Raw genomic sequence first — 144179 nt, forward strand, 5'->3', positions numbered from 1 at the left:
GATTGCGCATATATGAGACTAGGGAAGCAATAACTATGATTTTGCATAATGTAACTATTCTATTGCCTTGTTTTAGGGCTCTAAGCTATATATTCTTTAGTTACACTAATCACTAAAATTCACATTCTCTATTTATTGTAAAATTGTTTTATATTAAATTTTTTAGAAAGTTATTTAACTATTAATACATTATTGTTAAACAAATATCAAAATCATAAAAAATCAACAGCTTTTGTAAAATGTATTTGATATAAACTTTACAAATTTAGTTTAAAAAATTAAATATTATAAAATCATTTTTTAATTTGAATTATCATGTTTTAATTACAGTGAAAGTTAAAAGATTAAGATAAGTTTAAGGTTAGGGTTGGGGGTATGATTAGTTTACACCTGTATATCATAATAATTTATATTCTGCCCTACTGCCCTACTTAAGCACTTACTCAGCATACATCATCAAAAAATATCCCCTATCAACAAATATATAGAATATTATTGAAAGTGGGTTTTTATTTTTTTATTTTTTTATTTTTTTATTTTAATTATTAAACGAAGATTATCTTTTCTTATTTTGATATTTATTTCTGTTCAAAAGAAAAACAACTTAAAAAACTTTCCTTCCTTTTCATATATAACGAACAAAAGAAAATTCTTTGTTGAGACATAGTAATTCTATTCTACTTTATTCAATTTCACAAAATTTCAATTGCAGATTTAGATACATTTCAGCAAGGAAAAACATCTATACAATCATCAGTGTACATTGGAAACATTTCTTTTTTTGCATAGAGTTGATTTCCTGTTTTGAAACATTGGTAGTTTTTTTTACTAAGGTTTTGTTTCACATAAATAAATGGTTAGCCTAAGGTATATGGAACATCTGGCCACATATATAAACTTGCCAAAAAAATGGGATGTAACAACTAGACCATTATGTATGATTTATGGTCTAAATGAAAGAAAAAACTAATTATAATTTCTGCATGTGAAAAGTGGTTCCTTAGTGAATGAAGACATTTGGTAACAGACAAACGGTAAAAATATTTACTTCGGAAATATTTTAGCTCAACCAAGTAAATTAAATGTGGGATTTTGCAGCCAACAATATTTCTTTGTCTTATAAATCTCGCAAAATAAAAATTTGAAGCGACATGGTAATATTTATATGGTTTTTCCATTGTCAGCCAGATAATTTGCAGTTATAACTAAACACAGTTCATACACGTGCCAAAGAAGAATCTTTTTACAGTAACGTGTGGCTAAGAGCCAATGCCACATTTTCTATATCATCTACGTAATGGTAAATCTTTCCATTATTGCAAGTGATGGTAAATTGAAGTAATTATTATCTATATTTCTTGATTTTGTGTTCTACCTCATATTTAATGCCAAGAAGCTAGGTTTTTTTGTATCATCTACTATTTAACATCATGATAAAGTTTAATTCAACACGTAAATAGGTGCTGGCGGTATTTGAGATCAATGTTTGGGTAAATATGATGTACAAACACGTCAATGTAAAATAATATTTTACCACTCATCCGAATTTGCTCTCGTCAAAACCTTGGCGTGAAATTTCATCCATCGTAATGAACGCCAATTTGGAAAATTTGACAAAAAGATGAAACCAAACTACCAAAATTATGAAGTTGTAGGTTGCAATACACATTATGTTTTGTAACCTACAAAACCTTAGTTTATGGTTGACAAACCTGTGTTGTGTTGTAAATTGTTTCACTCAAATCCATCAAGTATCATGGAAGTTATTGCTATATTTTTTGTGGACTGACCTAATAATAAATGATCCTCATAAATACACAATAAGAATATTCTTCAAAAATTTTGACACTGTAGCAACATACAAAAATATGTTGCCAAAATAAGACTTTCCAAGAATCCACATCATCACCCGTTGTTGTTATATGGAGCCTAATAAGACTCGGAGGTTAAATTTTCCCTACTTTTATCAGTGAGGTTTCCCCCCATAATTATGTGATGGGGTTTTGGGGGCTGAGGGTTAGGGTTTTTTGTAAGAGAATTTTGTTGCATTTTGTAGCAGTATTGAGTTGCAAGGGATTGTTGTTTGTAATCGGTTTGATTTACTAGATAATAATATTAGACTCTCTATTTGGTGGATGTAGCCCAATTTTGGGTGAACCATGTTAAAACGGGAAAAAGAAGCTTAATCGGTTGTAATTGGAACACCAACAGTCATGGTATGACTATTGGTGTCTAGAATCTGAAGTTTTTAATATTCCTCAAAAGCTATGAGGAAGGGGTTTTTGTTGAATGTTACTCTGAAGGAAGACTCGAAGAAGAAAGATTAAAGTCTTCATTTTCTGCTGCTCAACTCAGGTGTTTTCTGAATTTTCTCGACCTGTAGGGTCTTTTTCAGTCGTAGTATTTCATGTTCAATTAGTGGTGTTATGAATTGATTTATTCTTGCATTTTTCTAGAGTTCGAGTGGTAAGGAAGATAGGAGTTCCCATCATTTTTGCGACAAGAAGTGTTTGAACCCGAGTGGTCTGTGAGGTTGAGATTCTAAGATGTGAATGTCTACCATTCCACCTTGTTGTAAGATATAATTTGGTGGAATGGGTCGAGTTAGAGTTAGTTTCATGGTATAATTAGGTTCTACAATAGAGGATGGAGAGGGGTTTTCTTCTCTTCAAAACTGAATCTAGCATCTTTATTTGCTAGGTAAGGAAGTCAGAAGACCCTATGAGAAAGATGGGTGAATGGTGAGAGATATAATTCCACCCTCTACTACATCACCCTACAAATGTAACATACGATAATTCACTATACGCCACTTGTAGGCTTGGAAATTTGAGTCACCCTAATGAATGCAATGTCCAAAACTAAAAATTGTCATTGTGGAAAAAATCAAATTACTACAACTTTAGTTATTTTAGGGGAAGAGCATCAATAGTTCTTATATCTATAATAATGGAACTCTCCTTCACACCCAATCTTCCAATTACTAACTTAAAAAAAACTAAAATCCCATTAATAAATTTCACACATGTACAAATAGTTGATATTTTTTTAGCATTTGTGGACCATAATTAGCCCATTTGTGCACCTTTATTGGCACCCATACCACATGACTAATAGGGCATTTGTACATAAGTGTCAACAATTTTAAATGCATGGTTATTAGGGCATCTTTAAATAGGTATCAAATGACACTAAGTTGAAACATGTACTTTTTTACCCTTGCGTGCATAATGAATCCCACAATGTGCATCATTACTATGTAGAAGCCAAAACAATAGCTATAAGTATTTAACCCACATGCAGAGACAACAATTTTTTTTGTCAGAATCTGATGCACCATTTAGAACATGTAGGTGTGTGAAGTTAGTTATAATGACTATTGGTATGCTTCCCCTAATGAATATCAATATTTAAAGAGGAGAAAATAAAATTGCTAAATTTTTAGTCATTTTAATGAACATTAATGTCAAAAAATTGATAGAAGAAAAATAATAAAACATTAAAATTTTAGTTACTTAATGAACATTAATGTGAAAAAAAAGACAACCAAAATTTTGGCCACTTTTTTTTTTGTATCCATTGGTGGATAGGTTTATATTATAATGCTCAGATAGGTAACAATCTGACCAACAGTTGTGATTGGTATGATGTCCTTCTATACACACTCTCTACTTATTTTACAAGGCACAACTACCTTTTAATGATCAACATAGAATCTTAAGATTATTGATACTTTTGACCCAAAAGAAAATAAAGTAGAGCTTTTAACCAAAAAACTTAAATAGGTAAATCAAAGTAATTGAGATAAAGGAAAATAATACAAAGATTTTCTTCTCTACATAACAATTTCTTTAAAATATTATCATATCACTATATCATCTGTTCAAAGCCAACCTTTCAACAATACTATACAAAATTCATTATAAAGACTTCAATAGATATCAAAAAAATCATCCAAGAAGCAATGTACTCAACATAAGAGAAATAAACACCCATTAATCATAACACAAAGTTATGATTCACAAAATTGCATTCAAATAATCTTTATTCACATCTACCAAAAACTTGTAATAATTTCCTTCACAGAGTTTTCAAGATAGAAAAAGAAGGATCTCTTCTCCTACTAATCCCTAGCATATATAGATAATTCATTATAACCATCCAAAAAGTAACAGTTTCTTGAAAATAACCATTTCATAAAGAGAACTAGAGTCAATTAAACCACACATGCCCCACTAGAAACTACAAGTCAAGACCAAAAATTCCCTAATCCTAAGCCGTTAATTTGAAATTAGTACAAGTCGGAGTTATGCATCATGTAGCTCAGCCTTTTCCTCTTCTTCTTCTTCCAGCACGAACATTACTCTCATGTACTTGACAAAACTCATTTTGTGAAGCCATGCTAATGTAGTTAGTCCAGAAAGGATGTCTTCTTGTGGGTGCTTAATTTTTCAACACCCTTTTCCTCAAAATATATTTGCAAAAATAGGACCACAAATGTTCATGATATCTATTCTCTATTCTACAATATCCTGAGATTCCCATCTTCCTCGAAAAGTGATGGCATCTGAAATATGAAATTTACCTCAAATGCAGTCAAATATTTTATAATTATTGTTGTATATAGCTCATGTGACTAGCAAATAAAAATTATGATGATATATGGCATTCATGTCATAAATTACTTGATGTACATTTTGATCCACTTACACATGATTCAACAAGATATTTAGAGCATTAATTCTTATTCCCAAAAAAATTTCTACAAATTTCAAATGTCTCTCACAGTTAGCATGACCTTTGAACATTCCTCTAATTGAGCTATAATTACTCCATGCTTTATCAAGATGCTTAAGTAGTGATTCCAATCTATTTCATAGAAATGAACTATATTCTCTCACTTTTATTTCTTCAGTCTTCCTTGTTAGTCACAATTCTCTTTTTCTTTTCTCTTTCAATTCCCTTTCTAACTGAGTGACCCTTACTTTTGTAAGCTTCAATTTTAATAACTCTTCTAATGAGATTACAACATGTGGGGTAGGAAGAAATGCATTTCTGGTGGTCAATTGCTCTTTGAGAATTTGATTTTCTTTTATTAGTTTCTGTATGTCTACTTTTTTCCTTTGAGATAGTCTTTTTTATGAATTTAGCAATGCGAGATGTCAATTTTGAAGCTTCAACAACAATTGTATCCGATGGCCTTCTTATGATTAAAACTTTAAAACTTTCACAAAAATTATTTTTTTCTTTAATCATTAAAGGGTTATTGGTGGTTGGAAATATTAGTTAAATGGCCAATACATCATGTTTATCATCAAAACCGAAGCTAAAGTACAAATACTTTGCACTTCATTCATCAGAAATGACTTCAATATAATATTATCTTCTCAAAAAAGTGAAGGTCATGGTTGAAGAAATATTTGAGCCATCTAACAACAAAATACAACTATCTTTGACAAATTGTCTCCCCTTCTCGAGGGTCATTTCCACAAATTTTTCCTTGACTCTCCTTTTTGTCTCCTCCTAGAGTCGCTTATTATTCTCCACTATAATGTTATGAATGCCCATTTCTTGTTGGCATTATTCACCAATTTCTTCAAACAAGAACTATTTAAATTCTTTTGATGTATAATCATCATCCATTAATTGGCTATAAGAAAATTCTCTTATGTACTCAACTTTATCCCATCCTTGTGTGAATGTGACTAGTGTTCTTTCTGGGGATGGGGCTTCTTTGCAGCCTTCTCTTGAGTATCAAATTCATTATTTTCTTCTTCTTGTCCTCCTAAGCTAGAGTCAAAAGCAACATTGAGAAACTCCATTGCTAGGTCTCTTCCAAGATATAAGATATGCAATTTGGTGCTACAACTCTTGGGCTCTTTTGAATGGCAGGAGTTGAAGATGCTAATGGTTGAGAGGATGATGAAGGCATTAAGGAAGAATACAAGGTAGAAGTAGAAGGGAATTGTATAATCGGGGGCAAAGTGGGAGCACATAGGGCCAACCTCGATAGTTTGATTTTATCCACATCATACTTATAATAATTATTCATCATTTTCAATCTAAGAACAACGTCAGTGACATGCTCCCATTTTCCTTTATATTCAGGTTCCTTCCCCTTCTCAGATTTTACATACCTGATTTTATGCCAATTTTCTTGAACTTTTTGTATTTTCATCCTCACCACACTCATGTTAATAAGTAGTTGCTTTATATTTATCCTTTATTCCTTAGATAAATCCTTCAGGATCAAAGTATCTTAATACTCCTAACTCCATTTGATATGGGATTATTAAATTGATTGTGGGATCTGGGGATTCTTTAGAATACACATGAAAATTAGATGAATGCAATTTAGCCAACATAAATGAACCTTTCTATTGAAATATTAAATGCACCTTTTTAGTTTCATTCATTTGTCATACAATTTCTTCAAAGTTATTATTTTCTACCTAACATACATTGGTAACACATGAAGGAAGACAAAGGCCCTTATATCTTGATTATTGTACTATCTTTAAATAAGAGAACCGATCTCTCCAATTGTGAGCGACATTAAGCTCTCGAGGCAAGTCTTTAGGCCTTGAAAAATTCTTAATTGGCTTAGAAAGACTCCAATCAAGCTTCTCTCCTAGCTGATATAATACTAACAAAATTATTTTTAAAGTGGACATAAGTTGCAACAATGCAATGTCTATCCTAGATATAAGTTTATTCTTGGACTAGTAAATCTTTTCCATCTTCCATGGGCCTAACATTGAGGCCCGATCTTCCCACATCTTTAAACTAGTAAAAATAATCATATGCATCAAGAAATAGTAATATCTAAAATAGACTCTATGAGGCTCAAAATTTACATCCATTGTAGCCTTTTGAAGCCTCTCTACAATAAGATTAGCTAGTCAAACAACATATTTTGATCTCTTGATTGAGTATCCACACCAACATATAGTTGGGGATCCTTATTTCATGTAGTTAATCCCAAATGTCTAATATGGGGAATAATATATGTCCTTAAAATAACTCTCAAATAGATCAACAAGATATGGGGGTTGAATATCAACAACGAGCTATTTCTCTTCCTTGGCTAAGTGTTGTGGCCTAAAGGAGAGGAATTTTCTTCTATATATCCTTGGTAATATATGAAGTTCAACCTTTAATTAGTCAACAATAATTTCTAACATCACATTCTTGTTTATTTTGAACACAACAAATCATATCTTTGTTGGTTGTCATCGAGTTCCTCCCATCCTTTCTATATGAGGCTCTATCCATAGGGTTATAAGCCCTGGCTATGACTCTTATTAGGTCCACATTGATAAATACATTTGGTACCACTAATCTCCCAAGTTTATACCTCGAGATATTGCAATATTACAAACAAGGACCTTTGATTTATCTTTATTATAGCACCTCCTATACAATTGAAAGCTAGTTGGAGATATAATGGTGTCTTGACAACCAAAATAATCATCAATAAATAAATCAGATTTCATTCTCAACAGCTTGGTTTTCTTACTTGATTTTGGAAGTCTGGGAAATTGAACAATTGAATCATCATGAAGCTTTGTTTTGGTATCCTTAGATGATTTGACCATTTTGGGAGGTGGGATTTCAAAAGTTAAGGTTCTAAGGTATTTTGAAGATTTAATAAAAAGAAACTCAAACAGCAACATTTATACTGAATTCAAACCCTAGAATAATTAAACTCTATGCAATTCTTTTATAGATACCCAAAATAACAATTTAAAATCAAATTAGTGTAGAATGGTATGACCATAAACTCATTGGTTTTATCGGTTTTTGGAATCCTAAATTGCAAATAAAGTTCAACACTATAACATGAATTCTTGCACATGATCACTTGAACTAGTTTCTTGAGTTCAAGAGATAAATTATTTGTAATTCAATGAAGAAATCAATCTAAATCCACCATTAATACCATCTTAAAGTCACAATTAATGCAGATAGGAGTTTGGTAGCTAGCATAGTTAGTCATTAGCACTTTTTGAATTTTAACATTTCATGTTTTTTTCCTTTTGATAAAATGGTCCCACTACGAAATTTCCAAAATAGTGAAACCAGTCACCACTTGCTGACACCACCATGGACAAACACTAGAGGTGGGGTCACCCTTCTCACCCATTCATAAGATGCAGCTTTGTGACCTATTGATCTTGCAAAAATATGCAATGAACCGCCAACCTTAAACCACACATACTAAGCAACATATTAAGTCTAGAGAATGTTAGTTAATTCTGAATATTTAACACTTTTAAACCTCGAAATCAAAACTTAAAATATATGAACTGATTTTCTCCATCTAAGATATATAAAAAATAAGAATCCTACCCATTTAACTCTAAGATGTCATAAGGGCCTAACAAGAGAGCTTCAAACTTGCAATATTTACCTTTTCCCTATGATCTAGCATTCCATAGCAGAACCATGTCATCAAATTTATAGTTTCTATCAATAGCTCTCTTGTTAAATAAATATTTGACTTGCTAAATTTCAACTTAATATTATTTTTCTATGGATTCCTTCTAGTCTCATTCAATTCAACTGATTGATTACAATCAACTAACCACTATATGATTAAGAGGTCTATCACTATTAGAGCCCCAATTTGGTGTTTCCACCTCCATGAATAGCTAAGATAGATAAAAAATAAATAACAAAAGAGATGCAATGAAAGAAGCAAGAAAATTGATATGCTAACAAAAATATGATAATGAAAGATATAACAAACAAGAGGGAATAAACTCTCTTTCAACACTAGGAAAGGGAAAAGCCTGTTGGAGTAAAGATGATCACAAGACCCTCAAACACATGAAGTTGCAACAATGGTGGATGAAAGTGACAAATGAGTGCAGTAATGGTACAAAAACATTACCAAAATTAGTGAGAACGATCTTGTAGATTACAACAGAGAATACAAATGATCAAATGAGCCAAGATGAAGTAAAAATGGCAAGATAAACAACCCAAAAAGAAATCCCAATGTTGGTGGATACAGAGTGAGGCATTACACTACTAAAAGCAGTAGTATAACTCTCTAACAACAACCTTCAGTCTACTTTTTTGTAACACACTAGCATGGCATGCAGACATCCTCACGACACATAGGTGTCCCCAAGTCAAACTATTGACATAGCTGAGAAAGAGGACAAAAAGGATGACAAGGAAGGCCAATCGAGCAATAAAATGAGGTGGAAGCCAATGGAATATCTCCAATTCTACTTAAAGTGAAGGCACTATGTGATGTGTAATTGCACGAGGTGTAATTTATGACATTATAGTCATCAATCATATTAATACATTAAGTGCAAATCGAATGGATAAATGATAGCTTGATGTTACTTAGACCTCTTATAGAAAAGATTCCACAAGCATTTCAAATGATGGAGATTGCAAGCAATCTTGAGTGAGGCATGCTATGAAATGTGTCGGAGATAATGCCCTACTTGAATTTCAAAGGAAATAAACTAGGTTATATCAGGAATATGACCCATGCTAATGCATATCCCTAACTTGTTTCTTTAAACCATAGAATACCACCACAAATTTTTAATATTTAAAATAAATTTCTTGGGGTACTGAATGATTAATTAATTTTATAAAGTAACATATATGTTTAATTACATATATTAATTAGGGCACTTATAAATATTTTTGGTGGCAGTATCACACAATTATTGTGGTGCCTATGCATGGGTATTGAGTGACACCTCTAAATTATAATAGTTTGACCTATGTGTACATACCAAGTTCTCTCATATTTTTCATAAGAACCTAGATGTTGAAACAAAAGCGTTAATCTCTTAAGTCATGTGTGAAGAAACCCAATAAATATCATTGACATCTCATATACCATTTAAGAACTTAATACACACCCAATTAGGATGGGCAAGTACTAGAACCTCTTCCCTATCACATATAATTTTCAATTAAAAAAAATGAACTTACTATGAGATTTGAACATAAACCTCCCATATAGCTTGACATTATCTAAAACACCAATGGAAAGGATTTCACAAGTGTCTTAAATAATGAAGACTACAACTGACCTCAAGTGATGTGTGGGAAATAATCCTCTGCTTAGATTTCAAAGGAAATAAACTTAGTTATAGGGTCAGTGCAAGAAGATGAGTCCACTTTTTGGCCAAAAAGTGGATGTGTTTTCCCTGATTTTCAGTTTTGTCTCATTTGAGCTTAAATTTTGAAACACTTGGAGATTGAATCTTGGAAAAAGTCAGTAATATAAAAGATATCCCTCTGAGTGTTCTTTCCAAATATGTAATTTATTTTAATACCCACATAATAAAAAATAACTTTTGGAATGGAGTTCTAAAAACTATGTTTTAAAAATGCCTGTTTTAGGACCATACCATGCATGTGTACGACCCACGCTTTTTGACACAATTCAAATTATTTTCTCAAACCATTTTGGGAAATGGTTTGTAACTCACTGAAGATTGATGAGCATATTTTTCTGTATTTTTTTAAAAAATATTTTATTTTTTATTAATTTTTTAATGACCGTAGTTATATTTTTAAAAATTTGACGTGTACGACCCACATAATTTGATGTAAACTTAACATTTTTAATTTTTTTTTTTTTTTAAATAGAAAAGAATTTTGTGTAGATTGATGACATATAATTCTCTTTTCAAAATTCATTAAAATAAAAAGTTATTAAATTAACAAAATTAGTTAATATTTCAATTTTATGGACCTGATTTAGTATAAATTAAATGAAAAATAGTTAAAATAATCATTTTTTAAATAAATTTACATATTTAGAATCTAGACAGCATAATCTGAAATGGGTTTTTATTTCGTATATAAAAATTCTCTAATTACAGGCACATAAATGATTTCAGAAGATCATATTTGTGTTTTCATTCATGGAGATTTGAATTTTCAGGTCCATGTCTCAAGTGTGGCCATCCCAGGCCTATCCCGAGCCTAATCCTGAGCCAAGTGGCAGTTTGTGGAATCAACTTCCACTGAACAGGCCCCCGTTTTCAAACAAGGGCGACTTGTGGAAAAAAAAGAAAAAATACAATTTAGAAATGGGCCCCCATTTTTAAAAGCGGGGGCCCGTTTCTAAAAACTGGGCCCTCATTTTGTTTAAAAGCAGGCCCCCATTTTTTAACAAAACGGGGGCCCATTTATTTTTGCTTCGGGCCCTCGTTACCTTTCAGCTTGGGAGCCCGAAGCATAAACGGGCCCTCGTTTATAAGAACATGTTTTGCAACGTGCAGACTTCCACAAATTTGTGACTCATTACCTTGCACTTGCCCTATAGTAGGAGTGTGGTCCATGTTAACATATCCTAATACAGTGTTTTCAAATTGCAAAAAATGACACCATAAATTTTTAATGTGTAAAAAAGAATTTAATAGGGTACTAAATGATTAATTCATTTTATAAAGTGTATACATTAGTTTCAATTAAATAATGGAATCACTTATGTTCATTTGTGTGTGGCTGTGTGTGGCAATATCAAAGGTTAAATCGGGGTGTTTGTGTGGGTATTAGGTTACACCTCCAAATTACCATTTTTAGACCTATGTGCATATACCAAATCATCCCACATTCATTGTAAGTGATGAAGACCTAAAACCAAAAACTTTAAGCTGTTGAGTCATGTGTGAAGAAACTTGATCAAAATCATTGAAATCCCCTATACCATTTGAGAACTCGAGATGTGAAAATTTAGGGTGGACAACTGTTGTACCCTCTCCCCTATCTCATATAATTTTTAACAAAAAATATACACTTACTAATAAAATATTTCATGTCCAAATACATTGGATCGGGTCACCTCATGAGCACACAACCCGAGGACATTGGATTAGGTCACCTCATGAGCATATGATGATATTTTGGATGAGATAAGGTGAAAAAAGGTTGAAAATGACCTATAAGGAGGCATATTAAAGAAAGGACCCAAAAAGGAGTGTGTAATGGTAGAGGGGTTACAATTTATGACACTACAAAACTATATACTATAGATGTAATATATTTTAAATAACCCCTTATTACATTAATTTAAACAAAATATGGGACACTACATGGACTAAACACACTCATATTGAAATATAATGAAACACCTCCACCAATTCCCACTTACCCAATACACACCAAAACATCATTAGATGTCTCGACTATCTATTGGTAAACAGATTTGTCTCTTTCTTGAAATGCTTACAATTATCTTCTCTAAGCAAAATATGACTCTGTTTTACCCTTAGAAAGAAACAATTATACCAACAATTGGAAGAATTAATGAAAATTCAACCTCTGCATTAGAGGGCAGCTCCTCGTATGATTTACAATGAATTTATTATGCAATTGATATGCTAACACTTTTAACCAGAAAGCATTGAAAGGCTTCAGCATTTATCCATCAACACAAATAAATGCCTTCAAAATTGTAAACATAGGAAATTTCTGAAGGAATAGTTAAAGGAGAGTTCACAGACTCTGATTTGTAACATACATTGACTGCATACATTCAAAAAGAAAAATGGGAACCCAGCAAGAGAAAACTAGCAGCTCAATCAAGACTCTCTCATGCCTCACAGGGCAAGGGGGATCAAGTTGATTAACATCATGTGAGTCATCTGACACTCCATAATAAATATAAACCAAAAGGAAATGTAGAGATAACTGATTATCCGATTAAATTATGCTCACATAACAACCTAAAAAGAATTCTCAATCTCAGAATGCACAGACTCAAAGATGTATCAACATTCCATTAATAATCAGTCATTACTTCATTTCACACAATTTGTATCAAAAACTTTTCTATCGTTTCTAAAATCATAGTTTTAGAACCCTTCCAAAAGCAAGCTTTTTAGCTTAAATAGCCACCAAGCCATAGTTTTTACATAATTAATAAATAACATTTACTTTCACTTTAGTGAAAGAAACTGTTCAGATAACACAAAAGAAAGATAAACTAATAGCTGCTGAAAGGCCGACATTTCATTGTTGCATAACAAAGCATCCAGCGCAACTAAGGAAGTTACGGGCTTCTCCTATTTTGTCACAGATCCTCACCATTCTAGGTGTACGGTCAAAAATTTCAGGATAACTTGGAAATAGGGTAGGCCAATGTGTATGATCCTTAGCTTCCACACTTCCTTATTCATATTCACCTGCGTGACCTTCGCTTTATGAACCTCCAAGTGATCCGAATAGACAATGAGCATCGATTCAATCTGTAGCATCCTAAAATTGTGACACTTACAATTTCGACCGCATTTGGGTCTTCACGATGGCGATGCAACACGGAACCTGAATGGAGACCCGGAAACTTGTTCATGACATCAAAAACTGCTTTTTTCAGCACCCTGGCCTAATCCTCCTTGCATCCTGCTGTCCCTGGAGGTGGGACCATGGCGCCCAGCGCCCTGGTCCTTGGCCCTATTTTTGGGCCCGGTCTCTTTTGGGTCTCGGGTCTTTATGTTTGCAAATTGGAAAATAATGTTTCCTAGTCGGCCTAAGGTCGGAAAAATCAGTCTTTTAACCCTAATTGACAAGTATATAAACTACATTTCCTCTCCCATTTTGGAAGATGGAAAAAAGGTGAAAGCGATATTCAAACATTCAAACATTCAAGCATTCAAGCATTCAAGCATTCCTTCAAGAAATTGATCCTTCTAAGTCTCCATTCAAGGCTAAGTGTTGCATTCAAGACAAGGATTCAACCATTGAAGAGGAGATCACATACAACATACAACAACATTTACACCTTCGCATGTAAGAATACAAACATTCTTACAACAAGGTATTGGTACTTTATTACATTACAATCATTTACATTTACAGCATTTCTCATTTCTTGGTTAATTCCAAAACTGGGGTTTGACCTAAGGGCAAACCCCTAATCCCTAACCCCCCCAATCGTCTTCGCTTTTCTGTGTGTAGGTTGCAGGTACGCGGCTGTAATTGAAGATCTGGAATCCTTGTGCAGAGAGGAACAGATCCCCCTTTATTTCATGGATTTTTCGGAGGACCGTGTGCACGCCGGGCGCCATCGTCCTGTCAACTTTCGCTCAAATTTGCAGGACAGCGTCCTCTTGACATTTTACTGCTAATTCCAGGTCCGCAGCTTCATCCTATATTCCTATCTCTGTTTATAAGTGAATCTTTCTCACTTTTCATGCATTCCTAGCTTAATCTTTCTATCTACATTCGTTACAAAAGAGGGTAGCCTTGCTGTCTTAACCCTTGAAACTCATTTAGAATCCAATCTTGCATTGTGTGGGATTGGATCTTGTGGGTTTCAACCCCTCTTTTGAATGTAAAGTCTCCCCTAAGTGAAAACCGCCAACCCTAGTGATCCCCTTTCTCTCTCCTTGGAGTGGTGGGGGGAACACTTAGGGTTCGCTCGCGATTTTCCGCTTTACATTTTGGTGAACCCGACGTGAACATCCTTTCTGATTATTCATGGTTAGATCTGAAAATTGGCTTCATTGATTACATTTTAATGTTTGATCTTTTGCAAATTTTAGAGGTTAATTGCATAAAAACCCTAAATTTTCTTTTTAGTAATTAAGCTTGTGAAATGTCTAATTGTTAATGCTTGTTTCATATCTACCCTTCTATTGCAAATTATCAATTCATATTTGTGCTTTAATTCTGAAAATTAAGTGGTTAAGTGTCAAAACCCTAATTTTTAAAACCCTCTTGATTCAACCTTTGACCGACAATTTCACTGATCAAAACATCTCCAAATCAGCTGTGACTTTGGATTCCGCAACAAAATCATAATATCTTTCATCCTTGAAAATTTGGAAAAAAGTTGCTAGGACCGTGTGCACCCCGAGCGCCATTGTCCTCGACATTTTTTTCGAAATTTTGGGAGCTAGATCTTACTGTATTTTTCTGCTAAAATCCAGAATTTTGGCTGATTTTATCAATTCTAACACTTTCAAAATTAAAGTCAAAGTTGGTCTAGTGATTGCTTGGATTAAGGCTTCTAATCGTTCAAAAATTGTTGAAATTGAAATTTTGTGTCAAAATTGTGTTCTTACTGTCCTAAATCTGAAAAGTGTGTCGGCATTCATTCAAAATTTCAGTGCTTTATTCAAATTCTTGCAATTTGTGACTTTTGAAATTAAGTGTTTAATTACAACAAATTTGATTTCCGCTTTCAAAATTGAATTTTGCGTGAAATTGAGTCAACTTTTAAATTTCAAAACCTGCATTGCTTTTGGTATTCCCTCTAAAATCATAAAATTCAAAATTTCAGTTTCCCTCTCTTTTTCAAAATTCAAATTTTGCATTTTTCAATAATCTTGGTAGGGTTCAATTTTGAGATTGCAACTTTAATTTGGCCTATCTAAAGATCGTAAAATCACTCAATTTTTTTAGATTAGCTTTAAAATCATCATAACTTTCATCTCTGAAAATTTCGAAAAAAGTTGCGAGGACCATGTGCACCCCGAGCGCCACGGTCCCTGACATTTTTTTTGAAATTTCGGGAGATTGTTGTGATTGCATTTAACAGCTTAAATCTAGGAGATTGGCTGATTTTATTGAAATTTGCTACCTCTAAATTCAAAATCTTCTCTTTAGTGCATGAGTTTTACAACAATAAGCCCTACTTACACTATTCCCGTTAGACGAAGCCATAGAATTAAGTCTTTCCGAGGTTTAATTACCGAGGAGATGGAACCTAATTTGAATAGCCTTTTTAACGAGGACACGGGTAATTCCTCTAATCCTCCTAATGATGAAGAAGCTCTCCATGAGGTTTCTGTAGAACAACTTTCGAAATTGGATAACCAATTTGATGATTTTCAGTAATGGATGTCTCAAGAGTATCCCGATAGTCAAGCTCTTTCATTAATTGAGGGTCTAAAACATATGGTTCAAAGTGATAAGAATGGAATTGATATTTTGCGTGGTATTGCACACATTGTGGATTCGAATGTGATGCCTATGAAGAGTTGTACCGAAACTTTAGGTTATACAGAACCTCCTACTCAAGTCAATCATTCTATTCCTTTGACAACTTGTATTGCTAGCATACCTACCTTTACATCAAACATAATGACTACTTCTATACAAGACATTCCGCCTATGGTCACTAGTCATGGGGGCAATCCTTCCTCTTCAATCAACCCTCTGCCTTCATTCAATCGGACTTCTTCATTCATTCCTTCAATGAGTGTTCCTGTTACATCTCCACAAATGAACATGATGCAAGGGGGCAATTCATTCAATCATTCCATTCCTCCTTGTAGTGTTCCTCCTTTCCAATCATCCCCTATGACTAACTATCATAGTGTCCCGCCACCTTACTCTCAATCAATACCTTCTTTCAATAACATAATACCTCCATCACAATCTAACATGTCTAATATGAACTCTTCAACTGAAGCGACCATTAACAATCTTGCACAAACTATCTCTTCTTTACAGCAACAAATTGCCTCTATGAATCAATCTAAGTTTAGTGTGCCCACATTTGATGTTGTGAGCCCACTTTCTCTTGACATTGTTCGAGCTATCCCTCCTAAGCATGTTGAAATCCCGCATTTGGAGCTTTATAATGGTAAGGGTGATCCTCTAACACATGTTAAGACTTTTCAAACAATATGTACCGATTTTGCTTATGACCAAAGGTTGCTTGCAAAACTGTTTACTAGGACATTAAGAGATAAAACCCTACAATGGTATTGCTTGTTGCCTTCTTATTCTATTACTTCTTTCAAACAACTTGCAAATGCTTTTATTCAACAATTTCAAAACAATATAAGTCCTAAAGTTACTTTGATTGATTTAATGCATTGTAAACAAGGTGTTAAAGAAAAAGTGACTGATTTCATTGGTAGATATAAGCATTTGTATGCTCAAATCTCTTTTCCAGTGTCTGACAATGATATTCAAAGAATCTTTATTTCTAATTTACAAAAAGATATTTGAGACAAACTTCTGTTTTCTGAGTTTACTTCTTTCCAATAGTTGTGTGCAACTCTTCACAATTATCAACTGACTGTGAGTCAAATGGAACAAGCAAATCCTATGGCTCCGAGTGATAAGGGTGATAGTAGTCAACAACCATTTGGGAAGTTTAAACCGAATAGAGAGTCCATTAAATTCAATGAAAACATCATCAACAACAATGTGAATGCAGCATCAGGTGTGCCTCCTATTTCTAAGTTTTTCAAGAAAGAGAGAAAGTTTACTCCTTTGAATGAATCATTGCATAGTATTATGAAAAAGTTATTGGAACAAAATGTGCTTACTCTCCCTCCTATAAGGCAAATAGATCCTTGAAAGATTAATTCACCCTATTTTGATAACAAATCTTTTTGTCAATTTCATCATCAACCTGAGCATGATACTGAAAAATGTTTTGCTTTAAAGGGTAAAATTCAAGATTTGATTGATAATAATACTATCTCTGTTTCTGGAGTGAATGATAAAGGCAACACATCTGTAGCTCCTCCTAACCAAAATCTTAAGATTTTTACTGATCCATTACCTTCTCATACCTCTAATGTGATTGAGACTAATGATTCCTCTTTCTCATCTGATGGTCTTGTGTCTATGACTCCGAATGTGATTAACTTTGTAGAGCAGCATAAAATCCCTAAAGAACCTTCCATCACATTTGATTCTAGTGAAACTATTAGGGCACCTGATGGTCCTTTATACATAGTTGCAAAAGTCAAGAATACACCTTGCCGTGGAGTGCTTATTGATCCTTCGTGCATGGTTAATGTTATTACTGAAGAATTTCTCTTTACTTTGCAATTGAATCAAGTGATCTATGACAAAACAAATGTAGTTGTGAAATTATTTGATGCATTTTCTTCTCCTACAATTGGTTCTATTACATTACCTATTGAGGTCCATAACAAATCCCTTGATGTGAACTTTGCTATTATTCCTTCATCTGAACAATTTCGTGTGAAGCTAGGCTATCCTTGGCTATCTTCCATGAAAGCTATTGCTTCTCCTATTCAGAAGTGTTTGAAATTTCCTCATAATGGTGAAGTTGTTACTGTCAATCATAGTCTCTTTAAACCAGCTGAAAGAACTTCTAGCATTCCTATTGATTATTTTTGGCCTAAACAATTCCAATCTCTTCCTCTGCGAAGTGATCATCTTTTCAAATCTTATCAAAAATGGAAAACAGATATGATCCTATCTTTAAGTGAACCTAGAACACCCAAACTTGATATTCCTATCGTTCTTGAGAAGGAAGTTCTTCCTTTGAAAGATAAAACTAATGTCTTTCCTCAAGAAGATTCCCAACCCATTCCTATGGATGTGACTATGTCTATGTCTAATAAACTTTCTAAAAGTAGGCCTATACCTCCTCGTCATGATGGACTTGGTCTCCTTCCTAAACCAAATATTCCTCCTTTATATGTAGCAGTTCCTCCTCCTTCCTCTTATGGAGAGAAGAGACCTTCCTCTTCTCCTATTATCCAGCCTAAGAGACCACAACCTAAACACCCAAGTGATAAGGATGAGAACATTCCTCCTCCTCAATCTTCTCCACTTCCTACTAAGACTAGACGAAATCATTCTGCACGTGAACGCCAACGAAAGCATCGTCTTAGAGCTCAGGCAGCTACTTCTCAAACTTTGCAAATTCCAAAAACACCTTTAGCTAGCATTATTCCATTTTCTCCTCAGCCGAAAATTGAGCCAAAATCTCCTAAACATAAGATGCATAATGGTTTTGATCCTATGCAAGTTAAAAATCCTATTGATGATATGGATGAAAATGTTACTTCTCTTGCTTCTGATAGTGAATATGAATATGTTGATGTTGATAACCATTTATCTAACGAATTTTCTAAAGCACTTATCCTATCTCCTAGACAAGAACAACGTGGCTTGGAACATGAACATAGCCCTTGTTTGGATCTTGTGATAGCTCCATCTGTTGTGTTGGATGTTCCTCCTCTAGCGTGTTCCCTACCTTCCTGAAACATTGATCAGCAAGATCGGGGGGTAGATGATGTGCTAGACTAGTTTCATTAGCATAGCAGATTCTCTCCTCCTCTCTTTTGTTACTTCTTCTATGTGTTATTCTCATTCTTCTATTTGTTGTCCTTAGTGTTGTCTACTTGAGGACGATGCAAAGCATTGAGATCTCTTTTGGTCTCTCTCATGTTGACTCAAAAGACACATGTGTTCCCTTCTTCCAGGTGACCTTCCTTGATTGGGGAATGAAGAACAATTATGCATACATACATATGATATACATGAATTATCATACAACATACTGACCCCGAGGAAAGCGAAGTCACCTCGTGCTTTGTGTTTTGTGTCTATTATCCTTGGGTTTATCTCACACTTGGGGGCTAAATCTTTGTGATAACGTGCTCCTTTCCCTTCTCATTTCTTATGTGTATCACTACCTTAAAGCAATCACCCCCGTTGAGGCGTGTGCGATCGCTTTAACATAGGGGGGCATACACCCCGTCTATCCCTTCAGGATACTTGAAAATTTCTTGGCGAACTTAGCTTTGCCTTGAAAATTTTTGGTATTCCTCTTGCATGACTCATAGTGAGGGAACCTTACTACTGACAGTCATTGTTCTCCCTCGTGATCTTCCCTTTTACTTTGTCAATCGAAGTCGTAAGATCCGTAGTCCACTGGGGGCTTGGCGTATCTTGCCTCCTTGACGTGGTGAAAGTCTTTCAATGTTGTTTCCTTGTACTTTACCGAAAGTATGAGTGTACGCTTATACTCCCACTAAAGTGGGCGCTAAATGTAGCGTCCTAAAATTGTGACACTTGCAATTTCGACCGCATTTGGGTCTTCACGATGGCGATGCAACACGGAACCTGAATGGAGACCCCGAAACTTGTTCATGACATCAAAAACTACTTTTTTCAGCACCCTGGCCTGATCCTCCTTGCACCCTGCTGTCCCTGGAGGTGGGACCATGGTGCCCAGCGCCCTGGTCCCTGGCCCTATTTTTGGGCTCGGTCTCTTTTGGGTCTCGGGTCTTTATGTTTGCAAATTGGAAAATAATGTTTCCTGGTTGGCCTAAGGTCGGAAAAATCAGTCTTTTAACCCTAATTGACAAGTATATAAACTACATTTCCTCTCCCATTTTGGAAGATGGAAAAATGGCGGAAGTGATATTCAAACATTCAAACATTCAAGCACTCAAGCATTCAAGCATTCCTTCAAGCAATTGATCCTTCTAAGTCTCCATTCAAGGCTAAGTGTTGCATTCAAGACAAGGATTCAACCATTGAAGAGGAGATCACATACAACATACAACAACATTTACACCTTCGTATGTAAGAATACAAACATTCTTACAACAAGGTATTGGTACTTTATTGCATTACAATCATTTACATTTACAGCATTTCTCATTTCTTGGTTAATTCCAAAACCGGGGTTTGACCTAAGGGCAAACCCCTAATCCCTAACCCCCCCAATCGTCTTCGCTTTTCTGTGTGTAGGTTGCAGGTATGCGGCTGTAATTGAAGATCTGGAATCCTTGTGCAGAGACGAATAGATCCCCCTTCGTTTCGCAGATTTTTCGGAGGACCTTGTGCACGCCGGGCACCATCGTCCTGTCAACTTTCGCTCAAATTTGTAGGATAGCGTCGTCTTGACATTTTACTGCTAATTCCAGGTCTGCAGCTTCATCCTATATTCCTATCTCTGTTTATAAGTGAATCTTTCTCACTTTTCATGCATTCCTAGCTTAATCTTTCTATCTACATTCTTTACAAAAGAGGGTAGCCTTGCTGTCTTAACCCTTGAAACTCATTTAGAATCCAATCTTGCATTGTGTGGGATTGGATCTTGTGGGCTTCAACCCCTCTTTTGAATGTAAAGTCTCCCCTAAGTGAAAACCGCCAACCCTAGTGATCCCCTTTCTCTCTCCTTGGAGTGGTGGGGGGAACACTTAGGGTTCGCTCGCGATTTTCCGCTTTACACAATCCTTGCTACCTTCAAAAAGTCATCAGTAATCAAAGATTTGTGGTCTAAATGGAATGAACTCTATCTTGAAAGACTTTAATCATGTCTACAACTTCCTCAATCACCTTAGCTCCCTCCTTCATGAGTTGGATATCAATACATTTAAGATCCTTCTGTATAGTTTCAATCAAATCAGTCACTCCCCTGAGTAGCTTAGTGGATTCTTCATGGCCTTGCCCAATGATTGAGTTGCACCATTCCACGTTTTTCTTTGACACATATAGCACATTATCATCTAGGTTCTCTACTGGTTTCTCAACTAAGAACTTCACTTCATCAATCCATACTTTTGAACATCGTTCATTTGTGCGAGAACCGCTACCCACTTAACCGTTTCCTTTTCCCAGGTGACTATGTCCAACTCAAGCCTTTTACTCAAAGTTTCGACATCCTTGTAAACCTTGCCTAGATTAGTAATATATTCTGATCCTTGTTGAAATATTAGATCCAGCCATTTGTTGAACATCTCCGTCACTACCATGTTCCTTTGAACTTGATGAAGCATCTTCTGGTTTGCTGGAGAATTGGGGTCAAAGGATACTGATATTTGTGACAATGGTTGAGGATTTGAATTATGAATAGCATTGATGTACTCTACCATCTGTGCGACCATTTGTTTCATCTCTCTCTTGTCTTTCTCATGTTTCCAAGTCCTAGAGATTATCCTCTTTGTAGAAGACTCCAAATGTTTTACATCCACGACCCTTGATGCGACGCCCAAATCTATTTTCTCCAAAGTAAAATCTTCTTCTGTGGTTGTATCTACATCTCTCCCAGGAATAGGCTTGGCCACTTCGGCTATTCAGTGTCCTGTTGTGTCATCCATATCAAGCATTGCTTGTGTTTTGAGCTTTTAGGGCTTTAATGCTTTTCCTAGGCATTTACTAACCATGTCCTCCAATGGGATGGTGACCAACACCACACTCCATTTCTTTCCAATGGTAGCTTCCAACCATCTTGGAGCAAGGGTAGATCCTTTAGGTGGCAGGGTGACCTCTGTATCTGGGGAGGTAACGATTACTAGAGCATTCATGGGATCCTGTTGAGTTCCTACCCCTTCATTTGTATTTTATTCTTGTATCTCAAGTTCACTTTGATCCTATGGTCCATTATTTGTTCAGGCTCTTCACTGGGGTCTAAATCAACCACGACCTGTTGCAGAACAGGCTCTCTACTCTTCTTCTTGCTTCTTGGATGGGTTACTCGGGCGACTCTAAGACTGGATGGCAACCTTCCTGACCTTCTTGGCGGTATTTTCTCTACAACGGGCTTTAAGACACCTACAATATCAGTAATTTTATTAGTGGCAAAAATATGAGATTGAACCAGGATGTGTGAATCACTTTGTGATTCGTGTGGGGACAAGAAAGGACACTCCTTGAATTTCAGCTTCCTCAACCATCTCTCTATTCTCCTGACAACATTGAAGGTCCTTGTTTGAATGCTATCATCTTCTTTTTTATTCCAGTCAATTTTTGGAATCGGTTTCCCTTCAATCTCAGTACCAAACTCTGAGTCCAAGACATCTTCCTTAGTATCTTCCAATACACCTAATGTATTAATTGGGAGCCTCAAGACAGATATCTGCCGCAAAGTGAATCTTGACCACAACCTCTTTCTCACCTCATGTTCATCCTTGCCATTTTCCCAATAATCCTCTTTTTGGGGTTCATGGCAGAAATGACTATCTATGTTAAGGTTCTCCCTTGCATAACCTTTGCTGTCAAATCTTTGCCTAGATACATATGGCTGCAAATTCATCCTTTTGAACTCTAGTTCTAGATTCAAAGGATCTGATACCGATTTGCAGCTGTAATACCCAAGCTCAACAAGAAAAACCACCCCAAACTCTCCCTTTGTCCATAGTCTTTTATCTATATGGGCTAGTTGTTTGCTCACCTCTGTAAGTACGAAGCTATCAAAGGCGTACCTAGGCAATTTGAATGGTTGGCCTTCAAAACCACCTACCCGTATGTAAGTAAATCGTGGAAACTGGATAAAGAAGCTTCCATAAATACTCACTAACTCCATAGCCTCTGCGGACATCCTCTTGTTGGCATCGCCCTGGAGTTCAAAGGTCAGTCTTCCTGCAAAGACTCCATTCCATTTGTCAATTTGTTCAACATATCTCCATTGTTGCAACAAAGGGTAAAAAACATAAACCCCCATTCCATCAAGCCAAGGTTCATTGGGTAATTCAAGCCAAGGTTCATTGGGTAATTGAGGCCAACCCTTTGTGCAAGCTAAAATATAGAAAAGGTAAGAAGATATGTAAAACCCACTCATACACACAAAGTTGCTTAGCCCTTCATGAAGCCTCTCCGCAATTACCTAAGACCAATCCAGAAATCTGTCACCAGATAGAACTACTTGGACAAAAAAGTAAATCCAATCTTCCCAATAGAAGGAATGTGAATTCCCTTTTACTCTGTTTAAAAGCACAACAATGTCCTGCACCTCAGTGATGAGGTGCTCTCTGGTTAAGGGTTTGGGTAGTCGTGATCCTCCTTTCTAAGCCCTCATGAGCCAATTTCTCGCAATTACACTTCTGTAATTGCTCTTCTTCTTCGAGAAATAGGTGTATGAATTTCCAATGGTCCAATCCTCATACTCCTCTTTATATGGAATTCCCATTGTAGCCATCACCATTTCCCTATTAATATGGACTAACACTTCACCATCACTAGTCCTGATACATTTGTTCTCAGAATCATATTTGTTCATACAAGCCAACACTAAATCTGGACATGGCTCGACTAATGGAAATGCAGTAGCTTCCAAAAGACCACTCTTAACTATTTTCTCCATTAGTGACCCAACCTAGGGATTCTTAGCCCTTTCAAGGAAATTTCCCAAATCCGTATGAACTAAGGAGGTGTCTTCCATTTCTGGTAGAATACTCACTAAACATGAGGTTTGGTCAAGCTTTGGCAGCATAGGCCTCATTTTAACTATCTATTCCCTTAACCAAGAAATTCTAACAACAATACAATATGCTACCCCAACAATTTCAGATCTTCCCCTTTTCTATACTGGTAAAACTTCAATGCACAAAGAAACACAACATAGGAGAAGACAACTGAACTTACTCGATAACACCATGAAAATTGGGAATTCTTCCGAAGAACAGAGTTAGATTTACCTTCGACGCCTCCAATTAAATCAAGTCAGGCAACTATGACCTTCCTAAATATGGAAATAAACTCATACATCTTCCTTTAACCAGACAGGCAAATATCAATAGGGCTGCACACGCTTCGTCATGATTTATTCAAACGTGCAAAGTAATGGGGAAATGACAAACCTGACACCTTCTTAATTATCCATCACTTCCACACAGGAAATTTGACATTTTCATGATTACTTTCCACATTTAGAATTTCAAAAAGACGAATAAGGGAATATTCCTTCTTGTCGCGCCACTTTTATCTTCACCACAAAGCTTTTCGGATTAGTTTTAAAAGAACTTGTGAATGTTGAACCACTTGAACACGAGGTTCAATGGTTCAAGTTCATTCAAGTAATAAAACAATAACGGTCAGCACATAAACAACACCGGGAACAAGCGACAAAGAAAAAGGAAGAAATAAAATGAACCTTGAACCTCTTGAACCGCTTGAAATTTGGTTCAAGGTTCAAGACCACATACCAACTTAACATAAAAGAAAGACTCGCGCTCTTCATATAACAATGCATTGTTGCGGCCCACTAAAAAGGCATTTTTGAACCTTGAACCCTTGAATCATTTGAACACGAGGTTCAATGGGTTCAAAACTTCAATGACCGAAGACCAAGTGAACGCATTTGAAATTTTGGTGACAAAGACTGAAACAACTGACTTTTTCTCTTTTAAGACTGCACTTTGAACCTTGAACCTCTGAATCTTTTGAAAAGAAGTTCAACGGTTCAAGTACGATGAGAACAAATGACCTAATGGAAACAAAAGACACAACAAGATAACCCGCAAATCGGAATTTTTTTTAAAAAAGAGAAAACTTACGGGTGGACTAACATCGGCTCGGACTAGGGACTAGAACTGTGAAGGAACTAGAAATGAACTTCAGAATCTCTGGTTTTGCATGCGAAACTTTATTCAAAGATACAAACTAACTAAACTAAAAGAAACACACAAACACAAAAATAACTAGACTCTATGTACAAAAACTACGAGGGACTCTCGTTTACAGTTGATATAGTTTTTTATCTTGACCATTGTAGGTCAAAGGAAGAACAGTACCATCCAAATATGCAAGTTTAAAAGAATTCGGTCCTTTTACCTCATGAATCAAGAATGGTTGCTTCCAAAGCGACTCAAATTTAGCATGTGCTCCCTTAGGTTCTCTTCTTCTATCCCAAAGTAGTAGCTTATCACCTTGCATGAACTTTTGAGGCCTCACTCGCTTGTCGAATATTCTTTTTACTCTCATTTGATGTTATGTTATCCGGTCCACCAATCTATTCCTCTCTTCATCAATCTTTGTCAGGTGCATGATTTTCTTTTCCAAAGAGCTCTAGAAGTAAGCATCTTCAATCACTGTTTGTAGCTTGGTGGCTGCCAGCTCTACAGGAAGTGCTACCTAAGTGCCAACACAATAGACCAGTTCAAAGGGAGACATCCCAATTATCCTATTTGGCAATGTACGGTCAACCCAGAGAGCTTCATATAGTTTCTTATGCCAATCCTTAAAATTCTCACTCACTAATTTTTTCATGATATTAATGAGGTTTTTGTTACTAGATTCAGCTTGGCCATTTCCCCGAGGATAATAATCAGATGAGTGAGCAAGGGAGATTCCATGATCATAGAAAAACAAAGAGATTTCAATGGAGGAGAAATTGGTAGCATTATCTGCCACAATTTTTATGGGGACTCCAAAACGAACTAGAGTGTTCTCCTTCAGAAAATTACAAACAATCTTTGAGGTTGTCTTTTGTACCAGAATGGCCTCGACCCATTTAGTAAAATAATTTGTAGTTGTCAAAATATGGGTATGACTAGAACTTGAGGTTGGTGTCAAGGGACCAATAAAATCCAGACCCCACTATTTGAAAGGTTCATCCACAATAACGAGTCTGAGTGGTAATGCTGCAAGTTGAGGTTTACCTGCGAACAACTTACATTTTTCACACCTGGCCACCTATGTATATGCGTCCCTGAACATTCCTGGCCAATAATAATAGTTACTCAGGATCTTATAAGCAGTTACTGTTGAAGAAAAGTGACCCCCACAGGCTTCCTCATGGAACGTTCTCAAAAGAGACTCCTGGAGTGATTTATCAACACATATTAGAAAGGACCCATGTAGTCCCCTTTTATATAGTACATTGTTAAATATGACGTACTTAGCAGCTTTCAGTCTCAAGTTCCTTTTTTCCTTCACAGAAAGGTGTTCTGGACAATCCCCATATGTCAAGAAATACACTACATCCGCAAACCAAGAATCTTGTAGAGCAACAAATAAAACTAAAGGCAATTCCTCTGTCACTTCTATTAGGCCCAATATGGAAAGCTAATGTACTAAGAGGGGAGGGGTGAATCAGTACTCCAAAACTTTTCTCAAATAATAACTTTATTGTTATGCATAAACCGAATAGTGCAGTAACATAAAATAAAGCTAAAACAAATAGATAACAATCATACATGATTCACTCCATAACACATATATTTTGGTTACGCAAAAACTCTTGATTAGAGAGAAAAACTGGGGTGGGGATGGCACCCACAACTTCACTACTGCAATAATAAAGATGCTCGGTTAGAGCTACATTTTAGCTATTTCTAATAGCTTACCCTGTTAGGAGTAACAAGACCTATTAGATCTACCTTGCTAAAGGATTTTCCAACAATTAAACTAAATGTTGTACCTGGTTAGAGGCTTTACAATTTATAGACTTGATTAGAGTCTTTTACCCTGTTAGAGGTATCTCTTACAACGTCAAAATATTACAATAAAATCATTACAAATATCTGCAACTTTACATCTGAAATGTTATAGCAGATTCTATGTGCTCAGAATAAGTTACCTTGCTTATAGCATACCTCGGTAACCCATATAGTAACTCGGTAAACCCTTTTGTTTACTCTATTCTTTAACTTTTTTTCTGAAAACCTTCTCAGTGACCTCTGTGTCTCTGTAATAGTCTTCTTACACTTATCTATACACACTTAACTCATGCTGTATAAATAGATCTCTTATGTCGGTGATCCAATCATTGCTTCGATCTTACAAAAATGATTTATCAAATGAATAAACATGAAAATTATTTCATTGGTTAGATGACCTCAAAATCATACACAATCTTCTAGTGCAATTTCCAATGTGATAACAGTTAGATGTGCCTCGATCTTGTAACACTTTTTCATATGCATATCCAGGTTCAATGAATCTGGTAACACGTTTCACTCGGTGTGTCATCTTTGTTGCTCGGTAGACATAAAAAGATACTCGGTAGATAGCTCGGTGTATACTGCATTCTATAACTGCTTTCCTCTATAACCGACTAGACTGTGCATACCGACTTCTCTGTGTATACCGACTGCATGATTCGGTAGTGCTAACCGACTAGAGTATATAGAATGACTTTGGATATAAAACTAATGGCAATTTGATAAGAAGTAACAATCTCCCCTTTTGACATTAGTTGAGATGTTTGACAAAACTACTTTCAAAGTCATTATTGAAAAATCTATATACCTTACAAAATTTGACTAAACATATAGTATATACATTAGTCAATGAAATAGTATATTAAATATATACTCCCCTTATCAATATACTGTACAAAATTCTGATCAGTGTGCTCGGTGATCAATATACTGTAATCACTATTCTTTTCTCTATTCACTGCTTGGTTCACTGCTCTTGGATACTCTACATACTCTGCTCATTCTATTCAGTGTACTCCCCCTATATACTACACTCATGTTGGTTGTCTCTTTGAATACTATACACTCCCCCTTTTTGACAAACATCAAAATTTAGTTACAATTTGGAGGTGGCAATTAATCAAAAATGGATGTATACTTTGTCTTGGCTTCGATGAGAGCGACAGAGAGGGCATCCTTTACACTGTCCACTAATGAACTATGTGCATTAATATTAGCCAGTAATGAAATTAAGCCATCTAAAGTGCTTCCCTCTTGTTTAGTAGAGAGGTATGTGGCTCGATTCAGCTATTCTTGAACGGATGAAAGATGAGGAAGGAATAATGTCTGAAGTGTCATTATGTCCATCCTGATCTTATGTTCTTCATTTCTTAGTTCCAGTTGTTGAGCCATGAGCTGTTGTAGCTTGGTATAAAAATTATGAATTGAATTTGGCTCTGGGGTCAACTTATTTGAGAGATCGGTGATCTCTTTCTCAATTACATAAGTTTTATTCTTGATATCTTTAATGAATAAAGAAAATGTATAGAGTTTTTGAAATAATGAAAGAATGTGCTCGAGTTGAGGGGACAACTCAGCAATGAATTGGACAAGTTTTACCTTGCCAACAACAATGGATTTATGTACTTCTTCGATCATTTTAGCAGTGAGCACTTTTGTAGCCTTGTCACCTTCGGTGCCTTATGTTGTATCCTGAGGAGCTTTGGTAGAGATAGGTTGATTAACCGGTGGATAAGGCTAAACTTGTACTAAAACGGATTCACTAGATAATAGTTTTGCATAGGTAGTGCCTTCTATCATTTCCTACTCTGGTGCTTCTGTATCCATCACATCTTCATCAATTTGAATAGTGTCAGCAAGATCTTGCTCGGTACCATCAGGACCTTGCTCGATGACATCAGGATCATGCTCGATGACATCAACGATTTCAACTGTAGACTGTTCACCGGCATCCTTGATTTTGAAAATTTCTTGCCACTTTGCTTTTGTCTCTTTTTCTACGTCAATGTATAGCCCATTCATCAGTTTTGAGGTGCTTTGTTTGACAAGAAACCTTGAATTGTAGGTTGTCAGATTTTCCTTTATTTCAGCTACTGACATATCAAGAAAGAGATGGACTAGGATTCTTTCTCTGATTTGTTTCTTTGAGTCCATTGCATACTTCCACCTATTATCAATATGCAAGTAAAGTTCATTTGGAAGTGACTTTTCTAGTTCTAATGGAACTAACCGGAACTTTAGAAGCGTGCAGATGACAGCTTCTTCAATTTGTCTCTTCTCATCATTGTTCTTGGTTTCATACTTAACAAATCTAAATGAACTAAATCCACCATACTCTTTCAGATTTGCATAGAAGTTTTCAACACTATGTATATTTACCTTTTGGCTTTTGACAATCTAGAATTTGTTTGCATCCTCAAACTCTATATCACTAGACTCTTTTTCTAAAAGGAGTCTTCGAGTAGATTTCTTGTATGTTCTTGTTACCTTGGGAGTAGTAACATTCTTTTGTTTCTTACTCGATGATGCGACAGATGCTCTTGTGTTAGGTCTCTTTGGTGGTGGAGTCGGTAGGGCCTTTGAAGTGTCCTGTTTCTTTCATTTTAACACTTTACCCTTTGGCAATTTAGTACTCAGTGTGATTGCTGCCTCTTGAGCTTTTGATTCCTCTATGGTGATGGCAAGAGTGCCTTTGATAGGTGTAGAGGTAGAGTCTTCTCCGAATTTCTCTGTCAGTGCCTTAATCATCTTTGTTGCCTTCCTTGTAGCTTTGGGTACTACAATGCTCATTTTCACTTTTTCCTTCACTTCTTCAAAAGTTCCATACCTCAGCTCGGTAGCATGCCTTGGTAATGTCAAAAATGCATCGATTTGTTGTTGTGTGATATCAAAGTCAATCTTGTAACCCATAGGAGGCAAATATTGATTCCTCGGTTCCACAGCATTCACATAATAGTAATCGGTGTCAACTTCAAAACATATTTCATCTTTGTATTTCTCTACTAGCTGGGGTGGGATCCGGTACCTGTTATGCATTTTCTCTTGAAACTTGCTGAAGTAATCATCCATGATATCATTAAAGTTATCTCCTAACTTCTTGATGAAGTCATTGATCTGATGGGTGATTGGTTGGTGTAGCTCCCAAACTACTTTACTGACTGTTGGAAAGAATTTTTCAAAGTAGAAAAACATGCATACCAGTAGTGATCCAAAGTTTAAAGTGTTTTCCGAGTTGTTTTTCTTTGGCTTCTTGATTGTGTTCAAATTTTCAAACAGGTTCTTCAATAACACTTCACATAAGTCAATCTTCATTCCCTTTTTCACAATTTTATAGGCTAAGTCAACTGCTGCACAGGGTACAATGTTTTCCCTTGCCGATTGGAAGAAACAGTAACCAATTACTCTAATAGAAAACTTTAACTCTGCATCAGTGACATTGTTCAATTTCAATCCTCTGTAATCAAATTCTACTCCGGTTAAACTGATTAACTCCTTATGTGATATCATCTTCTGTGCTCGGGCATGATCATAGATAGGATAACTGGTAATCAGATGAATGATTTCCTTAGTGATTTTAAATGGTTGCTCTTCTAGCCACATGAAATCATCATGCACTCTGCTCAAAACAAACTTAACCCACAGGGGTTTGAACACACAGGGATAGGTTAGGGCTTTAGTTAATCAATTGATCTTGATGTGTTCATACTTGCTATCCATTTTATCATCTATGCACAATTCATCATAGGTGTTTCTAATCTCAACATGACCGAGTTCTTCAACACGACATTTGGTGAAGAATCTCACATCTTCAACTAACAAGACTCGATCTGGGATGAGTGAAAAGGTGGTTTTGTCATCCGGTTCAAAGGCGACTTTAGGAGTCAAAGTGTATTTCAGTGAGGGCTTTTCAATGTTCTTGACAATAATGGGATCTTGGATTTTGGGCACCATCAGATAAAACTTAGCAAACTATCCTTAGGGTTTGATGGCTTACAAACGGCAGATACTTCACACTCAGCAGATAATAACAATTTGATAAGATCGGTAAACTAGCTTGACAGTGTGATGAAATTTGATGTAAATACCTTGGATTCACTTTGAATGAAGTTTGATCACCTTAATTCACTCTTTCTCTGCTTGCTTGAAAACTTGGTGAGTGAAAATGACCGCGAAAATGCTTTTAAGTACACAAAATACCTTATCGGGCTCTATACGAGTTAGGTTAAAACATTAAATGCACTCAGTTCCTCTTTAACTGATTTACTCTCCTTTTTGCTTTAACTGAGTAGCCAAGCTTCCTTCATTTATCGACTTGACAGGCTTCCTGTATTCATCGACTTGACAGGTTTCCTGAAAAGTGCTTCATAAACTTTGATAGAATCTCAAATTTACTACTACATCTTAACTATGTAGATTTTGAATTTAGTACATAATAGAATAGGAATTGTTATGATTTTAACCTTCAGAGAATGCAGTCCCTTCATACCTTTACCGATTAATTTGGAATAGGTGCACCTAACACGGTAGGTAAGGTGCTTTCTTTGTTTGACACAATTTCCTTCTTTCTCCAAATCATATTTAATTTGTCTTTTATTTCCTCAGTGTCTTCTCTAGGTTGATCTCTCCAATATCCAGTCAAGTGTCCAACTTTGTGACAATGAAAACATGCCATACCAGGATTTCTCCATGATCTTCGGCTGTTCATTCCAAACCTTATAAAATAGTTGGCACTTATATGTCCATATCTTCCACAAAATTCACACCATATCCTTGTATTGTAATCCCATGGTACTGCAAAATATTGTTGGTAAGGATCTGTGTGATTTTGGTAACCTTTAGTGTTTGCTTGGTGTGCAGACCACATGTAGTTCTTTTGCTTAAACCAACACTTCTCGGTACTATGTCCATATTTATTGCAGTTTCTACAAAACCCTTTGAATTTTGCCTTCTGATAATTGTTAACAGACTTTGTCCTACATTGATTAGATGTGTGACCATATTTATTGCAATTGTAAAAATAACCATTGGACTTAGTGACATTTGGTTGCTTACCTTTTCTGATTTGGCATATGTTGGTAGTGTGACCTTGATTTCCACAGTAGTTGCAAATAGGCTTCTTTCCTTTGATGTTCTTCTTGATTCCAGCTTGCTTTGATGATTCTCCTCTCTCGGTAGTATAGATTCCCTTCTCGGTAGAGTCTTTTCCTTTGTAACCGAGTCCTGCATCTTTGTAGGGTCGTCTTGTATTCAGTTGCTCATCCAACATTTTTGATGCTTCATAACTTTTCTTCAATGTTTCTTTTGATTTCTTCTCTATTTCAAGTTCATTAGTCAACCTTGATACTTTAAGTTTCAATGCTTGATTCTCATCATCTTTCAAAATTGCTTCATGATGTGCATAACCTAGTTGATCTAACATATTTTGTTGAATCCCAGTCAACCTTATGATCTCATCATTCTTATCAGATACAAAGACTTCAAGTTGTTGTTTCTCTCTTTGTAGATCTCGTGCTTTATCCTCAGTTGTCCTCAATGCATCTAGATTTTCAGTCATCTGTGTACCAAAATGTTCTTGTTCTCTTTTCATTGCTTTTATTTGATCAGCCATTGCTTTGTTCTTATCTTTCAATACTCCAATCATTTCGTCAGTCTCTTCAGATATACTATTCTTATATGATGTCTTAGTTTGTTCCACTAACTCTTGAGAGTCCTGCAAGTCATTAGATAATCTTCTTCTTACTTTTAGAGATTTTTGCATTTGCCTTTGCATGTCTACAATCACTTGATTAGCATGATCCAGCTCCTCTTGCAGATATACAATCCTCCGAGATTGTTTATAGCCTTCCATTGGTAAGATCTTTCTCTTTAGGTAGTTAAACCCTTTTCCAAGATTCAAGCTCCAATACCAATTGTTAGGCCCAATATGGAAAGCTAATGTACTGAGAGGGGAGGGGTGAATCAATACTCCAAAAATTTTCTTAAATAATAACTTTACTGTTATGCACAAACCGAATAGTGCAGTAACATAAAATAAAGCTAAAACAAATAGATAACAATCATACATGATTCACTCCATAACACATATATTTTGGTTACGCAAAAACTCTTGATTAGAGAGAAAAACTGCGATGGGGATGGCACCCACAACTTCACTACTGCAATAATAAAGATGCTCGGTTAGAGCTACATTTTAGCTATTTCTAATAGCTTACCCTGTTAGGAGTAACAAGATCTATTAGATCTACCTTGCTAAAGGATTTTCCAATGCTTAAACTAAATGTTGTACCTGGTTAGAGGCTTTACAATTTATAGACTTGATTACAGTCTTTTACCCTGTTAGAGGTATCTCTTACAACTTCAAAATATTACAATAAAATCATTACAAATATCTGCAACTTTACATCTAAAATGTTATAGCAGATTCTATGTGCTCAGAATAAGTTACCTTGCTTATAGCATACCTCGGTAACCCATATAGTAACTCGGTAAACCCTTATGTTTACTCTGTTCTTTAATTGTTCTCTGAAAACCTTCTCGGTGACCTATGTGTCTTTGTAACAGTCTTCTTACACTTATCTATACACACTTTACTCATGCTATATAAATAGATCTCTTACGTCGGTGATCCATTCATTGCTTCGATCTTACAAACACGATTTATCGAATGAATAAACATGAAAATTATTTCATTGGTTACATGACCTCAAAATCATACACAATCTTCTAGTGCAATTTCCAATGTGATAACAGTTAGATGTGCCTCGATCTTGTAACACGTTTTCATATGCATGTCTAGGTTCAATGAATCTGGTAACATGTTTCACTCGGTGTATATCAACTCGGTGTGTCATCTTTGCTGCTCGGTAGACATAAAATGATAATTGGTAGACAGCTTGGTGTATATTGCGTTATGTGATTGCTTTCCTCTGTAATTGACTAGACTGTGCATACCGACTTCTCTATGTATACTGACTGCATGATTTGGTAGTGCTAACAGACTAGAGTATATAGAATGACATTGGATATAAAACTAATGGCAATTTGACAAGTAGTAACAACTTCCTGCTTACTTTCAGCGATCAACCTGCACAAACCTTGTCCCCTCACCAACTTTGTGGGTCAAATGTCTAAATCGAACTCCTGAATTTTTGATACCCAAGAAGCTCTTTCATTCATTCCTATGTCTTGTTGCGTTAGAATGCTCTTGATAGTTGAATGAGGTACATAAACCATAGAGTTAGAATGAAGAATATAATACTTGAATTGTTTCATTGCCTTTACGACCGCATATGCTTGTTTTTCAATTATTGAGTATTTAAGTTCATGCTTTTTCAAAGGTACGCTCATGAATGCTATAGGGACCTCATCATTATTATCATTCTTTTGTAGCAAAACCCCTAACATAGTGTGCTCTGATGCGTAGCAGTAGATGATAAAATCCTTTCTGAAATCGGGATTAACCAAGATAGGTGCCTGACCAATTGTACCTTTTATTGAGGCAAACACCTTCTTCCCCTCCTCGCTCCACTTGAAAGATTGTTTCTCACTCATCAAGTTCACAATATATCTGGTAGTCTCAGCAAAGTCTGGAATAAACCTTCGAAGAAAATTCATCTGCCCGAAAAAGGATCCGATTGCATTCTTGTTTGACGACAAAGTTAATTGTTGAATTGCTCTTACCCTTTCAGGATCTATTTTCACCCCTTCTTTGGAGACAATATGACTGAGCAACTTACCCTCTATGACTCGAAACACTGATTTCTTGGGGTTCAAGGATACCCCATGCTCGCGACATCTCTGCAACACTCGTGTCAGTTCCCGAATGTGATGTTTCCTTCTTTTCAGGAACACTGTCAAATCATCTAGATATACAAAAATGATCTTATCTTTTAAGTGGCCGAAAGACAAATCCATAGCTCGCTGAACCGTTGCTCCTGTGTTGATTAATCCAAAAGGCATCCAGTTATATGCAAATGTACCCCAAGGAGTAATATAAGGCAGTTTTTTGTTGATCATTTTCCTGAACACTGATCTGATTATATCTGGAAAATCCATCTAACATGGACATCATCTCCGACCCTGAGATGGTTTGCAAAATGTGATCCATGGCCAGCAAGGGATAATTGTCTTTTAGGCTGGCTTGGTTTAGATTTCTAAAGTCGACGCAAATCCTTATTTCTCCATTTTTCTTTCTGACTGGTACAATATTTTCTATCCACATTGAATGATGGATGGGGTATATAATTCTGGCCTTTAGCATCTTATCTACTTCTTGGAATATATCTTGTGCCACTTTTGGATTAAAGCTTCTAAGCTTTTGCCTGAATGGGCTTGCTCCGGGCTTCAAGGGAATCTGATGCTAGAATTTTCCCTCTCTGAAGTTCTTAAGGTCATCATAACACCAAGCAAACACGTCCTTAAACTCTACTAGGAGATTAATGAAGCTCTCCTTTTATGTCGGTGTACAACACTTTCCCAGATTGATACTTTTAGGTTCATTCTCAATACCAATGTTAACCTTCTCATAGCCTCCACTATCCTGAGCCTCTCGAGACTTGTCACCTTTATTATTTTTGTAGGCATCATTACAGTCAAACAAATGTTCCAAAGAAACCAGTCCTCTAGGAATCTTATTTCCTTTCAATTGAATGATTCCATCAGGTAATTCCTTGGCTCGTTCAAGCAAAAATTCTTTGCATTCTACATTAGAACCTTCAAAATACATGGCCGAAAACATATCCAAACCTTGCATAAAATTATTTATTTGTTTATTATTCTCAAATACCTACCACGAGTCAAAATTGTCTAGAACACTGGGCTGATATACCAATTCTATTCTGTAAGTTTCTTCAGGAAATTCAGGATGTGGGACAAGCAATGAAGTTGAGATTGCCAATGAATCATCTTTTGAGTTCAATTCCCTAGGTATTGCCTCAATGGAAAATGCATCAAAACCTTCAATTTCGTCCCAAACTTTGTTTCAATAGTGCTTCAACCTTTCATTCTTAATGCTAAACAATCCCCTAACCTGCTTAACAATGAGTTCAACATCTCCTTTAACCAATAGGATATTAACTCCCAACCTTTTAGCTTCGACTAAGCCTAACAACAAGGCCTCATACTCCATTGTATTGTTGGTGTTTTTGAACTCTAGTTTAAAGGAAAAAGGAATAGGATTGCCGAAAGGCGGTATCAACACAACTCTCGCACCAGATCCTGATGTTGCACAACTGCCATCGAACTCCATTAACCACATGCCTTCTTTTTCTCCATTTTGGAATGAATACCCCTCCATTTCATTATCAAACAGAATCATGTAGTTCCCAAATTGACAATCATAGTACAAAACCTGGGCCCTAGGGTCATCAGATGGGAAAACAATGAATTTAGACTTTGGTTCAGGTTGCAGGATGACTTGTTGTTTTCCAATAGGGATTGTGGCTTGGGACCAATCCATTTTGATTTCTCCACCTAAGTCTCTACAGAAAGTATGACTTAAAATCATGTCATAGCTGGCTGGGATATCAGCTATTAGAATCGTCAACTTGATCCTTTTATCCGGGTGAGAAGCAAGAACTACCTGAGCATCCTTAATTTGGCCTAGCAGAAGAATTTGTTTTGAGTCCATGGAATAGCATCTACCAAAGGTTTTGGTCAAAGATAACCCCAATGCTTTGGCTACAACAGAGGGCATTATGTTATTAGATGCACCTGAGTCTATTATATAATTATTCAACTTATGACCATTAATGAATAATGATATATAAAAGGGCTCTGGTTTCACCTCAAGAAGGGGAACAAAATCATCTATTTGAAGAGCAGTAATTTCAGGCATCTTTTCACAAACCGGGGAATGAACTGACTCATTGCTATGTGAGGGGAAAAAGGCATTTATTGACTATTGCATATCATTAATCTGTTGTGTGTTATTTCCTTTCATGAATTGTACCAGTCTATCTAATTCTTTAGGATTTAGTTTTAGGTACTCAGCAAGTGTGATTGGAATTTGTGAGGACTTGCAAAATTCTACTATATCAAAGGAACTTTCTTTTTTAACAGTATTTAAAAATAAAGGTTCTTGCAATTCTTGATCATTTTGATACAATTTTGAATCCATTCTTTTACCTTTGAAGGCCATCGCAGATGAAGAAGAAGACATCTGAGGTTTCACATTTTGCTGATTTCTTGTGAGCACCACACATGAAGGATCCTCCAAAGTAACCAAAATGTCACCGCCTCTTTCCAAATCAGACTCCTACTCAAGAAAATGGATTTCAGAGTCGCCAGGTTGCTTTGGAGATCCCTCTTCACCCCATTCATTCAAAGTATCTTTAAAATTTATCAATTGTGCATACCATACCATCTCAGGGCAAGAACTGCCATCATGTTCATCAGTTAGGTGAAATACACACATATTTCCTTTAGCAAGAGGTGCTTCAATGGCTAGTCTTTGCTGAGCAAGGGGTAACTGCATGGTCTTATTCCCATAGCCTGGAGACTGGTTCACATTCCTTCTAGGTATATCTTGGTAAGGAGATGGGTACGAGGTACTAGCTTTGGGTATTTATCTTTTAAGGGTGATCATGTCATTCATTAACCTTTGGATAACAAGATCGGAAGAGGAAGAAGAAGAAGTTGAAGGTTGAGCATTAGGTGTCTGTACTTCCCTTTTCCATTTGCTTGTTGTGATCAGATCATCTTCCAATTCAACTGCAAGGGTTTTGGCAACATTGAGGTCTGCAACTCTTTGCCTATGGATCAGGAAACCTATTTCAAAAGGCATAGAATTAATAAAAAAATACTTAAGGTTATTATCTAAGGGTTTTTGATTAACCGAAATCTTGTGCAAGATCTTATAAATTTTGCCACGAAATCCCTCATTGATTCAGGAATTTCCTTCTTTAACTGGGCTAATTGGGCTAAGAGGGAATGTTCATCCTCTGCTACCTTAAACCTTGCTTCAAATCATGTTTTTAGATCCTGCCAGGTTGTTATCACACTATTTGGTAAGTGATAAAACCAGTCTATTGATGCCCCAGTTAGTGTCTGGATGAACAATCTCACTGCAACATCCTCATGGTGAACTATTATTACTCCACAGGCTACATTAAAGGCATTCAGGTGTCCATCAACAGTAATCTTTCCATCACCACTAAATTTTGGCAAATGATCCCTAGCGCCCTTTGGTAAGGGGTTAATATTTAGACCTAGGTTCAACGGGCCTACAGCTGCCCCCCAAGGATTATTCACTGCCATTGGAAATATGATATTGAGGGGAGTAGGATTTATTATATTAGGTAGAATAACACAGTGCAAGGTGAGAGCTTGACAAACTGTGGACACAGGTGGTGATGACGATGAGGAAGGAGGCCTACTTCTTTCTCTTCTTTGAGGTGAAAAGGTAGGTTGAAAATCTAGGTTCTTTAACTCCTGAAAGATAGAATCAAAAACCCCTTCCTTTCTCTGGGACCTAGTATATCTCCTTGACTCCAGACTTGCAACTAGCCAACCAGTTTTCTAATTCGATGTCCCCAGCAGAGTCGCCAAAAATCTGTTGGTAAACAGATTTGTCTCTTTCTTGAAATGCTTACAATTATCTTCTCTAAGAAAAATATGACTATGTTTTACCCTTTAGTAGGAAATAAATATACCGACAGTCGAAAGAATTAATGAAAATTCAACCTCTACATTAGAGGGCAGCTCCTCGTATGTTTTACAATGAATTTATTCTACAATTGATATGCTAACACTTTTAACCAGAAAGCATTGAAAGGCTTCAACATTTATCCATCAACACAAATAAATGCCTTCAAAATTGTAAACATAGGAATTTCTGAAGGAATAGTTAAAGGAGAGTTCACGGACTCTGATTTGTAACATACATTGACTGCATACATTCAAAAAGCAAAATGGGAACCCAGCAAGAGAAAACTAGCAGCTCAATCGAGACTCTCTCATGCCTCACAGGGCAAGGGGAATCAAGCTAATTAACATCATGTGAGTCATCCGACACTCCATAATAAATATAAACCAAAAGGAAATGCAAAGATAATTGATTATCTGATTAAATTATGCTCACATAACAACCTAAGAAGAATTATCAATCTCAGAATGCACAGACTCAAAGATGTGTCATATTCCATTAATAATCAATTATTACTTCATTTCACACAATTCGTATCAAAAAATCTTCTATCATTTCTAAAATCACAGTTTTAGAACCCTTCCAAAAGCAAGCTTTTCAGCTTAAATAACCACCAGGCCATAGTTTTTACATAATTAACAAATAACATTTCAGATAACACAAAAGAAAGCTAAACTAATAGCCATTGAAAGGCCGACACTTCGTTGTTGCATAACTAGGCATCTAGCGCAACTAAGGAAGTTACGGGCTTGTCCTATTTTGTCGTAGATCCTCACCATTCTAGGTGTGCGGTCAAAAAGTTCAGGATAACTTGGAAATAGGGTAGGCCAATGTGTATGATCCTCTGCTTCCACACTTCCTTATCCATATTCACCTGCGTGACCTTCGCTTTATGAACCTCCAAGTGATCCGAACAGACAATGAGCATTGATTCAATCCTTGCTACCTTAAAAAAGTCATCAGTAGTCAAATATTTTGTGGTCTAAATGGAATGAACTCTATCTTGAAAGACTTTAATCATGTCTACAACTTCCTCAATCACCTTAGCTCCCTCCTTCATGAGTTGGATATCAATACATTTAAGATCCTTTTGTATAGTGTCAATCAAATCAGTCAATCCCCTAAGTAGCTTAGTGGATTCTTCATGGCCTTGCCGAATGATTGAGTTGCGCCATTCCACGTTTTTGTTTGACACATATAGCACATTATCATCTAGGTTCTCTATTGGTTTCTCAACTAAGAACTTCATCAATCCATACTTTTGAACATCATTCATTTGTGCGAGAACCGCTACCCACTTAACCCTTTCCTTTTCCCAGGCGACTGTTTCCAACTCAAGCTCTTTACTCAGGTTCTGCATCCTTGTAAACCTTGATCAGATTAGTAATATATTCCGATCCTTGTTGAATTATTAGATCCAGCCATTTGTTGAACATCTCTGTCACTACCCTGTTCCTTTGAATTTTATCAAGCATCTTCTAGCTTGCTGGAGACTTAGGGTCAAATGATACTGGTATCTGTGACAATGGTTGAGGATTTGGATTATGAATAGCATTGATGTACTCTGCCATCTGTGCGACCATTTGTTTCATCTCTCTCTTGTCTTTCTCATCTTTCCAAGTCTTGGAGATTATCCCCTTTGTAGAAGACTCCAAATGTTTTACATCCACGACCCTTGATGCGACACCCAAATCTATTTTCTCCACAGTAAAATCTTCTTCTGTGGCCTTATCTGCATCTCTCCCAGGAATAGGCTTGGCCACTTCGGCTGTCTAGTGTCTTGTTGTGTCATCCACACCAAGCATTGCTTCTATTTTGAGCTTTTTGGGCTTTAATTCTTTTCCTAGGCATTTACTAACCATGTCCTCCAATGGGATGGTGATCGACACCACACTCCTTTTCTTTCCAATGGCGGCATCCAACCATCTTGGAGCATAGGTAGATCCTTTAGGTGGCAGGGTGACCTATGTAGCTGGGGAGGTAACGATTACCAGGGAATTCATGGGATATTGTTGAGTTCCTATCCCTTCATTTGTATTTTCTTCTTGTATCTCAGGTTCACTTTGATCCTGTGGGTCCATTATTTGTTCAGGCTCTTCACTGGGGTCTAAATCCACCACGACCTGTTGCAGAATAGGCTCTCTACTCTTCTTCTTGCTTCTTGACCGGGTTACTCGGGTGGCTGTAAGACTAGATGGCGACCTTCCTGACCTTCTTGGCGGTATTTTCTCTACAACGAGATTTGAGACACTGCAATATTAATAATTTTATTAGTGGCAAAAACAAGAGATTGAACCAGGATGTGTGAATCACTTCTTGATTCATGTGGGGACATGAAAGGACACTCCTTGAATTTCAGCTTCCTCAACCATCTCTCTGTTCTCTTGACAACATTGATGGTCCTTGTTTGAATGGTATCATCTTCTTTTTTGTTCCAGTCAATTTATGGAATCAGTTTCCCTTCAATCTCAGTACCAAACTCTGAGTCTTGGACATCTTCCTTAGTATCTTCCAATACACCTGATGTATTAATTGGGAGCCTCAAGACAGATATCTGTCGCAAAGTGAATCTTGACCACAACCTCTTTCTCACCTCATGTTCATCCTTGCAATTTTCCCAATAATCCTCTATTTGGGGTTCATGGAAGAAATGACTGTCTATGTTAAGGTTCTCCCTTGCATAATCTTTGCTGTCAAATCTTTGCCTAGCTACATATGGCTGCAGATTCATCCTTTTGAACTCCAGTTCCAGATTCAAAGCATCTAATACTGATTTGCAGCTGTAATACCCAAGCTCAACAGGAAAAACCACCTCGGATTCTCCCTTTGCCCCTAGTCTTTTATCTATATGGGCTAGCTGCCTGCTCACCTCTATAAGTACGAAGCTATCAAAGGCATACCTGGGCAATTTGAATGGTTGGCCTTCAAAACCACCTACCAGTATGTAAGTAAACCGTGGAAACTAGATAAACAAGCTTCCATAAATACTCACTAACTCCATAGCCTCTGCGGACATCCTCTTGTTGGCATCGCCCTAGAGTTCAAAGGCTAGTCTTCCCGCAAAGACTCCATTCCATTTGTCAATTTGTTCAACGTATCTCCGTTGTTGCAACAAAGGGTAAAAATCATAAACCCTCATTCCATCAAGCCAAGGTTCATTGGGTAATCCAGGCCAATCCTTTGTGCGGGCTAAAATATAGAACAGGTAAGAAGACATGTAAAACCCACTCATACCCACAAAGTTGCTTAGCCCTTCGTGAAGCCTCTCCGCAATTACCTGAGACCAATCTAGAAATCTATCACCAGATAGAACTACTTGGATGAAAAAGTACATCCAATCTTCCCAATAGAAGGAATGTGAATTCCCTTTTACTCTGTTTAAAAGCACAACAATGTCCCGCACCTCAATGATGAGATGCTCTCTGGTTAAGGGTTTGGGTAGTCGTGATCCTCCTTTCTGAGCCCTCAAGATCCAATTTCTTGTAATTACACTTTTGTACTTGCTCTTCTTCTCCGAGAAATAGGTGTATGAATTTCCAATGGTCCAATCCTCATACTCCTCTTTATGCGGAATTCCCATTGCAGCCATCATCGTTTCCCTATTAATATGGACTAACACTTCACCATCACTAGTCCCGATACATCTATTCTCAGAATCATATCTGTTCATACAAGCCAACACTAAATCTGGACACGGTGCGGCTAATGGAAATGCAGCAACTTCCATAAGACCACTCTTAACTATTTTCTCCATTAGCGACCCAGCTTGAGGATTCTTATCCCTTTCAAGGAAATTTCCCAAATCCATATGAACTAAGGAGGTGTCTTCCATTTCCGGCAGGATACTCACTAAACATGAGGTTCGGTCAAGCTTTGGCAGCACAGGCCTCATTCTAACTATCTATTCCCTTAACCAAGAAATTCTAACAACAATACAATATGCTACTTGTATGCTGGAAAAGCGGGATGATAGAACTCGAAATGTGGAAAATAAAGCTCTATGGAGCCTTGCTCACACACCCACAGGACTTCTTGGTGCAAGCTATGGAGTTATGAAGTATAACTAAGCTTCCCAAGGATGGTTTCATGGTTCTCTATCTTGCACGGTCCCTCAAACCAATGTTTTTGCTCTTAGATCACTGAGCAAAATGGTTTAGGGATGGCAAATGCAAGAACGAGGGATGCTTTTTGTTGATTTAATATGAGATGCATCCTAAGCTATGGATGATGCTACAAATGCAATAAACTAACTATAAGATGACAAGGTTAGTAAACAAAAACTATCCTAGCATACTATATTAGTTCATGATTAATGCTATATGATAGGGAACATACTCTAAATTAGCATATTTAGATTAATTCTCGATTTAAAAGAGAAGCTAAATGAGGAGCATATAAAATATGAAAGCTTGAATGGATTTGAGTATAAGTGAGATGCTAAAGTCTTGGATTCTTTTAAATGGAGGAATGAGAGCTCTATTTATAACAAAAATAGGGCAATGGATGGCTAGGATTGAAAGGTTTAATCAAGGGTCAAGTTTGAAAGTTGGGAATCCATGTTTGCAATTGGCACCAATGAAATGGTGACAATTGTCAACATAAGGTTGGTTGAGAGGAGGTGTAAGAAGCATTAAATGCTTGAGAAGACCTCATGGTTACCCTAGTGGTTAAGGGTTAAGGTTAGGTTAAGGTTATCCATTGGATAAAGCTTTTACCCAAAGGATAAACTCTTGTGCAATGGTTTAAGGATAACCATGGTCAAAGCAATAAATGCTTGATGAGACCCTTGGGTTAGATGGAGGTTGAATTTATGGAAATTCTTTAACCATGTAAGAGGGTTTGAGTTAACCATTAATGGTTATGAAGACTTTGTGGATAACTTTGTAAGAGTCCTTCCAAATTTGGGGGCATTCAACAAGTTAGCTTGTTGAATGGATAAAGGCTTTAATGCATTTTGAAGACTTTACTCCAAATTTGAGAAGTGACCTCCTCAAATTTAGGGGAAAGGGATAATGGATGGGTTTGGGTTAGTTGATTAGGATTAGATGGATTCTAGAAGAATTACGAATAGGATTTAGGATGCAAGTGGGAGGTGTAGGATTTTGCAAGTGGGTGAGTGAAAATAGGTTTTATTAAAATAAATTGTTTTATTTCAATTTGGTTGCAATTAAATAAATTAGATTTATTTAATTTAGGATAACTATTTTAATTAAATTTGAATTTAATTAAAAAGTGGATGGGGGCTTTAATTGAATAAAATGAATTATCCTATTAAATGGTATAGTGAATTTAATTGAGTAATTTACTGAATTAAATAGAGGAATGCGGATAATTTAATTAAATTGGATTTAATTAAACATAGAAATGAACATAAAATATTCATTTAGGAATATGGTCATTTTTATACGTCTACACTACCCCAACAATTTCAGATCTTCCCCTTTTCTATACTGGTAAAACTTCAGTGCACAAAGAAACACAACATAGGAGAAGACAACTGAACTTACCCGATAACACCATGAAAACTGGGAATTCTTCCAGAGAACAGAGCTGGATTTACCTTCAACGCCTCCAATTAATTGAAGTTAGGCAACTATGACCTTCCTAAATATGGAAATAAACTCATGCATCTTCCTTTAACCAGACGGGCAACTATCAATAGGGTTGCACACGCTTCGTCATGATTTATTCAAACGTGCGAAGTAATGGTGAAATGACAAACCTGACACCTTCTTAATTATCCATCACTTCCGCACAGGAAATTTGACATTTTCATGATTACTTTCCACATTTAGAATTTCAAAAAGTCGAATAAGGGAATATTCCTTCTTGTCGCGCCGCTTTTATTTTCACCACAAAGCTTTTCGGATTAGTTTTAAAAGAACTAATGAACCTTGAACCACTTGAACACGAGGTTCAATGGTTCAAGTTCATTCAAGTAATAAAACAATAATGGTCAGCACATAAACAACACCGAGAACGAGCGACAAAGAAAAAGGAAAAAATAAAATGAACCTTGAACCTCTTGAACCACTTGAACGTTGGTTCAAGGTTCAAGACTGCATACCAACTTAACATAAAATAAAGACTTGCGCTCGTCATATAACAATACATTGCCGCGACCCACTCAAAAGGCATTTTTGAACCTTGAACCCTTGAACCATTTGAACATGAGGTTCAATGGGTTCAAAACTTCAATGATCGAAGACCAAGTGAACGCGTTTGAAATTTTGGTGACAAAGACCGAAACGACTGACTTTTTCTCTTTTAAGACTGCACTTTGAACCTTGAACCTCTGAACCTTTTGAAAAGAAGTTCAACGGTTCAAGTACGATGAGAACAAATGACCTAATGGAAACAAAAGACACAACAAGATAACCCGCAAATCAAAAAAAATTTTAAAAAGAGAAAACTTACAGGTGGACTAACACTATCTAAATTTATAAAATTTCTATACCATGATGGAACAAATCCCAATCTCCATACATAGTGGGATACCAACTATCCTTCAAGAATTCATCCTCTTTTAAGCATGTCAAAATCGCTACTCCAATGCTTGCACAATGAGAGAACTTGTCTCCTTTGAGAGTCCACTTTCCTCCAAAAAAAACCATTAATATCCATCCTTTGAGAAGTCCACTTTCCTCCAATTTTTTTTTAATATCCGTCCTATCAGCTAACCCATTCATCCTTGTTACGGTCATCCTTGACCTCATCTCTATCATAAGATTTTAACTTTTGGCTCCCACTCCCACTCTTCAACTTCTTGCTCATTTTCTTGCTCTCACTCCTATAGGAGTGTCATTCGTTATTAGTAATATTTAAACTATTATTTTGCTAATGTCATGGAGAGAAAATTCAAATTCATCGTTATGCCCAATATGGAAATGCAAATATGGATCTATTTATATCATTCAATTTAATGGTCAAATAGGGGAAGAGCACTAGTGGTTGAGCATGTACCAATTGTTGTGAGGGTTGTTGATACCTTTTGTTCCAAAAATGGAACAAATAAAATCTATTGTTTGAAACATAAAATATCAATTTTTGTTAGCAAATGTACCAATAGTCATTAGGAAATGTACCAATAGTTGTTAGGAAATGTACTAATATTGTAAAAAGTAACCAATCAAGTGATCCCATATCAACTGCACAACTATTGGGGCCTCTTTTGCATGCCTATTGGTCTCACTTTTTTGGGGGGTTGTTTTGGACACCTTGGCAAAAAACATGTTGATGTGGCACCATACTTGATGATGTGGCACCATACTTGATGATGTGGCGCTGAAAGCTTAGTTATAAGGGGACTTGCCAAGTAAGCTACTGTAAAAAAATGGGAGTGATTTGAAATTTCCACATGATTTTGAGAAGCGTGAAGTTAGGGTTCTCAACTATTGGTGCTCTTCCCCTAGAAAAGCATGATTTTCCGCGTCATCCACAAAAAAGAATTGTTAAAATCCATCTTTTGATCATTAAATTGCATGATGTTTACAAGCAGCCAATATTCAATGTATGTTAATATCTATGGTGTGTTTTACATAAGAGCTAGTATTTAATACCATGTACCATATACATTTTTCTTTAGTTTTGACTTCATGTTCTTTCATGAACCAAACCCAACCTTCATATATGTTGTTTCTTATCTTCATTCAACAACTACACACGTCTGACTTCCAACCAGTCAGATTAAAATTTAATTAAGAACCCATACCATAAAACATAAAATACATATTAAGTTTTTATGTAACAATAAAATCAAAGAGAAACTTGTCACCTAATTTTATTTTTTTTGCTTGATAAAGACCTAGGCCATAAATTGTATTTTATTATAAATAAGCAAAATATAGCATCATGCCTTAAAATATTATAAAATACTACAACCCTTCCGTCATTACATTTTTTTATTGCAAGCAGTTTCTAGATTTGACTGTGTAAGTAGTTTTTTTATCATCAACATGTTGGATCATACACCGTGATCCATCATCAAGATAAAAGAGAGTTGAAGGAGTTGTAAGATAGTGAATTGCAGACCAAGGTTACAATTTAAAGAAAGGATAAAGAGAGGAGGGGCAAAGAAGGGGATAATGAGCATGAGGACAAAGGAAAACACATTGAACCAAAGAAACCCAAAAATATTAATAAGACAACAAAAAAAACCAAAATTGAAAAAAAGATGAAAGAAATCAAATAAGTAAAAAGATCATAATCCAAACTTAAAAGTCCAAAAAATAAATATTAAAAAGAATATCATATTAAAGTAAAAGGAACTAACCACATAGGTATATCATATAAAGAATATGGTAAAGGTTCCTGTCAAAAATATTGTAAGTTAAGTTAGCTACTTTGGTGAGCATTCAGTGTCGGAAAGTATGAGAGCAGATAGAAGCATTAGTTACAGAATTGATTATCTACCTATAAACATTAGTATTGAACAGGGCAATTAATAGAGTTGTACAGGTATGGATCTTACTTTGATCTCGTATTAATATGACTCATCTGAAATGTATGATCTTACTTATAACCATGGAAAAGATTCCACAAGCATTTCAAATGATTGAGATTGCAAGCAATCTTGAGTGAGGCATGCTAAACAATGTGTGGGAGATAATTCCCTACTTGAATTTCAAACAAAATAAACTAGGTTATATCAGGAGTATGACCCATGCTAATGCATATCCCTAACATGTTTCTTTAAAACCATAGAATATGACACCACAAATTTTTAATATTTAAAATGAATTTCTTGGGGTACTAAATGATTAATTAATTTTATAAAGTAACATATATGTTTAATTACATATAGTAATTAGAGCACTTATAAATATTTTTGGTGGCAGTACATCACACCATTATTGTGATGCCTATGCATGGTATTGAGCGACACCTCTAAATTATCATTTTTTCGATCTATGTGTACATACCGAGCTCTCTCATATTTTTCATAAGAACCTAGATGTTGAAACAAAAGCTTTAATCTCTTAATTCATGTGTGAAGAAACCCAATAAATATCATTGACATCTCATATTCCATTTAAGAACTTAATATGTAACCAGTTAGGATGGGCAAGTACTAGACCCTCTCCCCTATCGCATATAATTTTCAATTAAAAAAAACACTTTCTATGAGATTTGAACATAAACCTCCCATATAGCTTGACATTATCTAAGACGCCCATGGAAAGGATTTCACAAGTGTCTTAAATGATGGAGGTTGCAACTGACCTCAAGTGACGCATGTTGACAAATGTGTGGGAAATAATCTTCTACTAAGATTTCAAAGGAGATAAACTTAGTTATAGTAGGAGTGTGGTCCATGCCAACATATATCCTAATACGATGTTTCAAATTGCAAAAAAAGACACCATAAATTTTTAATGTTCAAAAAAGAATTTAATAGGGTACTAAATGATTAATTAATTTTATAAAGTGTATATATTAGTTGCAATTAAATAATGGAATCACTAACAATATTTTTTATGGCAATATCAAAGGTTAAATCGGGGTGTTTGTGTGGGTATTAGGCAACACCTCAAAATTACCATTTTTAGACCTATGTGCACATACTGAGTCATCCCACATTCATTGTAAGTGACGAAGACCTAAAACCAAAAACTTTAAGCTGTTGAGTCATGTGTGAAGAAACTTGATAAAAATCATTGAAATCCCCTATACCATTTAAGAACTCAAAATGTGAAAATTCAGGGTGGACAATTGTTGTACCCTCTCCCCTATCTCATATAATTTTTAACAAAAAATACACACTTATTGATAAAATCTTTCATGTACAAATACATTGGATCAGGTCACCTCATGAGCACACAACCCGAGGACATTAGATTAGGTCACCTCATGATCATGTGATGATATTTTGGATGATATAAGGTGAAAATAGGTTGAAAATGACCTATAAGGAGGCATATTAAAGCAAGGACCCAAAAAGGGTGTGTAATGGTAAAGGGGTTGCAATTTATGACACTACAAAACTATATACTATAGATGTAATATATTTTAAATAACCCCTATTACATTAATCTAAACAAAATATGAGACACTACATGGACTAAACACAACTCATAGAGAAATATAATGAAACACCTCCACCAATTCCCACTTACCCAATACACACCAAAACATCATTGGATGTCCTCACTATCTAAATTTATAAAATTTATATACCATGACAAAACAAATCCCAATCTCCATACATAGTGGGATACCAACTATGCTTCAAGAATCCATCCTCTTTTAAGCATGTCAAAATCGCTACTCCAATACTTGCACAATGAGAGAACATGTTTCCTTTGAAAGTCCACTTTCCTCCAAAAAAAAAAAATTAATATATGTCCTCTATTTTGTGGGACCCTTCAAACTAGCCTTGAGTAACAAATTTAAGAGCAACTTCTCTTCCTCATCATCCTAGTAGCCAACCCATTCATCCTTGTTACAGTCATCCTTGACCTCATCTCTATCATAAGATTTTAACTTTTGGCTCCCACTCCCACTCTTCACCTTCTTGCTCATGTTCTTGCTCTCACTCCTACAAGAGTGTCACTCATTAATAGTAAGATTTAAACTATTATTTGGTTAATATCATGGGAGAAAATTCAAATTCATCATTATGCCCAATATGGAAATGCAAATATGGCTCTATTTATATCATTCAATTTAATGGTCAAATAGACAAGCAAGATTTTTTGTGTCATCCACAAAAAAGAATCGTTAAAATCCATCTTTTGATCATTAAATTGCATAATGTTTACAAGCAGCGAATATTCAATGTATGTTAATATCTGTGGTGTGTTTTACTTAAGAGCTAGTATTTAATACCATGTACCATATATATTTCTCTTTAGTTTTGACTTCATGTTCTTTCATGAACCAAACCCAACCTTCATATATGTTGTTTCGTATCTTCATTCAACAACTACACATACCTGACTTCCAACCAATCAAATTAAAATTTAATTAAGAACCCATACCATAAAACATAAAATACATATTAAGTTTTTATGTAACAATAAAATCAAAGAGAAACTTGTCGCCTAATTATTATTATTTTTGCTCGATAAAGACCTAGGCCATAAATTGTATTTTATTATAAATAAGCAAAATTTAGCATCATGCCTTAAAATATTATAAAATACTACAACCCTTTCGTCATTACCAACCTAGATCAACCCCCTATTAAATTTTTACCATATACATTTTTTTATTTCAAGTAGTTTCTAGATTTGACTGTGTAAGTGGTTTTTTGACCATCAACATGTCGGATCACACATCGTGATCCATCATCAAGATAAAAGAGAGTTGAAAGAGTAGTAAGATAGTGAATTGCAGACCAAGGTTACAATATAATGAGGGGATAAAGAGAGAAGGGGGGCAAGGAAAGGGATAATGAGCATGGAGAACAAGGAAAACACATTGAACCAAAGAAACCCCAAAAATATTAATAAAACCAAAAAAAAACCAAAATTGAAAAAAAAATGAAAGAAATCAAATAAGTAAAAAGATCATAATCCAAACTTAAAAGTCCAATACGGTAAAGGTTCCTGTCAAAAATATTGTACGTTAAGTTGGCTCCATTTAATTCACTCCACTTAACCTTACATGTTTTGATATTTCAGCTACTTTGGTGAGCATCAATGTCGGAAAGTATGTGATTAGATAGAAGCATTAACTACAGAATTAATTATCTACCAACAAACATTAGCATTGGAGAGGGCAATTAATAGAGTTGTACAGGTATGGATCTTACTTTGATCTCGTATTAATATGACTCATCTGAAATGTACGATCTTACATTATTTCCTTGACATGCATTAACATCGTTTCACAGGACGCACCAAAATTGTTGCAGTTGAGATAGCGTCGGGTAATAGTTTCTTTTGCAATCAGATACGCTGATACACCTTATCAATATCCAGCTTGCATATGGAATTCAATTCACTCCACGCTACAAATGTAACATTCGGCAGTTCACTATACGTCGCTTACAGGTTTGAAAATTTTAGTCCAAAACTGAAAATTAACATTGTGGAAAAAATTAAATTACTACAATTTCTTTAGGGAAAAGTATCAGTAGTCTTATAGGTAGTTTCAATAAGGAGGGTGTAGTTTCACTTAAAATACACTCTTTGTCCATTCAATTTTCAAATTATTAATTTTAAAGAAACTAAAAAAAATTAGAAGTCTATTTATAAATTTTACATGTATTCATAGTAGATAATTTTTTTAGTATTTTTGGACTATAATTAGTTTATTTGTGTACTTTTATTGGTACTCATCGCACATGACTATTGGTGCATTTGTGCATAAGTTTTGGCAATTTCAAGTGCGTGGTTATTGGGGCAACTGTAAGCAGGTTTCAAGCAACTCTTTGAAATGTATACTTTTTGACCCTTTCGTGCTTAACAAATCCCACAATGTGCATCTTACTACCAAGAAGCCAAAAAAATAGCTATAAGCAGTTAAGTCGCATGCAAAGACAACAAATTCATTTTTTTGTCGAAATCCAATGCACTGTTTAGAATATGTGGGTCTGCAAAGCTAGCTATAATGACTAGTAGTACACATCCCCTAATGCATGCCAATATTGAAAGAAGAAAAAATCAAATTGCTAAATTTTTAGTCATTTTAATGAACATTAATGTCAAAAAATTAATAGAAGATCTGAACGGTGTGAAGAAGAAGTTTGGACTATTGGATTCCCATGTTAGCAAAATTGCGAAATTTGTCATTAAAGTCATGCACTCCTCGGCCACTTCAATGTGCCTGTTGCACCACGAAAAAGTGAAACACGTTGGGCTAGAAGGTGACACCACGAAGGAACTGTTTGAATTCCTGGTTGAAGATCAGGCTTCTGCTCTCCCAACACATGGGAGCTGGGGAAAATGACTTATGGTTAATGCTTTCTTTTTTTGTTATAGTTTTAGTTGTTGGATGCTTTCCTTTTTTGTTATAGTTTTAGTTGTTGGATCGGCTGTATACCTGTCAAGTTTATTTTCTTTATCAACAATATGAGGCTTGTCAAGACTCTTTCTACTTTCTTTAGTTTTTATAGTTTGAACAATATGTTTATCTCTTTGAGTAGATGGTTTAAGGTTACTTTCTTTTTTATTATCTGTTGTTTACGTTGCTATTTGGACAAGATGGTTATCAATCTTGGGTTATCCAATAGCTATAGTTGGTTTTTTTTTTTGATGATTAAGTTAGGGATTGTGTATTCCAGGTCAGCCCCCTTGTTTTGGCTGCTTTATTATCAAAAACTTTGATGTGAAAAAAACAAAGGCAAGGAAAAATTAAACTACCAAAATTTTACTCACTTTAATGAATATTAATGATAAAAATTTGAGAGAAGGAAAAATAATACTACCAAAATCTGGGTCACTTCAATGGATGTTAATGTCAAAATATTGATAGATAGAAAAAAAGAAACTATTAAAATTTTACCCACTTAAACGAAGATCAATGCCAAAAATTTGACAGAGAAAAAATTAAACTATTAAAATTTAGACCACTTTAATGAACATCAATGTCAAAAAAAATTGAAAATGCAACTACCAAAATCAATGTCACTTTAATGAACATTAATATTTGAAATTTGAGTAAAGAAAAAATCAAATTACCAAAATTTCAGCCACTTTTTTTTGTATTGGATTCAGTAACATCAAAAAAACTAATCACCAATAGCAACAAAAATGATCATTTTAGTGAACATCAATGTCAAGAATGGACCAAAGAAAAAACCAAACTAACAAAAATTGGGCCACTTTAGCAAATATCAATGCCAAAAAAAAATGAATAAAAAGTCAAACTATTATTTTAGCCATTTTAATAACATCAATATTGAAAAATTAACAAATAAAAAATCAAAAGTTTGAAAGTAATGAAACATTTTCTAACCTCTAACAAAGTACTAATGAATTTATTGTTTGGAAAAATAAAAACTTAGACCTAATTTTCTATGTTTTTCAATTTATGTCTAATATTTTTCAATTAATATTTTAGATCATATTTGTGATTTGTTTAACATGTATTTGAAAATTTATTATAAAATGATGGATTACAAAATATATTCCAATATTAATTTGAAATTATTTTACAGCTAAATTTAGAAGTGATGCCCTCCTAAATGGCACAATTGTTAGTTCTTGATCAATCAAAACAAAACACACAAGATGTTAACGTTAGTCAATCAAAAACTAAAACATGAAGGCATTCCAAAAGAGACACTAAAAGAAACATGCTAAATATATCTAATAAATAGAACAAATGATCATGAGACATCTCCAACTGCCTCTTAGCATGGCCTTAGCTTCTTCTCCCTTGTTCCTCTCCTCTCCAAGTTCCAAAATAGTGTAGCTCTCAGCAGCTTTTTGCACTATGGATGCTTATGGAGGATTGAGATTTGTATAATAGCTCCAAATATGAAATAAAAAGCTAATAGTAATGCTAAAATGATGTATTTTAACTAAAAAGACAAGATTTAGTTATGCTATGCTAAAATGCTCTCTAAAATGGCTATAGTCTAAATGCATACAAGTTTTCAGGATCTGGATTATGAAGGAATGGGCTCTATTTATAGGAAAAATGGAGCAATGGATGGCCAAGATTGAATGGTTTAATCAAGGGTCAAGCTTGAAAGTTGGGGATCCATGTGCACAATTGGCACCAATAAAATAGTGACAAGTGTCAACACAGGATTGGGTTGAAAGAAGAGGTTGGAGGCATTAAAGGCCTGAGAAGACCTCATGGTTATCTAAAGGCTAAGGGTCAAGCCTAAATTAGGATTACCCACTGAATTAGGAGTTAATCCCAGGATAAACCTTTGTGCAAATGATTAAGAGATAATCATGGTCAAAGTATTAAATGCTTGATGAGACCTTTGTGGTTGGGTAGAGGTTGAGTCAAACAAATGTTTTAACCATGTGGGAGGGTTGAATTAACCATTAATGGTTATTGGAGACTTTGGGGAATTAAGTGGTTGAAAGTTGGAAGCCTTTAATGGTTTTCAAAGACTTTGGGGTTTTTGGTGGTTGAAGGTTGAAAACCTTCAATGGTTATCCAAGACTTTGGGCCATTTGAGAAGTGACTCCATTTTGCTTAGGAATGTGACAATATTTAGGAAATGGTTTAGGCTAATTAGGAAGGGTTTAGAAGAATCTAGAAGGGGATTAGATTTTGCAAGTGGATTTGGTGGGTGAGGGAAAATAGGATTTTATTGAAATAAAAATTCATTTATTTCAATAAATATGTGCAAGTTGCATTTGTAGGAAAATGCAAGTGGGGTGGGGATAATGATTTAAATAAATGTTTTATTTAATTTATTTAAAAGAGGAAAAGGAATTTTAATTAAATAAATTGATTTTATTTATTTAATTGATTGAAATTTGATTTAATGAATTAATTAAAATAAATTGAATAATTTATTTAATTAATAGAAGAATGTTTGGGGATGAATTAATTAAATATTAATTTAATTAACTGGTGGTTAGTGGATTTTTAATCAAATAAATACGAAATATTCATTTAATTAAAATGGACAGATTTGTGTGACTACATTTGCCCCTCTTTGAGACGGTGCAGTTTATCGCATCGTTTCAAAGAAAGAAAAATAGGTGTGAAGAAATGCCCCATAAAATGTAAATTTAATGGGTGGTATGCCCCCTCGAGAGATGGGCCGAAAAATTTCGAAAAATCGGGCGATCTCTCGAAAAAGAATGAAAATTGGCAGGGTGATAGAAGAGAAGAAGTTAGCAACGTGGGTGAAAAATAGAAGAAAACGGGGATAAAATGGAGAAACATCAAGCTAGTGAGTACCCTTAGGTCATGCAGGAGATACAGTGAAAATGTGGTGGTTGTTCTTTCGAGTGATGCTATACAAGTGATCAAAATTGGTTGAACAATCTGGTGCAATTGGTTGAATTGCCCCGGTCAAGTCAAAGCATGACAGTTGATGCCAGTTGGTCGCTTGGACATGATAAAGTCTGAGTAAGTGAATCAAAGTGACCTGATGGTGACTTAGACAATTGATGTAATTGCCCGATGAAGTCAAGGTATATGAAGCAAAATACTCGTTGAGACGTAGACAATTGATGTAATTGTCCGTTGGATTGTGTTTGATTGGTTGATCAATTGATAGTGTGTGCGTGTGATGGATGGTTGTGGGGAATCATGGCAACCCCGTTGAGACTAGGTCATTGTGATAAATGCCTGATGTAGTCTAGGATTACCATAATCGATTACCTGTTGAGACCCGAAGATACTTGATCAGAGTATCTGTTGATAGTCTAGGTGTGTGTGAGACGATGTATCTGTGCAGATAGAGTAACTTTCTTGACTTATTGGATGACTTAGGATAGGAAACACAATCCCTCCTAGTTAGAGATGGATGGTGATGAACGTGGCTTGATTAGGTTGATTGGGACACGATGTAGGGTATGTGATGCTGATTGTTGAGATGGGGAGGGTTGGGGGGTTCGATGTTAGAAGAAATGGAGGACTAGGACCGAGTCCTATGGAAGAAGATGAGTAAAATAGAGTATGCATTATTATGACTACGTATGCATGATATGCAGCTATTATGAATGTATGGATGGATGGAATGCAACGGAATGCAATATATACAAATGAGATGGAATGACGATCCATGGTGCTTTATTTTTCATCATTGAGCTTTAAAATGTTGTAAGAAAATACAAGCAACTTGACATAAAGATTCAAGATGACCAGAGTCTTTCTTACATGGATTTTGATATAGCAAGTTAATACAAGCAACTTGATATAATGGATCAAGTTGACCTGAGTATTGCTTGCGGAACAGATAAGGATTATCTCCTTTCATGCATGACTTGGATCGTCCTCCTTGATCTTAGACTGATCATATCCTGAAACAAGTGCATACCGTAATAAGAGATAAAACCTTTATCCAGTTTGGATGAGGTAGGAAGAACCAAAGGAAGAGCATTGTACCTGCAAACAAACAGTATATACATAAAGAATAAAGAATAAGGATCCTTGGTAATGGTTCATGCTCATATGGTCGAGGTATACGCTGTAGTCAGCAAGCCGTATTGATCTTTGATTGCATTTGGCATAAGATCACGTAGCCTAGTGAACTTCCCACGTAGACACCATTAGTACATGCCCCAGAACTTCATCGGAAATAATGCACAAACGATACAAAACAATGTTGAAAGATCCCGATACAGATAAACAAATGAATTACTCACAAATCAACCAAGTATTTGACAGCCTAACAGAATTTTCTTGTCAAAGAAAACATCATCTTGTCTTTGTTTTGGTAAGGAAGGATGCATCCTTGTTGAAGACAGTTTGATTGTTGATGTTGATTGTGTGGTTGATTGGTAAATGGTCATTGTGTGAGTAGTTTGTCAATGTTTATTTTGGTATCTGCATGGATGGGTATGTACAAGGTGTTGCCATGTTTTTGTGTGATTTTTCAATGGTTTTGTCGATGTTTTTGGATTTTGAATTGTTTTGAATGTTTTTGGTATTTTTGCGAGATATTCTTGAATGTTTTTGGATTTTTGATGATTGTTTGAATGAAGAACTTAATGAATCATAAGACAATGTAGAATCCACTTCCATCAATAGGTTAAAGGCATTGCCCCCAGTTTTAGACATGACTATGAAAAAGCGGGATGCAAGATGTATGGAGTACTATCATAATTGCAGAGGAATAACAAGCCATGGTTGATGGATGGATGGATGGATGTATGAAGTAGATGTGATCGCCACAAGTCTGAAAGATAATGGAGCCATAGCCTTTACGAGTGGCGCCTGTTTGCCAGGTTTTCACCATCGTTCTTACCCAAGGTGCCACCGGAGTGGTTGTTCACCGTTTGGATGCATGATTTTTCTTTACTTTTTTGAATGTTTTGAATGGTTTTGTATTTTCTTTAGGACATTTTCTGAATGTTTTTGATATTTTCTGATATGTAGGGGAGCCTGATGCTCTGTATACCTTAGGTATAAAACCGTTTGAGGTGCATGCTATTGATTGGATCTGCGAGCGGTTCTCCGTCTGATGTAGCCAACTGATATGCCCCGGACCCGAATACAGCAGTGACAACATATGGGCCCAACCAGTTTGATTCAAACTTGCCTTGATGTTCTCTGTTTGGTTGGTTGCGAGGATTTTCTCGAAGAACAAGATCACCTACCTCAAATGTACGAGATCTAACTCGGTGATTGTAGCTTCTACTCATGCGCTGCTGATAGGCTTTGAGGTGATTGTATGCAGCTTGTCGCTTCTCATCTAGTAACTCTAAGTCCTGAAGGCGTGAGACTCTGTATGCTTCATCATCAATGAGATTGTGCAATGAAACTCGTAAGGATGGTATCTCGACCTCGATAGGTAAGATAGCTTCAGCACCATAGACCAATGAATAAGGAGTTGCACCTGTAGGGGTTCGAATGCTAGTTCGATATGCCCATAGCGCTGGATTTAATTGAACATGCCAATCACGGCCGGCATCATTGACTGTCTTCTTTAGGATTCTCAATATGTTTTTATTGGATGCTTCGGCCTGACCATTGCCTTGTGGGTAATAGGGAGTGGAAAAGCGGTGTTGGATATGAAATTTCTCACAAAGTTCACGGACATCCTGATTTTTGAAAGGAAGACCGTTATCTGTGACAATGGACATGGGCACACCATACCGGCAGATGATGTAGTTGAGGATGAATGAGGCGATCTGCTTGCCGGTGACTTGGGTAAGTGGAACAGCTTCGATCCACTTGGTGAAATATTCGGTGGCGGTAATAATGAATTTATGGCCGTTGGATGAAGATGGATGAATCTTACCCACAAGGTCAAGGCCCCATTGACAAAAAGGCCATGGTGTTGTGATTGGTTGTAGTTCCTGTGCTGGTGCATGTATCAGGTCACCGTGAACTTGACATTTCTTGCATTTCCTGACAAAGTAGTAGGAATCCTTTTCCATAGATGGCCAATAGTATCCAGCTCGCATGATCTTCTTGGCTAGTGATGGACCACTTGAGTGAGTCCCGCAAATTCCTTTATGTACCTCTTCCAAAGCCTTTGTTATCTCATCTTGTTCCAGACATCGAAGGAGAGTACCATCAAGACTACGTCGGTATAGGGTTTCGGCAATAATGGTATATCGAGCAGTTTGGCGAATGAAGGTTTTTCGTTGGTTATTTGATTGGTCGGGAGGAAGGGTGTGATCGCGGAGATAGGTGTAGAACTCACCGTACCATGGGGATTCAGAACCGACAAGGTGACATATCATTTCAGATTCCGGGATATCATAAGCGGGAATCCAAAGCTGTTCTACCAAGAACTCGTAGCGTGTTGAATTCTGTGGAAGATCTAGTAGAGATGCGATGGTAGCCATAGCGTCAGCAGCTCGATTCTGATCTCTTGGTATCTGCTCAAAAGTGATAGTAGTAAATGATGTCTTTAGATTGTCCACCATTTGCTTGTATGGCATGAGTTTATCATCCTTGGTCTGATATTCATCGGTTGCTTGTCGAATGACTAGTTGGGAATCGCCATATACTTGCAATTCTTTTAATTTCCATTGTACGGCTAACCTGAGTCCTGTGATCAAGGCCTCATACTCTGCTATGTTGTTTGTGCATGGAAATGTGAGCCTGTAAGACTTCGGGATGCTATCACCTTGAGGTGTGATAAACAAAATGCCTGCCCCCGAGCCATGCCTAGTGTATGAACCATCAAAATATAGTTTCCATGGCTGTGCTTCTGTGATCATGAATATCTCTTCATCTGGAAAATTGGAAATGAGAGGATGATCGCCTATGAGTGGTGCATCGGCCAATTGATCTGCAATAACTTGACCTTTGATAGCTTTACGGTCCACATACTCAATATCAAATTCACTTAGAATCATCACCCATTTGGCTAAGCGACCTGTCAATGCTGCTTTGCTGAGTAAATACTTGAGTGGATCAATCTTTGCAATGAGTTGTACCTTGTGTGTTAACAGATAGTGCCTTAGTTTGGTGGCTGCCAAGATTACTGCTAGGCAAGCTCGCTCAATAGGTGTGTAATTGAGTTCATAGCCCACAAGTGTGCGAGAGATGTAGTAAATAGCACACTCTTTTCCTTCTGCATTATGTTGTGCCAGTAGTACACCCAATGCTGTACTTGTTGCTGAGATATAAAGTAACAACGGTCTACTTGGATCTGGTGGCATCAGCAATGGTGGATTCATGAGATAGTCTTTAAGTGCCTGAAATGCTTGCTGGCATTTGTCATCCCACTGAAAGCGGATGTTCTTGTGTAGCAGGTGTGTGAATGGGTGACACTTATCAGCCAATTGTGCAATGAATCTGCGGATGGATTGAAGCCGTCCTTGTAGTGTCCTTAGCTGACTGATATTCCTTGGAGGTGGCATGTCCATGATTGCCTTAACCTTTGCTGGATCGACCTCAATACCTTTGCTTGAGACAATGTATCCTAGAAGCTTCCTGGAGGTCACTCCGAAGACACATTTCTTTGGGTTGAGTCGAACATGGTATTGTTCCAGTCTATCAAAGATTTTATCTAAGATGTGAAGATGTCCTTCTCTAGTAAGTGATTTTGCTAGTAAATCATCCACATAATCTTCCATCATAGTATGCATCATGTCATGGAAGATGGTGGTCATTGCTCTTTGATAGGTCGCTCCTGCATTCTTTAGACCAAAAGGCATTACATTCCAGCAGTATGTGCCCCATGGACATGTGAAGGCTGTCTTATGTTGGTCCTCTGGTGCGATCTTTATTTGATTGTATCCCGAAAAGCCATCCATGAGTGAAAGCATGGCATGTCCTGCTGTCAAATCTACTATGATGTCGATATTTGGTAGAGGGAAGTCGTCCTTAGGACATGCCTTATTTAGATCTCTGAAGTCTGTACAAATGCGGATGCCCCCTTTTGGTTTGCCAACTGGTACAATGTTGGAGATCCATTCTGCATAATCAATTGGTCTAATGAAACCAACATCTAGGAGTTTCTTGAGTTCTATTTTGACTAGCACGGCAATCTGAGGATGCATCTTACGAAGCTTCTGCTTGACAGGTTTGGCTCCTTTTGCTACTGTGAGATGATGCATGACTAAATCAGGATCAAGCCCAGGCATGTCTGCATATGACCATGCAAAGTTGATCTGACGCTGTTGGAAGAACTCTATAAATTGAGGCTGTTCCTCTGGAGTGAGAAGAGATGCCAGATGTATGATATGAGGATTTTCAGGAGTCCCCACATTGTATTCTTTGGTTTCCTCAATGAGGATCGTTGATCGTTCCTGTTGTGTACTAGCAGGGAGAATGTCAAACCCTTCATCCTCAGGCGCCTCAGAGAGGTTTTCACCGTTGGATACGCTCTTTCTTTTTACTTTTGTTGGATCAAACAGTGCCACAGTGTGGTTTTCACTGGAAGATCCATGTTTTATTGTTATATTTTTGCAGCTGAAGGGTTTGGCATCCGCCCCGAAGTATGCTGCGCTATTAAGTTGAATGGCGAATCCAGCTTTGTGATCCCCGCTTGGTAGATTATCCCTTAATTCCAAAAAGTCAATGATAGCCTCATCGTTCTGGAAGAGGTCAAGACATGGGGGATTTGGTTGGTTCCATTCAATGAGTTCAGGGTGGATAATGGGCATTACTTCATCGATTAGGTTAAGTGCAGGAGATGTATCCGTGAGGGTTAAGACGTTATGGTGAAGGTCATTGATGGTACTCTCCCTGTCAGAATCAGGCGTAGGATGAGACGTAGGGTCTGTGGAAGATGTTTCCAGCTCAGGTACCCAAGTGGTCTTTATCTGTGCTTCTCCATAAACAGGGATGTCTTTGCGGGGTGGAGGTGGTGATGTGTCTTCCTCATCTGAAGTGTTAAGTTGCACTGAATCAAATTCCCATTCATGTGAGTCGGTCTCTGAATCACTTTCCAGCATCCGATTGCTATACCATACTGGGATGTCTTTGGAGTTAAATACTGCAGGCGTGATTGGTTTATGTACTTTTGTGGTGATCGATGCTGTAGGAACCGTGATGGGGTTTAAAGGATTTGTTACTGGAAGTATTGGTAATGGTGACACAGTGGCTTCTGCTAGAACTACTGGCGCCATAGATGCTGCTGCGGGTTCTGATACAGTTGTTGCTGCTATGGGTGTTATTGACGGGATTACTGGTCCGTTTGGTGGGATGATTGGTATTGTAGATGGTTGTGGTGGGGTTGTGAGCCTCGATGGGGCAGTGGGGATAGTGCTTGATGGTGCTTTGATTATGAAAGGTGTCCTCTTTACAGTAGGTGGGCAAAATGGTTTGCTAGGTTTTCCTTTGAATCTGAGTTTAGGAAGGATCTCTTTTTCAAAGCCTAGGCCTGTATTACCTTTGGGCTTGAATTCTGGTAGCAGAGGTTCATGTCGTCCTTGTTTGCAGTATCCCAAAGCACTCTGACCATCATATCCCATTCTTTGCATAATGAGGAGGCCTTTGCCATATTGTTCCGTAGGAAGTGTAACTTGCGGTTTGTCAGTGGTGATGGGATCTTTATAGATCCAGTCCGCCAGGTCCTCATCTTGTGTCTCTTCCTCTTGACTCTTTCCAAGAATGAAAGGTGTTAAGGCACATGGAGGCGTGATTAGTGGTTGCTGGAGCAACTGCTGTGGTTTACCATGTGTTCTAGGAGAAGTGGGCATTTGTCCCACACAAAAGAGCTGACTCAAGTTGTATTCTCCAGGACCTTCCTCTGCGATTTTCATCTTAAGCTTTTCTTGCTTGGGTATAGGGGTGTTTGAACTAGCAAGAGAGGCGGGATTTACATATGATGTGGAGGAAATGGCTTCCCTATTATTAGGAACAGTAATTTCTGGTTGATGGCTGATATTATGGCAAAATGCAAAGGGATTTGCATCGCCCAGGATTGTGATCTCTACACCATTATGTGGGAACTTGATACATTGATGGTAGGTAGATGGAACAGCTTTCATGGCATGTATCCAAGGTCTCCCTAATAATAGATTATATGGCAGAGGAAGGTCCAGAACCTGACAAATGATGTGTTTTACCACAGGGCCAACCCGGATTGGTAGTACTACAGCTCCTTTGGATGAACGCTCTGCATCATCATAGGCCTTGATGGTGATCTTCTTGCGAGGATCCACTGATTCTATTGCATATCCCAATGCTGTGACCAACTGTAGTGTACAGATATTTAGGCCTGCTCCATTATCAATCAAGACTCGCTTGATCCTGTGTTGGTTGACAAAGCCTTCAATGTGGAGTGAGGCGTTATGAGGTTGCTGGAAGGAAGAGTTATCACTTTCGGAAAAAGTGAGACAAGGTGATGACTTTAGACTTCCAACCATGGCTTGAAATTGGTCCGTGTTCAGGTTTGCAGGGACTGACGCCTCTTGGAGTGCTTGATCCAAGATAGTTTTATGAGATGGTGACAGGCGCAAAAGCTCCAAAATGGATATGAGCGCAGGGGTTTTATCTAATTGTTCCACAAGATTGTACTGCTTTGGGATGGAGGTGGCGCCTTGTGGAGCTGCCTTGATGGTGACCTTGCCACGACGTGTAACAACATTGCAATTTGAGGTGAGATTTTTGAAGGTGATAGTTGCAATTTGTTCACTGGCATCATACAGGTGATTGACAGTGTAGTTATACGCAGCTTGCGTATAATCAGTGGTATCAGGACCTCGTCTGGAAGTGGAAGGACCCCTTTGATCTTGCAATGGAAGTGGATCCTTGAACATCTGATGATCATTATTGGTTGTTTTTGGGTCATGTCCTTCAATTCCAATTTCTCGTTGCCTTGACCGTGATCGAGTTTGAGCCATTTTGTTTGCAAGTTTTGTGTTGAAGTTGATTGAAGATGATGATGAGTTGTTTGATGAAGGATTGATGATTTTAGTGGATTGGTGGTATGTAGATCTCTAGCACTTTAAGGTAGATGCAACCGAAATTCCTTCTTTGAATTGCTTGTTTGTTTGAGGAGTTTGGATGTGATAAGGTGTAGAGAAATCTGAGATGTGTTACAGATTTTGACTACCTAGTAATGAGAGGATTCACTCATAAACTAGTTTTACCCTGCGTAGATGTGTCTCTTAGGATGAGCTTATCCTAGATGTAGAAACAATCTAAAAAGTGATGTGAGGTGTTTGATTTCAAGCAATATCTAAAAGAGAACTTGGGGACAAGAACCTCTTAATGTTTTGAGAGTTGGAATGGATTGATGATGAAATGATGATGGATGAGAAAGATGATGGATGAAAGTGTTTTCAACTTCAATAAAAACGTTGTGTTACAAATGGGACAAACTCTATCTCTTCCCTTTCAGGCGTTGGTGGCACTTCTCGAGCTGTGTTGTAGGTGATATAGATGTTTGGGAAGAAGTTGGGATTAATCTTTCCTCCTTGATTTTTGTGATAACTCAGAGCTCTATATTGCATAAAAGCTCTGCGGCTCAATGATTCGGAATCAAACTCGTTTGTTTTACCTTGAAGATAGAGATGCATGCGATGTAGAAAGACTCTATGTGAGACAAAGATTTGTCTATTGAGATAGAAGAATTTCCTCCTTTTGATCAAAGCCTTTGAGCTTAATGGTCTTCTTTTCAAGGTAATATTCTGATGACACTTCTTCTTTCGCAAGATGTGAAGAATGGTCATAAATTTTTGACTCTTTGTTTGTTTGCACTTTGTTTTTGGTATTTTTGGTTGTGTTGACAGATGTTGGATGAATACTTTGTTTTTGGGATTGATTTTCTGATTTTTCTTTGACAAGAAAACAAAGCAAGCACACAAACACAAGATTGTAGCCTCAAAGGCACAAATGAGTATGGGTCTAGATCAACCCAATCCTTGGACTTGTTTTTGACCCTTCCTTTAGATTTATTTTAAGGTGTATTTCCAAAGCCTGAAGTCGGCTCAATTCGCACTAGGTCTGTAAAACGAACACACTTCAAACACTTTTTATCCCTAAGGTCAAATGGCCAGTTGTGATAAATTTAGCCCACATCTTGATATTTCTTCGACTTTGGTACTACATACCTTATGAATCCCGCCGTGGCAGGTAAGGATGTGATATACTAAGTCTTGCACGAGCATAACAAATAGATGATCCCTATGATGGGGGAGTCACCACTTTTATCAAGCCACAAGTGACTTTTCAAAAAGCTATGTTTCTACTCAAGGAAATATGTATGGTGAGTATCTTGGGAGCAAAACCATCTATGCTCTTGCACTAAATTATACCTCAAATATCCTCAATCAATAGAACAGGTGGGCTACTACTTAAAGGTGTTTAGTCATGTTCGATGGCTTTGGACATAAGTTCATTCTGCAGTGACTCACTTAAGAGCCTTGTAACTGGTGGTGGGGCCCATTTGTCCTTTCGACCAGTTACACTGTAGGAACAGCTATACCCAAGGCTACAGCTTTCGCTCTCACCTGATTTCTATAGCGGCTCGAAGGATTTACCACTCGAGGTCGTTCCCAAGAGTATCGATCCCTTGGCAGGCCTCTCTTAAAAAGATAAAATGTGAGTGTTACTAACACTTTTCTCTTGCACCTAGGACCACGAAAGCCAAGGGAGAGGATAGTGTGTGTTAGAAGTAGGACCACTCGACCAACTCTTTGCACAAGTGTGCCAAGCACGAAAAACACCTGTTCTTTTTAATCTATCATTGCAATGTGATCTAACTATTTGGAGATGTTGCTCCAACAATCATGGTGTTCTTTTTAATTTTCAAAGGCAATTGTTTGAGTAAACTAGAATTTGAAAATCCTGGTCAACTTAATGAAAAACACGTTTGCATGAAGTAAGATTGCTTTAAAAATGAGACAAGTTGATTGTGAATTTTATTTGCACCAAAAATGGAAGTGTGGATTGTGAGTTTTATCTTGATGCAAGAAATAAAATTTGCCTTGTTGATTTTAAGCACCAAAACGAAGTTTGTTTCCTAACTTGCAAAAAAAAAAAAAAAAAAAAAAAAAAAAAGTTGTTTTTGTATAAGTTTGTGGTTCTTTTTACCTTTGAACAATGAAATTCTTTTTAAGAGCCCCAAACAAATGTGTGAATCTTTTTCAAAAGCCCAAATTTGAAATGTGAAGTTAATTTTAAACCAAAATAAAAAGTGAATTCATTTTTAAAACCAACTTCAAAAACAAGTTAGTAAAAAATATAAATCTACTCTTTAATCTAATTTAAATCTGCACAAAAGAGAAAAATAGTTAGTAAAATCTGCCTATTTGGTGGGCTTCTACAAGCCTAAATTTTTTTATTTTTTTTTTGGTTACAAGGTGATTTGTACAACGTTTTGTTACAATAGCGCTAGTCTGCGTTTGAACAGAGGCACTATTTAACACAAACGTATTAAAAGAAAGGGAAAGACAGAGAAGGGAAAAGCACTGAAACAGGGGGAATAGCGCCAAAATAATGCCAAACGCACCAAAACAGTGTCAAAATCGCAACCTGTGTGACATTTTCAACATTCAAACATGTTATTGGTTAAAAAAAAAAAATGATCTTTTTGGTGTTTGGATTCACGTCGGGTTCACCAAATGATGCTCTCCTAAATGGCACAATTGTTAGTTCTTGATCAATCAAAACAAAACACACAAGATGTTAACGTTAGTCAATCAAAAACTAAAACATGAAGGCATTCCAAAAGAGACACTAAAAGAAACATGCTAAATATATCTAATAAATAGAACAAATGATCATGAGACATCTCCAACTGCCTCTTAGCATGGCCTTAGCTTCTTCTCCCTTGTTCCTCTCCTCTCCAAGTTCCAAAATAGTGTAGCTCTCAGCAGCTTTTTGCACTATGGATGCTTATGGAGGATTGAGATTTGTATAATAGCTCCAAATATGAAATGAAAAGCTAATAGTAATGCTAAAATGATGTATTTTAACTAAAAAGACAAGATTTAGTTATGCTATGCTAAAATGCTCTCTAAAATGGCTATAGTCTAAATGCATACAAGTTTTCAGGATCTGGATTATGAAGGAATGGGCTCTATTTATAGGAAAAATGGAGCAATGGATGGCCAAGATTGAATGGTTTAATCAAGGGTCAAGCTTGAAAGTTGGGGATCCATGTGCACAATTGGCACCAATAAAATAGTGACAAGTGTCAACACAGGATTGGGTTGAAAGAAGAGGTTGGAGGCATTAAAGGCCTGAGAAGACCTCATGGTTATCTAAAGGCTAAGGGTCAAGCCTAAATTAGGATTACCCACTGAATTAGGAGTTAATCCCAGGATAAACCTTTGTGCAAATGATTAAGAGATAATCATGGTCAAAGTATTAAATGCTTGATGAGACCTTTGTGGTTGGGTAGAGGTTGAGTCAAACAAATGTTTTAACCATGTGGGAGGGTTGAATTAACCATTAATGGTTATTGGAGACTTTGGGGAATTAAGTGGTTGAAAGTTGGAAGCCTTTAATGGTTTTCAAAGACTTTGGGGTTTTTGGTGGTTGAAGGTTGAAAACCTTCAATGGTTATCCAAGACTTTGGGCCATTTGAGAAGTGACTCCATTTTGCTTAGGAATGTGACAATATTTAGGAAATGGTCTAGGCTAATTAGGAAGGGTTTAGAAGAATCTAGAAGGGGATTAGATTTTGCAAGTGGATTTGGTGGGTGAGGGAAAATAGGATTTTATTGAAGGAATGGGCTCTATTTATAGGAAAAATGGAGCAATGGATGGCCAAGATTGAATGGTTTAATCAAGGGTCAAGCTTGAAAGTTGGGGATCCATGTGCACAATTGGCACCAATAAAATAGTGACAAGTGTCAACACAGGAAATCGATATCATGGGTTTGATTCTTCAAAGCCTCAAGAATTTATCCTTCTCTCCATATTTGATGTCCTTCTTTGGTCTTTAAATTGGGTTTGTTTCAACATAGTTGTAATTATTCACTACAAAGAGAAATACTTCCTTCATCAATAAATGTCTTCAAAATACAAAATTCAATTCTATCTTCCTTGTAGTGGTGCCAATTTTTTAGTACATAATTTGATGAGATGCCAACACTATATAGTTAAATATGCTACTATAAGAATGATAAACTTCACCAAATTGATGGGATCTTCAAAATAAGATCTAAGATATCATATCCCCAACAACAATGCTAATATATGGATGCTCTATTATGTAGCTTCACAAATCTTAATGGATTGCACTAAGACCTAAGGCTAGGAGTATGTCATCAAAGGGGGAAGGAATGCTTATGATCAAATTGTAGAAGGAAAGGACCTTTGGATAAGGGTGGATATCTCCTTCTTCATCTTTAGGATCTACTTAATTAAGGGGTGTTCCTTGGGGATTAATTTCTTAAAATCTACATGGGAAAGCAATGAAATAAAATACCTTGAGGTAATCATATCTCAAAATGCATAAACTCTCGTAAATTTGTAACTACTAAGCACCAATGTACTAGTTTAACATGGACTAACCTGGATACAACATCTCTATAAGTAGGCATGGAAAGATTATGGAGACTAGGATGTATGCTTCTAAGCTTAATTTATCTAACTTCACACATGAATGCATGAAGGTAGAAATAATGCATTTAAAAATAACCTACAAAGATAGATACCCCCACCCCACTACTCTATTATAGTAGGGGGCACTTACTCATATATTCATTTCCAATGCAAGGGTGGACAACTATCTCTTCCGTATCACCTGGTGTTATTAATCAAAACCATAATTTCCAGCCTTAAAATAGTAGGGCTCACTGAACCCCTATGATTCCCTCCCACTTTAATTCAAGTAGTCCCCATCCCTACAATTGTATGGACTGTGCATTGATTAATTAATAGGTATCTCAATTGTGACCCAGGCATGCCCCTTCTTTATATTATTGGGGGAAGAATGGACCGTGGTTAGGTGAAATAGATAGTGACCTAGGCATGCCCCTTCTTTATATCAAGTACCGTGGTTAGGTGAAATAGATAGTGACCTAGGCATGCCCCTTCTTTATGTCAAGTTCTTGACCATTATTCCTTGACTATGTCAACTCAAGCTTCAACTGATCATTCTCATAGGTAAGCCGAAAATATTCATAAGCTCTTTCCTTCAATGATTGTGTCAGATTCTCTTCATTCTTCTTCTTCTCCTCAATATCCTTAGTCAATCGCATCACAATGGATTGCATCTCATTCTTCAAGTTAGCATTCTCTCTCTCAAGCTTGTCACATTCATCAGCTTTACTATGATTTTCCATGATTTGATCTTCTTTCTCCTTCAGCTTGTCCATCGGTTCTTTCCTCTTGTCTTTTGAAGTGCTCACTTGATCTTTGGAGTCGTTAATGAAATCATCAACAACATTCAAGCTTCTCTTCAAGGAACTGATCTCATTTCTTGTTGCATCAAGATCCTCAAAGTGCCACACTGAGCTATCTTTGAAAATCAGAATCCATTGATTCAATTTCTCAGACCTTCCTCAAGAAGTTAAGCCTCCTTAGAGGAAATAAGCTCTAATTCCAATTGTTGAAATTTGGGATCATTGAGAGGGGGGGTGAATCAGTGATCTATGGGTACACATATCTTCTGCTTTATTCTCAAACCACCCAAAACATAAAGATGAAACTGAGATGCATAAACACAAAGCAATCAACCATAAGATCATAACACTAAGATTTTTACGTGGAAAGCTAAATGGGAAAAACCATGGTGGGATTTGAACCCATAATATTATTCTACTATGGCCAGTAGCAAAACAATATTACAATATAGGGAATGCACATGCATTCATGCACACTACCTAGAGCTCATTGCTCAAATACATAAGGGCTACAACCCTGGAAGGCTCACTGCCTTACAAAACATATACAAAGATGAATTACAGTGAATGAAATCTAAAATAGCATCAATCTATGCTTCAATGACTTCTGGTTAAGTGCAGATGATCTGTTGTCTTCAAATTGTTTTTATGCTCTGCTCTACTTTGTTCTATTCATCAAATCAGTAAAGATCAAAAGTGCGCATGTGAAACTGCGCTCAATAGACATAAAATAGATCACCTTATTTTCTACACACCTAAAACCATTATCCAAATTGATCTTATATATTCGCACACACCAAAAACAATCTTTTGCAATTCATCTTCCAAACATATGAAAATATGTAACATGACACTGCAAGTCGGCTTGAATCCAAATAAAAAACTTAGCAACGAACCAAAAGCATATGAGAACACGTTTCTTATAGATCCCACATAACTTCTAAACACATCTACTGATCATCAAAATCACCGAGATGCTTCCGGACAAAAACTATTCTGACCAATCTTGAAATACCGGTTAACACCTGCTTCTGGTTAAGAAGAATTATGATTACCAGATCAAATCTTCATTTCAAGAGTTTCTATCAATGACAACCCTAAATCAGTAATCAAGCTTCAAAATGCATCGAATGAGTGTCATTTGCCAACACTATCTTTATAAGAGGATCAATCTCCCCAATTGTGAGTGACACTAAGCTCTAGAGCCAAGTCTTTAGGCCTTGAAAATTTCTTAATTGGCTCAGAAAGACTCCAATAAAGCTTATCTTCTATTTGATGTAATACTTTTCTCACAAAATGATTTTTAAAGTGGACATAAGTTGCAACAATGTGATGCATATCCTAGATCATATAAGTCTATTCTTGGACCAACAAATCTTTTCCATCTTCCAAGGGCCTAACATTGAGGGGCTCTTCCCACATATTTAATCTTGTAAAAATGATCATATACATCAAGAAATAGTAATATCTAAAATAGATGCTATGAGGCTCAATATTTACATCCATTATAGCCTTTTGAAGCCTCTCTACAATAAGATTAGCTAGTCAAACAACCTATTTTTATCTCTCGATTGAGTATCCACACCAACATATAGTTGGGGATCCTTATTTCATGTAGTTAAGCCCAAAAGTCTAATATAGGGAATAATATGTGTCCTTAAAATAACTCTCAAATAGATCAACATGATATGGGGGTTGAATATCAACAGTGAGCTATTTCTCTTCCTTGGCTAAGTGTTGTGGCCTAAAGGAGGGGAATTTTCTTCTATATATCCTTGGTAATCTATGAAGTTCAACCTTTAATTAGTCAACAATAATTGGTAACACCACATTCTTATTTATTTTCAACACAACAGATCATATCTTTGTTGGTTGTCATCAAGTTCCTCCCATCCTTTCTATACGAGGCTCAATCCATAGGGTTGTAAGCCCTAGCTATGACTCTTACTAGGTCCACATTGACAAATACATTTGGTACCACTAATCTCCCAAGTTTATACCTCAAGATATTGCAGACAGGGACCTTTGATTTATCTTTATTATAGCACCTCCTATACAATTGAAAGCCAGTTGGAGATATAATGGTGTCTCGATAGCCAAAATAATCATCAATAAAGAAATCATATTTCATTCTCAATTGCTTGGTTTTCTTACTTGATTTTGAGGATCCAGGAATTTGAACAATTGAGTCATCATGAAGCTTTGTTTTGGTATCCTTAGATGATTCGACCATTTTGGGAGGCGAGGTTTGAAAAGTTAAGGTTCTAAGGTATTTTTGAAGATTTTATAAAAAGAAACTCAAACAACGACGGGTGAATTCACAAAGTTGGTTCCCACTTTTGCCAACGAAGGAATTTGGCTAAAGTGGGAACTTCGATTTTCTAGGTGTTCGAGCGAAATAGTGGTATTCGCTCGAACTACCCCTGGAAGTTCGAGCGAACCACGTTGCGGACCTAGGTTTGCTCGAATCGCGGGTGACTTTGTACGGGCCGAAATCAAGCCTATTGGTTCGAGCGAATGGGGGTTCGCTCGAACCATAATGGATTTGAGCGAACCCCATTCGCTCGAAGTACTGTTCATTCGAACCCTCTAATTTGAGGTTTCTCCCAAAAAATTTCAAAATTCTGAAGAATAAATGACTTTGGAGCTCTGGTTCAAAGCACGAATGAAATAATCTTGATAACTCAAAAATATTAGATTGTAGTACTCGGAGCAAGCTTTCCAACGAGTATAATTTTGTTATATTTTGAATTTATTATGTTCTTGTTTTTTTAATTTTATGGAAAATTGGTTTTTCATCGAACATGAACTTCTCTGTTCAACGCATTGGGAAAAATAAGAAACTAATTCAAAAAAATTCTGAAAAATATCTATGCCCCTAGTATTGATGTCTTCTTTCTAACAAAAAAAATAAAATTGAATTTTGATTTATATAGAACAAGTTATGTGTTCAAACATAAACCTATGTCTAAATTATGACTAGTCGAACTTCAAAACTTTATAAAATGAAAAATATTGAACATATCACTATAAAACCAAATGTAAGCCCTGGATATTGATGTTACAAACCAAAATTCAAAAGAATTGAGTTTTTATCATTTATAGAAAAAAAGTTATACGTTTCGGGAGGCACCTCACTCTTAAAAAATGTAGTTTGTTGTAAAAAACTACTTTTCGAGGGAGATGGAAATTTTTTTTAAAAATCCATCAAAAAAATTTGAAAAAAATGTATATAGAATCTACAAACAAAATGCTAGAAATCACTAATTTACATCATCTTCAAATTTTTAATAGTTTAAAAGTTATAGTTCTCGGAAGTTGAAGATTATTTTAAAAATGTACATCTCAGTGTCAAAAGTGGCAAAAAAGTGGGAACCATTATTGTGAGTTCACCCTGACATTTATTCTGAATTCAAACCCTAGAACAATTAAACTCTATACAATTCTTTTATAGATACCCAAAATTACAATTTGAAATCAAATTAGTGTAGAATGGTATGACCATAAACTCATTGGTTTTATCGGTTTTTGGAACCCTAAATTGCAAACAAAGTTTAACACTATAACCTGAATTCTTAGTGCATGATCACTTAACTATTTTCTTGAGCTCAATATATAAATTCTTTGCAATTCAATGAAGAAATCAAACAAAATCCACCATTAATACCATCTTAAAGTCACCATTAATGCACATAGGAGTTTGGTAGCTAGCATAGTTAGCCATTAGTGCTTTTTGAATTTGAACATTTCATGTTTTTTTCCCTTTTGATATAGTGGTCCCACTACAAAATCTGCAAAATTGTGAAACCAATCACCACTTGCTGACACCAACATGGACAAATACTCGAGGTGGAGTCACCCTTCTCGTCCATTCACAAGATGCAGCTTTGTGATCTATTGATCTTGCAAAAATATGCAATGAACTGCCAATCTTAAACCACACATACTAAACAACATATTAAGTCTAAAAAATGTCAGGTAATTCTTAATATTTAACGCTTTTTAACCTAAAAATCAAAACTTAAAATATATGATTTAAGCCATCCAACAATGAACAAGAGTCGTTGCTTTCTTCGACACTAGTGGGTAGTTATTTCCCACCTAGTTTATCTGTTTGTAGCTTCGCAAGATGCAATTTCCTGAGCTCTTCAATCTTGTGAAATAGCAAAATCAACCTATATCGTTGATCCTGAAAGCAGTTGGCAATATACCCTTTATATTTCACCTTTTCACATTATCGCATCGTGTATCTTTCTTGGTCTTTCAATCTTCTGAAACTGGAAAATCAATATTAGCCGTCGATCTTGAAAGAAGCTTGTCAGTTTTAAGCGCCGACTGAAAATATGAATACTCGTGTATCCTGCATGTTTGCAAGATGTAAATTTACTCGCTCCTTGATCTTGCAAAAAAATGCAACCATCATGGATCGTCGATCTTGATAAAGTTGCACACATAATACATTAGAGAAAAAGACACTGCGCAAGTTCGTGGAGTGTTCAACTCTAAAATTGATCAAGTCCAAAAGCGTGCAATCAGTAACAACTATTGATTTTGATTAAGATGTACATTGGCTAACCAAATAATAGAGCTTAGGGTTTAAGACATTGAACCTAAAAAATGGCAAACAAACTATAAAACCCTAATTTTTTTATGAGAGCAGAAGTGGTTTTAGTTGGGGACATACAATTAGCATGGATGTGATGAAGATTAAAGACCAACGAAAAAAAAAACAATGAACAACAAATTAGGCATATGTATAGAGACAAACCTAATTATAAAATATACAAATACGCATGGATGTGGATTTTTGTATTAAGCAAAATATTGTTTCAATAATTGTCCATGCACTAGCAACTCTTGCTTTTCTCCATCTAAGATATATAAAAAATAAGAATCCTACCCATTTAACTCTAAGATGTCATAAGAGCCTAACAAGAGAGCTTCAAACTTGCAATATTTACCTTTGTCTTATGATCTAACATTCCATAGCAGAACCAGGTCATCAACTTTATACTTTCTATCAATAGCTCTCTTGTTAAATAAATATTTGACTTGCTAAATTGCAACTTAATATTATTTTTCTATGGATTCCTTGTAGTCTCATTCAATTCAACTAATTGATTACGATCAACTAACCACTATATGATTAAGAAGTCTATCACAATTAGAGCCCCAATTTAGTGTTTCCACCTCCATGAATAGCTGAGATAGATAAAAAACAAATGATAAAAGAGATGCAATGAAATAAGCAAGAAAATTGATATGCTAACAAACATAAGAAAATGAAAGATATAACAAACAAGAGGAAATAAACTCTCCTTCAACACTAGGAAAGCGAAAAGCCTGTTGGAGTAAAGATGATCACAAGACCCTCAAACGCATGAAGTTGCAACAATGGTGGATGAAAGTGAAAAATGAGTGCAACAATGGTGCAGAAGCATAACCAAAACCAGTGAGAAAGAGCTTGTAGATTACAACAAAGAACATAAATGATCAAATGAGCCAAAATGAAGTAAAAAAGGCAAGATAAACAACACAAAAAGAAATCCCAATGTTGGTGGATACAGAGTGAGGCATTACACTATTGAAAGTAGCAAGTATAATTCTCTAACAACCACCTTCAGTCTACATTTTTGCAACACACTAGTGTGGCATGCAGACCTCTCCATGCCACATAGGTGTCCCCAAGTCATATTGTTGACATAGTTGAGAAAGAGGACAAAAAGGATGACAAGGCAGGCCAAGCGAGCAATACAATGAGGTGGAAGCCAAGGGAATATCTCCAATTCTACTTAAAGTGAAGACACTATGTGATGTGTAATTGCACGAGGTGCAATTTATGACATTATAGTCATCAATTATATTAATACATTAAGTGCAAATGAAATGGATAAAATGATAGCTTGATGTTACTTATAACTCATGGAAAAGACTCCACAAGCATTTCAAATGATTGAGATTGCAAGCAATCTCGAGTGAGGCATGCTAAACAATGTGTGGGAGATAATGCCCTACTTGAATTTCAAACAAAATAAACTAGGTTATATCAGGAGTATGACCCATGCTAATGCATATCCCTAACACGTTTCTTTAAAACCATAGAATATGACACCACAAATTTTTAATATTTAAAATGAATTTCTTGGGCCCGTACTAAATGATTAGAGAACTTATAAATATTTTTGGTGGCAGTACATCACACCATTATTGTGATGCTTATGCATGGGTATTGAGCGACACCTCTAAATTGTCATTTTTTGACCTATGTGTACATACTGAGTTCTCTCATATTTTTCATAAGAACCTAGACAACCTCATGAGCACACAACCCCAAGACATTAGATTAGGTCACCTCATGATCATATGATAATATTTTGGATGATATAAGGTCCAAATCGCTACTCCAATGCTTGCACAATGAGAGAACATGTTTCCTTTGAAAGTCCACTTTCCTCCACAAAAAAATAAAAAATAAATTAATATATGTACTCTATTTTGTGGGACCCTTCAAACTGGCCTTGATTAACAAATATAAGAACAACTTCTCTTCCTCATCATCCTAGTAGCCAACCCATTCATCCTTGTTATAGTCATCCTTGACCTCATCTCTATCATAAGATTTTAACTTTTGGCTCCCACTCCCACTCTTCACCTTCTTGCTCATGTTCTTGCTCTCACTCCTATAAGAGTGCCATTCATTAATAGTAAGATTTAAACTATTATTTTGTTAATATCATGGGGAGAAAATTCAAATTAATCATTATGCCCAATATGGAAATACAAATATGGCTCTATTTATATCATTCAATTTAATGGTCAAATAGACAAGCAAGATTTTCCGTGTCATCCACAAAAAAGAATCGTTAAAGTCCATCTTTCGATCATTAAATTGCATGATGTTTTCAAGCAGCCAATATTCAATGTATGTTAATATCTATGCTGTGCTTTACATAAGAGCTAGTATTTAATACAATGTATCGTATATAATTTTCTTTAGTTTTGACTTCTTTGTTCTTCATGAACCAAACCTAACCTTCATATATGTTGTTTCTTATCTTCATTCAACAATTACACACGCCTGACTTCCAACCAGTCAAATTAAAATTTAATTAAGAACCCATACCATAAAATATAAAATACATATTATTGAGTTTTTATGTGAATAAAATCAAAGAGAAACTTGTCACCTAATTTATGTTTTTGCTCGATAAAGACCCAGGCCATAAATTATATTTTATTATAAAATACTGGAACCCTTCTGCCATTACCAACCCAGATCAACCCCTACAAAATTTTTACAACATACATTTTTTTATTGCAAGTAGTTTCTGGATTTGACTGTGTAAGTCGTTTTTTGACCATCAACATGTCGAATCACACACCGTGATCCGTCATCAAGATAAAAGAGAGTTGAAAGAGTAGTAAGATAGTGAATTGCAGACCAAAGTTACAATATAAAGAAGAGATAAAGAGAAAAGAGGGGCAAGGAAAGGGATAATGAGCATGAAGACCAAGGAAAACACATTGAACCAAAGAAACCCAAAAAATATTAATAAGATAGTAACAAAAAAAACCAAAACTGAAAAAAAGATGAAAGAAATCAAATAAGTAAAAAGATCATAATTCAAAATTAAAAGTCCAAAAAATAAATACTAAAAATAATATCATATAAAGAAATTAAAATAAAGTAAAAGGAACTAACCACATAGGTATATCATATAAAGAATACGGTAAAGGTTCCTGTAAAAAATACTGTACGTTAAGTTGGCTCCATGGAATTCACTCCACGTAACTTACAGGTTTTGATATTTCAGCTACTTTGGTGAGCATCAGTGTCGGAAAGTATGAGAGCAGATAGAAGCATTAACTTCAGAATTGATTATCTACCAATAGACATTATTATAAAATACTGCAACTAATAGAGTTGTACAGGTATGGATCTTACTTTGATCTTGTATTAATATGACTCATCTAAAGTATACGATCTTACATTATTGCCTTGACATGCATTAACATCGTTTCAATAGGGAGGGTGCAGTTTCACTTTAAAAAAACGCAACTTTCAAATTATTAATTTTAAAGAAACTGAAAAAAAAAATTAGAAGTCTATTTATAAATTAGCATTTTTGGACTATAATTAGTCCATTTGTGCACTTTTATTGGTACTCATAGCACATGATTATTGGGGCATTTGTGTACAAGTATTGACAATTTTAAGTGTGAGGTTATTAGGGCAACTCTAAGCAGGTTTTAGGCAACACTTTGAAATGTGTATTTTTTGACCCTTGCATGCTTAACAAATACCACAATGTGCATCGTTACTACCAAGAAGCGAAAAAAATAGCTATAAGCAGTTAAGTTGCATGCAAAGACAACAAATTCATTTTTTTGTCGAAATCCTTGTTTAGAATATGTGGGTGTGCAAAGCTAGCTATAATGACTAGTGGTACACCTCCCCTAATGAATGTCAATATTGAAAGAAGAAAAAATCAAATTACTAAATTTTTAGTCATTTTAATGAACATTAATATCAAAAAATTAATAGAAGAAAAAATAATTAAATATTTAAGTTTAGTTACTTAATGAACATTGATGTGAAAAAAAAGACAAGGAAAAATCAAACTATCAAAATTTTGCTCACTTTAATGAATATTGATGATTAAAATTTGAGAGAAGGAAAAATAATACTACCAAAATTTAGTTCACTTCAATTGATGTTAATGTCAAAATATTGATATACAGAAAAAATAAAACTATTAAAATTTTTCCCACTTTAACGAAGATGAATGTAAAAAATTTGACAAAGAAAAAATTAAACTACTAAAATTTAGGCCACTTCAATGAACATCAATGTCAAAAAAATTGAAAATGCAACTATCAAAATCAATGTCACTTTAATGAACATTAATCTTTGAAAATTGAGTAAAGAAAAAATCAAATTACCAAAATTTCAGCCACTTTTTTTTATTGGATTAAGAAAACAAATATTGTAATAGTTGAAAAATTACAAAAAACTGCTGAGAAGCCATAACATCAAAAAAACTAATCACCTATAGCAACAAAAATGATCATTTTAGTGAACATCAATGTCAAGAATGGACAAAAGAAAAAACCAAACTAACAAAAATTGGGCCACTTTAACAAACATCAATGCCAAAAAAAAAATGAAGAAAAACTCAAACTATTATTTTAGCCATTTTAATAACATCGATATTGAAAAATTAACAAATCAAAAATCAAAAGTTGCAAAGTTATAAAACATTTTCTAACATCGATACTTGTAGAAGTTAGTTAGTCCAGATCTTGCAGGCATATGATCCCACAGTAAACTTGGCTAGAAATGTTGAAGTTCAAATTTTGACTCTTATGGGACAGATTGGTAATCTGGAGAAGGAGAAGGACAATATGCAGAGAAGGGTAGGTGAACTCCGGAACCTAGTTGGTCCCCGGTTAGACACCTTGGTGTGCCATAAGATGGAATGTCTTCTGAATATGACTCAAAAGACACCAACTGAGTTGCATGCAATAGAATTCCATGCTTATGTTCTAAACGGTTTTGTCTAAATTTTGGAAAAATTGCGAGTAGGTTGGAATACCTATTTTGGATTTTTTAAGTCTACATATGCAGATGTACTCATGTATGTATAGATCTAGTCATCCGGTGTGTATATATGTACATGGAATTTTGCTTCACACCCTATCTTTGGCATTGTTGTCAAAGAGGGAGAGATAAGGTGAAAAATGTACAATGTCAATGGAGTGTACAAATTTTTACAATTTTTTGGGTTTTTGATCTAAGGGGGAGCCTTAGAATTCTTTCATTCTTGATCCAGTGTACAAATTTCATAGGTTTCAACACTTAGCCATTTTTCACAGATGTTGCCATCAATGCCAAAGGGGGAGATTGTTGGAAATTGACACTCATCAAGTGATTTTCGATGCTTGATTTATGGTTTAGGGTTTTCATTAATGACAACTCTTCTTGAAGATTTGATCTGGTGGTCATAATTATTTTTATCGAGAAGAAAGTATTAATCAGTAGCCAGTTAACCAGTAAATCAAGATTATTCATGTTTAGTTCTAGTCCGGAAAGATTTCCGATGATTGCAGTGATTTTGGTGACTAAGTTTGAGGTGAAATGATGAGGCCGACATTGGTAAAGAATTTTTGAAAATTGTTTTTGTTCGGTAATATGTTTTGTTAGAGATTAAAGCCGACTTGAAGCTACACGTTACATTTTTTATAGCTGACTTGGAGGAGATTATTTTTTATATGACCGGATATATAAGATTGAATTGGTGATTGGTATTTGGAGTATTACTATTGTGGTGATCCATTTTGGTGCAATTGAGCACAGTTTCATGTACGCATTTGATTTGCAGGTGATCTGGTAGCTTACAGAGACGGAAACATAGCATATTGCAAAGCGAGTATAGTCAGAGATCTTGTGCTTAACCAAAAATCATTCTTGCATTATTAGATGCTATTCCAGAGTTCTTTAATTGTATTTCTTCATTGTAATTAAACTATAAGTCGGTGAGACTTCCTTGAAGGTTGTAGCCTTCCGAGTCATTGTAATTGAGTAGTGAGATCTAGGCAGTGAGCCTGAATGCAAGTGCATTCCCCATCTATGTAATAATTATGCACTCCTGGCCATAGTATTTGAATATTGTGGGTTTCAGCCCCATCGTGGTTTTTCCCTTTTTGGGTTTCCACGTAAAAATTTAAGTGTTGTGGATCTGTGGTTTATTTATTGCTTACTTATGTTCTTTATAGTTATACATTGCTAACCGATGGATAAAGAATAAGTTCTTGAGTGTGATCTCCGGATAAAAAACTATCTTGGTGAAGGAAAGGACTAAGTCATACCTAAATAACTTCGTCTACTAGAAGGGTAGTTAAGAGTTTTTTGCAGTTTATTTTTTCCTTTTCTTTTGTAGTTTTGAAAATGGGTGCCAACTTTTTTCAAATTCAAATTAGGGGGATGAACTGGATGAAGACCATGATGTTGACTTGGTGGTTATTGTGGAGGTCGTGCTGGATGTCTACTAGGATATGTGATGGCACAAAAGATGTTAATTCCTTTTTTGGCATCAGTAGTACACAGATTTTTTTCCACTAGTTGACCTTAATTACTAAAGATGGGGAAATAATTGGATTGAAAGGTAGTAGTTGTATTTTGCATATTGGCAAGATTTCCCATGATGCGAGATGTCCTTCCACTTGTGGGGATAGTGGTGAAGATCATTTTTAAGATAGCCTTGTTGGTAATTGTTTTTCATCTAGTGGGGTTACAATTATAAGTTGTAGATGTTGTCTATACATTGCTTTCAAACTTCTTGCCAAACTACTGTGCTTCTGTTTCTTGAAATAGAGGGTCGTTTGAAGAGGATGGAGCCAAAAAATTGTAAGGAGCTTCAAAAAAATAAATAGGTGTGAGACCTTTTCCACAAAGGGGATGATGCCATTTCTCTTAGCCATGAAGGGATATAACAGAGTGCTCTCATCGAGATTTTGCAATTCCTTGCAAAATTGTGAAGTCTCAATTGGTCACATCTCCTTTTTCATCTCTTCAGAGTTTATTACAGAGGTGACTGGGTTGAGTAACGAAGGCAAGAAAGTTGAGAAAAGAAGCTCGAGTGATTATAAGCTCTACATGAAGTAATTTTTGGAGAAGGGAGAGAATTTGATGACGGTGCAGAATGGGTATGGTCGTTCTATCCGCAAACCCTATGCTATTGTGAGTTATTTTTTTGTGAAGTACTTTACCTTAGATGGCCACTACACTACTATGTATGACTACCATTTTCCTATCTTGAACCATATTAGGCATGGAGATAACATTAATTTGTCATATTTCCTCTTCACTTCACTTTCTGCTAGTTTGTTTAATGGTGCGAACCCATGGATCCACCAAGGGCTTATCTATATTATGTACACGTATGTATTTGACCATTCCCCCATCGTAGCCATTTGCTTACCCTCCTTGGTATTTCTAGGAAAAAAAATGAGGCCTAATGCTATTCTATCAGAATCAAGCTTATTGAAACTAAGCCCCTGCCTTCGGATGAGAATACCCCTATTGATAAATCTAAAGGAAAAATACCATGTGTCAAGATAGAACATGAAGCCCTTGAAGTGGCCTTGCTCAAAATGAACCATAATAAAAGAAAGTCAGAAACCCCTAAAAAAAGCCATGCTAAGGCTAGAAATTTTGAAAAGGACTCTGGCAACAAGACCATCATAATTGACCTAGATTTACATGATTTTGAGGAGGAAAAGGTCAACCCACATGAAAAGGAGAAGAAGGAGGGTAGCTATAGAGAAAAAAAGTTGGCTCGCCTCCTTGCTAAAGACAAGAAAGTCAAAATTGAAACAAAAGATGCCCCCCCTAAATCAGTTGAATTTTTCACCCTAGATGATGATGAAGACTCCTCTAGTGAGGGTACAGAGGATGAGGATTTTCAAGTGGAAAAGGATGAACATGAGGAGGAACGTAAGGAGAATTTGGATGGATTGAGTGATTCTCTGGAGGATAAGGAGGACTTAGAACAAAATTCTCTGCCTCAAAAATCACTTAAGGATGTGGAAATGGTGCCTTTCTCTTAGGACTTTCCTACCAATAAGGAGAATTATAGTGCCAAAAAAGAGAAAAAATAGATAATTGATTTGTAGGTTAGGGTCATGAACCTTGAAGCGAAGGTCGAAGAATATAGGCAAATATATAAACTAATGGAAAAGACCCTAAATTACCTATTTGCTATTACTGATGGTATGTACAAATATATGTTTGTATTTAGGTTGCTTTGTATATGTATATGTATATATATACTGTCGTATGCTCAAAATCATCATTGCCAAATAGGAAATAAGGAAAATCATGAATCCCTTAACTATCTAAGCAATTCAAACATAAACCAATGAAATAGATGCCAAATAGAATAAAATTAAACAATATAAAACTCCATATTGTGCATCATGGCTTCCATTGTTCTTCTCTTCTTTGTGATATGATGGCTCTCAGATATTGTGCTGGCAACCTGCAAGACACAAAGATTCGAAGTTTGTGATCGTTGAGAATGAAGATTGAATGCTCAATTTATAGATTTTTGGAGAGGATTGATTGAAAGGTGGAACAAATTGATCAAGGGGTGGAACTCAGGTGAGCTCACATGAAAAATGATAGTTGAACTGTTGATTTAGAAGTGAAACAGAATAGATTGAATAGATTAATTAAGTCAACTGATTGAGAAAAAGCTAACTAAGGGAAGAAAATGATTGATTCGAGGAAATAGAGAGGATGACAAAGAAAGCTTTATTTAGAAAAAGCTAACTAAAAGATGGAAATAGGAATTGGAGAGATAATTGAATTAATTGATTGAATTAATTAATATAGCATGTGCTTGCACTTTGACTTTGATTTTCAATTTAATTTTTGAAATCATGCACATGTATTTGAAATTAGAAGAAATTAGAAGAATTAGAATTTGAATGAAATTAGAAGAATTATGAAATTAAATGAAATTAGAATTTGGGGATTTGGAATTAGAGAATTAATTAGTTAATTAAATAATTTAAAGAAACTATTTAATTATTTAAAAATTCAATTTAATTAAATAATAAAGATTATTTAATTAAAAGATTAAATAACAATTAATTAAATAATAAATAATTTATCAATATTTAGAAAATGGTTGAATGATTAATTGATTAGAGATATGAATTGAAAATTAAATTTATTTAAATAATAAAGATTATTTAAATTGGGGAATTAATCAGAATTAATTAAATAATAAATATTTAATCAATATTTAGAAAATGATTAAATGATTAAATGATGAAAGAATAGGAAATAGAATAATTAGTAAGATGATGAGGAAATATGAAATTAGAAGAATATGATTAATTAACTTAATTAAAGAATTAAAGAATTATTTAATCAATTAGAGGAATAATTAGTACATGATCAATGAGACATTTTTAGGTGTCTACATTTGCCCCTCTTTGAGACAATGTCAGAATGACGATGTTTCAAAGAAAATGAAAAAAAATTCTAGCCCAGTATGCCTTAGTACCACTGTATAGTGTAAATATGCCCCCTCGGAAAAGGTGGTCGAAAAATTCAAAAATTAAGACCATATTTTTTATATCAATATAATGAGAAATCGTGTGATGTTTCGTGCAATTTCGAGATCATTTGAGTAGCGTACAAGTTGTTTGAAATTGGCGAGGACCACGAGCATTGAGGTGGTAAAAAAACCCTAATTTAAGCTATAAATAGAGATTTTAGCTCTTCATTTGCTCATCTGCATTGTTGTGAGTTCTTGGAAATCTTTGCGAGTTTTGTGGTTTCCTGCGAGTATTTGATCATCATGGCTGGCTATAGAGCTCGATTGCACTTGTCTGACCGAGTACATTCTTATCAGAGACCTCCAGAGACTGGAGGCATGGTATTTTTATAAATTTTTGCCTGTTTTTCTAATTTTTTTCTAGATACCTTATTTTCAATCATCACGCATTCGCATGTTGGTTCTCACGCATTAGCATTAAGTGTTACGCATTCGCCTTAAATGTACCGCAAGAGCTTAAGTGTGCCACATTGGTTGTAATTGTTACGCATACACTAATCTCTTTACGCATTAGCTCATATTGTCACACATCCATGTTAAATGTCACACATGAGCATTAACTGTAACGCATAAGTGTAAAATTTTATGCATTCATGTAAAACATTATGCATTTGTTGTATATTGAATTTTTTTGTCATGCACTTGATAATTTCTTGTTATCTCGTTATCCAATATCTGACATTTTCAATATTTTCTCTGTGCAGGAGAATATTGGAGTGTTATACTACCGATAGAGCAGACCCAATGGACTTGATCTTCGTGTTGATTTACTTGAGGAGGAGATTGCACATATTCGATATCTTGGACTATATTATGTTTTACGTTTGCCAGAGATTACGACCAACAGGGCCTTGTTTACAGTGTTGGTAGAGCGATGGCTTTCTGAGACGTGTTCCTTCCATCTTCCTACTGGTGAGGCATCTATTACCTTAGAGGATGTATGGCATATACTGCACATTCCTATTCATGGTGAGAGAGTTGTCTACGATCATGATGATGGCGTTGCTGGATTGTGTACCCTTTTTGAATGTGAGGTGCAGGACTTACAGATCAGTGGTCATTATGATATCCCTTGGGCTCACTTGGACTATGGTGATCTGAGTATTGTATTATGCAGTATCGTAGGTGGTTTGTTGATGCCTCATAGACAAGGTCATGGATTTCTAGTTGGATGGGGCAGAGTGCTCCATGATATGATTGTTCATCATCAAGTATATGCTTGGGGTCCATGTCTTTTAGCCATGGTTTTTTATCAAATGTACGACATTGTATACCAGGGATACCGATCTATCAGTTGTGGTGTGACATTGCTCCAGACTTGGGTGTGGGAGCACATTTCTATCTCTAGACTTGTTATTCATGTTGACTTTCATCCTGGTGAGCCTTATGCGTATAGATACATAGCTGGTATTAGACATAGGGGTTTGGGTAACACCTTGTATTGGTGACATCAACTTGATATTTTGTAGCATTTCATTTGGAGACCATATTTAGATTGCCCCGGTTGGGTAGATGATGCACAACACTTGCCTTTCTGCAAACAACAAAGATATCTTATTGGGAGGACGGTTGAGACTCAGAGGATCATTGAGACGTCTCTTCCAGGACGGGTACTTAGATAGTTTGGGGAGGTACAGGTGACACATATTGTTACAATGTACTTTTCTCGTGTTTCTCGTGAGGTTTTTGATTGGGGTGTATGCATACAGCCACATGTTGTTGCTACCGAGTTTCATGCTCTTCAGGCATTACCTTGGGGTTGGAGCACAGGTGCAACAGATCCAGGGACTACTTTGGAGTATGATGCATGGTGGGCCAGACATAGGCCTATTCCATTGACTGATCCGACAATTCCGACTACAGCACAATAGATATGACATCCTAGACATCGACTGAGGATTGACATGGGGGATAGGGTTGGAGGTGACAGGGGAGAGGAGGGAGGAAGAGGAGAGGAGGGAGATGAAGGAGGAGATGAGGAAGGAGATGAGGATGTAAACATTGGTGGAGAAACTGAGTCTATGAGCAGTGGAGACGATGATGATTCTTTAGAGTCATCAAGCAGTGAGGAGAAGGATGATGATGATATGCCAGAGCTAGAGGACATTCATGTAGAAGAAGGGGGAAGAGGAGGATAGGTTGGTTCCAGGGATGATGATGATCTGTAGATTCTCAGAGCGCGGATTTGGAGTCTAGAGGACGAGGTCGCTAGACAAGATGTTGAGCAAGAGGCATACGGCGGAGACTACAATGCACTAGAGACCGAGAGGGATCATCTCCAAAGGGAGAGAGATGAGGTCGTGATATGGTCATAGATGATTCAGGCTGCCCATGATCAACATTTTGCTCCAAGTATTGATGCACATAGACATTTTGACAGACTTTATCATGCTGCACAAGAGGCTTTTTATTATCGACAACTCTACTATGACATTGTACCTGAGGGACAGAGAGCTCCTAGCTTTAGTGCAATTAGAGGTCATTCTGGTTCCAGTAGGACTTCTACAAGGAGGACCAGCAGTGGTGGTGTTATGGGTCCACCTTGACATCCTAGGGCAGGATATAGTGGGCAAGATCCACCTGCTGACAGAGGCAGTGTTGGTTGAGACATTTAGATCATGTTATCTAAGCCTTTGGTCTTGTTTATGATTATTGTATTCATACACATTATCATTTTTGAGTTATATATATTATATGGAGTTTTTGGCAGTGATTTATGCTTTGTTTTCCATGTATGTTTTATGATGCTATGAGTTATATGATGTATGTCTATACGATTCTATTTGATTTATGAATGATGCTATGAATGCAATGATTTCTGCATGATTTATGAATGATGCTGATGAATGCAATGGTTTCTACGTTATTTATGAATGATGCGTATGAATCCAATTGCAACTATATGGATGCAGTTTGAATTATATGGATGCATTTTTATTTTTTGTATGATAATGCCAGAATAAATTTTTAACTCAGATGTACCTTGAAGAAATGTTAGTAAGATGAAAGAAAGAAGAGATTGATGAAATACTAATGTTTTAAAAAGAATATGATTTAGAAAGAAGATGGGAAATTAGCAAACTATCAATAAAAAAATGAGATGAGAATGAGAATGAATGAATCATGAAACGGTGTCATTTATTTATTGTGCAATATATATTCATCACTGAGCCTTATTATTGAACAATGAAGCTTAACACATCAGGGTATAAGGATCCAAGATGTAAAGATATCTCATTGAAGAAAAAAACATGTAGCAGAGAAAGAGTGAACCCCTCCATTCTGGGAAATAAATTAGGGGTCGAGGTATGTGTGGCATTCACAAGTTGAATTGTCCTATCACAGACACCCACTAGAGCGATTTCCCTAGAACTTCATCGGTTCACACCACAAACAAAAAACAAAGAAAAAGATAATGCCCATCATGGCTCCTCTAGTCACTTGTGGACATCCTTGAGTAGCATAGGAATATAATCTGTCACCAAATGATAAAAGATAAAGACTGACCCAAACAAAATTCATCAGCTATATTGATCTTGTGCCTTCGTTCTTAGTTGCTTGATGTGATGGTTGATAATGTTTGATCTCATAAAGTTGCGGACCCCGTTTAAGACTGACCTGTCTGATTTCGAGTGTATCCTCTTCTATTTAAGACAAGATAATGATCACTTGGATATGGATATGATACGATTGATAAGACAATTTGATCAGTTGATTGTAGATGTTTGACTGGATAGTCGTATCCTTTGTTAACTTCGTGCGAAACATTTGTTGGATTTCTGCTAGGGTATTATTTTCTTGTAAGATATTTTATTGTAAGTTTTTTTTGATTGATTGATTTTAAATTTTTAGTTCTTTTCCAAGAGCTTTTTCGATGTTTTTGGATTATGTGGATTGATATTTGAATGTTTTTGGCTGATTTTTCAGGACATTATGCAGATGTTTTTGATTTTTTCAGGATCTTATTTGAATGTTTTTGGATGTTTGAAGGATTTTCCAATGTTTTTGGATTTTATGTTTTTTACTGTTTTGGATTTTTATGTCTTTCAATGTTTTTGGATTTTTATGTGTTTTAGTGTTTTTGGATTTTTATGTCTTTCAATGTTTTTGGATTTTTATGTTTTTTAGTGTTTTTGGGTTTTTATGTCTTTCAATGTTTTTGGATTTTTATGTTTTTTACTGTTTTGGATTTTATGTTTTTTCAATTTTTTTTGGATTTTTTCAGGACTCTAAATGATTTTTAGGATTTTTTTAGGACTTTATATAATTTTAAGAAAATTTTTCAGGACTTTAAATGATTTTTATTTTTTTTAGGATTTTTTCAGGACTTTAAATGATTTTTTAGGATTTTTTCAGTTATGCCCCCAATGTGCAGACCTGTATGACATGATGATCTGCAGAATGCATGTGGAGACAATGAATTTTTGGCATGACCTATGTTAATGCAATATGCATAATGAAGATGCATTTCCTATTCAAACAAGGTTGACTATGTTTGTTTTAGCATTTATAATACACTAATTGAAATGGAGGTGCAAAACATTTCATAGATAAGCAGTCAATGGATCCCTAAGGTTCTTTGAAACATCCAAAGTAACACACTTAGTGACTAGGATCTACAAATGGAGATGCAAAAAACTTCCCCATTGGTTCTTGAAACTTTGATCTTCTTTTTCCCACGTGTGTGCAAATGAGTTAATTCTCGCTATTGTATTCACTAAAGATCCTTAGCATCCTATATGACTAGCTACGTGGATTATCCTAACTTCAAAAGCATCCCAAATAGAGTCTCATTGCCAACAAGCTTTTAGAGCTCCGACGAGGTTATAGACTAATTTCTCAAATATTGCTCCATTGCTAGCATGCGTTCATAGCCCTGATGGATTTACTCGCATGTTCCCATAGTCAAGATTTTTGTCACACTTGTATGCTTGATATTTCAATTATATATCATTGCTCTTTTGCCTTGAGATGAATATTTGACATAGCTCTTTTTTTCTTTTTATTTTCTTGCCTTGAATTGTATGTAATGAAACCTACTTGGGTGTGACAATTACAACGGCCCTGAAGTAGAATTTTAGATTTTTCACTATTCATATGATCAACTAGGTGTCTAGAATGAATTAGAGATTTTATTAATGTGTTTGAGATATAGTAATTGATAGATTTTGGGTTAATAAGTCTCAAAATAGTGAAATCACTACCCAACCAGAAGTAAAGCGTCGTCACAAGGTAATGCTGAAAATGTATGACCTTAGGACCTCAAAGACTTCATGTTTGAATATCTAAGAAAGGAGATGACCCTTATTTCTATTGAATGCAAACAAATGATAAAATTGGATAGTTGTCTTATTTTATTGATGTTGATATATGTAAATGTAGAAACTATATGCCATAAAATTTGTGAAAGTGATGTGCTGGGAAATAAACTATATGTCATGCAGTGCTTTGAATAAAATGACATGCAATGCGGAAAGTAAAACCTAAACTAACCCAACCCTTAGGTATAATATCATTTAAGGTGCATGTTGTTCATCAGTTTAGGCTCCATGGTAGCCAAATTGTATGCTCCATTGCCTATAACCCTTGTTATGATAAAAGGACCTAGCCAGTTAGGTTCAAACTTCCCTGACTTTTCTTGTTCCGCTAGGTTCCTTTGGTTCTCTTTAAGAACTAGATCTCCCACTTCAAAATTCCTTGGGCATACTCATTTATTATAAATCCCTCTCAATCTATTCTGTTAACCTTACAAATTATTGAAAGCAGTTTGTCTCTTTTCATCGAGCGTTTCTAGCTCTTGTAATCTTGCAACCTGATAGTCTTCCTTTGATATGATGTTTTTAAGGAGACTCTTAAATATGGTAGTTCTATTTCAATAGGTAGTATCACTTTTGTACCATAGACCAAGGAATATGGTGTTTCTCCAGTAGGGGTGCGTACTCCTATTCTGTAAGCCCAAAGAGCAAGATTTATCTGGAGATGCTAGTCTCGTCCTGCGTCAGTGACAACTTTCTTAAGGATCTTCAATATTGTCTTTCTTGTTGCCTCTGCTTGCCCATTGATTTGTGAATAATATAGTGTTGCAAATCTCTATTGTATTTGAAATTTGTCACACAATTATCTCATTTCTTGATTTTTGAATGGACGTCCATTGTTTGTCACTATGCACATTGGAATCCCGTATCGACAGATAAGGTAATTAAGCATAAATTTTGCTATTTACTTTCCAGTGGTGTATGTAAGGGGAATTTCCTCGACCCATTTATTAAAATAATCAGTAGCTGTTAAGATGAATTTGTGCCCGTTGGAAGAAGTAGGATTGATTTTACCAACTAAATCTAACCCTCATTGTGAAAATGGCCATGGTGATGTAATAGGTTGAAGATCTCATGTCGGTGCATGAATGAGGTCTCCATGTATTTGACATTGTTTACATTTTTGTACATATTTATAGGCATCCTTTTCCATAGTTGGCCAATAATATCCAGTTCTTAGCAATTTCTTTGACAATGGAGGGCCACTTTGATGCACCCCACAAATTTCATCATGGACTTCCTTTAGGGAAAGTTGTGCTTCAGTTTCATCAAGACATCGAAGAAGGGTTCCATCAAAGAGCTTTCTATACAGTTTATCAACAATAATAGTGTGTTTGGATGCTTGACGTATAAGAGTTTTCTTTTGATATCCAGACAAATCCTGAGACATGTACTGAGTATGAAAGTATGCGTATATCTCATTGTACCACGAGGTTTCTGGACCCACAATTGCATATACATATTCTGTTGAGGGAATTTCATATGTCGGTATCATCAATTGTTCTACAATAAACTCAAACTGAGCTTCATTATTAGGCATATTTAGTAGAGACCCTACTATAGCCATGGTGTCAACTACCTTGTTCTGTATCCTTGGAATCTATTTAAAAGTGATGTTACTAAAATTTTCTTTGTAATATTCTACCATTTGTTTATAAGGTAACAATTTATCATCTCTCATGTTGTAGTCATCATTGACTTGATGTACAATTACTTTCGAGTCACTGTAGACCTGTAATTCTTTTATTCTCCACTACATAGCTGTACGAAGTCCTATGATGAGAGCTTCATATTCAGCTATATTGTTCGTACAGGAAAATTTTATCTTAAATGACTTAGGGATAGAATCATCCTGAGAGGTGATGAAAAGAATCCTAGCTCCAACTCCATGATTTGTATATGACCCATCAAAGTATAATTTCCATATGGTAGATGCTATCAATGTAAATACTGATTCATCTAGAAAGTCTATGAGCAATGGGTAATTGTCTTGTAAAGGAGCCTCTGCTAACTGATCTGCTATAATCTGCCCTTTGATAGCCTTTCCATCCACATACTCTATATCAAAATCACTCAAAATAATGACCCAATTAGCCAATCTTCCAATCAATGTTGCTCTTCTTAACAAATTTAGAAGTGGATCAAAGTGTGCTATGAGTTGTACCTTGTGACTCAGCATGTAATGTCTAATTTTTTAGATGTGAAAATCACTGCTAGACATGCTCATTCTATAGGAGTGTAATTAAGCTCATATCCAATCAAGGTTCTACTTATATAGTAGATTGGTCTTTCCTTTTCTTGATCATCATTATGTGCCAACAAAGCTCCCAAAGATGAGTTTGTTGCTAATATATATAGTAATAGAGGTTTTCCTAGAGTAGGTGGAACTAACACTGGAGTACATGCAGAAGATAATCTTTTAAAGCTTGGAAAGCTTCTTGGCATTGTTCTGTCCATTTGAAAGTAACTCCTTTCCCGAGTAAATGCTACAACAGATGACATTTCTCTTCCATCTGTGCTATGAATCTCCTTAAGGACTATATTCTTCCTTGTAACCCTCTTAATTGCTTAAGTGTTGATGGAGGTTGCATATCCATGATTGCTTTTACCTTTGCAGGGTTTACTTCAATTCTTCTATTAGACATAATAAACGCTAATAGTTTATCTGTTGTTACACCAAACACGCTTTTTTGGGTTTAGCCTGGCATTGTACTGCTCTAATCAATCAAATATATTTGCAAGGACTGGAAGATGACCTTCTCTTGTCTGTGATTTAGCCAATATATCATCCACATAATCTTCCATGATGTTGTGGATCATGTCATGAAATAGCATCGTCATAGCCCTTTGATATGTCGCTCCTACATTCTTAAGATCAAACGACATCACATTCCAACAATATGTCCCCCATGGACAGGTAAATGTTGTCTTGTGTTGATCTTCTAGTGCAATCCTGATCTCGTTGTATTTTGAGAAACCATCCATTAATGAAAGTATTTCATTCCCAACAGTTAAGTCAACTATCATATCTATGTTGGGTAATGGGAAATCATCCTGAGGACTACTTTCTTTAGATCTCAGAAGTCAGTACAAATTCTTATGCCTCCTGTAGGCTTAGGCACAGGTACCAGGTTGGATATCCATTCTGCACAGTCAATAGGTCGAATGAAGCCTACATCTAGTAGCTTTTGGAGTTCTATTTTGACTAGTAATGCAATCTGTGGACGCATCTTTCTTAATTTTTGTTTGTACGATTTAATTCCTGGTAGAAAAGGTAAATGATGTAACACCAATTCTAGATCTAAACCTAGCATATCCACATAGGACCAAGCAAATTTGATAGGATGTTGTTTGAAAAACTGTATGAATTTGTCCTTTTCTTCTTGGTTTAATGATTTTGCTAAGTGTATATTATGTACAACTTCTCCTTCTTCTATATTTACTTCTTCGGTTTATTTCATGAGTAATGCTAAATTTTCTCTTTCGATGGGGAGGTTGTCTAACTCACTCTTACAACTATGGTTATTTTGATCCATATCTTCTATTACAGAGGTACTTGCCTCTCCAAAGTATGTTGTTCTATCCAGGTCTACAACAAATCCTACCTTGTGATCACCTTGTGGAAATCCTTCTCTAACACCAAGGAATTCTGCAATGGCTTCATCATTCGTTTTCCTTCTCGCCCCCAATTAATCAAGCGTAAGTGTACAGGGGGTAATTCATTACTCCCTTCTATCCTAACAGATTTTGATAACATGAATACTTGATTATTTGAGTGATCTAGTATATTTTCATCATTTATAGGTGATCTTTGATACCTTATCATGTCACTTATTCGTGGGCTGGAATCATGATTTGATAGGAATTCATAGTCATGATAATCTCTCACTTTCTATGTATGTTTTAGCTTCTGAGGTTGTATCACTTATCTCCTCTTGTTCTTGCCTCTAATTTTGTTGTAGATTGGTGGGTCTCCTTTGTATGGGGGTTGCCCTTCTTAAACCTGGTATAAGTCGTTGTAGTCTCTCTTCATCTGATTCATTGGGTGGAGCATGAGTTGTTTCCCTTGGTAGAAGTATTGACAATGACTAGGAATTAGGCTCATTTGCTGGTGCTAAGCTTGTGTCTATTACCACATTTTCTTGTGCAGTTGTTTTAGATACTATATTATTGGGTGACTTAGTGCTAGGTTCTTGTAGAAGTTGTCTCATTTCTTCACCATCTAATTCCACACTAGGCAATGTTGGTACTTTCTTGCTTGTTTGAAATGAAGAAGCAAACACTCGTGTGGACAACTGCCTTTGAGATATGTATTATGATGGTAGCCTTGGTTTGTTCAGTATATCTAATGTGCGTTGTCTTTCTTTTGGTATATATGGTACATGTTTATATCCTAACTCTTGATTCCCTGGATTGTCATTAGGTACAACGGGTTCTAATCTTCCTTTCTTTTGTAATCCCAAGCCTGTGGTACCATTATACCCATGTTTTTGCAGTATCTTGAACCCATTGTCATACTGATCTAAAGGCAATTTGGGTATAGTCATGTCATTTTCTTCTCTGTATATCCAGTGATTGACATCTTCATTCAGAGATTCTTCTTGTAAATCACCCCACCTAATGAAAGAGCATGAGTCTAAGTATCTGACTATTTCTTTTCCTTTGTCTTGTTTCATTACTATACTTTGAGGTTTCCCAATAGACCTAAGAGACATAGACAATTGTTTTCCATTTGAGGTACTTGAAATAGAGTATTCTCCACAACCAATATCTTTTATCTACAAAGATGACGTTGTAGGCACATTCTTCTATGTTTCTGTGATTGGTAATGAATCCATTTGTGTAATGAGAGGTGCTGCTTGATTAATTGGTACCTAATTATCCACACTTTCCTTTAAGTAATTATAGTGTTGGAATGGATTTGGATCACCCTTTATGGTGATTTCAATGCCATTATACGAGAATTTGAAACTTTGATGAAATGTTGATGATACAACTTGCATGGTGTGAATGCATGGGCAACCCAATAACATGTTGTACCCTAGTTCTGTGTCCAACACTTGAAAAGAAACTTGTGTTGTTATAGGTCCTACTTGCACTAGTAGCATAACTATAACTTTTGAGGGACACTCTTCATCATCATATGCTTTGATATTTATTCTCTTTTATGGATCAATATGAAGCATAGAATATCCTAATGCCTTAAATAGCTTTAAAGTACAAATGTTGAGACTAACTCCTCCATCTATAAGTATTCTTTTGATTCTTCTCTTATGTATGTAAGCTTCTAGATGTAGCAGGTCATTATGGAGAAGTCTATCACTAGGAATATCATGTTTCGTTAATGCAATGCGGGTACCCTATGCCAAATTCCCTACCATGGATTGGAAGGCATTTTCATCTATATTTATGTCCACTACTGAATCTTGAAGTGCTTTGTCCAGAATAGCTTTATGAGTTGGTGATATACGCAATAGTTCAAAGAGTGATATCTGTGCTGGGGTTAACTTGAGTTGCTCAACAACATTATAAGTCCCTACTGTTAGTGGTAGGTTTGGTGGTACTCCTTGTAAAGTTACTTTAGATCTGCGAGTAACTATTGCACAGTCTCTGTCTCTGGGAGTTATTATGATTGTAGCCACTGTATCATCTCTTGTGAAGGAACTGTATGTAACATATGTTGTGTTGTTAAGATTTATGTCATATCCCTCCCTATAGTCTTCATGTGTAAGTTTGACATCCATGATATGTGCTATAAGTTCATCTTCAAACCATCCCGAATGAAATAGTTCTTTATGCCCCTAGTCCATGAGACAAAGATTCTTGTCTTCATCATATTTTGGTGCTTCTGATAGCATACAAATTTGGTTATCATTGTTGTGAATCTCTGGATATTTCTCATATTTATCAAGTGTTTCTTGTGAATCATCTTTTACTACATCTTCTGAGCTAATGGCATGGATAGTGTAGTCGTATGAGACTTTTGTGTAGTTAGTTGTATTATCTTGTGTTCCTGATGTAGATGTCTTCCCTTTGTCATGTTTGACAAATGGATCCTTAAAGATAGTATGATTTGTGTTTGCTGAAGTTTTGCCAGTATCAATCGCAATGTCACCTTGATCGATCATGTCTTGGATCAAGTTTTTCAATTTATAGCAACTTGCAGTTTTGTGACCTTTAGTACGATGATAATCACAAAAATCATTATCATTCCACCATGTAGGTTTGAAAGGACCTGGTTCATATACTCTTACTTCTGGCAAAGTGATCATGTTTGTGTGTATTGACTTTTTTAGTGTTGATTCAATAGGTTCCCATAGGGGTGTGTAATTCCTTCTTGGAGCATTTACCCTTGGAAATTTTGTGTTCATATTTTGTGCAACATTTATTTTTTTCGAGATAGTGTTATTCTTTGTGTGTGGATTTAATGATTGACTTAGGCCTTGTAAATACAAAGCCGGTTGAGTTCTATTCACTGTATGAGCGTCTAAACCACCATCATTGGTCACATTTTTATTTTTCGACCAAAATTTGGATTTATCATTGTTGTTTTTATTGCCATATTTTATGAGACCTTGTTTTACTAGTCCTTTCTCACACTTTAGGGTTTTTTCAGTGATTTGTTTAAATATGGTCAAACATTGCATTTGTATCGAGTACTTGATCTTAGGGATTAAGTTTTTTGTCAACATGTCCACTTGCTCTATTTTTGGAATAATAGTCTTGCGTCTCCTATAGAGAGCTCCCCATCATCATATGAAGGATGTGAATGTTTCATTCTCATATTGTTTTGCAACACACAAGTCCATCAAAGTGACTGGGGTTTCAATGTTATGCAAAAAGTTAGCAATGAAGTGTTCAGCTAATTCTCCCCATGATGTGATAGTTGGTGGTAAATGTGAAAACCACTCCAAGGCTGAGCTTCCCAAACTTTTAGGAAACAGACTCATTAGGTAAGCGTCTTCAGTTGCAACCTCTATGCATGTTGTAAAAAACTCTCTGATGTGGTCTCTAGGATCACCTTTCCCTCGATATCTGTCAAATTTTGGTGTTTCAAAATGTGGTGGGAAAGGCAACATGTATAATGTGTGATAAAAAAGATAAGGACGTAATTCCTACATTGTGTAGCTCTTTTTATCATTACTGGTTTGCATAGTTGTCATCTGTCGTTGCAGATTTTGTACTCGTTGTGACATAATATCCGTTTGAGTCAGAGGTACACTTTGTGCATGTATGTTTCTCACAAAAGGATTTGTGGTAGTATAGTTAGGAGGTTGTTGAAAGGTACCATGATTATAATTCCACGTATTGTAAGTCCCACTAGGTACTGTGAAATAAGTGATATGTGAACCCATGTTTGGCTGAGTTATACTTGTTGTATTAGTAAAAACCTAGGTTTGTATTGTGATGACTATATGTAGATCCTATAGAATAGGAAACCAGAGGTTGGGTTACACTTGTTGTATGAGGAACTTGTGTTTGAATAGGTGCTGAGACACTTGACATTATTGATATGGCTTGTGTTGGTGCGCTAACGTTTATTGTTGAAGATGATGCACTTGATTGAAAATTCATGTTTCAACTGACATTTGTTTGTATATATGATGTTGGTGCATTCTGAGGAAAACTTGAGGTCATCACTTGCGTTTGTGTCATATGCAGTATTTGATTACTATCTTGACCTAGAGTATTCCCTAGTGGTAAAATTTTTTTGATATCAAATCTTCAGGTAATTTGGCCCCATTTTGTAATAACAATGAGAAATATTTGTCCCTATCACTATGTATAAGTGCATCTAAGATCATAAGGACATTTGGGTCCTGTTGAGCTGATTCAATCTCTTCATGTGTTAAATGTTGTTGTAGTTCATGTATTGTGGGTATTGACTAAGAATTTGACTACTGACTAGTAGATAAGTCCATATTCCAGGTTGGATTTACTGACAGGTCGCTGTTTGGGTCCATCTTACTTTTTTCCTTTTGTGACCTTGTGATAGGCATTTAAGACTTCTATATGAGGATGGTTTTAGAACTTTATGCAAGATGACAACTAATGTTAGACTCTAGACCTAAATATGGAATATGCAAGAGTAGACCAGACTCTCAATTGAGGATTTTGATGTGAGATTTGTTGAGCATTTCAAGATTTTGCAATGCAAGTTTTTCAAGTTCTTCTCTTAGACGTTCTATGACAATTTCTCTATCAATTCTACGAGAAATTTATACTCCATATTTAGCTCATACTCGACTCCTATATGTAGAGGTGTGTTTCTCTTTAATCGCCAGGCTAAGTTAGCTAGACAATCAATAATTTCTCGTTGACCGCTGTTTGGCACTAGATTAGGTTGCTTGAAGGGAAGCAAACCATCACTTGGGAGACCCATTAGGACACATGCTATGACTTTCTAGGATGATTATGTAAATGATGATGGAATAAGACAGATGTATATGAGGTCTAGACAAGGACTTATATGAGGATGTAAATAGAGATTATGGAACTTCTAAGGATGATAATGAGGACGATAAATGAATACTATGCAAGGACTATGGAAGGACTCAGGATGATAATAAGGACATAAATGAGGACTATGAAAGGACTAAGGATGATAATAAGGATGTAAATGAGGACTATGCAAGGACTAAGGATGATAATAAGGACGTAAATGAGGACTATGCAAGGACTAAGGATGTTAATAAGGACATAAATGAGGACTATGCAAGGACTACCTATGGTCACAAGTATGTAAAACTTTGAGTTTGCAGGACTGTCTGACATTTCAAGATGGCCTTTGTTTCTAGTAATTTTGTGTGTAGGATAAGTTTTGTTGGTTTCCAAGTCTAAGAATATTTTTTTGGAGGTAGATAAAGCTTACTGAACTGGTTTTCAAACAAACTCTGAGAATTCAGAGATACGTAGGATAGGGTCTGAAATAGCCCAAATAACTGACTCAATACTGGTTTGATACAACAATACATAAAAAATCACAAAATACAATCTTAGGCTGGAAAGTGGACACAATTCAATGAGGCCCCCGTAGAAAAATACCGAAATAAGACAAACAGATAGAGAGTCTAGGAGCATTGTCTCCACTCCACGACAGACACTTCTCGAGCATGCCAGTCTCTCCTATCCTGAAGATCCGAAGATCTTATCACCGAGGGATTTCTGTGTCATAATGAAAGGTACATGAGGGGTATCTATTGGGTACAATCCGTACTCCTAGAATCATTGAATGTAGGATTTTGGGCTACTAAGTTGGTTCTTATTGTAAAATTTTGAGGGATCCCTATCCAATGATGGATTCTTAGAGAAAGCCACTTAAGACTTTAGTTGAACTTATCGGTGCAGGGAAGGTCCCCACATACGTCAAATTCACTCAACACTCTAGCCATCTGACCAATATATTTATATAGTGGCTTGAAAAACTCGCTCAAGAGTACGTTGAGAGAGATGATATCCCCAACGCATCCCAATTAGAAGTACCTCTGTGGAGTGATGAAATCCCCAACAAAAGATACCCATCACTACTTGAAATAAAATAAAATTGGGCGTCATTGTCATCTTCTCCCTTTCTCCCAAGACCCTGAAGGCAGGTGGAATGATAGTTAATGCAATAGTAGGTCCACCCCAAACACGATAAAAGATTATTTCCCTTAAAGAAATGAAAAATGAGTTTATCTATGAGCAGCCTAATTAACGTCCATTTTAAAAGCCCAAATTTAGGTGTTGAATACGCATGTGCATGTCAATTTTAAACACCAAACTGAAATGTGAATGCATGCATGTCAATTTCAACCATTGTTTATTTTAAGCCCAAAACTAAATTGTGATAAATGCATGTCCATTTTAACTATTGTTAATTTTAAGCCCAAAACCGAAGTGTTATACTTGCATGTCCATTTTAATCATTGTTAATTTTAAGCCCAAAAATGACGTGTGAGAGCATGAGTGTTTATGATTCAATAATAATATGGTATTCTCTGTAAATTCACCATAGGCTACGAACAAATGATTAGTAAACCAATAAAATCCATAGAAAATAGAGAAATCAACTATGACAAAAATGAATGTGTGACAATACCTAAGTGATTGTGTGATCATGTATGGGTGATTGTGTAATTATGTCAAAGCGATTGCATCATTCTGATAGAGGGATTGCGTGATTCTGACAGAGCGATTGTGTGATGATAATAGAGCGATTGCATGATCCTCAGGTAGACAAAACAAAAAACAAAAAATAAAGCTAATTCTGATTTGGAACCTGCAAAACAAATTGTGAAGCTCTATCAAGATCTCTCATTATCCATTCTATATTAATTAAATCATATTTCACCCTATATGAGAGAACTAGGCTATTGTACCCATTGATGACTGGTTGGTCCTCTAGATCTTGTATCTTCTTTTCTACTTTCAGGATTCGCTGATAGTGTCTAGCTTGTCTTCTTTGCCCCTTTGTCCTCCTGCAATCTAAAATTCTGAATTGTACCTTATGTGCCATAAAATGTCATAATCAAGCATGCAAAAAAAAAAAATCCCTTTTTCAGATTTACACAATTTCATGTAGAATTACACAGAACAGAGAACAAAAAATAAACAAAGACAAAATAAATATTGTAGTCACATAAATCTGTCCATTTTAATTAAATGAATATTTCGTATTTATTTGGTTAAAAATCCACTAGCCACCAGTTAATTAAATTAATATTTAATTAATTCATCCCCAAACATTCTTCTATTAATTAAATAAATTATTCAATTTATTTTAATTAATTCATTACATCAAATTTCAAATCAATTAAATAAATAAAATCTATTTATTTAATTAAAATCCCCTTTTCCTCTTTTAAATAAATTAAATAAAACATTTATTTAAATCATTATCCCCACCCAACTTTCATTTTCCTACAAAAGCAACTTGCACACATTTATTGAAATAAATGAATTTTTATTTTTAATAAAATCCTATTTTCCCTCACCCACCAAATCCACTTGCAAAAATCTAATCCCCTTCTAGATTCTTCTAACCCCTTCCTAATTAGCCTAATCCATCCCCTAATTATTGTCACATTCCTAAGCAAAATGGAGTCACTTCTCAAAGTCTAAAAGTCTTTGATAACCATTAAAGGTTTTCAACCTTCAACCACTTAATTCCTCAAAGTCTTTGATAACCATTGAAGGCTTCCAACTTTCAACCACTTAATCCCCAAAGTCTCCAAAAACCATTAATGGTTAACCCAAACCCTTCCACATGGTTAAAACATTTGTTTTGACTCAACCTCTACCCAACCCAAGGGTCTCATCAAACCTTTAATGCTTTGACCATGATTATCTCTTAATCATTTGCACAAAGGTTTATCCTTGGATTAACTCCTAATCCAATGGATAATCTTAATTTAGGCTTGACCCTTAGCCTTTAGATAACCATGAGGTCTTCTCAGGCCTTTAATGCCTCCAACCTCTTCTTTCAACCCAACCCTATGTTGACATTTGTCACCATTTCATTGGTGTCAATTGAGCACATGGATCCCCAACTTTCAAGCTTGACCCTTGATTAAACCCTTCAATCCTGGCCATCCATTGCTCCATTTTTCCTATAAAAAGAGCCCATTCCTTCATAATCCAGATCCTGAAAACTTTTATGCATCTAAGCTATAGACATTTTAGAGAGCATTTTAGCATAAGCAATCTAACATCTTATCATTTTGGTTAAAATACATCATTTTAGCATAGTATTAGCTTTTCATTTCATATTTGGAGCTATACTACAAATCTCAATCCTCCATAACCATCCATAGTGCAAAAAGCTATTGAGAGCTACACTACTTTGGAACTTGGAGAGGAGAGGAACAAGGGAGAAGGAACTAAGAGTATGTTAGGAGGTATTTGGAGATGCCTCATCATGTTTGCTTTGATAGTTAAATATGCTTGCATGCTTGTAGTCTCTCTTTTGGTATGCCTTTTTAGATTAGTTTTCGATTGACTAACACTAATGTTTTGTGTGTTTTGTGTTCTTTGATCATAGACTAACCTTGTGCCATTTAGGAGGGCATCATTTGGTGAACCTGACGTGAATCGAACACGCAACCTTCTGATCTTTTTTTGTTAACTAACATATTTTGCTTGTTGAAAGTGCCACACAGGTCGCGCTTCGGCACTATTGAACACGTTCTAGCGCTATTGAAACTTTTTCTTTCAGCGCTATTGTCCCTAAAATAGCGCTATTGACATTATTCTGGCGCTTTTGTTATCGTTCTGGCGCTATTGAAACACTTCTGGCACTTTTGGCCTTTCTGTTTCTTCTATTCTTTCAGTGCTACGGTGTAAATTAGCGCTTATGTAAACACAGACTAGCATTGTTGTATAAATTAGCGCTTCTATCCAAAACGTAGACTAGCACTATTGTGACAGAGTGTTGTCCAAGTCGACTTGTAACCAAAAAATTGAACATCTTAGGCTTGTGGAAGCCCCCCTTACAACACTGATTTTTACTAACTTGTTTTTGTTCATGCAGGTTAAAAACTCACCATAAAAATCACAAATTTATCATTTAGTGCTTAAAAAGAACTTGAAAAACACAAAACAAAAAAATATTCATTGTTTTCTAGTTAGGATTCATCTTTCTATTGGTGTTTAAAATCAACACACAAAGCTCTTTTCTTGCGTAAAACTACAAAAACAAAAAAAAAAATTTCATTGTTTTCTAGTTAGGACTCATTTTCTTTTGGTGCTTAAAATCAACAACACAAATTTGATTTCCTTGCATCAATTTGGACCTAAAATTTACAATCCACACTTCAAAATTTTGGTGCAAATAAAATACACAATCCACTTGTTTTGATTTTTGCAAACAAATTTTACTTCAAGCAAAAACGTATTTTTCATTAAGTTGACCAGGATTTCCAAATTTTTAGATTACAACACATTTTGCCATTGAAGTTAAAATGAACACCATGGCTGTTGGAGCAATATCTCCAAATAGTTAGATCACATTTGCAATGATGGATTAAAAAGAACAAGTGAATTTCGTGTTTGGCATACTTGTGCACAAAAGTCAGTCGAGTGGTCCTACCTCTAACACACACTATCCTCTCCCTTGGCTCTCGTGGTCCTAGGTGCAAGAGAAAAGTGTTAGTAACACTCAAAATTTTATCTTTTTAAGAGAGGCCTGCCAAGGGATCGATACTCTTGGGAACGACCTCGAGCGGTAAATCCTTCGAGCCGCTATAGAAATCAGGTGAGAGCGAAAGCTGTAGCCTTGGGTATAGCTGTTCCTACAGTGTAACTGGCCGAAAGGACAAATGGGCCCCACCACCAGTTACAAGGCTCTTAAGTGAGTCACTGCAGAATGAACTTATGTCCAAAGCCATCGAACATGACTAAACACCTTTAAGTAGTAGCCCACCCGTTCTATTGATTGAGGATATTTGAGATATAATTTAGTGCAAAAGCATAGAAGGTTTTGCTCCCAAGATACTCACCATACATATTTCCTTGAGTAGAAACATAGCTTTTTGAAAAGTCACTTGTGGCTTGATAAAAGTGGTGACTCCCCCATCATAGGGATCATCTATTTGTTATGTTCATGCAAGACTTAGTATATCACATCCCTACCTGCCACCGCAGGATTCATAAGGTATGTAGTACCAAAGTCGAAGAAATATCAAGATGTGGGTTAAATTTATCACAACTGGCCATTTGACCTTAGGGATAAAAAGTGTTTGCAGTGTGTTCGTTTTAAAGACCTAGTGCAAATTGAGCCGACTTTAGGCTTTGGAAATACACCTTAAAATAAATCTAAAGGAAGGGTCAAAAACAAGTCCAAAGATTGGGTTGATCTAGACCCATACTCATTTGTGCCTTTGAGGCTACATTCTTGTGTTTATGTGCTTGCTTTGTTTTCTTGTCAAAGAAAAATCAGAAAATCAATACCAAAAACAAAGTATTCATCCAACATTTCTCAAAAAAAAAACAAAAAAAAAAAACAAACAAACAAAAATACCAAAAACAAAGTGCCAAACAACAAAGAGTCAAAATTTATGACCATTCTTCACATCTTGCGAAAGAAGAAGTGTCATCAGAATATCAACTTGAAAAGGAGACCATTAAACTCAAAGGCTTTGATCAAAAGGAGGAAATTCTTCTATATAAATAGACAAATCTTTGTCTCACATAGAGTCTTTCTAAATCGCATGCGCCTATACCTTCAAGGTAAAACAAACGAGTTTGATTCAGAATCATTGAACCGCAGAGCTTTTATGCAATATAGAGCTCTAAGTTATCACAAAAATCAAGGAGGAAAGATTAATCCCAATTTCTTCCCAAACATCTGCATCACCTACAACACAGCTCAAGAAGAGCCACCAACGCCTGAAAGGGAAGAGGTCGAATTTGTCCCATTTGTAACACAAAGTTTTTATTGAAAGTTGGAAACATTTCATCCATCATCTCATTCATCATCATTCCATCATCAATCCATCCCAAACTCTCAAAACATTAAGAGGTTCTTGTCCCAAGATTCCTTTTTAAATATTGCTTGAATCAAACACATCACATCACTTTTAGATTGTTTCTACATCTAGGATAAGCTCATCCTCAGAGACACATCTACGCAGGGTAAAACTAGTTCATGAGTGAATCCTCTCATTACTAGGTAGTCAAAATCTGTAACACATCTCAGATTTCTCTACACCTTATCACATCCAAACTCCTCAAACAAACAAGCAATTCAAAAAAGGAATTTCGGTTACATCTACCTTAAAGTGCTAAAGATCTACATAACACAAATCACCAATCATCAATCTTTCATCAACAACTCATCATCCTCTTCAATCAACTTCACACAAAACTTGTAAACAAAATGGCTCAAACCCGATCACGGTCAAGGCAACGAGAAATAGAAATTGAGGAAGAAGACGAAAATCTCAATGAATTTCAAGAAGCACTTGGAGGAAATATAAATGATGAAAACCCAAGTACTCCCACTCCTTCAACAATTGAAAGGGTTCAACATAACCCTCATTTTAAAAGATTATTTGATGAAATACTAAAGAGTAATGCGGATGCTCACTTCTTAAAACTTGCTCAAGAAGGAGCTAAACTCCCCTCTGACTTTGATCTTGCCCAATTAAGACAAGCATCAGAAAGACAAAGTCGCCATGAGGAGGAAAGAGGTAGAAATCACATCAGATATAACATTCCTTGAGGTAACCCACCACCTCCTCCTCCAAATGAAATGGAGATGTTGTGGCAACAAATCGAGAATCTCGCCCAACAACTTAATAGTGGTGTAAAGACCAATCAATTCTCACTTAACGACATCTGTCCCTATCCGTTTGATAGGAATCTTTATATGCCACCCTTTCCACGCGGGTTCGAAACACCAAAATTTGAAAAATATAGAGGAAAGGGGGATCCCCGTGATCATGTCCGAGAATTTCATTCCGCTTGTCTTGAAGTGGCATATGAAGACACCTACCTAATGCACCTTTTTCCCCAAAGCTTGGGAGGAACAACCACATCATGGTTTTCCCGACTACCAGGTGGCATTAGAACATTTGAGGAACTCATCCAGAAGTTCCTATCTCATTACTCTTATAACATTGAACGCGACATCACCATGGCTGATCTGTGCAATACCAAACAAAAACCAGGTGAACTATTCTCAGTATTCCTGCAACGATGGCGCCAAATGTCTAGTAGACGTTCTCTTCAGTTACCTGAACGAGAACTAGTGGAAATTTTCATTTCCAACTTAAACGAAGAAATGGAATTTCACCTGGATGTCAAAGACACAGACTCTTTTAACGATATGATCACCAAGGGTTTAAAATGTGAAAGGGCACTCATCAAGAAAGGACTCATCAAAATCTTTAATGAACCAAAAGATGGTCCTCACCCGCGCTTCAATAGCGATAAACCGAACTTCTGGAACAAAAATAAGAATATTGTCAACGATGGGGTTGTGGATGCTCGAACTATCCAAAATGCACAACCTGTGGTTCGATTTGCAGGACAAAATCCTCCACCTCAGAATAACACAAATGTTCCTCCTAATCAAGGTCGCATCATGTCTCATGATGAACCAAGGCCTCGTCAGCAAAAACAAAAATGCACATACACTCCCTTAGGGGAACCCATTGAAACAGTATTGCGACAACTCCTTTCTCAGAATTTGATCACTCTACCTAAGTTATCAAACTATGAGCCTCAAGTCAAACCAGCATGGTGGAGAGATACTGAACACTGTGAGTTCCATCAAGGAAGAGGACACAAGACTAGTAATTATCACCGATTGAAAGATCTCATTCAGGATCTTATTGATCGAGGAGAAATTGAGATTGAAGGACATGACCCAAAAACAACAAATAATGATCATCTGATGTTCAAGAATCCACTTCCATCACAAGATCAAAGGGGTCCTTCCACGTCCCGGCGAGGCACTGATACCACTAATTATACGCAGGTTGCGTATAACTACACTGTGAATCACCTGTATGATGCCAATGAACAAGTTGCAACTATAACCTTCAAAAATCCCAACTCAAATTGCAATGTTGTTACGCGTCGTGGCAAAGTTACCATAAAGGTAGCTCCACAAGGCACCACCTCCATCCCAAAGCAGTACAATCTTGTGGAACAATTAGATAAAATGCCTGCACTTATATCCATTTTAGAGCTATTGCGCCTATCGCCATCTCATAAAACTATCTTGGATCAAGCACTCCAAGAGGCGTCAGTCCCTGCAAACCTGAATACGGACCAATTTCAAGCCATGGTTGGAAATCTAAAAACATCACCTTGTCTCACTTTTTCCGAAAGTGACAACTCTTCGTTCCAACAACCTCATAATGCTTCGCTACACATTGAAGGCTTTATCAACCAACACAAAATCAAGCGAGTCTTGATAGATAATGGAGCAGGCCTGAACATTTGTACACTACAGTTGGTCACAGCATTGGGATATGCAATAGAATCAGTGGATCCTCGCAAGAAGATCACCATCAAGGCCTATGATGATGCAGAGCGTTCATCCAAAGGAGTTGTGGTACTACCAATCCGAGTGGGCCCTGTGGTAAAGCACATAATTTGTCAGGTTTTGGACCTTCCTCTGCCATATAACCTATTATTAGGGAGACCTTGGATACATGCCATGCAAGCTGTTCCATCTACCTACCATCAATGTATCAAGTTCCCACATAACGGTACAGAGATCACAATCCTGGGCGATGCAAATCCCTTTGCTTTTTGCCATAATATCAGCCATCAACCAGAGATTACTGTTCCTAATAATAGGGAAGTCATTTCCTCCACATCATATGTAAGTCCCGCCTCTCTTGCCAGTTCGAACACCCCTATCCCCAAGCAAGAAAAGCTTAAGATGAAAGTCACAGAGGAAGGTCCCGGGGAATACAACTTGAGTCAACTCTTTTGTGTGGGACAAATGCCCACTTCTCCTAGAACACATGGTAAACCACAACAGTTACTCCAAAAACCCATAGTCACGCCCGCATGTGCTTTGACGCCTTTCGTTCTTGGAAAGAGTCAAGAGGAAGAAACACAAGATGAGGACCTAGCGGACTGGATCTATAAAGATCCCATCACCACTGATATACCGCGGGTTACACTTCCTACGGAACAGTATGGTAAAGGCCTCCTCATTACGCAAAGAATGGGGTATGATGGTCAGAGTGCTTTAGGATATTGCAAACAAGGACGACATGAACCGCTGCTGCCAGAGTTCAAGCCCAAAGGTAATATAGGCCTAGGTTTTGAAAAAGAGATCCTTCCTAAACTCAGATTCAAGGGAAAACCCAGCAAAACATTTTGCCCACCTACTGCAAAGAGGACACCTTTCATAATCAAAGCACCATCACGCACTATCCCCACTGCCCCATCAAGGCTCACAACTCCACCGCAACCGTCATCAATATCATTCATCCCACCAAATGAACCAGTAATCCCATCAGCAACACCATTTGTAGCAACAACTATATCAGAACCCGCAACAGCATCTATGGCACCAGCCATTCCAACAGAAGTCACTAAAACAACACTGTCGATACTTCCAGTGACAAATCCTTTAATCCCCATCAAAATTCCTGCAGCACCGATCACTACAAAGGTACATAAACCAATCACGCCTGCAGTATTCAACTCCGGTGACATCCCAGTATGGTATAGCAATCGGATGCTGGAAAGTGATTCAGAGACCGACTCACATGAGTGGGAATTTGATTCTGTACAGCTTAACACTTCAGATGAGGAAGACACATCACCACCTCCGCCACGCAAAGACATCCCTGTTTATGGAGAAGCACAGATAAAGACCACTTGGGTACCTGAGTTGGAAACATCTTCCACAAACCCTACGTCTCATCCTACGCCTGATTCCGACAGGGAGAGTACCATCAACGACCTTCACCACACTGTCTTAACCCTCACTGATACATCTAACGAACTTAACCTAGTCGATGATTTAATGCCCATTATCCACCCTGAACTCATCGAATGGAACCAACCAAATCCCCCATGTCTTGACCTCTTCCAAAACGATGAGGCTATCATTGACTTTTTGGAATTAAGGGATAATCTACCAAGTGGGGATCACAAAGCTGGATTCGCCATTGAACTTAATAGTGCAGCATACTTCGGGGCGAATGCCAAACCTTTCAGCTGCAAAAATATAACAATAAAACATGGATCTTCCAGTGAAAACCACACTGTGGCACTGTTTGATCCAACAAAAGTAAAAAGAAAGAGCGTATCCAACGGTGAAAACCTCTCTGAGGCGCTTGAGGATGAAGGGTTTGACATTCTCCCTGCTAATGCACAACAGGAATGATCAACGATCCTCATTGAGGAGACCAAAGAATACAATGTGGGGACTCCTGAAAATCCTCATATCATACATCTGGCATCTCTTCTCACTCCAGAGGAACAGCCTAAATTTATAGAGTTCTTTCAGAAGCGTCAGATCAACTTTGCATGGTCATATGCAGACATGCCTGGGCTTGATCCTAATTTAGTCATGCATCACCTCACCGTAGCAAAAGGAGCCAAACTTGTCAAGCAGAAGTTTCGTAAGATGCATCCTTAGATTGCAGTGCTAGTTAAAACAGAACTCAAGAAACTCCTGGATGTTGGTTTCATTAGACCAATTGATTATGTAGAATGGATCTCCAACATTGTGCCAGTTGGCAAAACCAAAAGGGGGCATCCGCATTTGTACTGACTTCAGAGATCTAAATAAGGCCTGTCCTAAGGATGACTTCCCCCTACCAAATATCGACATCATAGTGGATTTGACAGTAGGACATGCCATGCTTTCACTCATGGATGGCTTTTTTGGCTACAATCAAATAAAGATCGCACCAGAAGACCAACATAAGACAGCCTTCACATGTCCATGGGGCACATACTGCTGGAATGTAATGCCTTTCGGTCTAAAGAATGCAGGAGCGACCTATCAACGAGCAATGACAACCATCTTCCATGACATGATGCATACTATGATGGAAGATTATGTGGAAGACTTACTAGCAAAATCACTCACTAGAGATGGGCATCTCCACATCTTAGATAAAATCTTTGATAGACTGGAACAATACCATGTTCGACTCAACCCAAAGAAATGTGTCTTTGGAGTAACCTCTGGGAAACTTCTAGGATACATTGTCTCAAGCAAAGGCATTGAGGTCGATCCAGCAAAGGTTAAAGAAATCATGGACATGCCACCTCCAAAGAATATCAGTCAGCTAAGAACACTACAAGGATGGCTTCAATCCATCCGCAAATTCATTGCACAATTGGCTGATAAGTGTCACCCATTCACACACCTACTACACAAGAACATCCGCTTTCAGTGGGATGACAGATGCCAGCAAACATTTCAGGCACTTAAAGACTATCTCATGAATCCACCATTGTTGATGCCACCAGATCCAAGTAGACCGTTGTTACTTTATATCTCAGCGACAAGTATAGCATTGGGTGTACTACTGGCACAACATAATGCAGAAGGCAAAGAGTGTGTTGTATACTACATCTCTCGCACACTAGTTGGCTATGAACTCAATTACACACCTATTGAGCGAGCTTGCCTAGCAATGATCTTAGCAGCCACTAAATTGTGGCACTATCTATTGACACACAAGGTACAACTCATTGCAAAGATTGACCCACTCAAGTATTTACTCAGCAAAGCAGCACTGACAGGTCGCTTGGCCAAATGGGTGATGATTCTAAGTGAATTTGACATTGAGTATGTAGACCGTAAAGCTATCAAAGGTCAAGTTATTGCAGATCAGTTGGCCGATGCACCTCTCATAGGTGATCATCCTCTCATTTCCAATTTTCCAGATGAAGAGATATTCATGATCACCGAAGTACAACCATGGAAACTATACTTTGATGGTTCATACACCAGGCATGGCTCGGGGGCAGGCATTCTGTTTATCACACCTCAAGGTGATAGCATCCCGAAGTCTTACAGGCTCACATTTCCATGCACAAACAACATAGTAGAATATGAGGCTTTGATCACAGGACTCAGGCTAGCCATGCAATGGAAATTAAAAGAACTGCAAGTATATGGCGACTCCCAACTGGTCATTCGACAAGCAACAGATGAGTATCAGACCAAAGATGATAAACTCATGCCATATAAGCAAATGGTGGACACTCTAAAGACATCATTTACTACTATCACCTTTGAGCAGATACCAAGAGATCAGAATCGAGCTGCTGATGCTATGGCTACTATCGCATCTCTCCTAGATCTTCCACAGAATTCAACACGCTACGAGTTCTTGGTAGAACAGCTTTGGATTCCTGCTTATGATATCCCCGAATCCGAAATGATATGTCGCCTTGTCGATTCTGAATCCCCATGGTATGGTGAGTTCTACACCTATCTCCGCGATCACACCCTTCCTCCTAACCAATCTAATAACCAACAAAAAACCTTCATTTGCCAAACTGCTCGATATACCATTATTGCCGAAACCCTATACCGACGTAGTCTTGATGGTACTCTCCTTCGATGTCTGGAACAAGGTGAGATAACAAAGGCTTTGGAAGAAGTACATGAAGGAATTTGTGGGACCCATGCAAGTGGTCCGTCACTAGCCAAGAAACTCCTGCGCAATGGATACTATTGGCCCTCTATGGAAAAGGATTCCTACTACTTTGTCAGAAAATGCAAGAAATGTCAAGTTCATGGTGACCTGATACATGCACCAGCCCAGGAACTGCAACCAATCACAACACCATGGCCTTTTTGTCAATGGGGCCTTGACCTTGTGGGTAAGATTCATCCATCTTCATCCAATGGCCATAAATTCATTATTACCGCCACTGAATATTTCACAAAGTGGATCGAAGTTGTTCCACTTACCCAAGTCACCGGCAAGCAGATTGCCTCATTCATCCTCAACTACATCATCTGCCGGTATGGTGTGCCCATGTCCATCATCACAGATAACGGTCTTCCTTTCAAAAATTAGGATGTCCGTGAGCTTTGAGAGAAATTTCATATCCAACACCGCTTTTCCACTCCCTATTACCCACAAGGCAATGGTCAGGCTGAAGCATCCAATAAAAACATATTGAGGATCCTAAAGAAGACAGTCAATGATGCCGGTCGTGATTGGCATGTTCAACTAAATCCAGTGCTATGGGCATATCGAACTAGCATTCGAACCCCTACAGGTGCAACTCCTTATTCATTGGTCTATGGTGCTGAAGTTATCTTACCTATTGAGGTCGAGATACCATCCTTACAGGTTTCATTGCACAATCTCATCGATGATGAAGCATACAGAGTATCCCGTCTTCAGGACTTGGAGTTACTTGATGAAAAGCGACAAGCTGCATACAATCACCTCAAAGCCTATCAGCAGCGCATGAGTAGAAGCTACAATCACCGAGTTAGATCTCGTACATTTGAGGTAGGTGATCTTGTTCTTCAAGAGAATCCTCACAACCAACCAAACCGAGAACATCAGGGCAAGTTTGAATCAAACTGGTTGGGCCCATATGTTGTCACTGCTGTATTCAGGTCCGGGGCATATCAATTGGCCACATCAGAAGGAGAACCGCTTGCAGATCCAATCAATAGCATGCACCTCAAAAGGTTTTACACATAAGTTGTACAAAGCATCAGGCTCCCCTACATGTCAGAAAATACCAAAAACATTCAGAAAAATGTCCTGAAGAAAATACAAAAACATTCAAAAAAGTAAAGAAAAAAATCATCCATCCAAACGGTGAACAACCACTCCGGTGGCACCTTGGGTAAGTGCAATGGTGAAAACCTGGCAAACAGGCGCCACTCGTAAGGGCTCTGGCTCCATTATCTTTTCAGACTTGTTGCAATCACATTTACTTCATACATACATCCATCCATCCAAAGCCATGGCTTGTTATTCATCTGTCATTAAGAAAGTACTCCATGCGTCTAGCATCCCACCTTTTCATAGTCAGGTCTAAAAACTGGGGGCAATACCCTTAACCTTTTAATGGAAGTGGATTCTACATTATCTTATGTGTCATTACGCTCTTCATTCAGGCAATCATTAAAAATACCAAAAACATTCAAAAAACAATACAAAATCCAAAAACATTCAAAAATGTTTCACAAAATCCAAAAACATCGGAAAAACCATCGAAAATCACCCAAAAACATGACAACACCTTGTACATATTCATTTGAGCAGATACAACACAAACATTGACACAAACACTCACACAAATGACCATTTACCAATCAAACCACACAATCAACATCAACAATCCAAACTGTCTTTAAAACAAGGATGCATCCTTCCTTATCAAAACAAAGACAAGATGACATTTTCTTTGACAACAAAATTATGTTAAGCTATCAAATGCTTGGTTAATTTGTGAGTACAATCGTTTGTTTATCTGTATCGGCATCTTTTAGTAGTGTTTTGTATTGTTTGCACATTATTCTGATGAAGTACTGGGTCATGTACTAATGGTGTCTACGTGGGAAGTTCACCAAGCTACGTGATCTTATGCAAAATGCAGTCATAGATCACTACGGCTTGCTGACTACAGCGTATACCTCGACCATATGAGCATGAACCATTACCAAGGATCCATATTCTTTATTCTTATGTATATATTGTTTGTTTACCGGTACAATGCTCATTCTTTGGTTCCTCCTCATCCAATTTGGATAAAGGTTTTATTATCTTAGTACGGTATGCACTTGTCTCAGGATCTGATCAACCTAAGATCAAGGAGGATGATCCAAGTCATGCACGAAAGGAGATAATCCTTATCTGTTCTGCAAGCAATACTCTGGTCGACTTGACCCTTATATCAAGTCGTTTGTATTAACTTGCTATATTAAAATCCATGAAAGAAATACTCAGGTCATCTTGAATCATTATGTCAAGATGCTTGTATTCTCTTCCAACATTTTTAAAGCTCAATGATGAAAATAGAGCACTATGGATCATCATTTCACCTCATCTGTTTATATCTTGCATTCCGTTGCATATCACCCATCCATTCATTCATTCATATGTAGGATTTACATGCAAAAATGACTAATAAAGCTAGTCTTGGATACAATCATGATCGAGTACTCTGATACATCATCAATGCATCACGCAAAGTCTTACAAACCTTGCATTCCTCATAATCATATCATACTCACATTTAGTTGCATCTTGCATTAAACATTTAGTTGCATCTTGCATTAAACATTTAGTTATATCTTGTATTAAACATTCATGTCATTTTTTTAAACTATAGTTTGTTTTCTTGACATTCATTTTCATGAATCATTTTACATCATTGCATTAATCATAAATAGGTCGCTGTCACTTTATTCGTAGGATTAAATTGTCTTTGACTATATTTAGTCCTTTACTAAACATTCATTTAGGGTCAATTATCCATTATCATTTCATTATCCCTTATCATTTATCATTGCATACATTCATAATTAAAACATTGCATTCATTCATCCAGTTATTAAAGTATTTTATTATGCTCATTTTAGGATTCATTTCACATCGCATCCATTATCCTCTTTTTAATTGCATTAAGGTGCAGTTATTAAAAATATTAGTTATAGTATCATCACACTCTCATATTTAAAGCATTTTAGATTCATAAGTCCATTTGTTTATAAATCATTGGTTCATACCACTGTGCCATATCCATTTTACATATTACATTCATTTAACACATTATCAAATAAACATTTGTACTTTACATTTTATTTATCCATATTACATTCATCTAAACACATCTAGATGCATACTCATACATAACATCATTCATTCCACCATTGCATTAATGTTATCTCATCATTACATCGCAATAGGAAACATAAGCATAAATCATCATCAAGGCATTACATACATAAAGCATTACATCAAAAATAAAAAACAAATCATACATATATCAACCTGCATTTCATATGTCAGTATCTCAAACATCATAAACTCATCATAAAAACATGCATAAAAGAAACATCTCATCACATGCATCCATGTACACAAATACATCTAAACAATAAATCATCATCATGCATAAACATCCATACATAATCAAATACATATCATCACAAATATGGGATCTCCTCATATATATCTCCTCTCATATATCAGAGTACAATGAAGTCTACAAAAAATCGGCTACCAAGAGGCATCCAAGATACAGTACATAAATAGACAAAGATACAATACATATATGCAAAAATGCTCTCTCAAATGCCGCTCTGGCCAGATGCTGTACCACCACCACCTCTACCTACTCCACCACTGGTACCTGCACCACCTGATCCATCTCTCCGTGGAGGCCTCATCGAACCCCCACTCCCTCCTGCATCCCCTGATCTCTCCTGCCGTAGAGGACCCATCACACCCCCACTGCTCTGCATCCTCTGTGATCGCTCGGATCTGGCCTGCCGCATCTGTGAATAGCTGAGAGCTCGCTGGCTAACTAGTACAACCTGCTCATATAACCCCTGCCAGTACTCTATCTCTGCCTGAGCTCGCCGCATCCCTCATCACCTCCCCTGAAGGCCCCTGTGCTCCAATCCGCACTCTCTCCTGCAGCTCCGCCAATCTCTCCACCGCAGTATCTCTCTCCCGCAGCACCACCGTCAGCTCTGACTCACATGCAAATAGCTGCACATCCCTAGCTGCTATCTCCTCCTCTAATCTCTCTATCCGGGTCTACAAATACCCTATCATATGATCCCGCAGATCCCCAGTAGCTCCCTCTCCCGTGTCCATGGCTGCCTCCCCTGCACCACCCTCCCCTGCACCTGTATCCATCGGGATCTCTCTCTCCATCCCCCTCCCACTCAGCTGCACTCCTCCCTGCATCAGCGGTCCCTGTGATATCTGAAGAGGCAGTCCACCTCTCCCTCTCCGCTGCCTCGGCATCCCCAACCCACCTCCTCCTCCTCCACCACCTCCACCACCTCCTCCACCACCTCCTCCTCCTCCTCCACCTTCATCTCCTCCTCCATCCCCACCTCCTCCTCCATCTCCTCCTCCTCCTCGGCCTCCTGCTCTCCGTCCTCGTCCCCGTCCTCTCTCATCCTCAAAAGATGGGATCGGCTCTGCCGGGTCTGATATCCGTAGGATCGGGTGCCCCGCTTGATACTGTGTATACTCCGCTGTCACCCCTACATCAACGACCCTCGGTCATAGATCCCATGGCCTCGCTTGCAGTGTCTGAAACTCTGCCAGTGCCTGATCATACGGTAGCACTGGACCCCATGCATACCGCTCCCGAATCACCCGTGCATACTCCCCTGATCCGCTAGGCAGTCCCTGTTGCCGTCCGAACTGCCTCATCACTCATCCCGGCACCTGTCTCTCTACATGATATGAGGTCCTCCCAATGAGGAATCGGGTCATGAATACATACGGCAGTGCCTCTGCGTCATCATCCCATGGCTCACACTCCAAGTATGGCCGCTATATCACTGCATCCAAGTCATCCAATGCCCGCCGCCACCACTCTAACTTCCCCAAGTGGGGCTGACTCATCATGCCACTATACATAAACATGTATGGCTAGTCCACGGCTCAGAATATGAGACTCACTAGTCGAGTCACTGGTAGGTGCTCCCATGCCCAAACATGTAGCAACGTCATGCCCACTACAAGAGAACCCCTCCCCCGGTACACTACCTCGTGGAGCTCCTGATACATATGTGCTAGCACGCACGGCCCCCAAGCAAATCGCGTCCCCTCGGTCATCATCATCTCTATCGCCTGTCCCCATCCCACTGCCAATCCATGTGACTGCCTGTCTGGACACAGTAGTCCTCCCACAATCCCTGACAACACTGCTGGAAGGGGCTCATATAGTGCCGCTATATCCTCCCATGCAATCGAGCCATCGTCAATATATACATCATCGTCAAAAATCCTTTGACATGACACGGTCCCCCAGGATCTATCGTATGTAACCAGCTCCCCCCGAATCAGAATCCGAAGGATACGCCACACGTCCTCCAAGGTCACCATCATCTCTCCCTGGGCTAAATGAAACGTGCACGTCTCACTGTGCCATCGCTCTGCCAATGCTGTAATCAGGTCGTGATTCATCCGAATCACGGGCATGTGCATCACCTCGTAGAGACCAGTCGCTGCTATACAATCAATCTCTATCTGCGTCAATCGATCCCACAACCCCTGTGTCACAGGGTGGCGCTCGCGTAACTGCAACACGCGCAGATCCTCCTGCACATCGACATTCATCAATCACCATCAGTTGTTTTGTTTTCAAACTTTCTTAAGTTTAAACCTAGACTATCATCAGATACTTTGATCAAGTATCTTCAGGTCTCAACAGGTAAGCAACCATGGCCACCTAGACTTCAACAGGCATTTTTCCTAACAAATGACCTAAGTCTCATCGGGCTGCTATGGTTCAAAACAACTCCCACTTCACCTTGCCTTCCATCAATCATTGGCATCAGGAGATTTGTTTTGTCCAACGCTGGGGCATCTCTTTATCCTAAGCAAAATCGCTATTTTACCTACAAAAGCGCTAGTTTTACACAATAGCGCTAATACCCTGACAAAAGCGCTCACAAAGCTATACAAAAGCACTTAAACTACAAAAGCGTTAAACCAGCTATACAATAGCGCTATTAAACATCAATAGCGCTCAATTAACCCTACAATAGTGCTACTTAGTCAAAAGCGCTAAAACTTTCATACAATAGCGCTAATGCATTGCACAAGCGCTCAAACAACAGCACAATAGTACCATTGCGACACAATAGCGCTAGTTTATGGAGCAAAAGCGCCAAAACCAGAGTTCCAGCGCTCTTGCTCCGACTTGACTTGGACTCAGCTAAAAACCTATCAAAAATGCATAAAAAGTCAGTTTTCGAATTTGCGTACCACTGGTTCGTAGTCGGCTGGGCGCTGGAACCGTCGGACTCGCTCGAATCTGTGCTCGGTGATCGGAATCGGCATAGTAGCTCCTCCTTGCTCCTCCAAATGTCACTATCAGAGCTCTCATTTTCAACTGGTCGCGGTCACAAATGATCCTATTTTCACCCCTTTTACCCCATTTATACCCCCCGCCGTCACCGTAACTTTGCCCCGCTCATCGCCATGGTTCCCATGCACTTCCAAAGCCCCCCATTTTTCCATGTTTTGCCCGATTTCTTCTATTTTTCACCAGTATACCTAACTTCTTCTCTTCTACCACCCTGCCAATTTTCATTCTTTTTCGAGAGATCGCCCGATTTTTTGAAATTTTTTGGCCCATCTCTCGAGGGGGCATACCACCCATTAAATTTACATTTTATGGGGCATTTCTTCACACCTATTTTTCTTTCTTTGAAATGACGCAATAAACCGCACCGTCTCAAAGAGGGGCAAATGTAGTCACATAAATCTGTCCATTTTAATTAAATGAATATTTCGTATTTATTTGGTTAAAAATCCACTAGCCACCAGTTAATTAAATTAATATTTAATTAATTCATCCCCAAACATTCTTCTATTAATTAAATAAATTATTCAATTTATTTTAATTAATTCATTACATCAAATTTCAAATCAATTAAATAAAACATTTATTTAAATCATTATCCCCACCCCACTTTCATTTTCCTACAAAAGCAACTTGCACACATTTATTGAAATAAATGAATTTTTATTTTTAATAAAATCCTATTTTCCCTCACCCACCAAATCCACTTGCAAAAATCTAATCCCCTTCTAGATTCTTCTAACCCCTTCCTAATTAGCCTAATCCATCCCCTAATTATTGTCACATTCCTAAGCAAAATGGAATCACTTCTCAAAGTCTAAAAGTCTTTGATAACCATTAAAGGTTTTCAACCTTCAACCACTTAATTCCTCAAAGTCTTTGATAACCATTGAAGGCTTCCAACTTTCAACCACTTAATCCCCAAAGTCTCCAAAAACCATTAATGGTTAACCCAAACCCTTCCACATGGTTAAAACATTTGTTTTGACTCAACCTCTACCCAACCCAAGGGTCTCATCAAGCCTTTAATGCTTTGACCATGATTATCTCTTAATCATTTGCACAAAGGTTTATCCTTGGATTAACTCCTAATCCAGTGGATAATCTTAATTTAGGCTTGACCCTTAGCTTTTAGATAACCATGAGGTCTTCTCAGGCCTTTAATGCCTCCAACCTCTTCTTTCGACCCAACCCTATGTTGACATTTGTCACCATTTCATTGGTGTCAATTGAGCACATGGATCCCCAACTTTCAAGCTTGACCCTTGATTAAACCCTTCAATCCTGGCCATCCATTGCTCCATTTTTCCTATAAAAAGAGCCCATTCCTTCATAATCCAGATCCTGAAAACTTTTATGCATCTAAGCTATAGACATTTTAGAGAGCATTTTAGCATAAGCAATCTAACATCTTATCATTTTGATTAAAATACATCATTTTAGCATAGTATTAGCTTTTCATTTCATATTTGGAGCTATACTACAAATCTCAATCCTCCATAAGCATCCATAGTGCAAAAAGCTGTTGAGAGCTACACTATTTTGGAACTTGGAGATGAGAGGAACAAGGGAGAAGGAACTAAGAGTATGTTAGGAGGTATTTGGAGATGCCTCATCATGTTTGCTTTGATAGTTAAATATGCTTGCATGCTTGTAGTCTCTCTTTTGGTATGCCTTTTTAGATTAGTTTTCGATTGACTAACACTAATGTTTTGTGTGTTTTGTGTTCTTTGATCATAGACTAACCTTGTGCCATTTACGAGGGCATCAAATAGAAGAACAATATTCCTAATGAATGTGTGATCCTAACAGAGTGATTGTGTGATCTTGTAAGGGCTTTTGCATGATGGGTTCCACACAAATGCATAACCTAGTCTGCTCGATTGCATAACATTGTCTATGTGATTGCGTGATGATGCAAATGTGATTGCATGATGATGAGATCTGCTTTGGAATCCATGTAAAACCTGCAAAAAAATGGAAAAATCCATACGATCTGCAAAAATTACATAGAAAACAAAGAAGGTTAATTAGCTGTTGTTCACATCGGGTTCACCAAAATGTCATATGCTCAAAATCATCATTGCCAAATACAAAATAGGGAAAATCACGAATCCCTTAACTATCTAAGAAATTCAAACATAAACCAATGAAATAGATGCCAAATATAATAAAATTAAACAATATAAAACTCCCTATTGTGCATCATGGATTCCATTGTTCTTGATCTCTTCTTTGTGGTATGATGGCTCTCAGATATTGCGCTGGCAACCTGCAATTGACACAAAGATTTGAAGTTCATGATCGTTGAGAATGAAGATTGAATGCTCAATTTATAGATTTTTGGAGAAGATTGATTAAAAGGTGGAACATATTGACCAAGAGGTGAAACTTAGGTGAGCTCACATGAAAAATGATAGTTGAACTATTGATTTAAAGGTGAAACATAATAAATTGAATATATTAATTGAGTCAACTGATTGAGAAAAAGCTAACTGAGGGAATAAAATGAATGATTTGAGGAAATAAAGAGGATGACAAAGAAAGCTTTATTTAGAAAAAGCTAACTAAAAGACGAAAATAGGAATTCGATAGATAATTTAATTAATTAATTATTTGATTGAATTAATTAATTTAGCATGTGTTTGCACTTTGACTTTGATTTTCAATTTAATCTTTGCATGAGATTTAATTCAAATATTGAATTTATTTTAAATTCAATTTAGTATTTGAATATATTTAGAACTTGACTTTGATTTTCAATTTAATTTTTGAAATCATGCACATGATTTTGAAATTAGAAGAATTTGAATTTTAATGAAATTAGAAGAATTATGAAATTAAATGAAATTCGAAAAATTAATGAAATTAGAATTTGGGGATTTGGAATTAGAGAATTAGAAGAATTGATTAGTTAATTAAATAATTTAAAGAAACTATTTAATTATTTAGAAATTGAATTTAATTAAATAATAAAGATTATTAAATTAAAGGATTAAATCACAATTAATTAAATAATTAATATTTAATTAATATTTAGAAAAGGGTTGAATGATTAATTGATTAGAGATCGAAATTGAAAATTAAATTTAATTAAATAATAAAGATTATTTAAATTGGGGAATTCATAAAAATTAATTAAATAATAAATATTTAATCAATATTTAGAAAATGATTAAATGATTAAATGATGAAAGAATAGGAAATAGAATAATTAGTAAGATGATGAAGAAATATGAAATTAGAAGAATATGATTAATTAACTTAATTAAATAATTATTTAATCAATTAGAGGAATAATTAGTACATGATCAATGAGACATTTTTAGGTGTCTACATATACATATACATATACATACATGTTTATTTATATGTATATATATACACATGTATATAGGAACATACATATCCACACACGCGCGTGCACACACACACACACACACACAAATATATATACAAACATACATTTGTTCAGGTTGCTTAGTATATTTATATGTATAATATACATACACACACACACATATAGACACATACATACACATATAAACACATTACAAAATCTGGTTGCTATTTTCATATGTATTCTGGCTACTTAATGTGTGTGTTTGTGTGTATATAGGATGAATTGCAGTTGGAGTTAATTTTTGTTCCATCTATACAACCTACAAAGAGAGTTTGCATGTATTATTGTAAGTTATTTTATATATTAGAATATGAAGTGGCAATTACCAGTGCTCCCTTGAGGTTTGACAATGGCATCCATTTGGAGCAGACAAAGTAGGGAGAATACATATGAAAATAGAAACCAGATTCAACCCTGGTTGCTACTTTCATCATTGTTTTGGTTGCTTACAAATGAAAACAACACACAAAAATTGATAAAAATCATATAAAACACATAAACACCTTATCAAACATGTTATCAAACCTGGTCGGTATTTTCATTTATATTCTAGCTGGTTAGTGTGTGTGTGTGTGTGTGTGTGTGTGTGTGTGTGTGTGTGCGTGTGTGCACACACATATACATATGTATGTACACATGTGTATATGTATATGTATATGTATGCATACATAAATATACATACATACAAAGATACACACACACGCACGCTCACAAATAATCATCTTATCAAACTTGGTTGCTACTTTTATCTATATTTTGGCTAGTTACAAATGAAAAAAATGCACAAAAGTGATAAAAATATACAGAATTTTACGCTATTCTAGGTAGGGTTATTGAAAGTAAGCAAAATTTTACCTATAAGAACAATTAAAGTGAAATACACAAAACATGGAATGTATAATTAAAGTGAAATTCAAGAACAAACCCTAAAAGCGGAAAATACCTCTTCTTTCGTGAGGTTTCATAATGGTGTCTACTAGCAGTCAAAACACATGTATGATAATGTATTTCAAAGAACACCAAAGCTTCATGAAAACATGTACTTGAATGGTTAGGCGTGAGAAAATCCAAGAAACAAAACCTTAAAACCCACAAAAAACTACAAAAAAAGTTTCATTTGGAAGCGACAATTACCTATGTTCCATGAGGTTTTAAAATGGTGTTGGTCTGGAACAAATCAAGTAGCCAAAATGCAAATTAAAAGACCCACCAGAAGGATTTCAAGGAAACACATAAGGACACAGTTTGATGGTTAGATAGAAGAAATCTCAAAAAATAAAACAAAACATTCAATTTGGAAGTAGCAATTGTAATTGGTATTTCCATGAGGTTTAACAATGTCATCCATTTGGAGCAGATTGAGTAGCTAGAATACAAATGAAAATAGAAAATAGATTTGATAATGTATTTCCAAGTACACAATTTTCTCTTGTTTCTATATAAAATTCAATGGGGGCACCCAATTTAATGGTCAGTTCAAAGAAATATAAAAAACCCACAATAAAATATGAAAACCATTTAATTTGAAAGCAAAAATTACTTGTGCTTCCGTGAGGTTTGATAATGACATCCCTTTTGTGTAGATCAAGTAGCTCAAATACAAATAAAAATAGCAACCAGATTTCAATAACATATTTTCAAACACACCATAATTCTCTCTTGTTTCCATATAAGATTCAATGGGGACATTTAGTTTAATGGTTAGTTGAGAGAAATATCAAAAAAACCTAGAGTGAAATATGGAAACCATTTAATCTAGAAGCAAAAATTACTTATGCTTTCGCGAGGTTTAATAATGGTGTCTGTTTGGAGCAGATCAAGTGGACAAAGTACATATGAAAATAACAACTAGATTTGGTTACATATTTCTAAATACACCACAACTAATTTAATAGGGACATGTGTTCAACCCAACAATAAGAATAATAACTCTAGTTGAAGTCTCAACCTGAAGTTTGGACATTTACTTTGTGAAGTTACTATTTCCATAGCTAGTGTTCATTTGATTGTCAACCCAAGGACGTAATACTTGAAATGGGTCTGCACTATATATACACTAAGGTCCTGCAATAGCTACCCTACATTACTACAGCAACTAACATCTATGCGAAAAAGGTAAGCAAGAATTGAAACTATTGAAAGGCTACAGGAAAACTTCTGCATTAACATAAATTCATTCAAGAAATACTGGCTAAGTTCAATGCTGCCAAACAAGAATTACTTTGTTTTGGTTTGGCTACAAGAATAGTCAATGGATCTATTTCCAATGGTTGCAGGAATAGTCAATGCAAGAACATCTACTGCAATAAAAGAAGAAAAATAATTTTAACAAAGGCATAGGAACACTCACAAAGTGGGCCCCCTTGGATGAGTGTTTCCAGGCTTTCCAAAAACAACTCTAAGTGCTCAAAATAACATATCTTTATTCATTGTTCCTCAAAAGCCATTACATGATTTAGAATCAAAAGAAACTCAAAACACTTTATAACTTTATTTCTACAATTCTCTGCTCTGCTTCTTCTCTTTTCTTTCTAACCTAAGAGAAGAGATAAAGACCTTTATTTAAAAGAAAACAACTATTTCCTATAGCACATATCACGTCGATAAGAAGAGGTGGATAGTTAATCAAGAAAGGAAATAGTCGGAGTTAAGTCACTAATAATGTGGATCTAAACCGAACCACTGTCATAACATATTGTGGTGGTATTTAAAACTTTACAACACTAATGTCCTCTTGAGTAAGACATTAGTAAGAATTGCGCGATTACTTTTCCTCTGCCATTCCTTACGCTCATCAACATTTTTGTTGATTCGATCTTTCAATCACCTCCTTGAATATCTCTTTCTGCAATTGGGCGTGATAGGAGAGCTTCCACCGCAACATCATTTTATTCCCTGCAATTCAAAAGAAAGAACATACAAGAACATACACATCTATTTTAATTAATCAAAACATCTATTAATTTTACACATGATATTGCCTAAGACAATCCGCATGGCAACATGAATGAATAACATGGCTACAGGAACAAATTGGCAAAGACAAAACATGTTTTAATAGGTTCAGGATAAAATCCGAAATATATATAGTCAACTTTTGATACATCATTACTATCATATAAATCAAAATATGAGAAAAACTTAAGAGTTCTGGGGATAAAAATATGCTAATGTCTCAACTCATCATGCCCCCCAACTTAAGGTCTTGTTGATCCTCTAGCAAGAGGAAAATTCTTGATTCTGGCACTAACTCTTAAGTCACCAACAGTTCCTTGACCTATTCCTCCTGAAGCTAAATTCCAATAAAACCCCTTCATCTTTTCTACTCCAGACCATCTAGCCTCCTCTGTAGCTGCTTCATAGGGCTGATATGTAACCTTACATCCCAACAATGGCCACATGAGTATAGGGGGCTGAAAGATCAAAGGTAACTAGTTATTGGTTTTCATCCTACTCAGTTGGATATATTTAGGGGCTCTTTGCATAACTGCATGAAAATTTGGCAATGAATGAGGTGTTGGCATATGTGTAGAGTATGTTGACATGATGATATTGTATGTTATCATTGATGTCAATATGATGAAGAGTGAACCAGTATATTGAAGTAAGCACTTGCAAGATAACTGGTATATGTGAAAAAGTGAAGCGGTATGGCTGTCCAAGTGAACTGGTATGTTGAAATGTGAACCGGTATATGTGACAAAGTGAAGCGGTATGTTTGTCCAAGTGAACCAGTATGATGGAATGTTTTGTATCAAGGTTTCATATGGTATGACTACCGGTTGGTAGTCTTGGCTTCAGGGTTTCCAGTTGAAGTGTTCTATGCCTATGTGATTCAATCGATGACATTGTGTGATGTGTTAGCATTGTGATGAAGAACATATTGTGTTGCCACGTTAGCCCTGTGTGCGTGAAGGATCTTGCATGAAGGAGATTGATCCTATCTAACTCGAGAATGTGTAAAGTCTCTGTAAACAGTGTGATGGGTTATCAGCATCCAGGAAGCAGTGAAGAATGAACGATGGAGAACGTCTTGAGATCTGTTCAAGACTGTTGTAATCAATGTAGTATGATCAATGGTTAGGATTGAACCAACTGGATTTCTTAACCTAAATGTTTAGGGTTTAGGGTTTATACTACCGACCTATCTATTTCCTACAAGGTCGATGTTGTTTTTCATGTTGAGGTTGTTGGCAAATGTTGTGTGTGTATATAAGTGTAGAGATACGTGATTCTTGCCAGACCAGATATGAGAATAGATACCTGCAGAGTGTGAGTGCAGAAGGAAGAAACTGAAGCGGATCTGCATTGGCATTGAGTGTTGTTACCAGATCATTGTAATACCTGTTGACCTCTAACCACTTCAACAGCTGGAAAATCCCTTAACAGAGTAGCTTTAACCAGCTTGTTGTAAATCCTTTAACAGGGTGACTCAAAATAATTGAGTTCTAAAAATCCTCTAACAAGGTAACCTTTAACAGGGTTTAACCCTTAACTGGGTATTCTAGCCATCCCTTGACCGGGTGATCCCTAGCAGGATCGGTTCCTAACAAAACCTATTGTAAAGTCTTTAACCAGACTAGGATCCTAACAAAGCGGACTTCAAAAGGGTTCAAAGAACAACTTGTGGGTTTCATCCCCACCGTGGTTTTTCCCAGTTGGGTTTCCACATGAAAAATATGTGTGTTATGTGTGATGCTTTTCATATGATGCTTTGTTATTCTCTGTTAAGCGGTAAAACATGTTGAACCTGTAAGTCTTTACATTCTTGTTAAAGTATTACTAGTGTATGCACATGGGTGAAGCGGAAATAAGATGTTAGATTGTGTGGAAAGCTAAGTTACGGGTTTATGTCTTTCACTATGCTTAACCGGTAGTAATCTGGTTTAGACCTTTGTTATTTCTTTCCAGTCAAAGGGCAGGGTTCTCAGTCTAACCGGTTCAAGAGAAACTTTTTTTATCAGTACTGATTCACCTCCCACTCTCAGTACCGGTTTGGTACTAATTGGTCATCATTGATTTATCAATTGGTATCAAAGCATCCTCTAGGTCGTTTGTGTTGTAAGCTTAACCGCTTGAGGTAAAGATCCTAGTCTAATGATGAAGAGGGAAGGTCCAAAGTTCAATAGAGACAACTTTAAAATATGGAAGGACAGAATGAAGATATACATCAGAAGCATGGGTGCTCAACATTGGAGCTATGTTGAGAATGCTTATGTTATCCCTACCGGTACTCTCGTCGAAGAACAAAAGAGAGATATTCAGGAGAATGGGCAAGTCATGGAAGCCCTAATTAGCAGTTTATTTGACATTGAGTTTATTGATGTCCAGGACAAAGAGAATCCCAAAGAAGTATGGGATGCCCTTGAGAATATCTATGGTGGTGATGAGCATGTGAAACAAGATAAGGAAGAAATCCTTAGGGGAAAGTTTGAAGACATGCAGATGGTTGAAGGAGAGACCATTCAATAATATGGAATAAGAATCAAAACTATTGTTGGAGATATCAAGAGTGCAGGTGGTAAAATGGAAGATTCCACTGTTGTTAGCAAAGTTTTGAGATCCTTATTACCGGTCTATGCAATAAGGGTTGCTGCTATTCAGGAGTTGAGGGTTGTAGACAAGACAAAGGTATCCCTGGACTCCATCATTGCAAAGTTAATAGCTTATGAGCTAAATAATTATGATGGCAGAATACTAAATTAGCCTTCAGAGCATCTGTTGCACCATCTAGAAAAGGCAAAGAAGCTAGTACCAGTGGTGAACCAAGACAAAGTAGAGAAATGGATGATGAGGAGATCCTGATGGAATTTGAAGCTCTTCTTGCCAAGAGACTTCCCAAGGGAACCGGTAAATATAGAGGTAAGCTTCCTTTGAAATGCTTTTCTTTAACCGGATAGGACACATTGTTGTAAACTTCCCTAATGGTGACAACAAGGATAAACCAGAGAGGTTCAAGAAGTTCAAAGGAGGAAACTGGAGAAACTATTTTGTAGTAGTTGATTAAGGTGTCACTGATGAGGAATCAGAAGATGAAGAAAATGAAGATATTGTGTTTGTAGCGGTCAAGGAAGATGTGTCAGACAAGAAGGCCCTTATCTCCCACTTTGATAATTTGAATGAGTGGATTATTGATAGGGGTTGTTCTCACCATATGACTCGTGACCGGAGTAAGTTTCTATTCCTGGAAGAGTATGATGGTGGTGTGGTTCATTTTGGTAATGATGCACCATGTATGATAAAAGGCAGAGGGTCCATCTCTCTGAATGGAAGAAGTAGTGTTGACAATGTGTATTGGGTAGAAGGTCTCAGACACAACCTTTTGAGTGTTTCTCAACTAAATGATAATGGACTCACTCTAGAATTCAGAAAAGGAGTGTGCAAGGAGATAGGTATTTTATGATTCTTACTGATTATTGCTCAAGAATGATGTGGGTCACATTCTTGAAGGACAAATTTGAAGCTGTTGGAAAGTTCAAAGCCTTCAGAGCACTTGTAGAAAAAGAAAGTAGTAAGAGGATTAAGTGCTTAAGAACTGATCAAGGAGGAGAATTCACTTCCAGTGAATTCAACCAATACTATGAAGAGAATGGCATCAAGAGGCAACTGTCTACCCCCTAGACTCCACAACAGAATGGCCTAGCAGAGAGAAACAACCAGACTATGGTTGAAGCAGCTAAAACTATGTTGATCCAAGGAAAGGTTGCTCACACCTTTTGGAGAGAAGTGGTGAGCACTGCAATCTACACAATGAACCGGGTACTCATCAAAAAGGGTAAGGATAAAACACCTTATTAGTATTGGACTGGTAAGATACCAGTGGTAAGCTACTTCAAAGTGTTTGGTAGTAGATGTTATATCAAGAGGAGTGAACATTAGAACAAGTTTGATGCTAAATGTGATGAGGGAATATTCCTAGGATATTCCATAAAGAGCAAAGCTCTCAAATGTTTCAACAATAGGACTCAGAGAATTGTTGAAAGAATCAATGTTAGAGTCGATGAAACCTTTGAGAAATCTGAGGAAACCGACAGTGAGCAAGTAGGAGATGAACCGGTAGTAACCTTCTAGGAACCGATTGCAAAACAACCAAGCACCAGTAACAATGCTCCTACATCGGTGGATACTAATGTTGATGAAGATGAGGATGAAGAAGAAAAGCAAGAGGAAATAACTAATATCATTCCTAGGTATGTAAAGCTGAATCATGATCCGAAGCAGATCATAGGAGACAAGGATGTAGGAATTCTTACAAGAAGAAAGATCAGAGGAAACTCTTGCATGATCTCTGAATTTGCACCTAAAACATTCAGAGAGGCACATAAAGATGAAGACTGGATCAAGGCAATGGAAGAGGAACTTGACCAGATAGAAAAGAATGGCACATGGTCTTTGGTACCCAGATCGAAGCATAAAAATGTCATTGGCACCAAATGGGTTTTCAGAAACAAGTTGAATGAAGATGGCTCAATGGTTAGAAACAAAGCCAGATTGGTGTGTAAAGGATATGCCCAAGAAGAAGGAGAAGACTATGGAGAAACCTTTTCTCTAGTAGCCAGATTGGAAGGAGTTCGTATGCTTCTTGCATATGCAGCATTCAAGGGATTCAAAGTATATCAAATGCATGTAAAGTCTACATTCCTGAATGAAATACTAGAAGAGGAGGTGTATATAGAGCAACCAAATGGGTTTGCCCTATCAGAAGATAGTGAGATGGTGTGTAGGCTACATAAGGCCTTGTATGGACTAAAGCAGGCACCTAGAGCATGGTATGAATGCTTGCACTCCCATCTTGTGAAGATTGGATTTGAGAGAACAAGTGAGGATAGTAATATCTACCTGAAGTTAAAAGGAGATCAGATTCTGATCTGTGAGGTATTTGTTAATGACATAATCTTTGGAGGAGATGAAAAGATGAGTCATGATTTTGCAGATGAGATGAAAAAGGAGTTTGAGATGTCACTTATAGGGGAGATTAAGTTCTTCATTGGACTACAGATTCAACAAATGAAAGATGGAATCTTTATCACTCAGTCCAAATATGTCAAAGAGGTGTTAAAGACCTTTGGCATCGAAGACAGCAAACCAGTTGGTACTTGTAAATTATCCAAAGAGGATGACTCAGGGTTGGTAAATGAAAAGGAATACTGGTCAATGATTGGTAAATTGCACTATGTAGTACATAGCAATCCGGACATTGCACATGCAGTGGGCATTGCTGCATGGTTCCAGAAAAGCCCAAGAGAATCCCACTTGGTTGCATTCAAGCAGATTCTGAGATATCTGAAGGGAACTGTTGACTATGGATTATGGTATCCATACAGTAATGATTTCAACCTGAAAGTGTTTACAGATGCTGATTGGGCTGGTAATGTGGATGATCGGAAGAGCACAACTAGTGGTGCATTCTTTCTTGGTGGAAGACTAGTCTCATGGATGAGTAAGAAACATAGTTGTATCTCTTAGTCTACAGCAGAAGCGGAGTATGTTGCAGCATTTACAAACTGCACCTAGACAATGTGGATGAAGCATGTATTAAATGGCTTCAAAGTTCCTGTAACTGAACCGGTAAGTATATCTTGTGACAACACAAGTGCGATCAACATCTCCAAGAATCCGGTTTTACATTCTAGAACCAAGAACTTTGAGCTTAAATATCATTTCTTAAGGGAAAAGGTTCAGAACAAAGAAGTTGTACTGGAACATGTTTCTAGTAAGGAGCAGTTAGTAGACATATTCACCAAGCCTCTACCGAAGGTTACCTTTACCTATTTGAGAGGTGAATTAGGGGTGTTTCCCCTTCAAGAGGTGAACTAAAGGTGTGTGATCCACATCAGTCAGGACTTACATTGATATTTTTTCTCAAGATTGGTGTGTTGAAGGATGCTACTCCTTATGGGGAGCAGCATAGTAGAACATAGATGTTTATGCCTTCACTTTGGCATTGTTGTCAAAGGGGGAGAAGATGTGAAGCGGAGAAGATATCTGCAGTATTGGGGGAGAAGATTTGAAGCTCAGAGATATCTTTTTATATTGCCATCAATGCCAAAGGGGGATATTGTTGGCATATGTGCAGAGTATGTTGACATGATGATATTGTATGTTGTCATTGATTTCAATATGATGAAGAGTGAATCGGTATATTGAAGTAAGCACTTGCAAGAGATCCGGTATATGTGAAAAAGTGAAGCGGTATGGCTGTCCAAGTGAACCGATATATGTGACAAAGTGAAGCAATATGTTTGTCCAAGTGAACTGGTATGATGAAATGTGAACCAGTATATGGAATGTTTTGTATCAAGGTTTCATATGGTATGACTATTGGTTGGTAGTCTTAGCTTCAGGGTTTCTGGTTGAAGTGTTCTATGCCTATGTGATTCAACTGATGACATTGTGTGATGTGTTAGCATTGTGATGAAGAACATATTGTGTTTCCACATTAGCCCTGTGCACGTGAAGGATCTTGCATGAAGAAGATCGATCCTATCTACCTCGGGAATGTGCAAAGTCTCTATAAACGATGGAGAACACGTGATGGGTTATCAGCCTCCAGGAAGCGGTGAAGAATGAACGATGGAGAACGTGTTGAGATCTGTTCAAGACTATTGTAATTAATGCAATATGATCAACGGTTAGGATTGAACCGACTGAATTGCTTAACCTAAATGTTTAGGGTTTAGGGTTTATGCTACCGACCTATCTGTTTCCTATAAGGTCGATGTTTTTTTTCATGTTGAGGTTGTTGTTAAATGTTGTGTGTGTATCTAAGTGCAAAGATACATGATTCTTGCCAGACTAGATATGAGAATAGATACCTGCAGACTGTGAGTGTAGAAGGAAGAAACTGAAGCGGATCAACATTGGCATTGAGTGTTGTTACTAGATCATTGTAATACTTGTTGACCTCTAACCACTTCAACAGTTGGAAAATCCCTTAATAGGGTAGCTTTAACCGGCTTGTTGTAAATCCTTTAACAGGGTGACTCAAAATCACTGAGTTCTAAAAATCCTCTAACAAGGTAACCTTTAATAGGGTTTAACCCTTAATCGGGTATTCTAGCCATCCCTTAACCTAGTGATCCCTAGAAGGATTGGCTCCTAACAGAACCTATTGTAAAGTCTTTAACTAGAATAGGCTCCTAACAAAGAGGACTTCAAAAGGGTTCAAAGAATAGCTTGTGGGTATTCATCCTTTATTATTCTTTGTTAAGCAGTAAAGCATGTTGAACCTATAAGTCTTTGCATTCCTATTAAAGTATTACTATTGTATGCACATGGGTGAAGTGGAAATAAGATGTTAGATTGTGTGGAAAGCTGAGTTACCAATTTATGTCTTTCACTATGCTTAACCGGTAGTAATCTGGTTTAGACCTATGTTATTTCTTGCTAGTCAAAGGGCAGGGTTCTCAGTCTAACTAGTTCAAGAGAAACTATTTTTATCAGTACTGATTCACCCCCTCCTCTCAGTACCGGTTTGGTACTAACTGTTCATCATTGATTTATCATGAGGTTCCCCTTGTTTCAATTCTTCTGGCAAATTATTCCAGTCCTAAGTTAGGCCTTGAATTGTAGCTGCACTTTCATTTTGAACTAAATGCTCATATGCTTGGTATATTTCTTCCCTCATTGGCAACACTTGATTCCTCACATCTTGCCTTACCAATAGCTTCTGCCATTCATAATAAAGAACTCTTGGCTCTTTTGCTTCTTTCCTTAGTGGCAATGGACAATCAAATTCAATATCCCTATGTGTTCTAGCATGTGCTCCCATGTTGATCTCATTCTTAATCCATGACATTAAGGCTTTTATGTGGATATCACCAATGTATAGCAAGGGATTCCACTCACTGACAGAAGTTACAACATAGTTATGCAAGTAAAGCTCACACAATAAATTTTTCACAGCTGTTGCGGAAGTCCGATAGGCATCATGAAATTCCTTAGGGGTTTCTAAAGAAGGGCTAAGGTCCCTGACAATGTGGTTTAATTTAAAATTTAAATACCGCTCTTTCAAATACAAAGCATAAAATCTTGGTGGTGCCCTACATTGCATTAACTTGGGGACTATACTAGTGATTGTATCAATTTTGGCTTCTAATTCTTCAATTTTGTCATCCCCTTTTACAATTTCCTTCTGTTGTTTGTCAATATTCCCCTGTAATATAGCCCTCTCTATCTCCCACTACCTATAAAATGTTAAAGCAATAGATAAACTACTGAGGGATGATGGAGGTCTAATAACTGTTACCTTAGGATGTGGAATTTCTTCAATAGGTTCCTCAAGTTGTTCTGTCACATATGCCAGACTTGAAAGTCTGTCAACATCATCCTCCTTCTGAACTTCAACCTCTGTTCTCTTCTTCTGATGCTTCCACTGAAATAACCTCGGTTGCATCACCTGTTGGATGGACTTTTTGGGTACTACTCTGAGTTCTTCTTGTATAAACCTTTGGAGTGGCTGTAGGAATGGATTCTACCCGTGGCTTTGTTGCAGGAGTATTTCTCTTCAGTCTATGCATCTTGGTTGTAGGGGAAACTTGAGTTGCCTATGGCTGAACCATAGGTTCATCATCTGCATTAATTACTTCTAATTCCTTCCCTTTTCTTTTAGAAGATGTTTCTTTTCTTTGAAAAGAAGTGGAGGGTTGCTCAATGTTTGTCTCAATCATCTCTTCCTCTGTACTAGTCATAGCTCCTTCGGTGATGAGAGATTCACTCTGTACAGAGATTATAGGAGAAGAGGCTTCTCCCATTTCCTCTTTTTCAACTGCTAACTCTTCTGCAACAAGAGCATCTTCAACCCTAAACTGGAAAATGTCTTCAAATACCCCCCATTCCATTTGTGAAACATCCCTAAGAGAATGTTCTACCAGCAATTTTATCAAACCATGATGGCTGATAGAACGATTTCCATTCTTTCGTGTTTCTTTAGTACTTATGAAAATGAGGTGATATAAAAAGTTTGGAACATTCACTCTCCAGCCATGCAGTAAATGACTAAGCAATTTAAAATGGGGTGAATGTAAATTTGAATACCTCCCTTCGCAAGTAATGTACTTCATTACATACAAGGCCACCTGGGGTCATTCTACTGGAAGGGATACCCTTCTGGTTCCTTCTTTGTCCACTATTAGAGGTCCATTTGTGGGGCGTGTAAATTTTGCTCTGGAGCTTCTAGCATCCTTTGATTCAGAATACAACTCTCCTTCCTGTAGCAACCCTATAACCTCAGCTATCCGTTGCTCTGTAGCAATGACCCTTAATCCTTTAACAGTAGCCTCCCCTTCGTTGAATGATTGCATAAACTTAGAGGCAATTTCTTCATTATAATATGTTATTTTTAGAAAGTAGACAATCCAACCATGCAGTTGGAAATAATGCTCACAAAGAGCATCCTGTAGCAACATATCATGGATTATTGGTTCATGGCGGATAGGATCTCCACCCATTTCTTAATCCGTTAATGTAGCAATCTTTGCAGCTGAGAAACGAAGAACCAAAATACTCTACAGGCTAAAAATTGAAACTTCCTTACCTATTTCCAAATTTGGTGGCAGAATTCATTACTTTCTTATGTCAAAGAATATCTCATTAAAATAATGATGACAAACAATAAAATCAAGGTACCATAAAGGATGAGTAATTACTAATTTTGAAAATCAAACCATAAAACACCCCCCAACTTATTTTGGCACGTGTCCACACATGCTGAAAGGATTTAGGGAAGTGTACATATATTTAACAAAGGCAATAATCATCATGAAATCATAAATGCCTAATTAAAATAAAATAAAATATGTACATACTTACAGTCACGCGAAAAGAATGGCGAAATGAAATGATTTGACATGAATGATATGATAGATAAAGAAATGAGATGGGATGACGTGGATGGAAAATTTTATTTATGGAGAATAATATTTCCATAAGACATGGAAATATTGTTATGAAATGCCACTTGGAGAATTATGAAGTGGCAGGTATGTTCGTTGCAGAGGCTGCAGGAACCTTACCTCTAATACTTTCTTCTATTGCAAAAGGAACTTGCCCAATTGCTGCAGGAACTTGTGTTTGATCCTTCTTGGCAAATTGTTGCAGGAACTCCTCTTTGGTGGTAGGCTTATGATAAAGATGCAATCTGTGACTATTTACTAAAATCTTGAACCGAACTGGGTCAATTATGGTCAAATGAACAACTCCATTGTTGAAAACTTCCTCTATCTCACATGGACCTAACCATATGGTTTCTAGCTTTCCCATAGTATCTTTATATCTTGAGTCATACAACAGTGCCCAGTCACCTGCTTTGAACTTTTTCTCCTTGATGTATTTATCATGCCACTTGGCTCTCTGATTTTGAATCAGTTCTGTTTGTTGAACAACCAATTTTCTCCATTCATCCAAAGCATTCAATTGTTGAATATGATCTCTTTCTGCTTTAGAAAGTGTCATATTTAATTGCAAAGTTGTCCCTAGAGTTTTATGCTCAAACTCAATAGGCACCATTGTTGCTTTTCCATACACCATCTCAAAAGGTGTAAAACTGATCGGTGTCTTCCAAGTTGTTCTATATGCCCAAATTGCTTCTAAAAGTCTATGAGACTAGTCTTTTTTATGAATAGCCACTGTCTTGGTAAGAATAGCCTCTAGCTCCCTATTTTTGACTTCTACATGTCCATTAGCTTATGGATGATATGGGGTAGATTTTATGTGCCTTATATTGTATTCATTGACCAAGGCTGCAATCAATGTAGAAGTAAATTGTGGTCCTTGGTTTGATACAATTTCCCTCAGTACTAAATATCTTGTAAATATATCCTCATAAAGGAATTCAACCACCTTATTATCTCTTGCATGTGTCATGGTGCGAGCTTCCACCCATTTGGTTACGTAATCAGTACAACCAAAATGTAAGATTTTCTATTATAAGGGGGATCAATTGGGCCAACAAAATCTAATCCCCATTTGTCAAATGGTGCAACTACTATTTGTGGGTATAATGGCATCTCATCAGATTTAGTAGGTCTCCCTATGCACTGACATCTATCACATTTCCCTGTTTACTGTGTTGCATCATTATATAATGTTGGCCAATAATATCCTGTGTTCAGTATTTTGAGTGTTGTTCTCTTAGCAGCAAAATATCCTCCACACGGCTCATCATGACATGCATGCAGGATATCATATGTTTCATCTTCTCTTACAGATCTTCTCATGACTTGGTCAGGTCTAGTATAAAATAAACAATCATCAATCCATAAGAAGTTAAAGATTTTCTCAACTAGCAACCTTCTTTCTTTAGGAGAGAAATGAACTAGCATTTTAGTAGCAGCTAAATAATTGGCAATATTAGCATACCAGAGAGTGTTGGCTTGTATAAGGAATATATGTTCATTCGGAAAAGCATCATCTATGTCTATAGGATCTTCCTGCAACTGAAGCCTTGGAAGATAATTTGCAACCACATTGGACTTTCCTGGTTTATCAATAACTGTGATATCAAATTCCTGCATCAATAGTAACTAGCAAGCTAATCTACCAGTAATTGAATGTTTATTCATGAGATATTTGATTGCAGTATGATCGGTATGCACAAATATGGGTTATCTTGTTATATAGTGCTTGAATTTGTTGAGTGCATATATAACTGCTAACATTTCTTTTTCAATGACTGTAATTTAACTCAGGCCCCTGCAAGTTCTTGCTAATATAATATATTGCACTCTCCAATTTATCAACCTTCTATCCTAAGACTGCTCCTATTGCATATTCAGATGTATCCGTATGAATTTGAAATGGTAAAGACCAATTCTAACCTTTAAGAACTGGTGCTTGGGTCAAATCTTGCTTGAGCTTTAAGAAAGCTTCATTGCATGAAGAAGTCCATTTAAATTCCATAGCCTTGGTAAGTAGAAAATATAAGGGATTTGCAATTTTGCTGAAATCTTTGATAAATCTTCTCTAATATCCAGCATGACCAAGAAAACTTCTGACATCTTTTTGCTTTACCGGTGCATTGATATTTTGAATTTCAATTTTTGTTGGGTCAATTTGTATTCCTTTTATAGAGATATGATGACCAAGGACTATACCTTCCTGCATCATAATGAAGCACTTCTCACTGTTTAATGACAAACTATAGTCTTCACACCGTTGCAAAACTTTCTTCAAGTTCTCTAATGCTTCTTCAAATTCAGAACCATAAGTTGTAAATTCATCCATATAAATTTCCATGATGTGTTGGCAAATATCTGAAAAATATGCTTATCACTACTCTTTGAAAAGTGGCTGGAGTATTACATAATCCAAAAGGAAGAAAAAAATATTCATATGTTCCCCAAGGACAAGTAAATGTAGTCTTCTCTTGATCCTCTGGGGCAATTTGAATCTGGTTGTAGCCAATGAATCCATCAAGAAATGAGAAGTATCTCTTCCTAGCTAAAGAGTCTAATACCTAATCCAAAAATGGAAATGGAAAATGAACTTTTCTAGTTGCTAAGTTCAAAGCTCTGTAATCAACGCATACTCTCCATTTTCCTCCTTTCTTGGGAACTATTACCAAAGGTGATACCCATTGACTATCAGAGATAGGATAGATAAACCCAACTTTTAACAACTTCTGCAATTTTTCTTTAACTATTTCCTTTAATGCAAGATTGATTCTTCTTTGTGGCTGTCTAAGTGGGCTACAATATTCTTTTATATAGATATGGTGGGTACAAATTGTTGGATCGATTCCATGCATATCCTTGTAATCCCATGCAAAGGCATGTTTATGACATTTGAGCAAGTCCATAAGTGCCACTTTTTGAGTTTCTACAAGATCACCATTGATATTTAAATATTTATTCAAATCAAATTCTATTTTGATAGTAAGATCAATTTGGGATATATCATAAAAATGAGAAGTACAGACTTCATGCGGCAACAGAGTATGCAATATATCTGTGGCTGCAAGAAAGTCTAAATCTGCAATATTTGGTACTAACTCCTGCAATTGTTGTTCTTGTTTTAACTCATTTGTCAGAGTTTTATAAAGAATTGAGTCTTCATCATGGAATTGAATGAATGTTCCTCTATTAATTATCATAAGGTGATTAATAGAGTCAACTCTTTCAGATTCTTCTCCCAAATTAGGCTAGATGACTTGTTGTTGATCAAACTGGGGCTGAGCAGAGAATACAAAGCTAATGTTTTTTGTAGAGTTCCCATCTGAAATAGTCATATCCCCCGATCTACATCCAGTATATGCATCAGCCGTGGCAAGCCAAGGTCTTCCCAAAATCATTGGATATCGTCCTAATGTTTCCTTTGGAGACAAGATCATAAAGTCTACAGGGTATTCCCAAGAATCCAAAGTAACAACCACATCTTCAATCATACCATCAGGTCAAACTGTAGAGTTGTCATTAAGCTATAGGACTATAGGTCTAGGTCTGAGACTATTAATTTCAAGCTGTTGCATTACTTCTCTTGTCATAACATTAATGGATGCCCCTAAATCAACCAAAACATTCTTTATCTAAGTGCCAATAATGACTATATTCACAACAGGACTACCAGGATCAAAATACTTAGGAATTGAAACTTTTCCTAGCACTAATACATTTGGGATCAAATTCCGATGGAGGTTTCCGACGGACAAGGAGCGTTGGGGTCAAATTTGATTTTTTTTTAAAAATATGCCCATGTTCGTCGGAATTCCGACGACATCGGGCATTTTATAAAAAAAAAAACGCAACACATTTTCATTTTGAATCGAAGTAATTTGAAGCAACCGACGACCGTCTTGCCTCCCTGTCCCCCCCCGCCGGAGCGATCTCTGCACAAGCAAGGTAAGGGAAACTAATTTTTTTCCGCAATCATATTGAGACTGGTTATTTTTTGCGAATTAATCCATTTTGTGAATTAATCACATGCTATGTGTATGCTACCCCATTTTGCAATTTTTGTTATTGGAGCATTTGCAACTAATTTCTGACAAAAAAACCCCCTTTGATTATGCTTTGATGGATGTCCATACCTTGTTCCAAAGCTCCTATTTTGGCACACGCAGGGAGGATGCTGGCAAACGTTGCAGCAGAGAAATGTTTTTAACAAAATACAATAGTTATGGATCATGAAACCCTTGACCTAATAGACACTACACATGCAAAGCTCAAAATGAGTTAATAAAATGTTTTTGAACCAAATGCTTAACAATATTTAGACACGACAGTAACGAGGATTTTTACAAAAACAACCCTTAATCATACAATAAATATACATACCAGTTTGTATATTTATCAGACACGGGCTACGAGTTACATAGTCATCCAAGAAGCAAGAACCCTAACTAGAACCAAGAAGCAAGAACCCTAACTATCGTGTGTCATAGCCAGATCTCAAGATATTGTAAATGAATTTCGATGGGATGATAAAAAAAAGTTAAGTATAATATATTCCCATTTTCTAGTGACATAAAGTGTCCCATTCTTTTAATGCCTTTAGAAAGTGTTTCAAGCCCAAAGTCTTTTAGACACTATATTCAATGCCATTAGAAAACTACTAGGCAACAATTCTCTTATCCAATGATCAAAACCATATAACATATGCTCACATATTCAAATAGTATCACCAAATTTGATATTCTATGCAATATAAACATAGACTGGAGTAAACATATGAATGACGAGTCTTACTAATAAGACCCTTTTCCAAGTACATATTAAATTTTATCTTTTTCAGCCTATATCATATGGTAATGTATCCTTTTTCAAACCATGTAATTGTATTTGCATATGATCACTATATTTTTCTCTAGCAACCAAAGTCAATGAAGATACATGCTAAGAGATGATTGTTCACTGATGTCATTGTAATGTGAATCCTATAGTGTTCTTTTTTCATTGTTCTATTGTGCTTCTCAAGCTGCACCAACATAGTTTTATTTAATGGCTTTGTTTTGATAGTGATTTCTCCATGGCTTCCACTGTCTTTTTCTTGGCACATTCAATGCATTGTCATCTATCACTACTATTTATTGTCCTTTTTACCTTTATTGAGGTTGTTCTCATACATGTCATTCACTTTGTCTATGAGTATATCTCAACCAATTCACTGTTGTAAGTAGAAATAAAAGATTAGTCTCGTCTCTTTTACTATTTTAGACCTTCATAGTAATCTTTGCAATATATCATTTCCTTCCAATTATATGGAATAATGATTTTATTTTTATGGAATGTGATGAAGGCTTGAGTGTGTCTTCTTGAACAAAAAGAGGACTTAGAGAAAGTAGATTCACATAAGGATAGGTGGATTTTCCTAAAGATGAAGGGATAAGACTTAACAAAAAGAGGACTTAGGATGATGATCACAAGGAGGATTCATTTAAGGATATGGCATATTCACCTAAGGGATAGTGTATTCTCCCAAGAAAATGGAAAAATTATTGATTGGTGGAATGACATACTAGATCAAGGAATGATACAAGGGTAGATTCACCTAAATATAGGGTAAATTCAGCTAAAAGGGTACCCATGAGATTGTGGTACTGAGTACCTATCTATGGATGGTGTATTTGGATACAAGTATGATGAAACCATGCTTGTGTATGATGAAACAAAGTCCAGATCTCTATTATTTGAGACACCATTTTATTAGCATATCCAATTAGGGTAATTTATGGGTTTAATTATGGATCATGTTGTCTATTTCCATGCACTATTGAACTTATTTGGATATATTGTGATTATTTTAATTTTGAAGTTATAAATAAATTATGTTTGTACCTTAGAAAGGGTAACTCCAATTGATGTTTGGGCAGTTTATTTGAAAATTTATGGTGATTATTACCCTATGTTATGTAATGGAGTTATTTTTACACTAAGTAATTAACTAGAAAAATGAATTTGTATTGTTGTACAAGTATGATACAATACAAGTATGATGAAACCATGCTTGTGTGTTTACATGTTTGTGCATCCTATTGAGAACCAACCTCGATGTTGAGGAACTCAATAAATGTGGTGTTAAGTAGAAGAATGGAAAACTCAAGAAGCTATGGTGACATATTGTGGCATTAGTAGGGATTATCTCTATTGACCACACCTTTCAAAGATAGTATCCCCTAGTTCTCCTCATAGAATGGACCATTGGATGGCTCATAGTGGTATCCTATCCTACATTTATCTTGATGGCATTGCTGATAGTTGGTATGTGGTTCTTGGTACGGGTTTCCTCTTACCCTATTATCTTATTTATATCTTTGTTCCAACATGTGGAGATTGATTTTTGTCATGCTATGATGATTTTCATGTTTGCATGTGTTTTGACATTATGCAAATAGATATGATGTCACACCATACTTATGTTTTGATATAGTGTAGGTGATGGTTACATGTTGTTGATGGTAGTGATTTGGGTTCAAAGACACAATTCCACACACACACACAAATATTTGAAGATGCATTTTATATTATTCCTTCTTAGTGGCGATTAGTGTTGGAAGATTTGCCAACATGTAGAGAGGAACTCATGTTAGATACAATAGGTTGTGTTTGATAACATTTGAATGTGCCTCATGATGTATACATATAGCTTTGGTGTGTGACATGCATGCACATTTTTCCATAAGACACATTGCTATGTGGCATGTGCCCTATGCATGTCATCTTTGTGAGGCACATTGCTATGTGCAATGTGGCCCTAGGTGTGTCTTCTATATGAGGTGTATTGCCATGATATGTTAGGATTTGTAGTGTGTAGGCCACAAATGCATGCATGAGGGACTATTATTATAGTCATGTTTTTTGGGCATGTAGCCTAGGCATGTCTTCTCCATTAGGTACATGGCCATGCCGTGTGGGAGTTTTTGTGTTCATGCCACAAATGCACACATGAGGGACTATTATTGGAGTCATGATGAATCTTCACTCTATTTAGCCACAATTTCTAGTCATATGGTTATGTAATGTGCACTTTTGAGGATTGTGAAGTTTCCTTCAATTAATGACGATCTCTCATCTTTGTTGCATGGGCCAACAATTTTATTTTATCTTGTTTGAATTAGTTTAATCACTATTGTGAGTTTTCTCTATTGTGTAGTTATTGTGGCTATGCTTGATTTGCTATTGGAATTGAACACATTTATTTGACTTATTATTGTTACTATTTTTTCTTTCTTTCAATATTTATGATCTTTGGTAGTTTAGTGAAACTCTTGCTATTTTTAAATGTTGCCTTCTTTGTTGTGATGTGATTCCTCATGAAGATCGACATAGATAACCTTGGATGAGTGTATATAAGGAATCAAACATTGGGAAAATTTGAGGATAGGGGTAAGTGTTTGTTGTATGGGTAGCTATGATCCACTTGTACATTCTTAGTGATTATTGATGACTATGTCTTGGAGCTGGCTAATCCCATTAAACAAACAAGGGAGAAGTCATACATAATCGTATGGATCCTCCCTAGTTGTGTGTGGATTCAAGACGACCATCATTTCATATGGTTCTTGGTTACTTTGTGAGACCATGGCATCCTCTTAGACCAATATGTGAGCCTTGTATTGTTATCCCTACAATGTGGATGAATAAGTGTATGTTTAAATAAATGCTTTGCTTAGAATACTCAAAAATGTCTCTCAGAAAGTCTGCAACAGGCAAACTTTTAGTAAGAATTTGTAGACACAATGCTCAGAAATTCACACAATCAGCTACATTAAATATGTTCTCTATTAAGTTCAATGGTTTTAGTTCGATTTGCAATTTTTGTGAAGCTTTTGCACTGAAGTTTCCATAGCCTAATTTTTTTGCCTGTGAAGAAAGACCATGTCAGATAATATCAGAGAAGAACAAAATAAGGGGACAATTGCTAGATTATGGTCTAACTTGAAAAGAAAAGGTGATGGGAAATGTTATTGTCCCTGCAAAATTTGTAAGGGCTTAAAGACTAGAAGACTTCTAATCAAAACAGCTAAGAAACATTGTAGGCAACATGGTCACATTGAAGGGGGACATGATTATCATCCACTAGTAAGTTGTTCATTATATCATTTTAACAATTTATATACATAAGAAATCACTCGATAATGAGATCATGATCATGGTTTATTTATGTATATCAATTTTATATAGGTGGAGCACCCTAGAGCACATGGTATGGATCAACAAAACCCTGAGAATATGGTTTTTGAAGTGGAGGAACATGGAGGTGTGAATATCGAAGCTGAAGATAATGATCTCATGGAAGATGACGATCATGCACCAGAAAACACAATTGAAGATGATGGTACAAATACATTGATCCATGACACATTTAGTACTGGCACAGCTGATCATGATGATTAGGATGACCTTGATGTTCATGATTTACCTCTTCTTGAGAAGGCATATGAGCCCCTTTACAAAGGCTCCCAAACAACTCTTCTCTCTGTTGTATTGTTGTTGGTGAAGTTGAAGGTTATGAATGGTTTATCCAACATAACAATCTCTCGTATGTTAAGGTGTGTCATACATGTCATTACAGTTAATAAATGGTGAACCATGTACCATTAATATTCTTTATATTAACACCTCAAACTTTTTTTTTTGCTGTAGATTGATAGGTGAGTTTTTCTTACCACCATCAAATATTCTACCTCGCTCATACCGAGAATTATCTGCCATTATGAAAGATATTGGAATGGAGTATCAAACAATAGATGCTTGTCCCAATGATCATATTATATATCATAAACAACATGAATTTGGAACAGAATGCCCTGAATGTCATATCAGTAGATATCGAATAGATCAAATAACAAAAAAGGTGCCTCGCAAGGTTCTTCGTTATATTCCCATTATTCCACGTATGCAAAAATTATTCAAGTGCACTAGCTTGGCACAATTTATGGATTACCATGCATGCAATAGAAGTCGAGATGACATTATTCGAATGCCTACGGATGGTTTAGCATTTATGGACATAGAGGAAAAGTGGCCACACTTTAAAGAAGAACCTCGTAATCTCAGGCTTTCATTGGCAGCGGACGGTGTCAATCCATTTGGAGAGTTGAGATTTGTTTACTCGGTGTGGCCTATTTTTGTTATCAACAATAATATTCCTCCATGGATATCAATAAAGAGGGAGCACATAATGTTGGCAATGATTGTTCCAGGTATTTTATCATTTAATAGTCATCTACATTTAATTATAAATATTGCAGTAAAATGGTCATAATAATTATGTAATGTTTTTGTTCATTCCACTAGGAAAGTACCAAGTTAAAGATATGAATGTATATATTGAGCCTCTTATCGACGAGTTGCTGGAGTTATGGAATGGTGTGACAATGTATGACATCTCTAGACCAATAGGACAAAGACAATTTCAATTCCATGCAATGCTTGTATGGACAATACATGATGCCCGACAGAGGAGTGTCGTCGGATGCACAACATCCTCGTCGGAGCTCTCTTGGGGACCGTCGTAATTCCAACGCCAAGGGGTTCAAATTACGACGGCCTCCAGGAGATTTTTGACGAGGATTCTGTGCATCTGATGACACTCCTCTGTTGGAATTTTTACGCTTTGATGTCAGAATTCCAACTATAGCTCGAGATTGAGACGGTATTATTTATGGGTATGAGTATCAATGGAGGCCGTCGGAAAGGATGGGACTGATGTCAAAATTGCGATGACCACAAGGATAGTCAGAACTTCCGACAAAAAGTTTTCGACGACTTTTTTTGTCGGTAGTGCGACAAAAATGCGTCGGACTACCGACAATTTGCCATTGAAATTTTGACCCGAATGTACTAGTGTAGCATAATATATGCCAGTTGACCCATCACATACACTGTTTGTGGATCTTTCATCTTCCTGCTAGGCTTTTTTAAACACGCTTCCCTAAGTGCCTTACTGTACATAGGAACATCTTTTATTGCTTGTAACAATGGGATTTTAATACATACATGTTTCAGTTGATCTATAATATCAAAACCTTGCTCATGTTCTGTAAGAACTTTTTCTTGCAATCTCTAGGGAAATGGGGGTAGTCTCTGTTTCTGAGGTATTGTGGTTATTGGGCTAGAGATTTCTTGTTCTTCGGGCATTTCATTTATAACTGGAGGAGATGGATTAGGCAGAGTTGTCCCGGATCAAAGGTGAATATCACTTATAGATAAATAATAAGTTGGCTATTGATTAGGATCAGCTAAATAATCTTGTTGTTGTTGCTGAGATTTAATATTAGGATTTGGCATTGGCTGAGTGGACAACTATGTAGGTTTAGGTGGAACAACAATGGCTGCAGGGGGAGGCATTATTGCAGGCGGTTGTGGTTGTTGACTAGGCTGTTGATATCTAGAAGATTGATTAGTCCATGGTTGACTCCCCCTCCATTGAGGAGTAGGTTGACAATTCCCTTGAAATTGCTACCATTGTGCCTGAGGCGGAGACCAATTTCCTTGTGGCTACTGCCACTATGGAATTTGACTAGCAAAATGCTACCCTTGGCATTGAGGACCATACTAGTTTGGATAACTACCAAAATTTTGACCATATGGTTAGCCATTGATTATTTGGTACATAAGCATTTCCATTATAACCAGAAAAAGAAAGTGGATCTGGAGGCATACCTTGTCTTTGAAAATTTGGCCTTCTTTGAGAAACATAGAAAACTTGTTCATCATCACCTTGTATTGGCTTGAAGTCAGGAACCTGAAGATTTGCAACCATTTTACATCTACAGTCTTTTTTCCTCGTCTACAATGGGCAAAATTGTGTAAGAAATGCATCAACTTCTTCATGCTTCTTCTTATCTGAGAGTGTATCCAACTAAGTAGCCATATTTTTAATAATATCCTCCTTAAAGTCCTTCAACAAATGGCTAAGTTCCATTCTATAAACTCCAATACTAGATGTTGATGAAGGAACTCCTGGCTTGAAACGCCTATTTTTTTTAGAAGTTGATCTAGAATACTTCTTACAACTTTGTCCTATTTCATTCCATGTAGATTGTGTAATGTCACCTCCTCCCATAAGATCCAAAGCATCAGTGCATTCATCACTGATTCCCCTTAAAAATATCATCTTGAGGGAACCTTTATTTAGAGTGCTATGCTTGGACTTTTTGACACTAAACAAAAACCTTTCCAAATAATCCTCAAGACTCTCATCTTTCTTCTGTGTCATTCTAAAAATATCATCCCCATGGCTATCAGTGCCTCTACAATAATCTTTATACTTTGCAAGAAACAATCGTTTCATCTCGTCCTATGTATATATTGTGCTACTACCCAAGCTCATAAACCATCTTAAAGATGATTCTTTCAAAGTGGCAGGAAATATTTTGAGTCTATGGACATCTGTAGTATAATCAAAGCTCCTATAGAGAACATCAAACTCAAATAGAAATGTGTTTGGATCCTCTGTCACTAATCCATAGAATTTAGGGAGGGAAGAAGTCAGAATGTTCTTGAGATTAGTATTATCATGTTGATCAGAGATGGGAAACTCAAATGTTGGGTCCAATGGTGGGGGTGGATTATTCCCACCAGGAGTTGGGTTTCCTTGCATTGGACTTGTGGGGGGAGTTACTAAATGAAATTCTTCTTTTGGTGGTCCAAAAAGGAAATGAAGGCTGCCTTTAGGAAATTCAGATTCAGGGTGGTTCAGATTCTCTGGAGTTTGATAAAGTTCAGCAAAAGGATTTATATTTGGGGAATCAATTTCTACATGATTAGGATGACTGGGTATAAATCTACCTAGAGCATCTCTTCTTCTCCTATGCATGCAGGTTCATAAAATATTTTCGAACAATCAAGTATGTCAAAAAAACAATTAACTAAAAACTGAAGAGGTAATAACCATAATAGGTTCTTAGTTTGACAACATCCCCGACAACGACACCAAAAATGTTCAACCCAACAATAAGAATAATAACTCTAGTTGAAGTCTCAACCCGAAGTTTGGATATTTAATTTATGAAGTTACTATTTCTATAGCTAGTGTTCATTTGATTGTCAACCCAAGGACGTAATACTTGAAATGGGTATGCACTATATATGTACTAAGTTCCTGCAATAGCTACCCTGCATTACTGTAGCAACTAAAATCTATGCGGAAAAGGTAAGAAAGAATTGAAACTATTGAAAGGCTACAGGAAAACCTTTGCATTAACACAAATTCATTCAAGAAATACTGGCTATGTTCAATGCTACCAAACAAGAATTACTCTATTTTGGCTTGGTTGCAGGAATAGTCAATGGATCTGTTTCCAATGGTTGCAGCAACAGTCAATGCAAAAACATCTACTACAGCTAAAGAAGAAAACTAATTTTAACAAAGGCATAGGAACACTCACCAAGTGGGCCCCCTTGGATGAGTGTTTCTAGGCTTCCCAAAAACAATTCTAAGTGCTCAGAATAACATATCTTTATTCATTGTTCCTCAAAAGCCATTACATGATTCAGAATCAAAAGAAACTCAAAACACTTTGTGACTTTATTTCTACAATTCTTTGCTCTGCTTCTTCTCTTTTCTATCTAACCTATGAAAAGAGATAAAGACCTTTATTTAAAAGAAAACAACTACTTCCTACAACACAGATCGCGCCGATAAGAAGAGGCAGATAATTAATCAAGAAAGGAAACAACCAAAGTAAAGTCACTGATAATGTGGATCTAAACCGAACCACAATCATAACATATCGTGGCGGTATTTACAACACTAATTTCCTCTTCAGTAAGAATTGCGCGATTACTTTTCCTTTGTTGTTCCTTACACTCATCAACATTTCTGCTGATTCGATCTTTCAGTCACCTCCTTGAATATCTCTTTCTGCAATTGGCGTGACAGGAGAGCTTCCACCACACCATCATTTTATTCCTTGCAATTCAAAAGAAAGAACATACAAGAACATACACATCTATTTTAATTAATTAGAACATCTATTAATTTCACACATGATATTGCCTAAGACAATCCGCATGGCAACAAGAATGAATAACATGGTTGCAGGAACAAACTAGCAAAG

Source organism: Cryptomeria japonica, chromosome 11 (genome assembly GCF_030272615.1).
Source record: "Cryptomeria japonica chromosome 11, Sugi_1.0, whole genome shotgun sequence".
Classification (NCBI taxonomy): Eukaryota; Viridiplantae; Streptophyta; class Pinopsida; order Cupressales; family Cupressaceae; genus Cryptomeria; species Cryptomeria japonica.